Source organism: Monodelphis domestica, chromosome 3 (genome assembly GCF_027887165.1).
Source record: "Monodelphis domestica isolate mMonDom1 chromosome 3, mMonDom1.pri, whole genome shotgun sequence".
NCBI lineage: Eukaryota > Metazoa > Chordata > Mammalia > Didelphimorphia > Didelphidae > Monodelphis > Monodelphis domestica.
The window spans coordinates 83390500-83512395 of NC_077229.1; the positions used below are offsets into that span (position 1 = coordinate 83390500).

At 39.5% G+C, this 121896-nt stretch overlaps 3 protein-coding genes and 1 long non-coding RNA gene across 9 annotated transcripts in view; 2 read left to right on the forward strand and 2 right to left on the reverse strand.

Annotated features, from left to right (window-relative positions):
- LOC100013446 (cytochrome P450 4F3-like) overlaps positions 1-21825 on the forward strand; it is a 48168-nt gene extending 26343 nt beyond the window's left edge. The window contains exons 3-13 of one of the 3 annotated variants that reach the window (XM_007489714.3): positions 2712-2856; positions 7679-7732; positions 8046-8173; positions 12680-12801; positions 15401-15671; positions 19026-19092; positions 19343-19472; positions 19984-20117; positions 20705-20769; positions 21078-21160; positions 21409-21751. In XM_007489714.3, coding sequence (XP_007489776.1) covers positions 2712-2856; positions 7679-7732; positions 8046-8173; positions 12680-12801; positions 15401-15671; positions 19026-19092; positions 19343-19472; positions 19984-20117; positions 20705-20769; positions 21078-21160; positions 21409-21619 — 1410 coding nt within the window. In that variant the 3' untranslated portion in view covers positions 21620-21751. Of the gene's footprint in view, positions 1-2711; positions 2857-7678; positions 7733-8045; positions 8174-12679; positions 12802-15400; positions 15672-19025; positions 19093-19342; positions 19473-19983; positions 20118-20704; positions 20770-21077; positions 21161-21408 lie in introns of all 3 variants that reach the window. The other 2 variants (XM_007489716.3, XM_007489715.3) reach the window with 2 other exon arrangements.
- A 288-nt stretch (positions 21826-22113) lies between these two features.
- Positions 22114-24208, reverse strand: LOC100011888 (ornithine decarboxylase-like). Its single transcript, XM_056822313.1, has one exon. It carries the CDS (start codon positions 23835-23837, stop codon positions 22452-22454), a length of 1386 nt encoding a protein of 461 aa, XP_056678291.1. The 5' UTR covers positions 23838-24208; the 3' UTR covers positions 22114-22451.
- A 23546-nt stretch (positions 24209-47754) lies between these two features.
- LOC130458268 (uncharacterized) lies at positions 47755-55623 on the reverse strand. The gene is made up of 3 exons (XR_008917385.1): positions 53620-55623; positions 53384-53463; positions 47755-50874 (listed from the first exon to the last, which is right to left on the reverse strand). It is a non-coding gene; the product is annotated as an uncharacterized LOC130458268 (long non-coding RNA).
- Positions 55624-76149: 20526 nt separating this feature from the next.
- On the forward strand, positions 76150-119402 carry LOC100013399 (cytochrome P450 4F11-like). Of its 4 annotated transcripts, XM_056822314.1 has the most exons (14): positions 76150-76344; positions 80805-80890; positions 89625-89841; positions 99152-99296; positions 103193-103246; positions 103583-103710; positions 104540-104661; positions 114098-114368; positions 116794-116860; positions 117095-117224; positions 117989-118122; positions 118361-118425; positions 118718-118800; positions 119018-119402. In XM_056822314.1, exons 3-14 carry the CDS (start codon positions 89626-89628, stop codon positions 119226-119228), a joined length of 1626 nt encoding a protein of 541 aa, XP_056678292.1. In that variant the 5' UTR covers positions 76150-76344; positions 80805-80890; position 89625; the 3' UTR covers positions 119229-119402. The 4 variants fall into 4 exon arrangements, with proteins under 4 accessions (XP_056678292.1, XP_007489770.1, XP_007489772.1 ...); XM_007489708.3 differs by lacking the exon at positions 80805-80890 and having other exon boundaries at positions 76152-76344; XM_007489710.3 differs by lacking the exons at positions 76150-76344; positions 80805-80890 and adding an exon at positions 76596-76774.
- Positions 119403-121896: the final 2494 nt, after the last annotated feature.

The window sequence follows — 121896 nt, forward strand, 5'->3', positions numbered from 1 at the left end:
GTTATGGGGATCAAATAGATAATATTTATTAAGTGTTTATAAACCTTAAAACGCCATATAAGTGCAATTATTCTTTTATCATCCTTTTCCTCCCAATAGAGCTAAATCTTCCCATTCTAATCTTTAGCTTTCCTCCACAACCTCAACTCTTGATACTATTTTTATAGGACAATGCCATACTCTATTCATCCTCTGCTATTTGGTCTTCCTTCTATCTTTGTACCTTCCTTTTGAAAATCAAAGTTGATCCTATAGTCCCTCAGATAAAATTCTATCATATCTGGATAAACCTCATTTTCCCTGTTCATTGGAATTATTTCCTTTTATAACTTTTTTTTACCTAATTCATAGGCGTCCCAATAAAATTTTAGTCTGGGGAGCCTTCTTTTCCCTGATCATTTTGAAATATGTTTTCCTCAAATCTAAGGCATATACTTGACTTGGTTCAAATTTTCTCTCCCTTTCTATCACTAACTCTAAGAGGCAGTGGTCACTTTTCTCAAAGTTTCCATCATTTCCATAATGGCACAGCAGATTTGGTAACAGATTATATGTAGTAGGAAGAAAGTATGCAGAGTTGAAGATGATACTAAGGTTTTGAGCCTAGATGATGGAGAGAATAGTGGTGCCCTCAAAAGTAATAGGAAAGCTTGGAAAAGGGGAGGCTTTTGGAAGAATATGATGAGTTCAATTTAGACATGTTGAGTTTAAGATGTCTACAAGACATCCAACTTCAGATGTCCAGTGAACAGTTGGAGACATGACATTGGATGGCAGAAGAATGGTTCTCCTTAGGAATAATGGAGCTTTCTTCTGGGTTCCCTGTAGAGTCCTGAATCTACCTTTCCTTGGTGTAATTGGTTTGTCAGCATCTAATATAGACATTGCTGTTGGTTGTTCACATGGAGCTACCAGGATACCAATGAGGAGTCCAAATTCCTGCAGATTTCACAAGATCATCCTCTGCTGGGGAGGGTCCAGAGATAGGATCTCTTGTCCCCACCTACTAAAATGATTCCCATTCAGTGGCCTGACTAGAATTTCTTTCTCTTCTAGACTAATGGACTCTCAAATCCAAGGCAAGAATTTATTGAGTAAGGAAGTGAAAATGTCAGACCTACAAGAGATCACTTTGGCAATTGAGTGGAGGATGGACTAGAGTGTGGACAGACTTACATTGGGGAGACCAAACAAAAGGCTATAGCAATAGTACAAGCTTGAGGTGATAAGGGTATGTACCAAGGTAGTGGAAATGTCACAGGGGAAAATGACTCTTATGCAAATTTGAGTCCAGTCCCCTATTCCTATTTGAACTTAGGTGACCCTCAGCCTGAGACAGGTAATAGTACTTAGTGTCTTCTTCATCTGAAACATTACCTGGTGAGCTGCCATATCTCAGATAATCTCTCTACAATCTCTTTTTGTATAATCAGGGCTTGGTGCATAGTAGGTGCTTAACACATGTTTATTGACTGTTGTTTATTGGTTAACTAACTGAAGGGAATCATATCAGATAAATCTTCAGAGGGAGATTTATATGAACTGATTCAGAGAAAAGTAAGTAGGATCAGAACAATTTTTTTTTACAATAATACTGTAAAGACAATTATTTTTCAAATACAAAACCATTCTGATCAGTACATTGATCAACCAGAATTCCAGAGGAATCATAATTTTAAAACACAATGCTAATCAGTTTCTGCAGTCTTTAGAGACTCAGAGTGCAATTTAAGACACCAATTTTTGGACATGGCCAATGGGTCAGGGAGGGATTTATTTTGCTTGACTATATATCTATAACAGCGGTTTTGTTTTTCTTTTTCATTATGAGAGAGAGAAGACAGATTTTTCATAGAATTAAAAAAATGGCATAAGTTGACTCCACTAAGATTACTTCTAGGGTGTCATCAGCATTTACAACATGTTTATCAATGGCACATGTTTAAGTTGCAGATCTCCTTGAGGGCACTAATGTGTAGATGTAGACATTATTCCTTCCAAAAACCAATATTTCATTGAGTAAAATTCTTTGTCTGGGTCAGAGTGAATCTTGAAGGGGGAATTTCTATTCAGAAAAATACTTCTTCCATGAAATTTTAGGTACTTTGGGGGCCCTAGTTGGTTATTCAGGTCCATATCAAGTGAAATGCTAAATCATTGCTCTGAACTGGCTTATGTTCTTACATTCTTCTACTAGAGATAAAAAACCAATATACACAAGGTTCAAAGGCTCTAAAGATGCAGTATGAGTTAGATAAAGTTAGTAGGATCAGATTTGCTTTCACCTTGGTCCATTAAATCTATTTCTTGCCAGCCTAGGATTCTCTCTTGGCCTTAATGGCAATGTCAGAGGAACAAAACTCCAAAGCAAATGAGGGTACCACAACCCACCATAACATATGTACATGGCATACTTGATTCAAGGTAATCTTGAAATATTTTTCTGGCAATAGTGTTAAGTCATGGCTAAATACCTGATACCAAGCATGAGACCATTTACATTTCAGCTACACTCCCTCGCAGTGTTCCAACTTCTGCTATTCTTTCAACACTGTAATATCCTTTGGGAAATGAATGAAATCTGAGCCTCATAGTTAAAGTTATTTGTTTCTTTGCCTTTATGACTTTGTGTTTTTTCATAAGCCATTTGCCCTTGCCTCCAAGCAATGAAGAAGAAATGGGAATGATTCACTCTTTTCCCTTGTTTACAGATTGATTCAAATGAGGAAGGCCTGATTCGTACTGTCCAGTTAGTGAATACTTTCAGGGAAATTTTTCTAATGTGGATGGGACCTTTCCACCCATTGGTTATACTCTGCCACCCTGACTATATCCGACCTCTTACTTCAGCCTCAGGTATGGAAATGCCCAGATCGATGATTAGTTTAGCAACATCTAACCTAGTCTACCTTCTCAGGTATCCAGTATCAGGTATCTTCAAGTACTCTTTTATTGAATAGCTGCCATCTAGCCCTTCCTCAGTCCTCTAGACCCATTTCTCCCACTGAGGCTCTTAGGTCCCTCAGGATCAGAAGTTCCAAGCTCAATATTCAGCTTTCCAGACCATTCTGTGTCTCAACAATTTAATCAAGGAACTACTAAGAATTTTATTCTAAACCTATATTTTCACCTCTATAGATATCTCTCTGAATTTCTCAGTCTCTGACTATCTCTCTAGTTTCCTCATGAGCCTCCTTCACCCTCTGTTTTCCCATTGATCATCCTTTTGCCTTCCTACATCCATGCAGTGACCTACAGCTTCTTGATAATCTTCCTGTTATTTTCTCCCTCCTGTACTCTTCTCATATTTCCAGTTTCTCCAACATGAATTATTCTTAGGGTCCCTGGGACCCTGACAGGGCAAGAAGAAGGGAAGGGAGGGAAGAACAGTTACTTTCTACTGTTAAGGCTAGAGTTGGGGCATTTTCCAGGATACCTCTCTCCAGACCTGAGAGGGAGATACTAGAAGCTGTTGTCCAGCTCTGCCCAAGGTCAGGAGTATATGTATTAATTGTATGTTGGATAGCAGAACAGTAGCAACTAGAAGAAGCCTTGTCTACACTGGTCCCACAGACCCCCTTATTTGTCAAAACAAAATTTAAGAAAGTTAAACAGGAATTTTTTTTTCTGATGTATTAAGGAAAATTGGTTCCTTCTCTGAGTGGTTGGTATAGATAAAGAAGGGTTTGGAAAGAGAGGGGAAGATATAATAGTAATTTTGTTTAGTTGGACTCTGGCTTAGAGATACATAGGACCTTGCAGAGAACTACTGAGGGCTTATCTGTAGTAGGCATGTTATCTCTAGTTGCCTAAGGAATGGATAGAGCTGGCTAACTTCTAATGTTTCAGAGAAGGGGACACAGAGCACTTGGTCCTTCTTAGAACCTCCCTTTGGGGGAATAATAGAAGAGAATGAGCCTTAAACAAGACGCAATTTTGAATTTCACCTCTGTTATTTTTTGCTTGTGTGATCTAGGGAAAGTCATTCCATCTTTTCAAGGCTTTAATTTCCTCCTCTGTTGGAATGTTGGGCTATATGATCTGTGAAGTCTTGATCCTCTGGTCTGTGTTATGGGGAAGCTAGAAGGTATAGAAGGGCCTTGGAGGGAGATGGGTATGGACAGAGAAGGGAACTCATTTCAGGACAGCTGAGTTTTAGTTGTCAACAATTTCCTTACAAATGTAATGGAGGGGGCATCACGTAGCTCAGTGGCTAGAGAACCAGGCCTAGGGGCAGGAGGTCTTGGGTTCAAATCTGTCCTCAGACACTTCCTAGCCGTGCAACCCTGGGCAAGTCACTTAACCCCCATTACCTAACCCTCATTTTTGTCTGCCTTACAATCTATACACAGTATTGGTTCTAAGACAGAAATTAAAGCTTTTCTAAAAAAAATAAATGTAATTGAAATCAAGTAAATATTGATTATCCTATTTTGAGCTCAGCCAGCCCCTAAATAGGCCTTGTGAATGGAAAAATTTTAATTCTTTGAGATTTAGAGTCAATATTCCCCTTTTACTGCTTTAAAAAGAACAAAGCCTTCATTGATATCATTAGTTTATATATTATAGTGATTTTTGGATAATCCTGGTCCTCTATCTTCCCTTTCCTGCACTGAACTCTTCTTTGTAACAAAGAAAAGCAGTCTAAAACCACCTATGCAGGACTGGATCTAATAATATATGCAATATTCTGTCTCTCATAAGAAAGATGTAGTTAAGTTTCATATTTATTTTCCTGGGCTGATTGCCTACTATCATTACTCAAAATGTCTTTTTAGTACTTTTTTTCCATTTACATTATTCTAGTCCCTGTGTATAGACAGTGCTTTTTTCTCTCATTATTTCACTCAGCACCAGGAAGAGTTGAACTCTTCCCAGGTTTCTCTGAATGCCTCACATCCATCATGATAATAATCTATTACATTTGTATACCACAGTTTATTCAGCTATTGCCCAAACGATAAACATATGTTTTGTTTCTACTTCTTGGTTTCCATAAAAATGATGCTCTTGAGAATATTTGAATACTTAGGAAAAAAGAAAGAAAGCACTTATTAAGTATCTCCTGTGTCCCAGGCAACTGTGTTAAGCACTTTAAAAATATCTCGATTTGTTCCTTAAAGCACCCCTGGGTGGTAGGTGCTATCATAATCCCCATCTTATAATTGAGGAAACTGAGGCAGAGATTAAATGACTTGCCCAGGACTATATAACTAGTAAGGTCCTGAGGTCATATTTGAACTTAGGTCTTCCTGATCCCATGTCAAGGGCTCTACGCACTGCACCCAACATCTGTCTGCTTCTCAGGTGGGGGAGAAGGATGTTTCTTTCTTTCATTTGTACCTCAGCAAAGACTTAATGAAAGAGAAAGAGTTCAAAAGCAAGGATTCAAAAGGAATATGGTCAAGGTATGGAGGACCATACCCCAGTAGTCCATAAGTTCCATAAGTTTAAGAACTGCTTTTCTTTTTCCTTGTCTCTGATGTCTAACACAGTACCTTGCACATAGTAGATGCTCAAGAAATATTTGTTGGTTTGAGTTGGGATAGGTCAACAAGAGATTAGGAAACAGGTTACAGTTTCACTGAAACTATAGTGTGTGAAAGGGAGTATAGTAAAATTAGGCTGCACAGACAGGAGAGGGTCTGGCCCACATGTGAAATATAATAATAATAACTATAATAGCTAACCTTTATGTAGCTCTTACTATGTGCTAAACACTGTGCTAAATGTTGTACAATTATTAGCTCATCTTATCCTCACAGAATCCCTAGGAAATAGATGCTGTTATTCCCATTTCACAGATGAGGGAATTGAGGCAAAGATTAAGTAACTTGCCCAGGCTCATACAGCTAATATAAGTCTGAAATCAGATTTGATCTAGGTCTTCTTGACCTTGGATCCACCACACTATCCACTGCACAGTCTATCTGTCCCTCAGGTATTTGAGGCATGTTTTTGAGTGAGAGTTTTGGCTTTTTTTTTCTTGGTGATGTCTTGGATATTTTTGTGGGGAGTGTTATTTAGGTCATGCCCAAGAGGCAACTCTTATCTTTGTCTGAGAATTCTCTGGGAAAAGGTCATATTGATACCGAAGGTAATTTCTGGAGATCCATCTAGTACAAACTGTGTCTAGCCAGAACATCAAAGTCTGTCTGGGATATTTCAGGGATCATACCTAGAGCTGTATGAAGCCATGAGTCTAGGGACATTACCAGGGCATATCTGGAGTCATGTCTGAAATATTTCTGTGAAGAAAAGCAACTGCTTGATCACATGGGTCAATGAGGATATGATTGGGGATCTAGACGCTAAATAATCACCCTGGTGCAAACATCAATAATATGGAAATAGGTCTTGATCAATGATACATGTAAAACCCAGGGGAATTGTGCATTGGCTATGGGAGGGGGTTGGGGGAGGGGAGGGAAAGAATATGATTCTTGGAACCAAGGGAAAATATTCTAAATTTACTAATTAAATAATTTTTAAATAAATAAATGAAATATTTCTGTGGCCATTCCTGAATCTCTCCAGGGACATGTCTGGGGTCTTTCTGGGCTAACTAAGCTGCAATGGTACCATATTTGGTGTCATGTCTAGTCTCTCTGGGGTCTTTTCTAGGTTACATATAAGTCCATATCAGGGCTCTGATTAGGTTTAGTTTTTAAGGTTATGTCTGGAATCTAGAGTGTATGCATTGGATTGTATTCTAGGAAGTGTCTAGATAATGTCTGGATGGAAGAGTCTGAATCCTAAAGGGGTTCTAGAATGATGACTTGGGAGCCATGTCTCATCACATCTGGGGACCAACTAAGCCATATCTTATTAACTCCAGCTTTTCATGCTGACACCCTCAAGTTTTATGTAAAAATCTTCAACTAATACACAAATATCATGCATGTTGATCTGGAGGGGTCAGAGTGGGAAGTCTAGGACATATTTGTTTTATCTACATTACTGAATGATACCAGGGGAAATCAAACCATGTACAAATTGGTTATTGCTTAGGTCTGAGGTTGTCTAAGCTATGTCCGTGGGGAAATGGTTCTGAGCTACTCATGGGTAATATTTGAATTCTTTTGGATTGGTGTTACTTAGAGTCATATTTGGGAGTTTTCTATTGCTCTCTGTGGTCAATATCTAGAATTAAATTATGAATTGTCTGGGAAGTGTTCAAGCAATGTCTAGGTGATATCTAGAATCATGTCTAGAGCCATGACTTTAATGAAGAATATTGATCCAGATCTTACCTGTGTAAGGATCTAGGACTATGTCTGGAACACAGCCAAGATTGTATCTATAGTGTTTGGGGTCAAATATGGGTTCTTCTATAGTTTGTATCCATCTAACACATCAGGGTATATATGATTTGTGTCTCATTCCCATTCTTCTGTTCCTATTTTCACCCCAAACAAGTCTCACTTTCTTTTCCATTTTACTCTCTGCTATGTTCTTCTTCTCTTTGTTCCATCTGTGGTAGGCTTTGAGGTAGATTGTTTAGGGGTAGTGATATCAGAGTTAAGGAAGCTCCAGTTCTCTATCCACCTAAGAAACTTGGTCCAAGCTAAAATAACCTTCATTGTCCTTAATCTGAGTTGTTATAAGGTTTGTTTCCCCTTCCACTTTCCACAACAATATGGTCAGATCACCTTGAAAAATCTCTCTCTCTCAACAGCCAATATTGCACCCAAAGACAAGATTTTCTATGGATTTTTGGAGCCTTGGCTGGGTGAGTGACAACTGGGGCCAATAATTATTACCAGTAAGCAGAGATGAGATCTGAAGGTAAGGCCTAAAGGTAAGGTGTTCCCTTTATCTATGAAGCTGAAGATTGAATGCTTGTGGACTGGAGGATAGAATAGATGGGGCATGTGTCTAGTGAAAGGATTAAAGGCTGGGGCCAAGGGCAAAGGATTTACAATTAGATGGAGGATTAGGATTAGGGTCAGTTCTGTGCTCTGAGTGGAGTAGAGTTAAGTTCAGGGTGGTTGAAGGAAAAAGGATTGGACCGGCCTGGACTTTTCCCACCTTCTATTCTGCAGGGGATGGACTGCTGCTGAGTAAAGGAGACAAATGGAGCCATCATAGGCGCCTCCTGACACCAGCTTTTCATTTTGACATCCTCAAATCCTATGTAAAGATCTTCAACCAATCGACAAACATAATGCATGTAAGCCTGGAGGCTCTTGGGGGGGGGGGGGGAGGAGGTAGAGCGAATCTAAACCAACATGGACAGTATAAGGTGTGATCAGTCACTTGACTTCACCATCTTCTCAAGCTATCATTCCATATATCTCCTCCCCTTGGTAGTCAAACTATTAGAAAAAAGCTGTCAATTCTCATGTCAGCCTCTTCCTCTTCTCTCACCCATTTCAGAATCCCTTAAAGTCTGGCTTCTGATGTCATCATTTAAGTGAAACTTCTCTTTTCATGTTCCCAATGACTTTCTTAATTCTAATTATTCTCGATTAACTCTAGAAAGAGGAATTTTGAATGAGTGGTGAGATTGGAAGACATACTATAAAGGGTTGAATAATGCTTTTTTACCTCCTTCACCTATAAGAATCCTGAATTTCCTTCAGACTTCAACTCAAGTGCTACATTCACACTTTCCTCATTTTTACTCATTCCTCTAGCTATTGCTGTTCCTCACACCCTACTAAAAATTATCTTCTGCTCATTTTACATATACTTCTGTGAGGCAGCTAAATTATAAATTTAATAGCGCCTGGGACTTGGAATCGGGAAGACCTGAGTTCAAATCCAGTCCCAGACACTAACTAGACATGTGACTGGGCAAGTCACATAATTTCCATTCACATTGATCAGTTTCTCATCTGTAAAATAGAGATAATAATAGTGCCTATCTCTAGGGTTGTTTCTAAGCCTTAAAATACTATATAAATATTGTTATAAATATGATGATAACAATAGCAACACAAGGTTTAGAATCAACCATACCCACAAGTAGTATCAGAAGAGAAAAGGGCCATATATAGAGATGTTACAAATATATAAATAAAAAGCCTTGGGAAGAGATTGGATATTGGTTGGGTAAGGAGAAGGGTTAAGAGAAGGTAAGAAAGGGGCAATTGTTGCTCAGTGGATTGAGAGCTAAGCCTAGAGACAGAAAATCTTGGGTTCAGACCTGGCCCAAGATACTTTCTAGCTGAAGTCATTTAACTTCCACTGCATAGCTCTTACCACTCTTCTACCTTAGAAACAATGTACTAAGATGGAAGGTAAGGGGGGGGAGGAGATAGAGACAGAGAGACAGAGACAGAGACAGAGACAGACAGACAGAGAAAGTCAAGGATTGTATATATAGGCTGGGAGCCTAAGTGACTAAAAGAATAGGGATACCTACCACAGTAATAATGAAGTTTTGAAGTAGAGCATAGGAGGGGAAAAGTAATGAATTTTGTTTGGGAAATGTTAGGTTTAACATATCTTTGGGATATCTAATTCATGATGCCCAAAAGGCAGTTGTAGATATGAGGCTGGAGGTCAGCAGAGGATTGAGCTAGATAAGTATATTCATTAACAATAAAATAACTTTTAAAAGAGCAAAGATAAACAAATAATTAATTACAGTATATTGCTGTGAGAAAAATCATAACCAGAGTTACTTCAAACTCTCACTATAACAGTCAATGACTTTTCTTCACTTCTGGAGAAATTATTCCACCATTCAATTCACTCAAGATACTTTTTAAAGTCTATCATGAATCCCTTTAATATTTTTCCATATAAATGTTAAATTTAATCTCTCGAGCAATGTTACATTAGTCCTTTTTCTTTCTCTTTTCAGCTATTAAATGTAACCCTTCCTCTGGAATACAATGTAAACTTCCAGCTCCTCACAGACTCTTCTTTTCATATGTCTACAAAATAGCTTATAATAGTTCTTACCAAAAAAAAAAAAAAAAGAACTCTTTCCTCACCTTCTTGCTGTCCTCTCCTAAGACTCTTCATAGATCTTCTTATATAAAAGTTAATCCTCACATACCCTCTTTGCCTCCATAGGAAGAAGCACTTCATAGAAAGATAGTCACAACTCCCATCCTGGTTTGTGTACTCTTGAAGTGTTAGTGAGTTTTTACAGCCTCTAAAAAACAAGCTTTTGGAATAAGTTCCACTTATTTTTTACATATATATATATATATATATATATATATATATATATATATATATATATGTATATATATATACATGCAATCTTCTTTTTCAGAATGATGCTTAAGGGAAGGTATTAGATTGTCTTCATCTTGGTATCTGTGGTACATTGCACAATTCCTGACATGTCTAAAAAATGTTTATTGATTGGTTGATTGATGATGGCTATATCAAAGCTAGCCAGTGTTGTATGATTAAGGCTTTGCTCCCCAGTGACAAATTTAGAGGGCATGAAATTTCAGAACTTCAGTGCTTCCACAGCATGAAATTGAACACCTTGTTAGAAAAAAGAATTAGCTAAAATAGAAATCTATCAACTGACAACTGGAATTATCTCCCTCAAATCATCCTTGTCCAAATTTTGTACATCCCAGCAGCAACCTAACATTATTTTCCCAGGATCTCTGTTGCCTATGCTGAACATTATGACAGGATTTTTTATCAAAAAGAAATAGAACTTTTAAGCATGAACATTATAGAGAATATAAACTTCCTTCTTTGGAAGACCATGAGGGCATTATAACCAATAGAAGAAGAAATAATTTAGGCCTCAAATAAAAGCATTGCCTTCATTAACAATTTGCATTAAATCTGACCACTATTAAATCTACAGATTGCTCTTTTCCAACCTCCCCAGAAGTGCAACTGTGAAACTTTTAAGTACTTAGAAATGAGAACTAAGTGGGGGCAGCTAGGTGGCTCAGTGGATTGAGAGTCAGGCCTAGAGATGGGAGGTTCTGGGTTCAAGTCTGGCCTCAGACACTTCCCAGCTGTGTAACCCTGGGTAAGTCACTTAACCCCCATTGCCTAGCCCTTACCACTCTTCTTCCTTAGAGTCAATACACAGGATTGACTCCAAGACGGAAGGTAAAGGTCTAAAAAAATAAAGAAAAGAAATGAGACCTAAGAGTGTTATCAAATTCCTTATTTAAAAGATTTATTTTGAGTCATTACAAGGGTTTGTTAAAAGTCATGCTTTTAAGTTAAAGCTTGTCTTTGGTGGGAAGAGATGGAATCTTATTTACTTATCATCTGACCTGAACTCTCCTTTTTTAAACCCTTACTTTCCATCTTAGAATTAATACTGTGTATTGGTTCCAAGGCAGAAGAATAGTAAGGTCTAGTAAGTGATTTGTCCAGTCATACAACTAGAAAGAATTTGAGGTCAAATTTGAACACAGGACCTCTTATCTCTAGTATTGATTATCAATCCACTAAGCCACCTAGCTGTCTTTCTAACATGAACTCATAGCAAAAACAATGCTAACAAAACTGATTGAGTTCCTAGCAAAAGTTTAACTAAACTCATGGGTGACAAAAATTTTACTTTACCCAAGCATATCCTTTTTAAACACATGGTTTTAAATTTTTTAAAAACATTGTCACAACTACTACATTCAAATCTCCAGTAAGTGTAAAACTAAATGTATGAAACTTAGCAATTGGGGCTTAGCAACTTATGTTGCTTTAAGAATCCCTTTCTTTTTAAAGGGGAAAGGGGGACAGAGAGGAAAGGAAATAGTTTTTTTTTCATTTTAATAACAAATTTCCACTTGAGTTTTCCAAAGTTATATAATCCATATTATCTCCCTCCCTTCTTCCCTTCCCGCCTCCTGGAACTGACAAGCAATTCACTCTGAGTCATACATGTATTATCATACAAAATATATTTCCATATTATTCATTTTTGTAAGCTAAAAATCTTATAGAACCAAAACCCCAAAACAAATAGCCAAATAAACAAGTGATAAATCATATGTCTTCATCTGCAATTCTATTCCAGCAACTCTTTCCCTGGAGATTGATAGCATTCTTTTTCATAAGCCCTCAAAACTGTCCAATACAATAGCATTGTAGTGTTATTAGTAGCCAAGTCTATCACACTTGATCTTTCCACGATATTGCAGTTACTATATACAGTGTTTTCCTAGTTCTACTTATTTCACTCTGCATCAGTCCATGAAGGGCTTTAGTTTTCCATCACCATCATATACCACAATTTGTTCAGTCATTCCCCAATTGAGGGATGTCTCTTAAGAGCAGCTATAGATATTATTATAGAAACAGATACTTTCCTATTTAAGAAAGGTAATAGCTTAGAAGGGTCTCCTACTGGCCAAATTATTTTGAGTTCCACACATACTGCCTCTTATATCAAGTCTAGTCTATGATAATTTCCAGGTTCATAAAATGCCTGGTTATAGTTCTGGACTATCCTATATAATATAATTGGGAAGCAGACTCCATAGTCCCCTTCATCCACATGTAGTTTTGTTATCTATCCTCTTGTTTTTCCCATTTATGACCTTATCTCCAATAGAAGGTAGGGAGGACAGTATTGATAATACCCTTTTACAGATTGATTATATATATATCCTACAGCATTCTCCATGGAAAACAAAAGTCCCTCCCATGCCATCTTTGGATATCTGCAGGGGATGGAGCCCATAGATTAGGTCATGAAAGAAGGCCAGAACACATTTTTTTTTTACTTGAACAGGAGAAGTGGAAGCATTTGTGTGCTGGAAGCAGCACCCACCTGGACATGTTTGAGCACATCAGCCTCATGACCTTGGACAGCCTTCAGAAATGCATCTTTAGCTATGACAGTGGTTGCCAAAAGTGAGTCATTACCAAGCCTCTGACACTGGAACCTCAGGAATTAGAGATAACAGCTCCTGGGAAAGGAGAAGTCAAGTACTCCAGGGCAAGGAAGAATATACAGTATCAGGGAAAAGTCTAGGGATGGCCCAGGAGGAGCAGGGACTTGACACTAATCTGGAAACTGGAGGTCCAACAGCTAACTCTCTATTTGTAACTTTGATTCACCAATTCCTTCACTGAGGCTCAGGGAACCTCTATGTGTTTATCTTTCTCTGAGGGAGTCCTCCTTCTTTCAACAGCTCCCTAAGTGACTCTTTTTAAAGGGCAGAACCAGAAAGTATTTCATTATTCCCTATTTATGTCAGTGCAGGGAAGGGAATATAATAGGTGCTTAATTGAGGCATTTGATATGAACAACTGAAATTCCCCAGTGGGAGCCTCAGCCCAAGGTAGAAAATAATTTCATCTTCTTCCTCTATTCTCAGGGCTATGCTGACAGTTACTGCCTTCCTGTCACCACAGCTCAAAATGCCCTATCCTTCTTGCTAACACAAATCACCAAGCATCTATTTAAAATCAAGTTCTCCTTGGTTTTCTCTAGGCAGCAAAAGCAACTAAGTCTGAGAAAGGCCTTGGCCACTCCTCTAAGTCATGGGCAGCACACTAAATCAAGATAAAATGTTTTTTCTAGTTTTCTACTCTAGGGTGGTACATATAGACACAGTTCCTGCCCTTGGAGAATTCTCAGACCAGTGAAGGAAACTGGAAGCTGGTAAAGCATTATGGTTCAGGCTATATGCTTCAGACACCAAAGGTTTTTTAGGTCAAAAAAGTAAGTGTTCACTGTGCGCTGGAGCATAGAGTTTAAAGAAGATAAAGAAAGAATGACTTGAGTAGTTTGGGTTGATAATATCATATTCAAGGGCTAGTTAAAAGACCAATATAGGAGTACTATAGGGGAAGAGTAGAAAACAAAAATAGAGAGGTAAATTGGGCCCAAGCCACAAAGAGCCTTAAATAACAGGCTAACAAGCTTGAGTTCTGGGCAAGTTTTTCTTTCAGCCTCAATTGACTCATCTATAAAATGAGGAAAACAATTCTTGCCTACAACAAAGGGTTCAGTTCAATTCCAAAGTCCTATATTAATCATTTACTCTATGCAAGGTGTTATCATACAATGTTGAAAATCTACCTAGTCTGTTCCCAAAGAATTTAGTGGAAGCTCTCTCTAAGGGATCTAGTGGAAGAGGATGGGTACAAAAACACATAAATAACTAAAATAAAAGACAGAATATGTTAATTGACCAAGATAGAGATCAAGAATATTGAGGAAGTAGTGTTTGCAGCAAGTTGGGGAAGAGGTTCTCAAACAGATTTATAACGGAAGTGACACGAGCTGATCTTTAAAAGAAAATTTTAAAGGGTAGAGATGGGAAGGCAACTGATGGTAAAGAAAAGTTGATTCCAGGGTAGAAGGCAGGACAAGATATGGAACCAGCTTGGCCATAGCATTGTATGTATGGAATCAGGTTATATATGGAAGGTGGAAGCTAGGTAGAGGAGGTCCTTAGATACCCAACTATATTTGCATTTTACCAGCAATTTTTAAATAGGGCATTTTTCCTCAAGTATTACATAGTTCCCTATTTATTAAATATTATGCTATCAAGTTCCCTTTTTAATTCATCTTTGTCTAGTCTCTTCCATTGATCTAGTTTTCTATTTTTTAACCATTATCAAACAATATGGAAGATCACTGTTTTATAATAAAATTTAAGATCTGGAAGTACTGTTACCCCTTCATTCTTACTTTTTTATTGCTTCTCTTGATATTTTAGTTTTTTCTGAATAAATCTCATTATTTTGTCTAATTCCAATTAGTGTGCCCTTGATAATTGAATAGGTATAGAGAAATAAATCTGCCGATTAATTTAAGTAGTGTTTTTTTTTATTTTGTTGGCATGGTCCAACCATGAGAACCACATATTCCTTCATTTATTTGTCTTTTCTTTAATAAGAGCTTTATAATTGTATAATCAGATAATACTTATTAAATCTTTGCAAGTATTAAAGTGCTATATAAATATTTTCTATAATTATTGTCTAAATAGGTTCTTTAGTACAAGAAGGAGTGTAAAGTAGAAGAGAGATTAAATTTGTCACATCTGGTTCAAGAGGATAGAACTGGAGCAGTGAAAGGAAGTTACAAAGATACAAATAAATGTTTACTATAGGGAGAAACCTTAACAATGAAATCCATAAAAAGTAGAATGTACTGCTTAGGAAAGTAGATTTCCCTTCACTTAGATGTCTTTAAGCAGAAACTAAGGCACACTGAGTAGAGTTTAGAGGGAATTCATATTAAGATAAAGGGCATACTAAACATCTTGTAGGGTCTCTTCCAAAATAGATTCTGTGACATAAATGAGGGAAAATGGTCAGATTTGTTGGGGCTCAAGGAGAAACAACAGCAGGAATATCTTACTAGGAAGAAGGCATGTCAGTAATAAGACAGGCAGTTTGAGGAAGCTGGTTTAGAGGGACATTAAGGAGTTTAATCAGAATTCTCTCCATGCCTGACTAACCCCCTTGATCCTGACTCCCATGTTTTGGACAGGAAGTCAAATCCCTACATCTCAGCCATTCTGGAGTTGAGTTCCCTCGTGGCATGTCGCAGCAAGCAGCTACTCTTTTTCTGGGATAGCTTGTACTACCTCACAAGCCAGGGGAGGCGCTTTTCCCGGGCCTGTCACCTGGTGCATGATTTCTCAGATGCTGTCATCCAGGCCCGGCGCCGTATCCTTGACAAACATGGTTGTGATAGCTATTTCAGTAGCAAAGACAAAGGCAAGACCATGGATTTCATAGATGTTCTGCTACTGGCCAAGGTTAGTATGAGGGGTGGATGAAACGAGGAGTGGAAAGCAATTGGAGAACCTTGGAACACTCAGGGGGGAGGAGGAGAAGTCATCTCGGTCCAAACATTAAGCATGGGTGGGAGTGGGAAAATACTCATAACCAGAAATTATGAAACCTATAGCCCAGCAGAATGTGATGAATATAACCTGGACCCACAACAGGATACTAGCCTAAACTTTTCTATCTTCCTCAAAAACTGATTTTCTTTGAGGGACCCAAGCCAATGAAGTTAAACCTAGGAGGCTATATATAGAGAAGGAGAAGGAATCACCCTCTCTTCTTCTTCCATGTTGTAAAATAGCTGCTCATAGTCAGTTCTAGGATAACAAGGGAGTACTCTGACTTCTAGGCAAATCTAAGATTTTCTTTCTTTTGATTCTAGGTCTATCAAATGTCTCTAGCATTCTAGATTCATCTAGAAGTTTAATGATTGTAGTTTCAGCAAAGGAAGAACTCTCAGGTTCTAGATAGATCTAGAACAACGATGGTGAACCTATGGCACACATGCCAAAGATGACATGCAGAGCACTTTCTGTAGGCACACACACCACCCTTCCTTTCCTCCCAGAAAGGCAGGTGGCTCAGTGGATTAAAATTCAGGCCCAGACACAGGTGGTCCTGGGTTCAAATATGGTCTCAGACACTTCCTAGCTGTATGATCCTGGACAAGTCACTTAATCATCATTGCCTCACCCTTACCACTCTTCTGCCTTGGAACCAATACACACAGTATTGATTCTAAGATGGAAGGTAAGATTCCAAGATGGAAGGTAAGGGTTAAAAAAAGAAAGGCATAGGGTCTCTGGCAGAGCTGTTCTCTTCTCCCTTTCAACCATGCCTGATGACATTTTTTCACATCACCAACTCCTCTGCCCAGCATCCTATTAAGGATGAAATTAGGGTTGTTGACTGAATATATTATATTTTATATATTATATATAAATCTCCAGGGATTTAAATTTAATCCCATTAAAATACTCAAGTCAGTTTGTGATTTTATGGTGGTTTAATTACAATAGAAGGAAGAAATTAAGAAGAAGAGTGAAAGGAGAAGGGAATTGGACTGCTCCAGCCCAGTCTGAGCCAAGCAGAAGTTCAGAGGACTTGGCCAAGGGGCTTTCTCAGAATATTAAATCTAGCTTGGCTTTCCAGCCACGAGGCCTCCTCCAAGATGAGGGGCCTCCTTGAAGAATAGTGCCTTACAGGGGGTCAAGGAAAGGAGGAATCCACCTCTGTTTACTCAACAAGGTCGCTCAGAGAAGACACCTTACCTAAACCACTCTACAAAGCTTCTCCCAGTAACCTCACTGCCAAGCCACAAACGCCAAAGGCCGCCAAGAGCTCCCAACACCTCCAACCCGGAGATCACTGGAAGTAATGTGAAATATATAGGCAGTTCTTTACAACACTTCCTGTGTCTCACATGTACCAATGGTGGCTTAAGCTTGGCTTAGGACAGCCCAAAGGGTCAGTCAGTTGTTTCTGATTTGTCACTTCATAACACATTCCGGTCATAGGCCATCCTCCCCTACAGTTAATCCTTAAGTGGGAGTATATACATTCCTTGTTGCTAGAATTCTAAAGACTAAGCAGGGAGGAGTAAATCTAAAATTCACAAGCCCAATGGGAACTCACAGAGGGTAAGATGGATGGCTCACAGGAATCAGAGCTAGAGGAAAGCAGAGAGCTTGAGCCACTCTCCTTCCCCTTTTTCACCTGTGCTGAGGACATTTTTTCACTTCACCTGCCCCTCTGCCCAGCAGCCCAATGGGAGCTCTTCCTCCCTCCCCTATTTGGGGTAAGATATGCAGCTCACAGGTAGCAGAGCTGGAAGGGAGTGGAATTCTCAGACCACTCCCCTCCCCATCTCTATATTCATTGAGGACACTCCTCACTTCACCTAGCCCCCTGTCTAGCAGCCCAATGGAAGCACTTTCTCCCTCCCCTGTGTGGGATAAGGTGTGTGGGGGTGTACACCTAGCACTTGGTGGATGAGGGGTTGTGGAATAGCACGTGGTCTCTGGGGGCAGGGGAAGGCATGTGGTCTCTAAAAGGTCCACCATCACTGACCTAGATGAACCCCAATTGCTAAATTTAGATTCTGTTGTTCAGTCATTTCAGTCATGTCCAATTCCAGTCATGTCAATCTTTGTGACCCCAGTCAAGCTTTTCTTAACAAAAATACTGATGGTTTGCCATTTTCTTCTCCAGCTTGTTTTGCTGATAAAGAAAGTGAGGCAAACAGAGTTAAGCAATTTGCCCAGGATCATATAACTCGTCAGTATCTGAGGCTGGATTTTGAACTCGGGTCTTCCTGAATCCAAGTGTGGGACTCTATCCATTAGATCATCTAACACTCCCTTTTAGTAGATTGTAATGCTCTTCATTTGTATAGTGCTTCATACTTTACAAAACACTTCCACATAACCTCTTCATTCTGCAAATGACGAAAGTGAAGCCCATGAAAGCTAAGTGATTTTCCTAAGATAACACAGGTAGAACATGGTTGATATGGAATTTTAACAGTGTTCTATCATATTTTAGGTTATCATTGTTCTTAGCATACGTATGTCTCCTTGGTTCTAAATTCATTTTGGATAATCTCTGTTGTTAATTCTAGATATCGGGGAGATTAGGGTGTTATTCCTAATGTTCTATTATATCTAGAAATATCTCTTGTCCTATCTCTCAACAAGTCTTTTTACATTCTAGAAGTATGTTCAAGTAGTTTCTTGAATCCTAGATATGTCCAATAGTATCTGGCTGGGTCTAGGCATAGCAGGAGAGTGTAAGTGTAAAATTAATACCCAGAAGCTCTGGAGTACAGATGTGAGAAAGATAATGGAGGAAGAATGGCCAAGACTTATTGGAGAGGGAGAGGGAATCAGAACAATCAGAGGAAACTATAAGAGTATCCCTGTGGTTGATACTAGGTCTTAGAAAACAGAAATAGTTCATGCTTGTGTAGAGGTTCTTTTCGAATCTAGGCTTTTAATTATTCTGAGTGCTCATAGAAGCTCTTATTTATGATAACTATTGCAGGGATGTCTGTGTGGTTTCTGAGCTTTCTATACACCACAGAGGACCTCCAAGGAGTGGCCCTACAAATGAAACATGGGTCCAGAAGACGGCTTTAGGTTTATAAGTTTGCTCTGGAACTGGTGATAAATATATTGGGGTTGGTCTCTTCAATTCTAGTTATAACAAAGTGACTTTTCTAGAATTCACTGGAGTTAGGAGTTGATACTGCTTGGGGCTCCTGAGCAGAATGGTTCAAGAGGGCAGAGAACAAGAAGTCACAGTTTCTTGGGAACCTATTTCAGGATGAGAACGGAAACACTCTGTCAGACAAGGACATACAAGCAGAAGCTGACACTTTTATGTTTGAAGGTGAGAATCATATGAAATAGAAGAGGTGTGGGCTGATGGGAGGTGATGATGACATTTCTTATTTAGCTTTTAGCCCTTGTATCAGTCCCGGTGAGTCTAGCTTTGATCAAAACTATCCCAGATTGAGTTATTGTCCCAACCTGGTGCTAATCAGAAAGAGGTATCTTCCCTCTTTCCACAGTCCAGTGATGAGTATCCCCAACCACCACACATTTCCTCTGAGTTCCTCTTTCCTCTCCATTCCCTCTAGGGCATGACACAACTGCAAGTGGCATCTCTTGGGCCCTCTATAACCTGGCCCAGCATCAAGAACACCAAGACCGTTGCCGACAAGAGATACAAGAGCTCCTGAGGGGCCGCCATCCAGAAGAGATTGAATGGTCAGTATGGGCTAAGGTTAGGAATGGAGACTGGAATATATGCTGAAGTTGGGAATGGAGACTGGGATATGTGCTGGGCAGTCTAATAGGAGTGAATAAAGGACAAGCCCCTCTTCATCTTGATCACAGACCAGAACATACTCCAATCCTCACATTATCTTGGCTGGATCTTTGATGCTAGATAATGCTTCTTGACCACTCTTCCTACCCCATATAGAACAGACTGGAATCTACCCCCAAAGAACCAGTATCCCTATACAACTACTAACTCTTTTAGTTTTCCACAGGTACTACTCAGGTCTACAGGGCAGAAAGATTTCTATGTCAAAAAACCTTATCCTACATCTTAGCTTCTCTTCTTGAGCAATAACCCCTATCTGATTCTTTTGACTTCTTACTTTTAGAGTATCAGAGTCCTGCAAAGAAATAACACCATCTTTCCCTGTGGGAATTGCAAGTGTGTATCTCCCCCTCATTACCACCATGAGAATGATAGGCCTGTTATCCCTAGGGATGACCTGTCCCAGATGCCCTTCTTATCTATGTGTATCAAGGAAAGTCTGCGCCTGCACCCGCCAGTTGTAACAGTCACCCGCTTCTGCACTAAGGACATTCAGCTGCCTGATGGTCGCATCATCCCAAAAGGTGCTTCCTGCCACACAACAATAGAAGGAAGTATCATAGAATGGTAGATGGGGAAGGGAGTTCTCTTAAGGGGAGAGCTTAATGTCAAGTGTGTAATTTTCCAATGGAATGGGGCCAAAGGGAGTCAAAATAAGGAAGATGAAGGTCATACCAATTAATATAGGTAGAAATTTGGGAGATGGTTATACCTGTCAGTCAATATACATTTATTAAGTACCTAATATAATGCAAGTACTTGTGCCAAAGATTAGCCATATAAAGAAAGGTAAAAGTCCCTGCCCAGAAAGAGCTCATAATTTAACTGAGGAGAAAACAATTGTGTACAAATAAGCTATATATGATTTATTATATGATTTACTCTTACTATTTACTACTTCCATGAAATAAAATCAGTTCTCAGTTCCTCAGAGTCTTCACATATAAAGTGGGGCTAACACTTATACTTGACATAGGTTTATTATGAGAAACTCCCCTAATCATATTGTAGTTGGATCTGTGTTCCTTATTTTGATCCAAAGTTAATAGTTAGAACTCTGAAAACATTTTCCAAGAAACATTTCCCCCTCTCTTCTATTCTTTCTTCACAGGGAACCGCTGTCTTATCAATATCTTTGGAACCCACCACAACCCAAGTGTGTGGACTAACCCTGAGGTAACTACACCAATCTCTCTCTTCATGGCTGCCCAAGCTAGTGGTTTAAGGGACCTCATCTGAGATGATCTGAGCTCTAGCACAGTTCATACAGTAGGAGCACCCAATCCCAACTTTCAGGACAAGGCTGGGGAGAACAGAAAATACTCATCATCCACCTTTTGCCTACCCCCTCCCCAAGTGGATTCTGGTTTGTTTTCATTTTTTCTTGTGAGTGGTCTATCTGCCCTGATTATAATCTTTTCATTTAGAGGGAGTCTATTAGTTTGGACTTATCCCTACCATTCCATCCCTCACACTTCCCCTAGGTTTATGATCCATATCGATTTGACTCCAACAAGAGCCAGAAGATGTCACCACTGGCATTTATACCCTTCTCAGCTGGACCCAGGTGAGGTCAATATACAGGCTTACCAAATACTCTCCCTAAATTCTCTGGGAAATGTCCCCATCCCACTAGGTTTGAGTAGGCAGTGATAATTCTTCATAAAATACCTGTCCCCTAGGCCCTGGGTACTATCTTCAGGAAAAAAAAAAAACCTTTTTAGCCTTGCCCCATATTTTATGTGGAAGGATCCTTGAATTAGGATTTGTTTCAAGACCTGGAGTTCAGTTTGTCATCCTATTTCCATTGATCAGGAACTGCATTGGTCAGAATTTTGCCATGTCAGAGATGAAGATTGTTCTGGCTCTGACCCTGTTACAGTTCCGGGTCTTCTCAGATGGATTCCTACCACAAAGGAAGCCAGAACTGATCCTCAGGGCAGAGGGTGGACTGTGGCTGAGAGTGGAGCCTATTCTGAATTCTTCCAGCCCTGGACTACACAGGCTGGAAACCCCCCAGGAATGATGAATAGGCATTTTCTCCTGTCTTGGAAATAGAACCCTGGTGATTGTCTACTCTTCAAACAAGAACCATATTGATTGTAGTTCTCTTTAATAAAAATATACATTGACTTTCCCTTTGTATCTTTGTCCTTAGAAGACTGGGGATAAAATCCTTATGTTCCTAGCCTTAATAACTAGGAAGAAACAGGAAGTTAAGAAGCCCATTCCCCTCAGTATCTACTAAGTCTCTGCAGTCCCTATCACCTTAGCCTAGGACTGACTAACCACAATATTGAATCTGGAGGCTAAAATTAGGAGGTTGGAATAAATGATCTCTAAGATCCTTTCAAGTCTTAGATGATTAAATTCTCTGACCAATTATAGCTACTGATCAGGGCATTGACAAAAATCAGACTCACCAAATCCCAAAATGAGAAGAGATTATGCTAAACCTATAACTGAACAAGAATCCCTTTAATAGCACTGAGAAGTAGTAATTCTTCTCATTCTTGAAGATTTTTTTTTTATTTCAATATACTTTTATTTTAAAACAGGTCACAACACTAAGCTCAATTCTGCCATTGTACAAGCTACAAATGCTTGCATAGCAGCTGAGGGGTAATCTTTAGAAGCATATTTGAAAAGTGAATAAAAATTCATATAAAACAAATATTCAAATAGTTTCCATAGGAACACAGATAAGTGTGACCCCATCTCTTAGTCTTCCATATTGTTGCATTTGTGCCAGGCCTAGTCTTAAAACATATTTAAAAACTCTAGCAGGAATTAAGTTACTGGTCCCCCAAAATGCTCTAATTCAAGCTAAACTTGCAATGAATGGCTACAAACAGAATCTATACATTAACACTAGCTGAAGTACAAGTTGTTGAGTGATGTTCCATTCCACTTTCCCAAGCACAAGACAATGGCAAAGTGTTGATATCCTGATCCTCTACTTCTGCTGGAAAGCCTTGGTTCTTGATTTGTTGCATGCATTGCCATGCTGGCCCAGACATCACATAATAGATAGTGGGTCTCTGGAATCCATTGAAAGTAGAAGCAGCAGCAACAGTATAAGCGCCCATGTTTTCAAACAGCATCCAATCTCCCACATGCATTTCTGGTAAATCACAGCGTTCGACAATTCGATCGAGGCCATCACATGTTGGTCCCCATATGCTAGAAGAGTAATACTTCTCATCTGGTTTGGGCCGCTTCTGTAGAAGAGGTTTAACATGTGCATGATCAAATAGGATACAATTAAATGATCCATATACTCCATCATTTACATAGTACATAAAGGTCTGGTCATTTGCCTCATCTTCATCATCAGAGCCTGTCTGTTCTTTTAATACAAGTTTTTTGGCAATGATGTTAACTGCAAGCGTGAAAGCTGATGCAACATAGTATCTGCCAGGTTCAGCTATGATTCGCACTCCAGAGTCAGGAGGAAAATACTTGTCCAATGCTGGATTGATTACACTTGAGATCTCTTCAAATTTAAGCTTTACATCTTCAGAACCAGGAAAGCCACCACCAATATCAAGAAGATACATGTTGAAACCAAACTCTGCCCCCATGTCAAAGACACATCGAGCATCAGAGACTGCTTGGACAAATGTTTCTGGATCAGTACAACCACTTCCCACATGGAAACTGACTCCAATAACATCAATATTCAGTTCCTTTGCCCGCTCAAGGAGTAGCCTACTAGTTTTGAGAGTGGCACCAAATTTAACACTTAGACGACAGACAGCTTTGGAGTCATCAGTGGCAATACTTAAAACAAGCTTTGCCTTTGGATGAGCTCTGGCAACTTTCATTAACTCTACTTCACTATCAAAAGTCATCATTTGTACTCCATTGTTGGCAGCATACTTAATTTGTGACACTTGTTTGCATGGATTTGCATAGATTATCCTCCCTGGTGGCACCCCAAGACTCTGTACTAATTGTATTTCAGTCTTGCTAGCACAATCAAATCCTGCTCCTACTGCAGCAAGTGTCTTCAATATAGCTCTGCTGTCATTACATTTAACAGCATAAAAAGGAGTTACTCGAGGAAGAGCTTTGTACCATCTCAGATGTTTCTTTAGGATGTCACCGAGGTCAGCAACATAGAAGGCATCTTTATCATCAGAAGAAGAAACTTCATTAATTTTCTGGTCCAAAATATCCTTAGCAGTAAAGCCTTCATCAAGGAAATTGAAGTCAAATTCATCATTGCTAAAGCTGTTCATGGTTTCTTGATGTTCCTCTAAAGTGCAACAAAAGGGAAAATTAAGAGATGGAATTTAAAGGCAAGCTATTTCCAGCTTTACACCGAAGATGCTTTTCCAGAAAGAGAAAATCCTGTTAAATACAAGGCTTTGATTGTGCCTTTGGTGTAGCTATTGCACTGGAAAGGTTCTTAAAGGACATGGACGGAGTGGGCAGACCCCATGGAGATGCTCAAGATGGACGGAATTCGACCGCTACGACGCCTTTCCCCCCAACCTCCGCCCCCGTTCAGCCGCCTCCTGCCCAGCTGGAGGAGCCGCGCCGAGCCGCTGGCCCGAGGTGGCACAAGAGCTGGTGGCAGAGGAGCTACCGGCGGCGGAGGCTGAAGGGGTCTGACTCTTGAAGATTTTTTAGTGATTTCAGGAAGCACTTTGGATTACTTCTTCCCATGTGACTTTTGCTATCTTTTCAATTAATCCTGGTGCTCCAATTCTCAGTCAGAAAACATTTATTAAGCACCTACTACATACCTTCCCTCTCTTATTTCCTATTTATTCTGTATATAGTTTGTTTGTGTGTGTATACACACACACACACACACACACACACACACACAAGAGAGGGAAGTCACTAAAATTGAGAGGCTGGGAAAGGGTTCCTGCAGAAGATGAGATTTCAGTTGAGACTTAAAGGAAGCCAGGGAAGGCAGTTGGCAAAGATGAGGAGGAAAAACATTATAGGCACCTAAGATAGCCAGAGAAAATGCCAATAGATGAAATATAGAACATCTTGACATAAAGAGGACAATGTTACTAAATCAAAGAGAATGTGGTGTACAGTAAGAAAACTGGAAGGCTATTTCTTGATAATTCAGATCCTGCATCAGGTTCAGGCTTAAGAAAGTCTTGTGGCTCATAATCAGTGAAGTCACCAACCTTTAACATTAACATTAACATAGGTTCTCTGTTGATATTTCACCCTTTCCCTGGTTTTGCTCTTCTCCTTGCCCATACATCCATTTCTATGTGTACTGATACCTTTATAGATAATAGATACTCAAAACTGGAAGATCCAGTCTGAATCATACCTGAAGGATGGATTATCTCAATAACATCTTCCTCCTGGCACATTAAGTTTCTGGGCATTTTTAATTGTCACAAGATGTCTTCTCATATCATCTCTAAGTGGATGGGATGTCCTTATAAATTTGCCATACTGACCCCAGTTGTCTTTTCCAGTACTCTTAAAAACAAATTTCATTCTCCTTCCTCAGAAAGCTATTCTCCTTTAGCCCTTCAAATTCTTGATAATAATTAATAGATGGCAACTGAACTGACAGATTCAGAGGACACAGTAGTAGACAAATTGATTAATTTAGGAACCAAAGGTGAGAATTTAGCAGTTAGTAGAATGTCCGGGGGTGGGGGGGGGGGGAGGGAGGAAGAAGAGAAAACATTAAGAAAACTTTTATAGATAAAGTAGAACTGATCTTGACCTAGAACTTTATACCTTTTAGTATGGCATGGCTAAATAGAGGAAAGCTATATAGATGTTGGCTGAAAATCCTTAAAGGAAGCTTCATAGCTATTGACTGAGGTGTGTATGATGATTCGAGGATAGCTATAGCTGATACCTAGATAGCATGGTGGATAGAGCCCTGTGTCTGAAGTCAGGATGATCTGAGTCAAAATCTAATCTCATAAACTTACTGTGTGATCCTAAGCAAAGCATTTGACCCAGTTTCCCTCAGTTTTCTCATCTATGAAATGAGCTGGAATAGTAAATTGCAAACTACTTTAATATCTTTGTCAAGAAAATCCCAAATAAGATCACAAAGAGTAAGCTATGCCTAAACAATAAACCAAAATAGCCTTGCCTACAAGAGGGATGCTTAATCATAGCACCTCCAGTGCATGAAATATTGAATTGCAGGATGTTCTAAAAATGACATCTGAGCTGAGGAATACATTGAGGAAATATAGATTTATTACACAAGTTTACATTTACATTCTACATTTATATGTAGAATTATAATTGATGCATAGAAAACTCCAGGTACACATTGAAGAGCAAACTGAAAGAAATATAGCCTTGCTTTTACTGGATGCCCTCATTGACAATAGATTCTCAAAACTGAAACATATTTGACCTAATCAAGTCAAACTCATGTCAGATATTTACTAGCTATGTGACCTTCAGCAAGACATTTAACTTTGTTTGTCTCAGTTTCCTCATCTATAAAATGAACTGAAGAAGAGAATAGCAAACCACTCCAGTATCTCTGCCAAGAAAATCCCAAATAGAGTCACAAAGAGTTAGATGTGACTGGAACAACTCAACAAGAGTCACTGGAACCTAAAGAAAAGATGATTTGAAGAAGAGAGGGTGATCAGCAGTGCCAAAGGCTGCAGAGTGGTCAAGAACAAAGAAGACTGGGGAAAAGTCATTGAACCTTCCAATTAGATCATTAGTGATTTTGGAGAGAACAGTTTTGGTTGAATGATGAGGTGAGTAACTAAATAAAATAGTAGGGAAAGTGTCTCTTGTAAATGGCCATCACCAAGAGTTTAGCCACAGGAGATGGAATCAAGATGGCAGCATAGAGGCAGCGGAAGTTCAAACCTCTGAAAACCCTTCCTTACCAAATTACAAACTAAATGTTCCTAGGGGACTGAAAATCAAACCTAACAACAAGACAGAGACAAGGAACCTGCCTGCTGGACTCAACTTAAAAGGTACACACCCCCAAAAGCCTGAATTCGAGAACACTCAGTTTTAAGAGGAAGGAAGAAGGGAGGTCCTAGGCCTCTCCCCCACCTAGAGCACTAAGCCTCCAGTGGCAGCTGGAACCTCTGGGTGGGCAAGGGTGATAGTCTGGAAGGAGTACCTTGCAGACAAAACTGTGCCATGCTCAGAGCATCAAACACAGGAGGTGGGGAAGAAGTTGGAGAAGAAGCACAGAGCACAAAGCAGGCAGCCTAGTTGCAGCAGCAGAAACACTCCATATTGCCCCCCTCTTCCCGAGGTGTTGGCCTCAGGGCACATCCAGCTCAACCCAGCTGGATTTAATCCCATCAAATCCTTCAGAGGACAGGGAAGCTCAAGCTCTAACACCTTTCCCCCACCGACTGCTCTGAGAGATTTTTCTGACTAAGCTCCAAGGGTGAAGACTGACAGAAAAGCCCAAAACCACAGATCCATCAAAAAAATGAGAGGAGCAAGAGTGCAGGCAACTGCAGGGAGTAAAGATGGGGCAAATATGAGCAAACAACAGAAAAAGAAAAAAGAAATTACAATCAACAGCTTCTATACAGTCAATGAACAAAGAGCGAATGGAACAGAGAAGGATGAGGGAATACCAAGCCAAAAAAAAAAAAAAACCCAGAAACCCCAGCGAATTGGATACAGACTTTGGAATAACTCAAAATACAATTCAAAACACAATTAAGAGAGGCTGAAGACAACTGGAAAAAGAACTTTAAAAGCAAGATAAGTCATCTGGAAACAGAGGCACTTGAACTAAAACAAGAAAATAGGGTCTTGAAAGCCAAAATTAATCAGCTTGAAAATGAGACAAAGGAGATGGAAGATCAAAAGGATGACCAAAAAGCCAGGGATGAAATCCAGTATTTAAAAACCAGAATACAACTAGAAGCAAGCAACTTCACAAGGCAGCAAGACACTATAAAACAAAATCAAAAGAATGAAAAATTTAAGAGTTTATCCACAAACAAAAGAGACATAGAATGATAACTAATAGATATTGACAGAACAAGTGAGTGTTTTGGTTTGGTTTTTGAGGATAGGGGACATAGAGGTATGTTTGTAGGAAGTAGGTAGGTAAGCAGCCATTAGACAGAAAGAGACTGAAGGCAAATGGGTGTGGAGATAATAGGAGAGGGGAATTTCCATGAGAAAATGGTATAGAATATGATCTCCTGTGCTTGTAGAGAGGTTTGCTTTGGTAAGGACAAGGGTGACCTCTTCATATGAGACTGGGTTAAAGGCAAAGATAGTGGCAGAAGGCATTTTGGGGATGTGATATGAAGAGGGTGTGGGGAATATTCTAATTGAAAGACAGTATTTTCAGTTAAATAAGAGGCAAGATTTTGTGAATCTTAAAACTGCTCAAACTCTACCTTAAAACATTTGATTAAGGCTATTCCCCATTTTAAACAATGAAGGTATTTGGTCAGGAATGTATGTGAGAACTTTACATTACTCCACCCATAATTAGGCATATTTTAGGGGAAGATAAAGTTGTAAAACTCCTTACTGAATAATGAAAAAGTACTTAACCCATACTTATAGTGAGGCCAAGCCCTTAAGCTAGGTCTATTTTTAGATCTAATACAAAGGGGTGCTAAGTACCTATGAAGGTCAAATTAATCACTAAAAGGTCAGGCAACTTGCAAACTTGCAAGGGACAAACTTAACAAAAGAGGTGTGAAGTTTTAGTCTACCCAGAGAAGTTGAGAACTAAAGAAGATGTGAATTAAGAATGGTCAGTCCTGTGGAAAGCATCTACTGTGATTGGTAGATGTGAAAATTTAGGAGAGGTGACAAGAGAATAATTTTCTTTAAAAGGAAACAGCTGGGGCCTCTGAGGTAGTTCAGCTTGCCAAAGCTGAATTGGAGGTCAGCTCAGGAGCTGAGAGCTGGGGTCTCTCTCTCGATGGCTGAACTTGGGTCAGCTTCCTGAGCTGAACTGGAGGGTCTCTCTAAACACTGGAGTTTTGCTTGGAACAAATCTTGTGGTGAGTGATTAAAGACTGACTTAATTTTCTCTCTTAAGGAGAAAGGCCTAGGCCATTGGCCTAGGCCCTATTTCCTCTTTCTCTCTCTCTCTCTCTCTCTCTCTCTCTCTCTCTCTCTCTCTCTCTCTCTCTCTCTCTCTCTCTCTCTCTCTCTTTCCTTAATTCCTTAATTTATATTAATTAAAATCTCCATAAAACCCAAATGACTTGAGTATTTCATATTTGGGAATTTTTCCCATGGCGACCACTTTATTTTTAATATAAAATCAAGACACTAAAAATTATTTTACAGTTTTGGCAATTCAAAGTCTTGAAGCCATATTTTTCGTGGTCATAGTTTATGCAACCACTCTTTTATCTGTAATAGTTTATGGCAGGCCACATAGGTTGTGATGAAAAACCCTCAAAAATTTCTGTGAAATCTCTTTCCTTTCTCTCTTTATTACTTACTCTGACAGTCTTTTTAAACATTGCTAACTTAGCTTCAAAACACAGATGCAAGAGCGGGTGAGTAAAAAACATTTTGGTTTCTCCTTAAATTAAATAGAATACAGCTATTTTAAATCTTAGCAACAGGGCCTTAAGGTCCTGGCTAGGAGAGCTGTTTCTAAATCTCTTTCCCTTAGGGAACAACTGCCAAAATTAGGATTAAGGAAACCTGGGGAAAGCTTTTGGCCTTGTCCTGCTCCCCACGTGTTTACTTTAGAAATATGTGGATACAGTCAGTTCACAATGTACTTAACAACTGGCTATTCAGCTCCATGACGAACCTTGTAAAATTCGCATTCGTTGCCTCTCTGAAATTTCTCATACCATGGGGCTTATGGCAAAGTATAATCAACAAATTACTTCCCCTTGGGATTTTGATTGTTATAGCTGTAATATTGTATTTCCTTACAAAACCCACTTCTCAGTCAAACCAACCGAGTGTTCCTTCTACTACTCAACAAAATGCAGAAATAAATACTCGGCTTGAGCTTATAAAGGAAAGTCAGGGGGACATCGTAGCTTTTATGAGAAACATTAAAAGAGAGTTAAGAACATTATCAGAATCTCTGTCCCACCCTGCTCTGGACACTAACCCTCCTAGTCAACCCACTGCTCCCCCTGCCAACTCAGCCTTAGAAGCCCCTGCTTCTAACCAACCCACCCCTCCACCTGTCCCCTCGGCCTCAGAAAACCCTACTCATGCTTCCGACCCTACCACCTCCACCCTGAGTTCACACCCCATCCATACTGGCCATCCTAATGCCTCCACTTCAAACCCTACTCATTCCTCCAACCCTAACACCTCTGTATCTTTCCCCCCCAGTTACTAACCCTTCTTCCTTTGCCCCTCCTTCCCACCCTGCCCAATTCAGTTCTCATACCCTTCCTACCCACCCTGCCCAATTCAATTCTCATACCCTTCCTACCTCTGATCTTTCTGGCACTATGGGACAACAACAAACCCTCTCCCTCAGTGTGCCCAACCCTTCTCTTTATCATACCTACCCCACTGAGAATGGAGCAAGAAGCCTAGAAACAGAAACAGGAGTACCAAATAATTTAGATAGGTTATTTCCTTTAAGGGAAGTGCCCACTTTTAATAAAGATGGGAACTTGGTATCTATAAGACATCATACACCTTTTAGCCTTGAGGATTTAAATAAATTTAAGGAAGATCTTCCATCATTTGAGGAAGAACCAATATTAATTATAAAAAAAATAGAGAACATATTCAGAACTTTTGACCCCACTTGGATGGATGTTGAGAATTTGTTACAGACATTTTTAACAAAAAGAGAAAAAAAATATCATCTCTCTGGCTAATCAAAAATGAAGTAGAAGGAGGCATCTGGGTAGCTCAGTGGATTGATAGCTAGGCCTAGAGTCGGGAGGTCCAAGGCTCAAATCTGGCCTCAGATACTTACCAGTTGTGTGACCCTGAGCAAGTTACTTGACCCCCATTGCATAGCCCTTACCAGTCTTCTGCCTTGAAGCCAATACACAGTATTGACTCCAAGACAGAAGGTAAGGGTTTTTAAAAAAAAACGAGGTAGAAGAGGACATTATTGGCCAACTGAAGATCCACATTGGAACCCCAATGTTGAACTAGATCACACAAAACTAAACCAGGCCAGAGAAGCATTATTGACAGCCATGAGAGCTTGATCAGATAGACCTGAAAATGGTCAAAATTTGAAAGAACCCGACAAAAAATTGATGAGACCCCCTCCCAGTTTATGGACAGACTTATTGACGTAGGGAATACATATATGGACCTTGATTTATCCAGAGAAAGGGACATTAGGCAAATAGGTAGGTAATTCGTTGAGAATTGTTGTTCAGTGGTAAAAGACTACTTTAAAACTAGCTGTCCTAATTGGGACTCTATGGACCTTGAAGAATTGAGGAGAGTAGCAACCTATGTTTATAAGGGTCATGTAAAAAGACCTGAGGAAGACAATACCTTACTGGAAGACTTAAAGAAAGAAATTGAAATGTTAAAGAGACAATTGAAAAATAATGGAGAGACTATAGCCCCTTTGCAGGAATACACATATAAATCACTAATCTGTCACTTCTGTGAGAAGAAGGGCCACAGAATGATAGAATGTAGAGCTTTTCTCAAGATTATCAGAAGGAATACCCAGTTTAATAACAACTTTAGAAATAATAACTATAAAAATTATGATAATATTCATAGAAACCAGAATTTTAGAAATTATGGAAATAACTATAATGACTATAGAAATAAGAACTTTAGAAACCAAAATTTTAGAAATATGAATTGGGAAAATAATGACAATGCTCCAAATGAAGAAAATGATAATACCAAACAACAATATATAAGAAATGGTGCTTGTCCAAAAAATACTCAAGGTGCTAATGACCCTCAGAGGGGTGTCCTTCAAGGGGGTGCTCAAGGAACTTCCCAAACACAATGAAGGTGTCTGGGGAGAGGGGCTGGGGCACAGGAATCAGAGGATACAACCTTTGATTTTCCGGACCCTGATATCCTACTACCCATTGTCCCTATCTACTGCCTTCCCCATACTAATGAACCCCATGTTACCTTAAAGGTGGGTAACACCTATTATGATTGTCTTTTAGACACTGGAGCTACCAGGTCTATCTTAAAGAATGTACCCAATTTAAATTGTTATTCCATTGACTCATAAAGTGTAGTGGGAGTATCAGAAATATCCCAAAGAATTAAAAAACTTCCCCCTAGAATAGGGTCTGTAGGACCCCTAGAGGTACAACATTTCTTCCTTTTGATGCCTGACTCCACTTTAAATTTGCTGGGGAGAGGCCTTCTATGCAAACTCAGAGCCATAATAACTTGCTCCCCAGATGGTTCCTTAACATTGGAAGTACCAGAGGAATCTTTAAATGTACTCCCTGTACTTCTCTCAGAAAGCCAAGAGGAAAAAGAGCCTCCCACTTTTGAAATACCTACGGATATACTTAAGTCTCTTTGGGCCACATCTTCTTCTGATGTAGGCTTACTTAAATCTGCTGTTCCTGTGCAGATGAAAACTAAATCTAGCCCACCTCCTTCCATTCCTCAGTATCCCCTCTCAAAGGAAGCAATTGAGGATATTACCCCAGTAATAAACTCATTAATTAAACAAGGAATAATAATCCCTTGTAAATCTGAATATAACATGCCCATCCTGCCCATTAAAAAACCAAAAAGGGGGCCCAATGGCAAGCACCTCTATAGATTCCTACAGGATCTGAGGGTGGTGAATAACCACGTTATAAAAAGATACTCCATAGTTTCTAACATAAATACTATTATTTCCTCTATTCCTAGCACAGCTACATATTTTACAGTAGTAGACTTGTGCTCAGCTTCCTTTTCCATACCTATACATGAGAGCTCCAGGCATATTTTTGCTTTCACCTGGAAAGGCTCAAAATATACATGGAGTCATCTGCCATGAGATTATGTGGAAAGTCCGAGTTTATTTGCGCAAATTTTGAGCCAAGACACAGATACATAACATTTAAAAATAGTAAATTAATCAAATATGTAGATGATCTACTCTTGGCTTAAACAGACGCAGAATCATGTCAAGAAGACAGCAAACGCCTTCTTTTGGAATTGTACAAAAGAGGACATAAAATCTCGAAGGATAAAGTTCAGTGGTGTCTCCATAACATAGAATATTTGGGATTCATCCTGACTGCTGGTGCTCATTATATTTCTCCAAAACAAATTGAGAATATTCAAAATTTAAGTGCTCCTACCACTAAGAAACAGTTGAGAGCAATTTTAGGAGCAACAGGGTTTTGCAGACAATGGATCCCTCACTATGGAGAAATTACTAAACCCCTCATAGCACTAACAAGGGATTTGGTTCCTGAACCCCTCAAATTAGAGCCAGAACACTTGTCAGCTCTACCAGATATAAAACAGGCTATCCTGTCTGACCCTGCTCTAGGCATCCCAGATTACAACAAGCCATTTACTTTGTATGTACATGAGCAAAGAGGGATAGCTTCAGGTGTTTTAACTGATACTTTGGGGCCTTCTCAGCACCCAATTGCTTATTATTCTTCCCAACTGGACCCAGTAGCATCAGGAGCACCACCATGTCTTAGAGGAGTAGCTGCTACAGCCTTACTAGTGACAAAAACTGTTGATCTAGTATTGGGATGCCCAGTAACAATTATGTGCCCACATGAGGTAGAAGCATTGTTGCTAAAGCATAGAACACAGGCATTCTCGGATCAGAGAATTACAAGGTATGAAATAACCTTGTCAAATAGAAAAAACATTACCTTGAAATGTTGTACTACTCTTAACTCTGCCACCTTGCTTCCAAATTTACCAACTTCAGGAGAATCATTACACAGTTGTGAAACATTAGTGTCCATGGCAGAAAAGCCTTGAGATAATCTCTTCGACAAGCCCTTAGACAATCCAGATCTGATCTTATTTACTGATGGTTCCTCTTTTATGAGGGATGGCATATGATACACTGGAGTTGCTGTAGTCTCAGAAGTTGCCACTGAGTGGTCAGCTTCACTGCCTTCTAACATTAGCTCTCAAGGAGCAGAACTCATAGCTCTGAAGCATGCTTGTATAATTGCCAAGGATAAAAAAGCAACAATTTATATGAATTCTAGATATGCTTTTAGCATTTGTCACTCAGTCGGAATGCTATGGCTCCAGAGAGGATTTTTAACCTCAGCTGGAAAATCTATAGATAATGGAGAAATTATTAATGAAGTTCTTTCTGCTCTCCAGCTTCCTGAAGGCCTAGTTGTAGTTCATTGCTCTGCCCATACAGGTGGCCCTGACCCTGTCTCTAAAGGAAATGATCGAACAGATGCCGCTGCAAAGCTAGTAGCCATAGAAGGGCTTGATTAATTTTAACATTAACAACCGCTGATGATTTAAATTTATCACTTTTCTATAATGAAAATTAAGTGGAAAAATGGAAACAAGTATTCAAAGCAAAACAGATTAATGGAGTATGGGTGTCATCTGAAGGAAAACCCCTGCTCCCTAGAAGTTTCTATCACCAAATTTGCCAATCTATTCATAAAAATGGTCACTTTGGCACTCAGGGCATCATGGACTCTGTTAAGAGAGTATGGATAGCCCCTGGTATAACTACTATAGCCTCTAAAGATGAAGGTAATGAAATTTTTTTAAAAAAAGAAGTTGAGGTGTAATGAGTACTATTTCCTAGGAAGATTTAGAGGTGATGAGATGTTATGGAAAGAATGGGCATTGGGAATCAGAGGCCCTTTGAGTTAGTTCTAGCCTTGGCTTTACTCGTTAACTTTTATGACCTATGGCCTTATAGAAGAGCAAATTGGACAAGATGACCCCAGAGGTGCTGCCAAAAAATTAGATTCTATAAAAAGTTATTTTCCCTTCTCAAGCCTCAGTTTCCCTAACTATCAAATAAAAGAATTGAATTCAATGATTTTTAAGGTTCTCCCCAGTTCTGAAATACTATGATCTTAGGGAGATAGTTCATAACTTTTATAAAAAGGATTAAAGAGAATACCCAGAAGCAGCGAGTATAGTTAGGAGGTGGTATATCATTATAGAAATGACCAAAAAAATAGTCTGTACTCACACAGTAGTCATGGAATGGAGGTGAAATACTTGGTAACTATTTGATTGGATGTTGCCTATATGTACAGGCTCAGTCACTGAAGTGCAGGACTAGTACCCAGAACAATTTGGTTTGTACCCAGAGGTCCTTAAACTGGAAATTTTCCCCTCCACATATACACTCGGTCTCATCCTGGAGGTCATTGAGACATTCAGAATGGGTTCCTTTGGACCTGGGGACTATTTTTCCAACTCTTCAATTGAAATGGGAAAGAGAAGAAAGGAGAGATGATAGAGGAGGGAAGGAGAAGATAATAGAAAGAAGAGACATAAGGAAGAGAAAAGAAAGAGACAGAAAAAGAGTTAGTAAGAAAACCAAGGCTGAGATAGGTGAGTTACGGAACTGAAGGCTTTCTAAACCCCTTGCTCAGCTGGCACAGGAATGGGTGGAAGAGAGAGAATAAAGAACTGGGGGGTTCTGGAGCCAAGATGGCAGAATAGAAGCAGGGAGGCTTAAAACCACCATGAGAATCCTTTTTAAACAATCTTAAAATAAGGCCACAAAATGAATACAGGAGTGAAAGAACCAACAACCAACAAGGAGATCATGATAAAAACCTAAAATGTAGGCAGAGAACATATGGAGCACTGGAATAAGAGGGGAGCACAGACAGCAGGAATTTACAGCAAGTAGTGAGGAGTAAGCCAAGAGCAAGCCACATACCACTACCCCACATCTGCTGTGCCACGTTCTGAACCTGAGCCCAAGCTAACAACCAGAACCTGAGATCCTGCCTGGGCAAAAAGAGGTCCAAGCCAATGCATACCCCTTGAAATTCCAAGCAAACTTGCAACAAAGTCTGGAATTCCAACCCAAGACAGTCTGTCCTGATGCAGTCTGATCTGTGTGGGCTCAGAGTGAAGCCAGGAGTCCCTGTGGTGAGGATCCCAGTTTGGGTTAGTTGGAAGACCAAAAGCTGATCCCCCTGAAACTCTTACCAAAAACTCAAGGCAGAGCCCCAAGGCAGTGTAATCAACTTTGTGCCTGAACAGATTAAGCCCAGAGTGAGATCAAAAGCATACAAGCCTGAGGCTAAAATTTGAGCAGTGCCTGACCTAATCAAGACCACAGTGAGACCAAAAGCTTCACCCAAGTATGAGGTGAGAATTTCAGCTATCAACAGTCTCAAGGGTTAACTGAATCAGCAGTGAGAGAAGACTTGCAGAAGAACTGAAACTGGTAGAAACCCAGAAATAGAGCTAAGAGTAGCATTAAGGAAGGACTGAAATTTTAAAAGGTACTCTAACCTCCCAGAAAACAGAGTCTACCTATAAAAAGGCTGGAGAAATGAGCAGACAACAAAAAAGCACCCAACTGGCCTGAAAATATACTAGCAGTGTAAGCCTAAGCAAGAGGACCAATAAAAACAAATTTCATTCTCCTTCTCTACATGTCTGTTGCTTCCCAAAGGCTTTTCTTGCATCCCCTGGTCTTGCCCCAAAGAGAATCTAGAGTCATTTCTCTTTTGAAGAAAGAAAATTAAGGAAGTCTCTTTTCTCCATTGATCTCCTACTAGCCTTACACTTCACACAGGTACACAGCTTCAAGCCATCATTCTCTCTACTAATCCAAAATGACACCGAAGCAGCAGCACACAAAATACCTCAGTCTTGAAACCTGTTATATGGGGATTTTCTGCTTCCCTCAGTTTCCTTTTTAAATCTTCTATCATAATATCCCTTTCCTCATATTTGTCCTCATTACAACACAGATATGTTGCCTTTCTTCTTAATTCTTTTAATCCCATTTCCTCCCAATCTGGGCAATTATTTTTGAAAAACAATTTGATTTTGGGGATTGCATTCCCTACAAAAATCTTTTTTATGTGTGCAATTGTCCCTTCCTCTAAAACATCCATGTTTAATTATGTTTCTGCAGCCTCTGTAATACATTCTAGGAAGTTTGTAGGTGTTTCATTTGTTTTTTGCTTACGACTCTCAAATTTAAACCATGCATTAGGTCTTTTTGTGTGTCTTTTCATTACATCCTTTATTGATTATCTGGCCTCTTTCATCAGTTCATATTCAGATTTATTATTCATATTCACATCTTGGAAATTTTCTGGCCATGGAGTCAATAATGGGTCATTTCTTGTCTCATCAATAAACTTATTCCTTTCCCTTTTTGTCAAGAATTCCTTCATAAATAAATAGAAATCACCATAATCTGGGTCCAAAATGTCAATAGCTCTCTGAAATTCTCTAACCACCTTGTTTGCTTCTTCTACAAATGATAGAGTTCTGCGTTTTATTGATTCTAAATTCTCTGGTGTAAATAATTTGTGTGTTTTTACATATTATTTCATTAATATTAATATTATTTCATCTTGGGATACCACAGGGATCTCCCTTAGAGGAAACAAGGAAGCTTTGTTTTTAATTCACTCTACCTCTTCCCATTGTAATCTAGTTAAATGTCTACTATTGCCATCATTATTCTTCAAATCATTTCCAAAATCATTTGCAACAATCATTCTTTCTTTCACACGTCTCCATTTCCTCTAACTTTTCCTTCATAAATATGACCATTTGTTTTAATTCTGAGTCTTTAGTAATCCACAATATAATAGCTTTAAATTCATTACCAATAAGGAACACAACAACTCTACATTTGTATACCACAAATAAACATGTAAGCATTAAGGGAATATAAGACAATATAGTTGCACAGTCATACACATAAAGGGTTTCATCCACTGATAATGCAACATAGCATAACATCCATGAGGAAACAAATAAAAATTATGTAAGGGATGTGTAAAACACAATCCCACAACATATAGAATAAATTATTTATCACATCCCATGACATGTTTAATTAAGTATTAAACCAATATACAATACAGAATTTGTTGTATTAAACTCCACTTTGGTTTGTATTAGTCAACACATAATAACAGAACAAGAAAAAAATCAATAAAAATTTTCAACCAAAAAAATCCAAAATGGCTGCCTAGCACATGTGCTCTTTTTGGTCTTTAAAGTTTAAATACCCCTCAGAGTTCAGTTAGTGTCTCAGAATTCCATTGCTCACCCCCTGGAAGGTACCAAGTGCTTGGAGTTCCAATGGATTCTTCCAGATAACCTCCTAACTGCCTGTTTGGTTTCTGATATTCCTATCTAAAGTTAAAAGTCTCCTAAGTTTTTACCTAGCTGGCTCAGCCAAAATGTTATATGGGGACTTGGGTGAAGGGAAGGGTTTAAGGAAGGAATCACACAATTTTATAAAATAGTTTTATTAACTAAAAGGGTAAGGAAATGACAGGGTTTGAGGGCCCAATTTACTATAACCAACCCAGATATTTAATTCACTAAGAGTTTCTAATCTAAGTTTAACCGATCTACCTAAAAGGTAAATAAAAGATAAAGTCCAAAAGGGGCCCAGATTCTCAAAAGCTCCAAAGTCTGAAGAATCCAGATGTAGGGTCCTTACAAGATCCAGGAAGAGAGGAAGTTCACACCCAAATCACATCTGTCCACCAGAGTGAATGGGGAACTCTGACTCAACCTGTTTTTTTTTTTTTTGAGGATAAGTCAAGTCAGGCAGCTTCAAAGGTCATTTCTTCAGGGAAACTCTGACACACAGCCTCTCTGTCTGAATCCCAGCTTCAGAGAGACAGTTTCCCAGCTACCTAACTGTCTTAGAATCCTGACCCAGCCAGATTTGTAGAATCTGGGTTTGAGGGTTGTCAATCAACTTTTCAAATTCCCTAGTTACAAAACCAAGTTTGCAAATATAAACAAAATTGTTAAATACAATGTAGTTTGGAAAGGAGGGAATTAGCTATTGGACAGAATAGGAAAAGATTTATGTATGTAAATTGATATTTAACTATTTCTTTTTTAAAAAACCTTTACCTTCCATCTTAGAGTCAATACTGTGTATTGGCTCCAAGGCAGAAGAGTGGCAACGGCTAGGCAATGGGGGTCAAGTAACTTGCCCAGGGTCACACAGCTGGGAAGTGTCTGAGACCAGATTTGAACCCAGGACCTCCTGTCTCTAGGCCTGACTCTCAATGTACTGAGTCACCAAGCTGCCCTCTATTGAACTATTTCTTAAAGAAAGAGAGAATCTTCACTGAGATGAAAAAGGAATTGGTTCTAAGTATATGGGACAGGCAATGCAAAGGCATGAAGCTTAGAGCTGCAGAAAAAAAAGGCTAATTTGGCATCAGTTGTGTGGTTCAGAGACTAGGCTCTCCCATATAATTTCTTTACTTCTGGAGAAGATAAGAGAAAGATAAGAAAGTCAGACAAACAGTCATTGGTCACTATGAGGCAGTGAATGTGAGTATGGACAGCAATGGTTGTCAAACTCTGCCAATGAATTCCCATAATACAAACAGCTCCACAGTGCAAGGGAGTTATTTATAATAATCCACGTATAGTTTCACAATGTTTCCAACAATATAGCTCAACAATGAATATTCCTAGTGACTCTGTTGATATGCATTGAACACTACTGAGCAATTGAAAAACTTCAGGCCCTCTGGAGAAAAGTGTCTCATCATGATGAAAAGTCAACCTTAGAGGAAATGTCTACTCACTCTGAATTAATTGAAACAGTGATAGTGAACACTGACACTAGTTGTACTCTGCGCCAGTTCATTGGTGATAAAATGGTATTAGAGAGAAAGAGGAGGAATCTCTTGATTCTCTAGAATGAAGGGTTTGCCAGAGGTCATCAGATTTAAGGGTCATGTACTTATCAATAGACCTCTGTGATGATTTGACTTTCACCCAGAGAAGAAATATTCTAGATGAATTGCTTCAATATAGCACAGACCAGTTAGGTTCAGGTTATCTGAAAGGTTCAGGTTATCTGAAAGACCTCAGATAGCCATGTCTGCATCCTTTGAAATCCCTCTCAAGTCACAAGAAATACTGGGTTCTCATCCTACAAAATACTCACATAGAAGTTACCTTCTTTTTTTAAAACCCTTACCTTCTATCTTGGAATCAATACTGTGTATTGGCTCTAAGGCAGAAGAGTGGTAAGGGCTATGTAATGAGGGTGAAGAAACTTGCCCACAGTCACACAACTGGGAAGTGTCTGAGGCTAGATTTGAACCTATGACCTCCCTTCTCTAGGCCTGGCTCTCAATCCACTGAGCTACCCAGCTGCCCCCTAGAAGTTACTTTCTCCTGAGGTTTGGAGTGGTGGTTTGAAATGTTAAACAGATAAGGATAACATACATTTTGAAATGAAGGAGAAAAGGAATAAATCAGGCAAAGTGCTCTAGGACTGTCTTTTTATCTTTTCTTTTTAAAATTTAATTGTTCACTATATTAAAACATCATTAGCTCTCTGCTTCCCTCCTCTCCCCGATTCAAGATGGAATAACTTAACAAAAAAATATATGTATTTATAAAGCGGTCTTACTTATGTCTATTAGTTCTTTCTCTGGAGGTGAATATACACAAGTCATTCTTCAAACAATATTTCCATTGCTGCATTTCTCTTGGTTTTGAAAAGAGCGAGTGGAAAAAGATACACAAAATTGCACTGAAGAGAACTTTTTGAAAGGTAGAATTGACCCTATTGAAAAAAGAGGTACAAAAATTCACTAAGAAAAAAGAACTTTTTACAAAGTAGAATTGGCCAAATGATAAAGGAGGCATAAAAGCTCACTCAAGAAAATCATGTCCTAAAAATTAGAATTGGAGGAATGGAAGCTAATGACTCCATAAGACATCAAGAAAGAATCAAAGTCAAAAGAATGAAAAAATAGAGGGAAATGTGAACTATCTCATTGGAAAAACAACTGACCTGGAAAATAAATGAAGGGGAGATAATCTAAGAATTATTGAACTAGCTAAAATCTGTGATTTAAAAAAAGGAGCTTAGACATTATCTTCCAAAAAATTATCAATGAAAACTACCTTGCTATTCTAGAACCAGGGGGGAAAAAATATGGAAAGAATCCACCAATGATCTCCTGAAAGAGATACCAGAAGGATAACTCCCAGGAATATTAGATAGCCAAATTCTAGAACTCCCAGGTCAAGGAGAAACATGCAAACAAACAAAAAGAAACAATTGAATATCATGGAGCCACAGTCAGGATAACACAAGATTTGGCAATTTCTCCATTAAAGGATCAGAGGATATAGGATATGATATTCCAAAGGACAAAGGAGATAGGACTTCAAGCAAGCCAGTAAAAATGAGCATAAACCTTTGGGGGGGGGGAATTCAAGAAAATTGAGGACTTTCAATTATTCCTAGTTAGACAGACTTGACCTCAGTCCAGGGGAGAGGCCAGTCTTCCAGACACCAGGAGTAACAGAAAGCAAGAGGTAAGCATCCTCTGGGATACCAGGGAGCCATGAGGCCTCTGGCATCATCTCATAGCATGTATACTTGCCCAGTCAAAAGGTTAAGCTGAGCTTTGGGATAAAATGGGTTTTCAAAACTTTCCTTTTATAAAGGAAATATAATTTTTTTTTGGTTTCACAAAATTTCTCCAATAAAAGTCTCATTTCTCAAATACATGAAGAAATTAGACAAATTCTAATTAAAACAACTCTACCTCCTGACATCTATCATATTGGCTAATATGACAGAAAAGGAAAAGTACAAAAATTTTAGGGGAAATTGGAAAGCTGAGACACTAATGGCCTATTGGGGAAGTTGTGAACTGATTCAACCATTCTGGAGAGCAATTTGGACCTATGCCCAAGGAGCTATAAAATAGTCCATATCCTTTGACCTAGCAATACAATTACTAGATTTGTATCCCAGAGATTTTTTTAAAAACAGGAAAGGCTTGACTTCCAGTCAAGATGGCAGCTTAGAGAAAGCTAAAGTTCAGATCTCCGGAAAACCCTTCCTGACCGATCTCAAACTATAAGCTCCTAAGGTGCCGAAATTCAAAACGATCAACAGCATAGACCCTGGGAATCCTCCTCCTGGACCTGGACCTGGATCAAAAGGTAAGGCCCCCCTCAAAAGCCAGAACCTGAGATCACTCGGACCTAAGGGGTAGGAGCGCAGAGTCCAAGGCTCCGGGAAGCCGCAGCCCTGCCCCGCTCAGAGAGCAGGGTCGTCTGAAACAACAGCAACCCTCAGGGCGGGCAAGACAGCCTCACGGGCTGGATCCTGCTATCCGAGTCTCAGTGAAAGTCACTGCCCTCAGAGCTCCGGGAAGCCGCAACCCATCCCCCCGCAGAGAGCACTGTCCTCTTAAACAACAGCAAACCTGAGGGCAGACGAAACAGCCTCACGGCCAGCTATTCTGAAGGCAACTTCCGGAAAGCAACCTGACCCAGAGAGCCGGGGAGAGTGTGGCCTCCTGGTCCAACCCTTCCACTCCAGTTCCAGTGAAAGTCATTGCTGGAAGGCATACTCAATTTAACCCAGGGAAAGCTCATAGAACCAACAATCTGCCCAGGACTAAAGCCTCTGAACACCAGACAGAGATAAGAAAAGCTAATCCTCCACATTCAGAGATGGCAAACTCCACAGAAGCACAGAAACCCCAAAATACCAAGAAAAATAAGAAGAAAGGGGCGACTTTGGACACATTCTATGGAGCCAAAATACAAAATACAGAGGAGATAGAAGATGCTATACAAGAAAATTCTCCAAAACCTTCCAAAGGAAATGGAAACTCTCCACAAACCCATGAAGAATTTGAATCAGAAATGACCAAAAAGATGGAAGCCTTCTGGAAGGAAAAGTGGGAAATAATGCAAAAGAAATTCATGCATCTACAAAACCAGTGTGATGAAACTGAAAAGGAAAACCAGGCTTTAAAGGCCAGAATCAGGCAGCTGGAAGACAACGATCGTGTAAAAGAGCAAGAATTAATAAAGCAAAGCCAAAATACCATGAAATTAGAAAAGAACATAAAATATCTCACCAACAAGGTGACAGATCTGGAAAATAGAGGGAGAAGAGATAATTTAAGAATAATTGGACTTCCAGAAAATCCAGAAATAAACACCAAACTGGACATGGTGATACAAGATATAATCAAAGAAAATTGCCCAGAGATTCTAGAACAAGGGGGCAATACAGCCACTGACAGAGCTCACAGAACACCTTCTACACTAAACCCCCAAAAGACAACTCCCAGGAATGTAATTGCCAAATTCCAAAGCTCTCAAACAAAAGAAAAAATCCTACAGGAAGCCAGAAAAAGACAATTTAGATATAAAGGAATGCCAATCAGGGTCACACAAGACCTTGCAAGTTCTACTCTGAATGATCATAAGGCATGGAACATGATCTTCAGAAAGGCAAGAGAGCTGGGTCTTCAACCAAGAATCAGCTACCCAGCAAAGCTGACTATATACTTCCAAGGGAAATTATGGGCATTCAACAAAATAGAAGACTTCCAACTTTTTGCAAAGAAAAGACTAGAGCTCTGTGGAAAGTTTGATACTGAAAATCAAAGAGCAAGGAATACCTGAAAAGGTAAATATTAAGGAAAGGGGAAAAATGTTATCTTCTTCTTTTACTCAAACTCTCTTCTATAAGGACTACATTTATATCAATCTATGTATACTAATATGTGGGGAAAATGTAACGTATAAATAGGGGGCAAAGAAAGACCAAATAGAATAATCTTTCTCACACAAAGATTCACATGGGAAGGGGAGGGGAAGAAAACTCCTATAAGAAAGAGAGGAAGAGAGGGTTTTTTTTACTTAAACCTTAATCTCAGGGAAATCAACTCTGAGAGGGAAAAACATCCAGATCCATTGGGATCTTGAATTCTATCTTACCCAACAAGGGTAGTGAGAAAGGAAAACCAAGGGGGGAGGGGGGGAGGGAAAACAAAAAGGGAGGGACTAAAAAGGGAAGCATCAAGGGAGGGGACAAGGGGGACTGATTCAAAGTAAATCACTGGACTAAAAGGTATAGCAGAAGAAGAAAAGGTTAGAATTAGGGAAGGATATAAAAATGCCAGGGAGTCCACAAATGACAATCATAACTTTGAACGTGAATGGGATGAACTCACCCATAAAACGTACACGAATAGCAGAATGGATTAGAATCCAAAACCCTACCATATGTTGTCTTCAAGAAACACACATGAGGCGGGTAGTCACCCACAAGGTCAGAATTAAAGGATGGAGTAAGAACTTCTGGGCCTCAACTGACAGAAAGAAGGCAGGAGTGGTAATCATGATATCTGATAAAGCCAAAGCAAAAATAGACCTGATCAAAAGGGATAGGGAAGGTAATTATATTTTGTTAAAAGGGACTCTAGACAATGAGGAAATATCATTAATCAACATGTATGCACCAAATAATATAGCACGCAAATTTCTAATGGAGAAACTAGGAGAATTGAAGGAAGAAATAGACAGTAAAACTATATTAGTGGGAGACTTAAACCAACCATTATCAAATTTAGATAAATCAAATCAAAAAATAAATAAGAAAGAGTTAAAAGAAGTGAATGAAATCTTAGAAAAATTAGAATTAATAGACATATGGAGAAAAATAAATAGGGATAAAAAGGAATACACACTCTTCTCAGCACCACATGGCACATTCACAAAAATTGACCATACATTAGGTCACAGAAACATAGCACACAAATACAGAAAAGCAGAAATAATGAATGCAGCCTTCTCAGATCACAAGGCAATAAAAATAATGATTAGTAATGGTACATGGAAAACCAAATCTAAAACCAATTGGAAATTAAACAATATGATACTCCAGAATCGTTTAGTTAGAGAAGAAATCATAGAAACAATTAATAATTTCAGCAAGGAAAATGACAATGGCGAGACATCCTTTCAAACCTTTTGGGATGCAGCCAAAGCGGTAATCAGAGGTAAATTCATATCCCTGAATGCTTATATTAACAAACAAGGGAGAGCAGAGATCAATCAATTGGAAATGCAAATGAAAAAACTCGAAAGCGATCAAATTAAAACCCCCCAGCAGAAAACCAAACTAGAAATCCTAAAAATTAAGGGAGAAATTAATAAAATTGAAAGTGATAGAACTATTGATTTAATAAATAAGACAAGAAGCTGGTACTTTGAAAAAACAAACAAAATAGACAAAGTACTGGTCAATCTAATTAAAAAAAGGAAGGAAGAAAAGCAAATTAACAGCATTAAAGATGAAAAGGGGGACAGCACCTCCAATGAAGATGAAATTAAGGCAATCATTAGAAATTATTTTGCCCAATTATATGGCAATAAATACACCAATTTAGGAGAAATGGATGAATATATACAAAAATACAAACTGCCTAGACTAACAGAAGAGGAAATAGAATTCTTAAATAATCCCATATCAGAAAATGAAATCCAACAAGCCATCAAAGAACTTCCTAAGAAAAAATCCCCTGGGCCTGATGGATTCACCAGTCAATTCTATCAAACATTCAGAGAACAGTTAATCCCAATACTATACAAACTATTTGACATAATAAGCAAAGAAGGAGTTCTACCAAACTCCTTTTACGACACAAATATGGTACTGATTCCAAAACCAGGCAGGTCAAAAACAGAGAAAGAAAACTATAGACCAATCTCCCTAATGAATATAGATGCAAAAATCTTAAATAGGATACTAGCTAAAAGACTCCAGCAAGTGATCAGAAGGATCATTCACCATGATCAAGTAGGATTTATACCAGGGATGCAATGCTGGTTCAACATTAGGAAAACCATCCACATAATTGACCACATCAACAAGCAAACCAACAAGAACCACATGATTATCTCAATAGACGCAGAAAAAGCATTTGATAAAATACAACACCCATTCCTATTAAAAACACTAGAAAGCATAGCAATAGAAGGGTCATTCCTAAAAATAATAAACAGTATATATCTAAAACCATCAGCTAATATCATCTGCAATGGGGATAAACTAGATGCATTCCCAATAAGATCAGGAGTGAAACAAGGATGCCCATTATCACCTCTACTATTTGACATTGTACTAGAAACACTAGCAGTAGCAATTAGAGAAGATAAAGGAATTGAAGGCATCAAAATAAGCAAGGAGGAGACCAAGTTATCACTCTTTGCAGATGACATGATGGTCTACTTAAAGAATCCTAGAGATTCAACCAAAAAGCTAATTGAAATAATCAACAACTTTAGCAAAGTTGAAGTATACAAAATAAACCCACATAAATCATCAGCTTTTCTATATATCTCCAACACAGCTCAGCAGCAAGAACTAGAAAGAGAAATCCCATTCAAAATCACCTTAGACAAAATAAAATACCTAGGAATCTACCTCCCAAGACAAACACAGGAACTATATGAACACAACTACAAAACACTCGCCACACAACTAAAACTAGACTTGAGCAAATGGAAAAACATTAACTGCTCATTGATAGGACGAGCCAATATAATAAAAATGACCCAAACTTATTTATCTATTTAGTGCCATACCCATTGAACTACCAAAATACTTCTTCACCGATTTAGAAAAAACCATAACAAAGTTCATTTGGAAGAACAAAAGATCAAGGATATCCAGGGAAATAATGAAAAAAAAAACACATATGATGGGGGCCTTGCAGTCCCTGACCTTAAACTATATTACAAAGCTGCAGTCATCAAAACAATTTGGTACTGGCTAAGAAACAGAAAGGAAGATCAGTGGAATAGACTGAGGGAAAGCGACCTCAGCAAGACAGTATACGATAAACCCAAAGATCCCAGCTTTTGGGACAAAAATCCACTATTCGATAAAAACTGCTGGGAAAATTGGAAGACAGTGTGGGAGAGACTAGGAATAGATCAACACCTCACACCCTACACCAAAATAAATTCAAAATGGGTGAGTGACTTAAACATAAAGAAGGAAACCATAAGTAAATTGGGTAAACACAGAATAGTATACATGTCAGACCTTTGGGAGGGGAAAGGCTTTAAAACCAAGCAATACATAGAAAGAATCACAAAATGTAAAATAAATAATTTTTACTACATCAAACTAAAAAGCTTTTGTACAAACAAAACCAATGTAACTAAAATCAGAAGGGAAACAACAAATTGGGAAAAAATCTCATAGAAACCTCTGACAAAGGTTTAATTACTCATATTTATAAAGAGCTAAATCAATTGTACAAAAAATCAAGCCATTCTCCAATTGATAAATGGGCAAGGGACATGGATAGGCAGTTCTCAGATAAAGAAATCAAAACTATTAACAAGCACATGAAGAAGTGTTCTAAATCTCTTATAATCAGAGAGATGCAAATAAAAACAACTCTGAGGTATCACCTCACACCTAGCAGATTGGCTAACATAACAGCAAAGGAATGTAATGAATGCTGGAGGGGATGTGGCAAAGTAGGGACATTAATTCATTGCTGGTGGAGTTGTGAATTGATCCAACCATTCTGGAGGGCAATTTGAACTATGCCCAAAGGGCGACAAAAGAATATCTACCCTTTGATCCAGCCATAGCACTGCTGGGTCTGTACCCCAAAGAGATAATAGACAAAAAGACTTGTACAAAAATATTCATAGCTGAGCTCTTTGTGGTGGCCAAAAACTGGAAAACAAGGGGATGCCCATCAATTGGGGAATGGCTGAGCAAATTGTGGTATATTTTGGTGATGGAATACTATTGTGCTAAAAGGAATAATAAAGTGGAGGAGTTCCATGGAGACTGGAACAACCTCCAGGAAGTGATGCTGAGCAAGAGGAGCAGAACCAGGAGAACATTGTACACAGAGACTAATACACTGTGGTATAATTGAACGTAATGGACTTCTCCATTAATAGCGGTGTAATGTCCCTGAATAATTTGCAGGGATCTAGGAGAAAAAAAACACTATTCATAAGCAAAGGATAAACTATGGGAGTGGAAACACCGAGGAAAAGCAACTGCCTGAATACAGCGGTTGAGGGGACATGACAGAAGAGAGACTCTAAATGAACACTCTAATGCAAATATTATCAACAAAGCAATGGGTTCAAATCAAGAAAACATGTAATGCCCAGTGGATTTACGCGTCGGCTATGGGGGGTAGGGGGGGGAGGAAAAGAAAATGATCTATGTCTTTAACGAATAATGCTTGGAAATGATCAAATAAAATATATTTAAAAAAAACAGGAAAGGCTTATAAGTATAAAAATAATTAAAGTAGCTCTTTTTGAAGAAGACATAGAATTGGAAAGTGAGAGGATACACATGAATTTGGGAATGGCTGAGTATATAGTATCTGATCATAATGGAATATTATTGTGCTGTAAGGAAAAAACTGGGAAGTCTTACATGAACTGAAGGAAAGTGAAATAAGCAGAACCAGGAGAATACTGATAATAGTGACAGGAATACTGTACATTGAACAACTATGAATAACAGCTATTCTCAGAAATACAATGATCCAAAACTATCCCAAAGAACTCATGGCAAAAAATAACAACTGTTTCCAAAGGAAAAAAACTGATAGAGTCTTAAATCCAGACCAATGCAAACATTTTTCACTTTCTTTCTTAATTTTTTATATGAATTTCCTTCCACTAAAAGAATAATATGGCAAATTATTTTACATGGTTGCACATGTAAAATCTATACAAGACGTGTGAAAGGGAACTCTTCATTCTCTTTGTGTACTTTGAGTTAACACTTGGTTAACACTAACTTAAGTACCCCTCCTTTGTAATTGACCAGTCCATGAAGTGTGAATTAGACTTTCTTTTAGTACCCCTACTTAGTACCTCATCAGACACTAAGTAAGAGTGTTTACAAGTCATTTGCTAAAGTGGGTAACAACTCAATCAGTCAGGAAATTGTGCATGCTTTTGATAAGCATTTACACCTCCAGAGGATGAGAAGTGGATCCCGCAAGACACTGCCCTCTCTGGTCAGTGCTAGACAATTTGAAAACTGTGATTGGCCCCTGTGAAGAGGGGCCCTGAATTTCTGGGGCTAGACATTGACTTCAGGAGTTGTCCTCGACAGGTCATCTTTAGCTTGAACTGCCTCTTGGAGGGAACTTGAGTGAGTGAACAGTTGGCTTTCCTTTCCTGACTTCTAGAGAGAGATTAATTCTGGTCAAGGGTTAACAAATTGTGCCAGGCTGAGTTGAACACCAGAGTAATATTTAGTGATAGGCTAAATAATTTCTCTACCCTCTGTTTGTATTTCTCAACTTTCACTCTTCCCAACTATTTTGTAAATAAAAACTATAGAAAGTCATTTCAACTAACTATAATATTTTAAATCGGTGATCACCATACTATTTATAATTTTCACATATTTTAGTCAAACCAATAATTTTAATTCCTTACAACTATTTACCATCTCAATAGGGGAAAGGTTGTGGGGCAAGAAGGAGAGAATTTGAGACTCAATATCATTTGAAAAATGTTGGAAACTGTTGCTATGTGTAATTGGGGAAAAATAAAATTTAAGATTATTCTGGTGGCTAGCCAAGTAGAGAATAGATAGCTGAGGTGACAGCCTGAAGAACTCTTGAGTTAATTGGGAACACCAATCAGGTTGTTGCTACCTATAAGTCTCTCCCATCTTCTGGTGATAGTAGTAGTCTCTTAGTAACCAAGGATGATGATTGTCTTTGTGCGCTTTCATCTGTGATGTAGATGAGTGTGCACAAAAACACTTGTGCGTGAAGGAGATTTAAGTGGAAAAGTTGATGCACAGAGACAGTCCCACTCTCTCGGCATTGAAAGTCTGGGTCCATTGGCATGAAAAATCATTACACCTGGAGACTTCCTCAGCTGCATTGGATGGCCATGTTGTCTTTTGTGCTCCAACACGCCCTAAGCACTCCACAGTGCTTTGCTACATCGCCATCTCAGCCGTTGAACCTTCTTATTGGTTGCTTCCGTCTGTTCGGTCGAAACAGTCTTCACATGCTGGGTGAGCAAAGCCCTGGTTCACCAGGGGTCTACGACCCAATGGCTACCCTCACAAGGTTTAGCCGGCCTGTAGAAGCCGTTGACCAGGGTGTGGCCACTGCCGCATGCTAGCAGCTACTGGGAGCCACAAGTGAGAGTTGGGTGTCAGGTGAGGGTCAGAGGTTGGAGAGCTGCCCTAAGAGGGCACGACAAGCCCTCCATACCAGAGATACTACTCCTCCCTGAACAGCCCATATACCCCTCTTTTGGTGATATTGTTTCCTATAAGACCCCTTTGCTGTCCTGACTTGTATCACCGACCCCTAGTTTCCAACATTTATCTTGAGCTCCATTTTATTATCGGGCCTGTCACTCAGAATAAAGGCAGAATCACTTTTTCCAAAGTAGAAAACACTCTATGATCCTCAGCTGTCCCAAACATTATATACTCATCCTCATATCTCAGTCTTTCAATTCTTCTAAAACTTGAAGTATCAAACCTTAATCCCCTTCCCTTTTCTATCAATTTAGCATCCACCTAGTCTCTTCTTCCTATAAGGCCCCTCTGAATAAGGAATTCAAGACTCTATATTGCAGATGGGTCACTTTCTAGTTATAGGGAAGAACCTTTGGCTACCTAGAGGTTCCTAATGTTTCCCCAGAGGCAGCTGGTGGCACAATGTATAGATTTGGGTCTCTGTGTCTCTTAAAGACTATGTAGGACTGAAGTCAGAAATGACTGAATGAATAGGTAACACTATGGGGAAACTGATCTTCCAACACTTAACTAATTGAGTGAAGAAAAGGATATAAGCATTTAAGCTTTTACTATGTGTCAGTTTAAATCTAGCTTCTGACATTAGCTATAGATGACCCTGGGCAAGTCATTGAACCTCTGTCAGTCTCAGTTTCCTCAGCTATAAAATGGATATGATAATTATAGCACCTCCTTTTGCAGGGTAGTTGTGAGGATCAAGTGAGATAATACTTGTAAATAAAAGACACTTAGCACAGTGCCTGACACATAGTAGGTGCTACTTAAATGCTTATTCTCTTCCCTTATGTAATCTATCCCCATCCTATGTTCTGTCCTCAAAAGAGAAAGTGCTAAACACTAGGGACATATGGATCCTAACTCGATGCCTAGATAGAAGTTTGTCTACAAGAAGTGCACTATTCAGGGTTACGATACAGACAATATTGTGGATCCTGGTCACAATTCATCTGAAGTATTGTGCCCCTTTCTGGGAGCCACAGCTTAGGAAGGCATATGGAGGATCAGAGGAGGATGTCCAGCACAGTGAAGTACCTTGAAATCATCACACTTGAGGACTGATTGAAGAAGACAGGGGAATGTATAATCTAGAGAAAAAAAATGACATGGAAGTGAATTACATGAGAGCTATCTTCAAAAATGTAGGAAGTCATAAATAAAGGGGTTATTAGCTATGTTCATTTAAATCCAAAGTGTGGGAAGAACTAAAAGCAATAAGTAAACATGACAAAGAGACAGATTTTTACTTATGTAAGGAAAAAGTTAGCTCTGTCCCAAAGTAGAATGGAATGGGCTGCCTTAGGGGACAGCAAGGCATCCTCATTGGAGGTATTCATGTAGAAACTGAATGAACATTAGTAGGACCTTTTAAAGAGTTGGGTTGCTAGACAACTGCAGTTTGGTCTCTGAACTCCCATTGAACTCTGTAATTCTGTGATTCTGTGAAAATTTAAAGAATTACCCAGATTTGCAGGGGTTCCCAGTGGATCCTAAGTTCCTGACCAATTGTTCCAAACCTAACCTCCTTGGATCCATAAGCTTATCCATCATTACATCAGATGCCAAGATTTATTGATGAGGTCCCCAAAACGGCCTCTATATTTATCAGATACCAAGAGTATCAATAATAGTGCCTATAATCAATATGCATCTGGCATGAGATAGCATGTCATGAAGGAAAGAGGATGCTGGCCTTTATTTCTGAGAAAGAGTAAAATGGTTACTGAGATGCCAAAGAATTTGAGTTTGAATCTTGTCTCTGTCCCAACTCACTGTGTGACTCTTGACAAGTGGGTCTCTTGTTTTGGTCCTCCTTTAGTATCCATACCTACTGCTTCTGAATTAATATCACTCCTTATCTTTTTTCCTTATTCCCTATTCAACCCCTGGAAAGGGGAGTACAATGGAGCCTGTAAAGGATAATTTTAGCATTGAGACCTAAACTATATTAATTATTGGCTACCATGGGATATCCCAAATAAAATACCCAAGTCAGCTGGAAATTTATGGTGATTTAATTAATATAGTGGAAAGAAATTAAGAAGAAGGGAGAAGGAAAGGGTGTAAGGTTTCTCCCGCCTGACTTGTGCCAGGGGGAAGATTAGAGGCTCTAGGAAGATAAAGTTTTGGAGAGTAAAGGAGGAAGGAATCATCCTGAACTCCTAGAGGGCTTAGCCAAGATGCTGGAACTTGAATTAGCTCAAGGGCAAACTCACCACCAAAACCCAGACAAATAGCTGCCACTATGCCAAGATGTTGGAATGCTTAGCATACTGCCAGCCAGAGCCACATCTCTGGGGAAACAGACAGATGAGAGGAAGCCCCACAAAAATACCTAGATGATTCAACCTCCCTTTCCTGTGTCTCCTCTGCACCAATGGTAGCCTAAGTTTTACTTAGGACAGCCCAGGGGTCTGTCAGTTGTTTCTGATTTGTCATTTTCTCTATCAAAGGCCATCCTCCTAAACACTCAATCCTCAAGCATGGTTACAGGCATTCCCAATTTTGTTAGACAAAGCGTCTTCATTGTTACAAATCAGGAGATAGCTAAATCCAATCTTCACAATCCTCCCTGATTATCATTGGGAGACTAGTCTCCCCATTGATCATTTAACATAAATATCTTGTAGTCCTAAAGCACCTAAAAAACTACAGATGTATACAATATTCAATTTTAGAGGGGAAATTACAAGTTACAATAGTTAGATAAAGAGGGAAATAGAAGGACAGACAGCAAACCAATGTTTGCTAAGAGCATTGAAAAAAAACAATTATGGAGCAGTCCCCATTTGGCATAGGAGTATACATTCAAATAAATGTTCAATCAAACTTCAGTTCAATCAACCACACCCAAAGTTCACTCTTGATCTTTTTGATATAGTGTAGGTTTTCTGGCATCTTTCTGCAACAGTTAGTTCTCTGGATTTAGGAGTTAGCAAGCTTCTTCTTTGAAGATCTTTCTCAAACAAAAATTTCAAAATCTTGAATTTTTATTAAAATACAATCCCCCCTGAAGTGAGTGTTTAAAAAAACCATCCAGTTCAGCTCAGGATATAATATTTGAGTTATGGGGTGTATGAGTTGATTATTAAAAAGAAGAGAAAAACAAGCCCAAAGGAATAAGGAAAAAATGGAAGAAAGTTAAACTTTTGGGAGAAAAAAATTTAAATCAGAATAAAAATACCAAAATCTATGTATGTAAAATGTTGAGTAAGCAATAATAAATTCATAATAGGCCCTTGTACAGGTCCAATTTAAAGTAATTTCTATCCCACAAGATTGTAGGACAGAATGCAGTAATATTTCACTTACCCATTTGCAGCCAAGACTACAGAAAGTTGCCATACTATAAGAAGAAAAGGAACTAGAATTTTATTTTGATAGGGAAGTGCCATTCCTTGGTATGATTTTACCTTCATTCTCAGGGACAGAGGGAGCCAGGATGATAGCCAAACTTTGGTACTTGTCTGTAAGTATTTTCACAAAGAGTGTGGACACAAGGAAGTCCTACATCTTCACATATGTCAAGCATCACAACCTCAAGTTTCACACTCAGTTCAAGTTCTTTGTATTGACTTAGAAGTTCATCAATCCTACCTGGATTGCTTTCTTTTTTTGACCTGTGTGCTCTTTTAGCACTGTTCAGGTTAAGTATGGCTCCTTTTTGATCCCATTTCCTAGAATCAGATACAAACATTAATCAAAGTCCCATAACAATTATCAATAAATGGCAGGTTCCCACACTCTAATGCTGTTTGGGTATGTATTAATTTGATAGCAACTATATATGAAGACTTAGTTGTTCCAGTATGCTGGAAATTCTTAATATACACCTTGTCTCCTGGGTTCAGGTCATGAAGAGAAAAGTCTAGTGGTCCAGCTTGTACTGCAGCTCCGGATTCATGAAGTTCACATAGTTTGTGCTGTAATTCCTGTATATAGGAAGAAATTGTAGTATCTCCCCCTAATAGCGATGTATATGCAGGGGAGAAAGGCTTACCCTTTATAGGTGGATGTCCAAAAAACATCTCAAATAGTGAGATGTGTAGGTCTCCTCTAGGCCTCCTTCTAAGATAAAATAGGACCAGAGGAAGAATTTCAGTCCATTTTAAATATGTCTCAGTGCATAATTTGCCAATCATATTTTTAAGTTCTTTGTTCATCCTTTCAACTTGGCCTGAGCTCTGGGGATGATATGGAACATGGAATTTTGGAGTTATCCCCAAGCAAGAATATATCTGATTTAGGACAGAATCAGTAAAATGACTTCCTCTATCTGAATCAATATGTGCTGGCAGGCCAAAGGGAGGAATAATTTCTTTTAAAAACACTTTGCAACAAAAGCCGCTGTGGCTGTGGCTTGGGTAGCAGGCAATGCTTTCAGCCATGTGGTCAGTTGATCTACCATGACTAGACGAAATTTATAATGTCTGGCCTTTTAAATTGTTATGAAATCTATTGGTAGGTGCTCAAAAGGTGAGTAAGCCAAAGGATGCCCACCAAAGGCTTTGCCACAGAAGGCATGTTGGTTATATGCTTGGCAGGTAGAGCAGGCTGAACACACTTTAGAGGCTATAGTAGTTATACCAGGGGCTATCCATATTCTCTTAACAGAGACCATGATGCCCAGGCTACCAAATTGACCATTTTTATGAATATATTGGCAAATTTGGTGATAGAAACTTCTAGGGAGCAGGGGTTTTCCTTCAGATGACACCCATACTCCATTAATTTGTTTTGCTTTGAATTTTTGCTTCCATTTTCCCACTTCCTTTTCATTATAGGAAAGTGATAAATTCAACTCATCAATGGTTGTTAATGATAAAATTAATTCAGGCCCTTCTGTGGCTGCTAGCTTTGCAGCGGCAACTGCTCAATCATTTCCCCTAGAGACAAGGACAGTGTCACCTGTATGGGCAGAGCAATGAACTACAGCTAGGGCTTCCAGCAACTGGAGAGCAGAAAGAACTTCATTAATAATTTCTCCATTAGCTATAGATTTTCCAGCTGAGTTTAAAAATCCTCTCTGGAGCCATAGCATCCCAACCAAATGAAAATGCTAAAAGCATATCTAGAATCCATATAAATTGTTGCCCTTTTATCCTTGTCAATTATATAGGCATGTTTCAGAGCTATGAGTTCTGCCCCTTGAGCACTAATATTAGAAAGCAGTGAAACTGACCACTCAGTGGCAAATTCTGAGATTACAGCAACTCCAGTGTATCATATGCCATCCCTCATAAAAGAGGAACCATCAGTAAATAAGATCAGATCTGGATTGTCTAAGGGAGTATCCAAGAGATTATCTCGAGGCTTTTCTGCCATGGACACTAGTGTTTCACAACTGTAATGGTTCTCCTGAAGTTGGTAAATCTGGAAGCAAAGTGGCAGGGTTAAGGGTTGAACAGTGTTTCAAGGTAATGTTTTTTCTATTTAACAAGGTTATTTCATACCTCGTAATTCACTGATCTGAGAATGCCTATATTCTATGCCTTAGTAATAATGCTTCTATCTCATGTGGGCACATAATTAGTAATGGGCATCCCAATACTAGATCAACAATTTTTTTCACTAGTAAGGCTGTAGCAGCTACTCCTCTAAGACATGGTGGTGCTCCTGATGCTACTGGGTCCAGTTGGGCAGAATAATAAGCAATTAGGTGCTGAGAAGGCCCCAAAGTATGAGTTAAAACACTTGAAGCTACTCCTCTTTGCTCATGTACATACAAAGTAAATGGCTTGTTGTAATCTGGGATGCCTAGAGCAGGGTCAGACAGGATAGCCTGTTTTATATCTGGTAGAGCTGACAAGTGTTCTGGCTCTAATTTGAGGGGTTCAGGAACCAAATCCCTTGTTAGTGCTATGAGGAGTTTAGTAATTTCTCCATAGTGAGGGATCCATTGTCTGCAACACCCTGTTGCTCCTAAAATTGCTCTCAACTGTTTCTTAGTGGTAGGAGCTCTTAAATTTTTAATATTTTCAATTCATTTTGGAGAAATAGAATGGGCACCCACAGTCAGAATGAACCCTAAATTTTCTACTTTAGGGAGATACCACTGAACCTTATTCTTTGAGATTATGTGCCCTCTTTTGTACAATTCCAAAAGAAGGTGTTTACTATCTTCCTGACATGCTTCTGCGTCTGTTGAAGCCAAGAGTAGATCATCTATATATTTGATTAATTTGCTATTTTTAAATGTTATATTATCTGTGTCTTGGCTCAAAATTTGCGCAAATAGGTCAAGATGGTGGCGTAGAAGCAGCGAAAGTTCAGACCTCAGAAACCCTTCCTTACCGATCGCAAACAGAGTGCTGCTAGGCCACCGAAATTCAAGCTGAACAACAGGATAGACCTGGGGAAACCTCCTCCTGGACCTGGATCAAAAGGTACCGCACCCCAAAAGCCAGAACCCTAGATCACTCGGATCTAAGGGGTAGACAGAAAGAAGGTCCCAGGCCCCATCCCCCCCCAACCCAGAGTGCTGAGCCCACGGCAGCAGCGGGAACCTCAGGGCTCTGAGGACTCACCTTGAAAGCAACCTGAGCCAGTCTCCGGGGCGCCCAACACAGATGGCAGGGAAACATAGAGAGAAGGGGGAATCCTGTAGCCCCCTGGCTGGGTCCCTCCATCTGAGTCTCAAGGGAGGTCCCAGCTTTAGGGCACCAGCTGAACCCAATCCCATCAGGAGCCCTCAGAGCTACTGAAAGGACAGAAAACTCAGGGCTGGGGTTGCTCCAAAGAGCTTACCTTGAAAGTAACCTGGGCCAGTTTCCGGGCATTCAACACAGACTGTGGAGGACGAGGTTGCTGCTTTTTTTTCTTCCTTTTTTTGGCTCAGCGATCATTTGGCCCAAACCAGGTGAACCTAATCCCATCAGGAGCCCTCAGAGCCCAGGCAAGCCACAAACCCTCCCCTCTTAGATAGCATGGTCTTCTGAAAGAACCAGCTGAACCTAATCCCATCAGGAGCCCTCGGAGCTACTGAAAGGACAGAAAACTCAGGGCTGGCAAAGGGGTTGCTCCGAAGAGCTTACCTTGAAAGTAACCCGGGCCAGTTTCTGGGCATTCAACACAGACTGTGGAAGAGGAGGTTGCTGCTTTTTTTTCCTTCCTTTTTTTGGCTCAGCGATCATTCAGCCCACACCACCTGAACCTAATCCCATCAGGAGCCCTCAGAGCTTCTGAAAGAACAAAAACCTCAGGGCCAGTGAAGGGCTTACCTTGAAAACAACCCGGGCCAGTCTCCAGGCATTCAACACAGATTGTGGAGGAGGAGGCTTTTTGCATCAGGGCTCATTCAGCCCAAACCAGGTGAACCTAATACCATCAGGAGCCCTCAGAGCCCAGGCAAGCCATGACCCCTCCCCCCTTAGAGAGCAGGGTCTTCTGAAAAAACAGAAACCTAGAGGCGAAGTCAAAATGGCAGCCTAGAAGGAGCATAGACCTGGCAGCCTGGCCAGAGCTTTGGAGATCTTCCATATCTGCTCCAGCCGTCCAGGAAGTTTAAAACTCAGAGTAAACCCAGCCCAACTAAGCTGAACTCAATCCCATCAAAAGTCTCTAGAACACAGGGAAGCCCAGGCTCCCCATCCATCCTCATTGACTGCTGGACTTTAAGCCAATCAAAAGCCTCCAGAGGACAGGAAAGCTCAAACCCCCAACAACCCTCCCCCAGAGATTACACCAAGAGATCCTCTGTTAAAGCTCCAAGAGGGGAGACTGATAGAAGTCCCCAAAAAACAAAAAAAATGAGAGGAACAAGAGCACAGACAAATACGGGGAGGAAAGAAGGGGTGAATTTGAACAAACAACAGAAACAGAAGAAAGAAACTACAATAGACAGCTACTACTCACCAAATTGAACAGAGGGGGAGAGATCAGCAAACGATAAACCAGAAATCTCAGCGAAATGGATACAGGCTGTGGAAGAACTCAAAACACAACTAAGAGAGGCTGAAGACAATTGGGAAAAGAACTTAAAAATTAAGATAAGTCATCTGGAAACAGAGGCACTTGAACTAAAACGAGAAAATAGTATCCTGAAAGCCAAAATCATCCAGCTGGAAAATGAGGCAAAGGAGATGAAAGATGAGGAAAAGGAGATGAAAGACAAGATAAAAAGGATGAAAGACGATCTTCAAAGAAAATCAGACCAGAAGGAAAAAGACGACCAAAAATCCAGAGATGAAATCCAATCTTTAAGAACCAGAGTAAAACAACTAGAATCAAGTGACCTCACAAGGCAGCAGGACACTATAAAACAAAACAAAAAGAATGAAAAAATTGAGGAAAATGTGAAGCATCTCATTCACAAAACAGAAGATTTAGAAAATCGTTCAAGAAGAGACAATTTAAGAATAATTGGACTACCAGAAGACCACGACAAAAGAAAAAGCCTGGACATAATACTAGAGGAAATTATCCAGGAAAACTGTCCCAAGATTCTAGAACAAGAGGGGAAAGTGGAGATTGAAAGAATCCACAGATCACCCCCTGTATTTAATCCCCAATTGACAACACCAAGAAATGTTATAGCCAAATTCAAAAACAATCAGATGAAAGAACAGGTATTGCAAGCTGCCAAGAAGAAGCCATTCAGATACCATGGAAACACGGTGAGGATAACACAGGATCTGTCTGCATCCACACTGAAGGACCAAAAGGCATGGAATATGATATTCCAGAAAGCAAGGGAACTGGGCCTACAGCCAAGAATAAAATACCCATCAAAACTGACTATATTCTTACAGGGGAAAGTATGGTCATTTAACACAACAGAAGAGTTCCAAGCATTCATAAATAAAAGACCAGACCTGAACAGAAAATTTGAAGTCCAACCACAGAACTCAAGAGAATCATCAAAAGGTAATTAAAAAAAGAGGGGAAAAACAACAATAACAAAAAAGAATTTTTTAAAAGAGACTCAATAAGTTAAATGATATTTATCCCTATAAGAAAAGAGGTCATTGGCAACTCTTAAAAATCTGTTGCTATCACCTAAGCAGCTAGAAGAACTACACTCAGAGGGAACAGTGACAAACTGTATAGGATGAAAGGACAAGACATAAATAGGTATATAGATATATGCATGCATAAATACATATATATGTGTATGTATATATGTATATATACATGACTAAAGCTAAAAAAGAAAAGAGGTTATGACTAAAAGAAATGGGAAAAGAAACAAATGGGGGTAAATTTATATGTCACAAAGAAGCTCATGGCGGAAGGGGATAGAACATCGATACACTGGAAGGGTAAAGAGGTTGGAGATAGGAAATACTCAACTCTTACATACTTTGAAACTGACCCAAAGAGGGAAGAACAATCTAATCCATTGGGGAAGAGAATAGATTTGCGCCCTATAGGGGAGTAGAAGGGTAAAAAACAGACTGATGGAGAGGGAAGCAGTACAAGGGAGGGAGAAGGGGGGGTTAAAAAGACTACAGCGGAAAATAAGGGAGGGAATAAAAAGGGAGGGGGTAGAAAGGGAAATACAAGGGGGACTGATTTAAAGTAAATCACTGGACTAAAAGGTAGAGCTGAAGAAGAAAGGTGAGAATTAGGAAAGGATAGCAAAATGCCAGGGAGTCCACAAGTGACAGTCATAACGTTGAACGTGAATGGGATGAACTCACCCATAAAACGTAGACAAATAGAAGAATGGATTAGAATCCAAAACCCTACCATATGTTGTCTTCAAGAAACACACATGAGGCGGGTAGTCACCCACAAGGTCAGAATTAATGGATGGAGTAAGACATTCTGGGCCTCAACTGACAGAAAGAAGGCAGGAGTGGCAATCATGATATCTGATGAAGCCAAAGCAAAAATAGACCTGATCAAAAGGGATAGGGAAGGTAATTATATTTTGTTAAAAGGGACTTTAGATAATGAGGAAATATCACTAATCAACATGTATGCACCAAATAATACAGCACCCAAATTTCTAATGGAGAAACTAGAAGAATTGAAGGAAGAAATAGACAGTAAAACTATATTAGTGGGAGACTTGAACCAACCATTATCAAATTTAGATAAATCAAATCAAAAAATAAATAAGAAAGAGTTAAAAGAAGTGAATGAAATCTTAGAAAAATTAGAATTAATAGACATATGGAGAAAAATAAATAGGGATAAAAGGGAATACACCTTCTTCTCAGCACCACATGGCACATTCACAAAGATTGACCATACATTAGTTCACAGAAACATGGCACACAACTGCAGAAAAGCAGAAATAATAAATGCAGCCTTTTCAGACCACAAGGCAATAAAAATAACGATCAGTAATGGTACATGGAAAACCAAATCAAAAACTAATTGGAAACTAAACAATATGATACTCCAAAATCGTTTAGTTAGAGAAGAAATCATAGAAACAATTAATAATTTCATCGAGGAAAATAACAATGGCGAGACATCCTTTCAAGCCTTGTGGGATGCAGCCAAAGCGGTAATCAGAGGTAAATTCATATCCCTGAGTGCATATATTAACAAACTAGGGAGAGCAGAGATCAATCAATTGGAAATGCAAATAAAAAAACTCAAAAGCAACCAAATTAAAAACCCCCAGCAGAAAACCAAACTAGAAATCCTAAAAATTAAGGGAGAAATTAATAAAATTGAAAGTGATAGAACTATTGATTTAATAAATAAGACAAGAAGCTGGTACTTTGAAAAAACAAACAAAATAGACAAAATACTGGTCAATCTAATTTAAAAAAGGAAGGAAGAAAAGCAAATTAACAGCATCAAAGATGAAAAGGGGGACATCACCTCTGATAAAGAAGAAATAATCCCATATCAGAAAATGAAATCCAACAGGCCATCAAAGAACTTCCTAAGAAAAAATCCCCAGGGCCTGATGGATTCACCAGTAAATTCTATCAAACATTCAGAGAACAGTTAGTCCCAATACTATACAAACTATTTGACATAATAAGCAAAGAGGGAGTTCTACCAAACTCCTTTTATGACACAAATATGGTACTGATTCCAAAACCAGGCAGGTCAAAAACAGAGAAAGAAAACTATAGACCAATCTCCCTAATGAATATAGATGCAAAAATCTTAAATAGGATACTAGCTAAAAGACTCCAGCAAGTGATCAGAAGGGTCATCCACCATGATCAAGTAGGATTTATACCAGGGATGCAGGGCTGGTTCAATATTAGGAAAACCATCCACATAATTGACCACATCAACAAGCAAACCAACAAGAACCACATGGTTATCTCAATAGACGCAAGAAAAAGCCTTTGATAAAATACAACACCCATTCCTACTAAAAACACTAGAAAGCATAGGAATAGAAGAGTCGTTCCTAAAAATAATAAACAGTATATATCTAAAACCATCAGCTAATATCATCTGCAATGGGGATAAACTAGATGCATTCCCAATAAGATCAGGAATGAAACAAGGATGCCCATTATCACCTCTATTATTTGACATTGTACTAGAAACACTAGCAGTAGCAATTAGAGAAGAAAAAGAAATTGAAGGCATCAAAATAGGCAAGGAGGAGACCAAGTTATCACTCTTTGCAGATGACATGATGGTCTACTTAAAGAATCCTAGAGATTCAACCAAAAAGCTAATTGAAATAATCAACAATTTTAGCAAAGTTGCAGGATACAAAATAAAGCCACATAAGTCATCAGCTTTTCTATATATCTCCAACACAGCTCAGCAGCAAGAACTAGAAAGAGAAATCCCATTCAAAATCACCTTAGACAAAATAAAATACCTAGGAATCTACCTCCCAAGACAAACACAGGAACTATATGAACATAACTACAAAACACTCACCACACAACTAAAATTAGACTTGAGCAATTGAAAAAACATTAACTGCTCATGGATAGGATGAGCCAATATAATAAAAATGACCATCCTACCCAAACTTATTTATCTATTTAGTGCCATACCCATGGAACTCCCAAAAAAATGTCTTTACTGATTTAGAAAAAACCATTACAAAGTTCATTTGAAATAACAAAAGATCAAGGATATCCAGGGAAATAATGAAAAAAAAACACAAATGAGGGGGGCCTTGCAGTTCCAGAACTCAAACTATATTACAAAGCAGCAGTCATCAAAACAATTTGGTACTGGCTAAGAGACAGAAAGGAGGATCAATGGAATAGACTCGGGATAAGTGACCTCAGCAAGACAGTCTATGACAAACCCAAAGATCCCAGGTTTTGGGACAAAAATCCACTATTTCATAAAAACTGCTGGGAAAATTGGAAGACAGTGTGGGAGAGATTAGGAATTGATCAACACCTGACACCCTACACCAAGATAAATTCAAAATGGGTGAATGACTTAAACATAAAGAAGGAAACCATAAGTAAATTGGGTAAACACAGAATAGTATACATGTCAGACCTTTGGGAGGGGAAAGGCTTTAAAACTAAGCAAGACATAGAAAGAATCACAAAATGTAAAATAAATAATTTTGACTACATCAAATTAAAAAGCTTTTGTACAAACAAAACCAATGTAACTAAAATCAGAAGGAAAACAAATTGGGAAAAAATCTTCATAAAAACCTCTGACAAAGGTTTAATTACTCAAATTTATAAAGAGATAAATCAATTGTACAAAAAATCAAGCCATTCCCCAATTGATAAATGGGCAAGGGACATGGATAGGCAGTTCTCGGATAAAGAAATCAAAACTATTAATAAGCACATGAAGAAGTGTTCTAAATCTCTTATAATCAGAGAGATGCAAATCAAAACAACTCTGAGGTATCACCTCACACCTAGCAGATTGGCTAACATGACAGCTATGGAAAGTAATGAATGCTGGAGGGGATGTGGCAAAGTAGGGACATTAATTCATTGCTGGTGGAGTTGTGAACTGATCCAACCATTCTGGAGGGCAATTTGGAACTATGCCCAAAGGGCGACAAAAGAATGTCTACCCTTTGATCCAGCCATAGCACTGCTTGGTCTGTACCCCAAAGAGATAATGGACAAAAAGTCTTGTACAAAAATATTCATAGCTGCGCTCTTTGTGGTGGCCAAAAACTGGAAAACGAGGGGATGCCCATCAATTGGGGAATGGCTGAACATATTGTGGTATATGTTGGTGATGGAATATTATTGTGCAAAAAGGAATAATAAAGTGGAGGAATTCCATGGAGACTGGAACAACCTCCAGGAAGTGATGCAGAGCGAGAGGAGCAGAATCAGGAGAACATTGTACACAGAGACAAACACACTGTGGTATAATTGAACATAATTGACTTCTCCATTAGTGGAGGTGTAATGTCCCTGAACAATCTGCAGGGATCTAGGAGAAAAAACACTATCCATAAGCAGAGGACAAACTGTGGGAGTAGAAACACTGAAGAAAAGCAACTGCCTGACTACAGTGGTTGAGGGGACATGACAGAGGAGAGACACTAAATGAACACTCTAATGCAAATATTAACAACATGGCAATGGGTTAGAATCAAGAACACATATGATACCCAGTGGAATCACACGTCAGCTATGGGGGGTGAGGGGGAGGAAAAAAAATGATCTTTGTCTTTAATGAATAATGCATGGAAATGATCAAATAAAATACTATAAAATTTTAAAAAATTTTGCACAAATAAACTCGGGCTTTCCACGTAACCCTAGGGCAAATGACTCCATGTATTCTGAGAGCCCTTCCAGGTGAAAGCAAAGATATGCCTGGAGTTCTCACGTATGGAAATGGAAAAGAAGGCTGAGCACAAGTCCACTACTGTAAAGTATGTAGCTATGCTAGGAATAGAGGAAATAATAGTATTTATGTTGGAAACTACAATGTCTCTTTATAATGTAGTTGTTCACAACCCTCAGATCCTGTATGAATCTATAGAGGTGCTTGCCATTGGGCCCCCTTTTTGGTTTTTTAATGGCCAGGATGGGCATGTTGTATTCAGATTTACAAGGGATTATTATTCCCTGTGCAATTAATGAGTTTGTTACTGGGGTAATACCCTCTATTGCCTCTTTTGAGAGGGGATACTGAGGAATGGAAGGAGGTGAGCTAGATTTAGTTTTAATCTGCACAGAAATAGCTATTTTAAGTAGGCCTACATCAGAGAAGATGTGGCCCAAAGAGACTCTGGTATATCCGTAGGTATTACAAAGGTGGGATACTCCTTCCTCTCCTGACTCTGAGAGAACTTTAGGGAGTAAATTTAAAGATTCCTTAGGTATTTCCAAAGATAAGAAACCATCTGGGGAGCAAGTTCTTGTGGCTCTGAGTTTGCATAAAAGGTCCCTCCCCATCAAATTTAAAGGGGAGTCAGGCATCAAAAGGGAGGAACATTGTACCTCTAGGGGTCCTATGGATACCATTGCAGGGGAAAGTTTTTTAATCCTTTGGGGTATTCCTGACACTTCCATTACATTCTCTGAGCCAACAGAATAACAATCTAAATCAGGTGTACTCTTTAAAACAGTCCTGGAAGCTCCAGTGTCTAAAATGCAATCATAATAGGTATTACCCACCTTTAAGGTAACATGGGGTTCATTAGTATGGGGGGGGCAGTGGATGGGGACAATGGGTAGTAAGACATCAGGGTCTGGAAAATCAAAGGTTGTATCCTCCAATTCCTGTGCCCCAACCACCCACACACACACACCTTCATAGTATTTGGGAAGTTCCTTGGGCACCTCCCTGAAGGACACCCCCCAAGGGACATTAGCACCCCAAGTGTTTTTTGGATGAGCACCACTTAAGTTATATTGTTGTGGAGTCATTTGGTTTGAGTTATCATTTTCCCAATATCTAGTCCTATAGTTATCATTCCTAAAGTTGTTGTTTCCATTATCATTATTATAGTTATTTTTGTAATTATCACTTCTGTAGATGTTATTAAACTGCAGATTCCTTCTGATAACCTTGAATAAAGTTCTACACTCTATCATTTTGTGGTCCTTCTTCTCACAGAATTGGCAGGTAATGGATCGATGGAGAGGGGCAAGTGCCATTGGTTGAGTGTCATGCCCACTTTCCATTTTAGCCATCTTATCTTTTAAACATCTCAGTTCTTTCTTTATTTCCTTTATTTCCTTCATGAGATCACTATTTTCTTCCTCCTTTTCTTTGTTTCCCTTTAAAACATATAGAACTGTTTTCCACAATTCTTCAAGTTCCATCTGTAATTATAAAGGATAATTTTAGCATTGTGATTGTGAACTTTAAAACTATTCCACCCTGATCAGACCATTCTTTAGAAGATCTGATTTAGCTATTTCCTGATCAATAACAATGGAGATACTTGGAATAACAGAATCAGGTCTTTGAAACTCCACATTCTCCATCCTACTCAGTTTAACAAGATTTTGAAAGGTCTGCATCAAACTTAAGATTTAATTATCTGAGGAGATGGCCTTCAACAGACATGTGCAAAAAAAGGACAGACCTCTGGGCTCTCCTAAGTCAAGCTAAGTCCTCATTGGTATAGATAAGAGGCAGAAAATTGATGTAAAAACATCCATATAAGGCACGTCATGGGCTGCCTCTCGTTCTTTCCCTGGAGAGACAACTCTGGCTGGCAGCGTGCTAAGTGTTCTGACTTCTTGGAGTGTTGGGTGGTGAGTTTTGCCCTAGAGCTGATTTCAGGTTTCAGCATCTTAGCTAAGCCTCTTTGGAGGTCAGGCTGATTCTTTCCTCCTTCACACTCAAAACCTTACTTTCTAAATCTCCTATCTTCCTGCTCGGTACTATCCCCTTTCCTTCCTCCTTCTTCTTAAAATCTTCTCTATTATATCAATTAAATCACCATAAAATTTGGCAGCTGATGTGGGTATTTTATTATTTGGAATTTCTCTTGGCAACCAATTAAATTTAATATTAAATTTAGATTTTTTTTAGTCTCAACCATTATTTTACCCTTTACATGACCTAAACTATATTAATTATTGGCCACCATGAGATATCCCAAATAAAATACCCAAGTCAGCTGGAAATTTATGGTGATTTAATTAATATAGTGGAAAGAAATTAAGAAGAAGGGAGAAGGAAAGGGTGTAAGGTTTCTCCCGCCTGACTTGTGCCAGGGGGAAGATTAGAGGCTCTAGGAAGTTAAGTTTTGGAGAGTAAAGGAGGAAGGAATCATCCTGAACTCCTAGAGGGCTTAGCCAAGATGCCGGAACCTGAATTAGCTCAAGGGCAAACTCACCACCAAAACCCAGACAAATAGCTGCCACCATGCCAAGATGTTGGAATGCTTAGCATGCTGCCAGCCAGAGCCTCATCCCTAGGGAAACAGACTGATGAGAGGAAGCCCCATGAAAAATCTAGACGATTATACCTCACTTTCCTGTGATTCCTCTGCACCAATGGTAGCCAAAGCGTGACTTGGGACAGCCCAGGGGTCTGTCAGCTGTTTCTGATTTGTCATTTTCTCTATCAAAGGCCATCCTCCTAAACACTCAATCCTCAAGCATGGTTACAGACATTCCTGATTTTGTTAGACAAAGCATATTCATTGTTACAAATCAGGATATAGCTAAATTCAATCTTCACAAACCTAAACTGGATAGTCCAGGTGAGGAGTTGCCCCTGTTCTCCCTTTTTTCCCCAGAAGAGAGGATTTTTTCCCCTAGAAATATCAAATGTCCAGAAAAGACTATAGAGAGAAGGGAAGAGAGGAAAAAGTTAGGTGTCTATCAAAGGTAGTGTAGATCTGGAGTCAGAAGGGATTGAATGAAAAGGAAACATTATGGGGGAAGTGATCTTCCAGCATTTAATTAATTAAGGTAGAGAAAGGTATATGAGTATTTATTAAGCACCTGCTGTGTGTCAAGCACTGTGCTAAGTGATTTACAAATATTATTTCATTTGATTATAATGAGCATTTGTGAAGCAACTACTGTATGGAGGAGACAATGTATACAATCATAGATATATAGAGATGTAGATGCAGCTCCATAGATATATTAAAAGGGAATCTTAAGAAAGGAAGGTATGTGGATCTAGAGCAAACAAGAAAGGCTTCATGTTGAAGGTGATAACTGAACTGAGTCTTGAAGGATACTAGGGATTCTAAAAGAGGGTGAGGGGAGGATCCATACCAGGCATGAAAAACAACATGGGCAAAGGCAGAGAGATGGAAGGTAAAACATAATGCAGGAGAAACAGTTAGGAGGCAGAGTAGGCAGAACCATAGCATGTTTGTAATGTATAATAAGGCTAGAAAGGTAGGAAGAGCTAAGTCTTAAGGGGATTTAAATAACAAATGGAGAAGTTTATATTTTATTCTAGAAGTATAATAGAGAAGCCCTGGAGTTTATTGAATAGGCAATATGGTCATGACTGCATTTTTTGAAAAGTACTTTGGTCTTTGGGGAGAATGAATCAGAATGAGGAGAGAATATGTCAAGGAGGCAAGTAAAAGAGATCTGAACTAAGATAGTGGCTAAATTTTTGTCTTTTAGAAAAAAATCAGCAAACATCTATTTTCTTTCCCTCCCACAAACCCCCTCAGAGGAAAAAATGAAAAAGAAAACTCTTATAACAAATATGAAGATTCAAAACAAATGTACACAGTGATCAGGTCCAAAACCTCTCCCTTTTGACATCTTTCATTCATCTGTCAGAAGGAATAGGTAGCATACTTCATCATTGGACCCCTGGAATCATGACTGGTCACTGCATTAGAGTTCTCATATCTTCCAAAGTTATTTGTCTATACAGTATTGCTATTATAGAAATTGATCCCCTTGTTCAGTTCAGTTCATTCTGCAAAAGTTTATACAAGTCTTCCCAGATTTCTCTGAAACCACCCTTTCACCATTTCTTAGAGTATAGAAGTATGCCATTATGTACGTATGCTATTGTATGTCATTCATCCCTGAGTTGATGAGATTTTTGTTATTTTTCCAGCTCTTTCTCATTACAAAAAGAGTTGCTATTTTGGGGTACATATGAGTCCTTTTCCTGTTCCTTTGGTCTTTTGGGGATATGGGTCTAGTAGCAATATCATGGGTCAAAGGGTTTAATAATGTTTTTAAACATAAAGCTGCCAAAGAACTCTTCCTTCTCAGATAGAAGTTAGCTAACCAATTTCCAAGTGCTGTTTCCTACTGGAATTTTCTCTGAAACTTTTGAGTGACCAAATGGTCAGGTAATTCACAGAGCACACCCTCAGTTGATTCTTCCAGCCTAGTTCCACTTTGGGGTTCATGGGGTGCTCCGGGAGGGGTAGCACCGTTGGTAAGGAGGGCTTGTCATGCCCTCCTAGGGCAGTTCTCCAGCCTCTGACCCCCACCTGACACCTAGCTCTCACTTCTGGCTCCCAGTAGCTGCTAGCATGCGGTAGCGGCCACACCCCAGGCAACGGCTTCGACAAGCCGGCTAAACCTTGTGAGGGTAGCCATCAGGTCGTCGACCCCTGGTGAACCAGGGCTTTGCTCACCCAGCATGTGAAGACTGCTTCGGCTGAACAGACAGAAGAAACCAATAAGAAGATTCAACAGCTGAGAGGGCGACGCAGCAAAGCACTGTGAAGTGCTTAGGGTGTGTTGGAGCACAAAAGACAACACGGTCATCCAATGCAGCTGAGGAAGTCTCCAGGCGTAACAATTTTTCGTGCCACTGGACCCTGGCTTCCGACGCCGAGAGAGTGGGACTGTCTCTGTGCATCGACTTTTCCACTTAAATCTTTTTTCATGCAAAAATGTCTTTATGCACGCTCATCTATTCCAACCCTGCCTACCCTTTTCAAGACCTGCGGCAATGGGGGAGTGGTGACACAACAAGTGGAGGTGACCACTGGCAGTTGTAGTCACGATCCTGCATGTAGGCAGCCCATGGATCAGTGGTCGTTCAGCCCTGGGGCAGCAGAGACATTCGGCAGCATCCTGGGTGACTGAGCAGCCCTCTCTAGGACAGCACTGCTCACCCTAATCAAGGGAGGGGACTAGAAAAGGTGTCCCAAATATTGCCTGCCCTACAAATACCCAGTCAGCACACCAAGGCTGATGGGTCATCCCTTTAAATGGTCAAAACCAAAGAAAACAAAACACAAAGAGACTCCTACTAGGATCATGGAACATCAGGACATTACTTGATAGAGAGAATACCCCAAGACCTGAGAGAAGAACAGCTCTAATCGGTAAAGAACTGATGCGATATAACATTGACATTGCAGGCTTAAGTGAAATACACTTACCACAAGAGAGATCACTCAGCGAACCCACCACTGGATACACCTTCTTCTGGAAAGGTAGAGCCACAAGTGAAGACAGAATCCATGGTGTTGGCCTGGCTATCAAGAACAGCTTGCTCAAACAGCTGCCAGACTTGCCTGTGGGCATCAGTGAGAGGCTCATGAAGATCCATTTGCCTCTCAGCAAAGACAGGTATGCCACAATCATTAGCACATATGCCCCAACACTGACCAGCACAGAGGAGACCATCAAGTAGTTCTACTCTGACCTGAGTGCCGTCCTGCACTCAGTGCCCACAAATGACAAGCTGATACTACTGGGAGACTTCAACACCTGTGTTGGCCAGGACCATGAAAGATGGAAAGGAGTGCTCAGCAAACACGGCATGGGTAAAATGAACAACAACGGCCTACTGCTACCCAGCAAATGCTCAGAGTTCGAACTCACCATCACGAACACTGTGTTAGAATGGCAAACAAATATAAAACAACATGGATGCACCCAAGATCAAAACAGTGGCATCTCATTTACTACATCATTGTACGCCTGCGAGACATCCAGGATTTAAAGATCACCAGAGCCATGAGAGGAGCCGAATGCTGGACAGACCACCGATTGGTTAGAGGGACTCTTCAAATGCGCATTGCGCCTCACCATCCAAAACGCACCCAGTTTGCGCATCTTGCAACGTGAGTCATCTCAGAGATCCATTTTATCTGCAAACATTCCAGTCCTGTCTGGACAACAAGCTGTCTGCCAAGGGACCACTCACTGGAAGCCCAACCAAGAAATGGAACCAATTCAGAGACGTGGTGACGGAAACATCAAAGGCAGTCCTAGGCCCCAGACAATGCAACCACCAGGACTGGTTCGACGAGAACAACACTGCTATTGAAGACCTATTGAGCAAAAAGAACAAAGCCTTTATGGAGTGACAAAATAACCCAAACTCTGCTCCTAAAAAGGACAGATTTAAGTCTCTCCAAGCCACAGCGCAGTGTAAGATCAGGAAGATGCAAGACCGATGGTGGGGAAAAAAGGCAGAAGAAATCCAGTGCTTTGCTGACACAAAAAACTATAAACAATTTTTCAGAGCCCTCAAGACTGTCTATGGGCCATTAAAACCCACCACCACTCCCTTGCTATCCTCTGACGGTGACACTTTCATAAAAGACAACAAAGGCATCAGCAACAGGTGGAAAGAACACTTCAGCCGGCTCTTCAACCTACCCTCCTCAGTCGACCAAAGTGCCCTTGACCAGATCCCCCAAAACCGCATCATCGAGCAACTTGACATCCCTCCTTCATTAGAAGAAGTCCAAAAAGCCATTAAACAAATGAGTGCAGGCAAGGCACCCGGTAAAGACGGGATCCCAACTGAGGTATACAAGGCCTTAAAGGGAAAGGTGCTCCAGGCATTCCACATAGTGCTGACCAGCATATGGGAAGAGGAAGACATGCCCCCAGAACTCAGAGATGCCTCCATCGTAGCCCTATACAAGAACAAAGGCTCACGAGCAGCCTGTGACAACTACAGAGGCATCTCACTACTCTCCACTGCTGGAAAGATCCTCATCCTTGTTATACTCAACAGACTCCTGTCATCTATTTCAGAGCAGAATCACAATGTGGTTTTCGACCAAATCGCAGCACCATCAACATGGTATTCATGGTGAGGCAAATGTAGGAAAAATGCCTTGAGCAAAACCTGAGTCTCTACATTGTCTTCATAGACCTGACGAAGGCGTTCGACATAGTGAATAGGGACGCATTGTGGGTGATCCTCAGCAAGCTCGGTTGCCCAGCAAAATTTGTCAAACTGATCCAGCTCTTTCATGTCGATATGATAGGGGAAGTCCTATCTGGTGGAGAGACTTCTGATCGCTTCAACATCTCCAATGGCGTGAAACAAGGCTGTGCCCATGCCCCATGTGTCACAAACTTTGCACCTCAGTCTTTGGACTTCAAAGCCACATGAGGGTCCATCAATAGATGATAATGCACAAAGACAATCATCATTCTCAGCTTCTGAGAGACTACTACTAGTTCCACTTTAAATTTTTCTCTAGTCACCCAATTGTTTTATATCTTCTTCCATTACTCTTGTAAGCTTTATACCTGGCATCTTCTCCAGATGTCAATAGCTCCTTTTGAATTTTAATGTCAAACATTAAATTTCACATGCACCTCCCATATTTTCAGAAGATTAATCCATAAAGGCAATTTTTAAGCAACTTGTTATAACTTGTTAAATATTAAACATGAAATATTGTGCCACTATGATACAATAAAGCAATGGTCTAGGCAAGTGAAATGAAGCAAACATTCAATTAAGTGCAATATGGCATGGTCGGCATTTAATTTATAAACAACTGGTAAATCATTAAACAACATTGATAAAGGTGGAAAATAGAACATTGAGAGGCAAGAACAAATGCAAAACAAAAGCAAAAGCTATTAAAAAGGAACTTTAAAATCAGGCTATGAAATTTTAGCAAAAAAAGGAATGAAAGTTTAATGAATGTGATGTTTCAAGTTTTGTTAACTCATAACTGTACATTATAGGTTTTATCTTTTTTCTTCTGGTTTTGTTGTGATTTTACCATGCTCATTTTCTATTTGGTTGGATTGATTTTCTGCCCTCTTCTTTTTAATCAGATTAGCTAAAGTTTTATCAATTTTATTAGTCTTTTCAAAGACCCAGCTTTTAGTTTTCTTATTTCTATGATGTTTTTGGATTCCAACTTGTTTATTGCTCTTTTAATTTTTTAATGTTAATTTTTGTTTTGTTAGATAGCAGATTGTAATTCTTGGGGTTTTTATATTCGTTTGATGCATAATTTTTTCCAGCTCCTCATTTTAAATACATCTTCGTTTTTTAAATTTACTTCTATTAAACAACAAAATGTGAGTTTTATTTCTAATGTAGCTTGTTACTCTTTATTTTATTGGATTATTTAATCCATTCACATTTAAAGTTATGTAAGGTGGGTTAGTGTTTTCTTCCTTTTGTCTTGAATATTTAGTTTTTTTCAAGTTATAGCTTTTTCCCTCCTCTACTATAAACACAATACTGTGTCTTCATTTGTCAGTTAAAAAACACTAAAGTTCCTTTTTACTGGGCACTATATAATAAACTAAGTTTAATTTTTATTAAGTTGACCCTGGTCCCACTGGCTCTCTTCTCCTTATTTCTGATTCTCCTCTCCTATTACCCTTTTCTCTTTGGAGTTTTGCTTAATGGTTTTTTTCTTTCCTTCTTTTATCTAGTTCCTTAATTCTTCCTCTCTCTTTTTTCTACCCAGTTAAATAAAATCCTCTTTTCTCTCCTTCTACTCAGCTTGTTCTATTCATTGGGTTTTTTAAAAAATTCATTTTCTGCACCTCTTCCCAGAGAAGATTTTTCTTCTTCAATCTCTTCCCTATTCTGTTCTCTCCAAATTATTAATTATTAAATTAATTAAATTAACTATTCCAAATTCTATTCTTTGGCTCATAACTTGTATCTAGTCTTTCTCTACTCTCTATGTTCCTTATGGAATCAAAACTTCCAAGGTATCCAATTTGGGCTCTCCCATCCAAATAGTTTCTTCCCCTGCGTTGTAGAGTTCATCCCATACACCCCTTTTTTCCATTGTCTCTTATCCAGAAAAATGCCAATTCTTGAAGATAATATAGAAGATACTATCCCATGGCAGGGCACCTCCCCCATGTCCCCAATTATGTAATCCACCATTGACCTATGTCCTCTCCCTGGTCACACATCTTCCCTATTTGCCTCAAAATCTTCTCCTTTGTTCCATGTCCCCTACTCCTCCAGGCACCAGTAGCCCCTCGAAGCTCTGACACCTCTACTCCTGCCCCACCACAGTGAGGATTAATGGTCTCTGTAAGCACCAAACCCCTTTAGTTCTTTGATCTCCATGGCATTGGAAGAAAGTGGGAAGAGAGGTGATCTGTGGAGTTTTTTGTTAAAAAAAAACTTTACCTTCTTCTTTGCATTAATACTAAGTATAAGTACCAAGGCAGAAGAATGGTAAGGCAATTGGGATCAAGTGGCTTGTGTAGGTTCACACAGCTAGGAAGTAGCTGAGGCTAGATTGAACCCAGGCTGTACCCGTCCCCCATCTCTGGGCCTGGTTCTCTATCCACTGAGCCATCTAGCTGCTCCAGTGTTTAGTTTTATTGCAAATCCATAGATCAGATCAGTTAATTCAACCTCTCTTCCAGGAGCTGATAGGCAATGTGGAAGGGAGTGCTTAGTGAGCATGAGATAGGCATTAGTTCATGAAGTTTTTGCCATCTTTGGGTTCTTGGTATCCTAGATAATAGAGACAAATGAAACTTTTATCTCTGGTACATTTCTGTTTTGGAGATGTTTGAGAGATTGTAAGGATCAGAAAAAAAATACCTTTTATTTGGTCATGTGATTCAAATCATTCTAATTTTTATTAGGTTGGTTTTTTTTTTCATATCAACCCCAAATCTATGTCCTTATATCTTCCATGACTGGTCCTAATGCTACTCCATAATAATAAGCAAAAGAAGTATAATTTCCCATTCTGCTTTATAGCTTTTTTAATCTGTAATGACAACAATAATAGGGGAGAGTTGAACTGAGAGACTCACAGGAGAAAGCAGAAGAGAGTTCAATGTAGTTCAGAAACAAAATTCAGCATTTAGCAGATAATAAAAAAAATATCCATTAACAGGAACTCTAACAAGAGTTCAAAGGAGAGACATTTTTAGCCAACACCCGGGTAATTTCTGATATAGCCTGACTAAAAAGAGCTTCAGACTTATTGACTGAAAATGCTAATTTGAGAATAATTTTTGCCTTTCCTACTGTAAAGAAACTTTCTAGTCACTAGTTACTGTGACAAGGAAATCACTTTAAAAGACTGATATATATTAATTTAAAGTTGCCAAGGAATTCAGCTATGTAATTCCTAAATGAAAACTTAAGTCAGCAGTCAATCTTTTATGGAGTTTAATTACAATAGGAGGAAGAAAGGAATTAGAGATAGAGAGAGGGAGAGAGAGAGAGAGAGAGAAAGGGGAGAGAAGGGAATAGGGCTTAAATACCCCTTCTGTTTAGGCTGGGCCAAAAGGCCCAAGCCCTTAGATAGCTGAGGCAAAGAAAAGAGATCAGTCCCTATTACTCACGTGACCAAAATGGAGAAACAGTCTCAGAGGCCCCCACCTTCAGCTTCCTTCAGAGCAAGCTTCTCAGAGCACACACCAACCACACTGACCAACTTCTCAACCACCACCTCGAGTCTCCAGACCCCCCTATCCTTAAGGAAACCATCCAAGTTCCCTCCCCTCAGTCCTCACATCTACCAATCACATGTCCATCAATTTCCCTGTGCTAATGGAGGCTCTAGCTTAACCCAGGACCGCCCAGAGGTCTGGCTTTGCACATGTCTGTTGTAGGTCATATTTTCAAATAATTAAATCTTTGATCCTTTGCTACAGCCCTTTCTAAATCCTGTTAACCTGAGTAGGGTAGAGATTGGAATAATTAAATTTTGATCTAGGCTGTAGCCCTTACTCAATCCTGTTAGGACTGAATAGGGTGGAGATTGATTCTAAGTATCTCCATTGTATCAATTCTAAAATCAATCATGACTCAAAGAAATTCCTGTTCTATGCTTAAGCATAGGTCAAAGTCCTTTCCATTGTTCAGCAAAAGGTTTCTGTCCTAAAGTAATCTTAAGAAGGGAGAAGAAGGAACCTCCCATGCCAATGGGGTTCACATTCCAATAGTCAAGACCCACTATCAATAGGAAATTTTTCAAGTATGAAATTTCCCAATGGTGAAATTTCCAACATTTATAAGTCTAAGAAATTTTGAGGTTTACATTACACAACTCACCTCCAGGAAATATGGGGAGTTAGGGGAAGAGAACAAGAATTTCATTAATTGCCTACTAAGTGTCAGATACTATGCTAAGCAATTTACAAATATTATCTCACTTGATCCTCACAACAACCTTGACATGCAAGTGCTATTATTCTCATCTTATAATTGAGGAAAACAAGGCAAACAGAAATTAACCAGCTTGCCCAGAATCACACAGCTAGTAAATGTTGGGTGCTAGATTTTATCTCAGTTGGAAAATTGAATGGTCCAAGGTTCTGAAGATAACCATATGCTCTACTGATGTTGCCCCACTTCTTCCCATCTTGGCAAGCACCCCTATATCAGACCTGTAAAATTCATAACCCAATTTCTGAGGACATTAATACATTCAATTTTGGAACTGGCCTGCTTTGGCTGAGCAATCTTATTTGATGATCAGACGAGCATAGATGTCTATTTTATCTTAGAACATGCTTTATATACCAGCCAGTCAGCCCACTGTCCACTGGGGCTATGTTGTCATCTGCTCTGTCATCACTGGGCAAATCCCTCTCCTTTCTCCTTGCTTTCCTCCTCTTGCTCTGAGGATGGTAATTAAGTCAACACTGCTATTTCTTCTAAAACAAGGTCCTCTTTTAGTTGCCTGACAGATCAATCACTAGTCCTCTCACTACCGTGACAAGAAAGCCCCTTGACCACCACTCCCTTCTATGTGTTGTCTCCCTTTATTAAACGTAAGCTTTGGGAGAGCAAGGACTCTGATCTTTTATATTTTTATCTACAGAAGTACCTAATAAATGCTTTTTCATTGATTAATTCATTCACTTATCCAAGCTGAGACACCAAAGAAAGTTTTAAGAAAAGGCTTAAGCACATACTGAAAGGATTGTAGCTTCTCATTCACAGAAGAAATATCTATCCCAGTGGAGAGGAGAGGTAAATAAAAGATCTGGATCCAGTGTCACTTGGAGTCATAGTTACCACATAGTAAGTCATTTCTAGGGTCAATGACCAACAGAGAGCACCAAAAAGCAATTATTAGTGGAGAGTTGAGGAAAACAGCCACTGGTGCTTGTGGAAGACCACAAAGGAGACAGTAAGAAGGTCTAAGAGAGTAAGGGGGCATTGCTCTTGAAGGTTTTCCTCTCCCTTGCTAAGCTGGCACAGTTGAATATGAGAGAAGGCAGAGATCTGGGAGAGATGTCTAGAAGTTAGTAAAAAGAATAAACTAGAAACCTGACCTCTTATCTCTCTTGTCCTTTCACCTAATAATTCCCAACCATTGATCTCATAAAATAAATTCAGTCTCTTCTAGCTTGTGTCTAGCTACCTCCCTCTCCCAGCCTCCATCCAGGCCCACTATGGCCCTCCCTCCGTCTTTTTTCCTATGAAGATAGGGTAAAGTATATAAGAAGAGTCTCCTTCCTGACTGGATGGCAGTGAAGAGCAGGTGGCCTTCCAGGACAGCAGGAGAAGAGTGACACTGAGCTTCCAGAGCTACCTTCCTCAGAGACAAGGTATTGCCTACAAAGAAAAAAGACTGAGATCAAAGCCTGAGACTAGACAGGGAGTCTCCCTAGGCTACAGAGGGACAAGAGGAGAAATGGATTGGGCATGGGGATAGAGGCAGGAAGCTGAAAGGAACTATGGTGGAGGAAAGAATAAAAATTGAGGGGACTGACTGGGAAGGCACTAGAGAAGTGGGAAATAAGGAAACCCTGGGAATATAACTACAGGGAGAATGGAGATTAAACAAGCTTGACTATGAGTACAAAGTACATACAAGAGAGGGTAAAATAGAGATAAATCAAGCTGTCACCCTGGGTATTGCCAACTAGAAAACCAAATTGGCGGTCAGAGAAAAGAAGCAGAACCATACAGGGGAAGCAAAGATCACAGTCCTGGTAATGACATAGGATTGGTTCAAGAAGACCTTGAAGAATCCAGGTCAGAGGAGTTCTATGAGGAAAGAGGTAGAAACTGAGACTCCAAATCCCACTGGGGGTGGACTTGCTTCCACTTTTATGACTAATCATTTGCTGACCCCCAAATCCAAATTCCTAATCAATACTTTTGTCCTATCACTCTGGTAATATTAACCATTAGTTCTCTGCGTTAAGTGCTTATCAACCCACAAAATTTCATTATTTAGGATCATTATTCTTTTTTAATTTTAACCAAAGGAAAGCTTTATTTTTTTAAAGGAAAAATACAACTTAAATACATGAATCAGCAATCAATAGTCTCAAAGAGATAAATTAATCCTTGAAGTCGTTTATGGTATTAAGTGCAGAGTACAAGGGTTTCTCTAACAGAGTTCTCTCTTGGACCACTACTTTTCCCAGGTTGTTCCTTAAAAATGGACAGACATGTCAGTCATTTCTCTATTGCAGTCATTTATAAAAATGACTTGCACCAGGGGCAGCTGGATGGCTTAGTGGTTTGAGAGTCAGGCCTAGAGAGAGATGGAAGGTCCTGGGTTTGAATCTGGCCTTACACACTTTCTAGCTGTGCAACCCTGGCCAAGTCACTTAACCCCCATTGCCTAGCCCTTACCACTCTTCTGCCTTGGAACCAAGACACAGTATTGATTATCAGATAGTACATAAGGGTTTTTTAATGACTTGGACCAAAACAAGACAAAGGAAAGATTTCTGTGTACTTCCTGTCATGAGTAAGATTCAACTAAGATAAACTGAGGTATACTTCTCCAAGCAAGATAACAGTTTATTAATAGTTATGCATACAGCTATTTTTAAAAATGGGTCAGATGACTACCTTATGACAAAATACAAAGAAATGAAGGTCCAACTCTTTTTTATAAGCAGAAAACAAAGAACAGAGTGAGGAAATCATAAATTGGTTATAAGGTTGGCAATGTCATGGAGGTGGAGGATTGTGATTGTTTACATCAAGAAAAACAGTTTACACACATACCTGGGATCCAGACCACTTCTCTGTTTTAAAGGAATGTTTTATGGATTTATGGGAGTCCGCTCCATCCAAAGACCATTGATAGTAGGCCAAGAGAAGCAGACTCACAGGAGCCTGAAAATGAGATAAAACTACATTTCATTGTCCAGGATAGGGTTAAGATGGAACATAGTTAGCTTGTCTACTCTAAGGGATGGCACACAGATGTCCTCAGAGTTTCTCAGGAGCTGAAGTTATGAGGAATAACACGTTTCTATAGTCCAAAGTGATTTGTAAGTGGTGCTGAGATAACAATTTCCTTAAAGTTAGTATTTTATGAGAGCATTAAATCTGTAAACACAGCTCACTTTTCCTTTAACTAACAGTGGATGTGAGAAAACTTAAACCTTTGCATGTAACTTGAGAGAAAAAGACTGAACTTTTGAACTCCTGAGCTTCTAACTCAGAAAGAGAGAAATGGGGGTAGATTGCTATATGAATTACAGAATAGAATTAATTACAGAATATAAGACACGAGATCAGTGTTTAATTTTCACATTCTCTAGAATCATCCTTCCAAGTATCCATTGAACTCAACAACAATCACTCGGATTCAATCATTTAGCCAGTTCTGAATCAACCTAAATACTCTCTTCATCATACCCATAGCTCTATTTTATCCAAGAATAGTGAGATACTTTGTCGAGTACTTTGCTAAAATATAATTATGCTATATCTACAGCATTCCTCTGATTGTCATTCCAGTTATGCTGTAACAAATAAAAATGAAGTTAGTCTGGCATGATCTATTCTTGCTTATTTCCTTTCTAAAATTTTATTAATCTTCCCTTTCAAATGTGGTTGAGAATTTTACCAGCAATCAAAATCAAGCTCATTTGGTCATAGTTAGAAGTCTCCCCAAGAAGATGGTGGAGTATGGGAAGCATCCCAGATGAATTATAACATTACCTTCTAAACAACTTTAAAATAATGCCTGAAATCAAATTTAGGGCAACAGATCCGACAAGAGATCAAAGTGAGACATTTTTCCAGCCAACAACTTAGGAGATCAGTAGAAGAGGTCTATAATACCAAGGTGGAAGCCTTTCTGAAGAACACAAATGGTAGCACCAACAGTAGACCTTACAGGTAATATCAGCCCAGCAGTGGCACAGGAGTCAGACAACTGGTCAGAAAGAGATTATAAGCAATCCTTTACTAGCACCAGGTGCAAATGGCATTGATTGGCAACTCCATTGCCCATTAGTAGTTTGGGGTTGCAGTTCCAAGGTAGATTTGAGAGCTTATGACCAATCATGAAGGAGTAGGGATCTTACTATAGTTCCAAGACAGAGAGGGGTACTAGCACTTGTTGCTACAGGGGAACAGGGATCCTTCCTGGATAAAGAAAAGACAGCAGAAGAGTCAATAAAGTATTGAGTGCACCTCTTTCCTGATCACAATACCTTGAAAGCATTGAAACTTGCAACCCTACCCTGTTCACCTCCCACTCCCAAACTCATTCTGAAAATAGCAATCCAAAAAAGCCTGAAGTTTAGAACAGTACCTCTCTACCTCCAGATGAGCAAAGTAATTTAATATGAAGTCCAAACTCAAGAAATAAACTACAAAAATGGATAAATAAAAAAAGAATTCAACCACAACAATCTACTACAGTAGCAATACAGTCTATTGACTCATCATCAATCTTGAATGGTCAATTATCCCACAGCCATTTGATTTGCTTCTAGTAGTGATATGTTTTCTATGGGAAATCATAATTCCTTTTCCCTTCTCAGGGGCTCTATTCCCCTTAAATTGTATATAAATTTTGCCTTGCTATAGGAATCACTTTGATTTTTGGTACCCAAAACCTACATCAGCAACCATGATATTCTTTTAAGGTCTATGAACTTTAATACCATGAACTCAGTGTTATTGAGGGGACCATTCAATCTCTTGAGTTATTGATTACACAGCAGGCAGTTCAAAGCATCCAAACTCATGGCCCCAAAAAATTGATCCACCTTAGTTCATTTACTCAGGGTCCATAATCTAATTTCAAGACCATTCAAGTAATGGTCAGTAGTTCAGGAGTTGTGTATTTCTGTATTTCTCTGGACACACAACCTATATCTCATACATGCTTTGAAAATCCAGCACACTTAGGGCGCAGCTTCTTTCTCAAATAATCTCTCCCTTCCTCTGGCCCTAGGACATCTCTAAAATTAACCTTCTCTGGACCCATCAGGACCACTGATGGCTGAGAAAGATAACTCTTAAAGTACTAGGTAGCAGAGAATCATAATGGAAACTTCAAGCCTTGCCTTCTATTCCTTACAAGCTTCTGTGTCAACAGATCAGATAGCTACTGCATTTTGTCCTTCAGTTTACGGTACATAATATTTAGTGGGCCAAACTAATCTTTAATTCCGCAATATTTAGTTTCATTGTTTTTGTGATGATTGTTCTTTGCATTTATTTTGCCATGGTCATGTATGTTATTTCCCTGTTTCTGTTTGCATTATTTTGCATCAGGTCATGGAAATCTCCCAGTTTTTCTACATATTCATCATATTATGTGTATCTTACAGCATAGTAATACTCTTTGCATTTATTTCCACCTTTTATTTAGTCGTATCCCAAACAATGGGCATCTATCTTCTTTGTTTCCAGTTCTTTGCTACTACCACAAAAATAGCTGCTACAAATATTTTGGTATATAGAGATTTTCTTTTTGTCAATGACATCCTTGGGGGGTATATGTTTAATAGTAAATTCATCAATGTTGAGGTCATAATTTGCATAATTACGAATTACTTTCCAGAATACTGGGACTAATTCTAAACTCCACCAAAATTGCATTTAAGTTCCTCATGCTATGTTTCACCAGTGGGGTCAAACTCATACAGAATTGGGAACACTAAATCATAAATAAGGACCTCTGCAGGCTGAATGCTGAATTAGAAAAACACATATAAACATTATATGATTTTTGTATTTTTATTTATTTTTGGAAAGTAGTTCCCAATTTCATTTTAATTTGATGCTGGCTCTATTACAGGTGTCTGTTTGATACTTCTGCTTTACAAAAATTCACTAGTATTGACTATTCCCATCTTTCCTCTTTATCAATGTGCTGAGTGTGAGGTGAGACCTTAGAGTTCTTTTCATTTGTATTTTGTTTATTATTAATGATTTGGGGGCTTTTTCATATGGTTATTAATGGTTTGCCATTCTTTTGTGAACAGCCTTTTTATCATTTCTTTACTAGGGAATGAATGACTTTTTGTCTTAGAAATTTCTGGTAAACATCTTTCACAGCAAACCTGCAACAGAGATATTTGGTAAAATAATTTTCCCGACCAGCTATCTTTCTTTTCCTAGATGCTTTAATTTTGTTTGTGCAAAATATTTTTCATTTCATGTCACCAAAAGTAGATATTTTTTCTTTTAAATTGCATGGCAGTTTTTTGATACATGTTCATGAGAACATGGATTAAAGTTGAAAGATTTCCTGAAAGGTCATTGGGTACAGTGGCCTCATTTGATAGATGAAGAAGCTGAAGCACAGAGAAGTAACTTGCCTAGAATCACACAGCTAATAAGTGTGGGAGGCAGCGTCTGAAAGGCTGGTTCCTCTCATGGCTTTCTTAAACCTCAAGCCAGGATATCCCTGAGGTGTACTTGAGGGTAACCTCCAACAATTGCAAATGAATTTGAGTGCATGAGATAGGTTTTTCAAAGCATTATTTCTATACTTGCTTTCAACTAGAGACATTCCTGTTACGAGATTAGAATATAGATCATTCTTACTATAAATGTAAGCAATGGCTCATTCAGTCGTTTTCAGACACCTCTGACTCTTCATTATCTCACTTGAGGTTTTCTTGGCAAAGAGACTGGAATGTTTGCCATCTCCTTCTGCAGATAATTTTTACAGATGAAGAACCTGAGGCAAACAGGGTTAGGTGACTTGTCTAGGATCACACAGCTAGAAAGTCCTGAGAGCACATTTTGAAATTAGGAAGATGAATCTTGCTGACTCCAAGCATGGCACTCTCTCTACTGGGCCACCTAGCTACCCATATGTTTAATGGCAGAAGGATAGAAATCTGGTTCTGGGCAGAGAGGGCTCAAAGTTTCCTTCTAGCAATAAAGTGTGATGGGTGAAGGGAGGAAAGTCATAAAGGCAGCCCAAAGTGATATAGCTGCTAGCCAGATAAAAAAAATTCCATGTTCTTAAAGTATATGGGCAAAGGAGTTGATAATGTCTCTCCTTTAATGTCATTTCCACTAATAAAATCATATCATGTTTTGTTTTGTTTTTTCTAATAATGAAATCACAATCTCCTGAGACATTTCATTCCACCCCTTGAACAAATCTAATTTTTCTTTGGATGTTACTGTTTGCATCAAGCCCTCAAGGAACTTACTCTCTGCTGGAGAGGAGAATAAGGATATAGCATGTACTTGGATAGATGTAATGCAAAGTAGAGTTAAGTTGCTAAGGAAAATCTTAAGCAAAAAGCTCTAGGAAATTCTGAAAAGAAAGCATCAAAAAACAAAAGGCTTCAAGGAAGAGGTGACACACGAGGTGGAAACAGAAGGATGAAAAGGATTCTAAGATAAAGAGGTGAATAAGCTGACCATTCCAGAAATGCATAGGGTAAGCCATCTAGTGTCAATTTCAAGAAATCATTAGTTTAGTTTTCCTGAAACACTAAGTCTTGAAGCAGAATGATATGAAAAAAGGAAGTAAAAATATGACGGAACCCAATTGTAGAGGTCCTTGAATGCCAGACTAAGGGAGTTTCATTTTCTTCTAGAGATTAGAGGCCACATAAGGTTTCTGAGCACATAGGCACTCATTAGACCTGCAGGAGAAAGATTATTCTAGCAGCTGTATGGAAAATGGATAGCCAAAAGGAAAAACCAGATAACCAATTAGACAAAGAGACCAATCAATCAATCAAAAAAAGGAGCTATGTAATTCAATGGATAGTTTCAGGTCAAGACAGTAGAGGTCCTGGGTTTGAATTTGATCTTAAACTCTTCCTAGCTGTGTGATCCTGGGCCAGTCACTTAATCCCAATTCCCTAGCCCTTACCACTCATGCCTTGGAACAAATACTTAGTATCAATTCTAAGACAAAAGGTAAGAGGTTTTTGTGGTTTTTTTTAAGTATGTAGAGTAATCCCCCGTTATCTACAAGGGATATCTGAAACTACATATAATTCCAAATCCTATACAGACAATTCTTGCTTTAACTTTTAACACGTATGTTAAATTTAATATACAGTACTATGTGCTATCTCCCCACTCCTGGACCTCTACTCAGCACTCTGAAGCTTCCCACCCCACCATACACAAAAAATCCCTCTAAGTGAAAACAGAAGAATCAGTGTAGCTCAGAAGACCTCCGGAGCAGAGAAAGGAGACCTTTGCCCCACACTATCTGTGCTAGGGTGCTGGGTGTTTGTCCCTGGCCTCCACGTGTCTTTTAACCATATGCCAGCCCCCTAATTCATCAAGCAATAGCCCCATCCTGCCCTGCTTCTTCTCCTGGAATTCACAGTTGACCACTGTTACCTGAAATTGCAGAAAACCATGAATAAGGGAAGAACTGTATACTTACTTTATGCCAGGCACTATGCCAAGTGCTGGGGATATGAAGAAAGGCAAAAACACAAAAAGAGTTCCTATCTTCAAAGAATTTACATACTACTAGAGGAACAATGCAATAAATGTAACACAGAGGAAAAAGCTGGTAATATTTGAACACAAAGCTCAAGACCAACAAGGGGTAGGAGCTACTCCCATCTACTAAGGGTATTGTTTCTCCCCAAGCCTTTGGTCACTTTGACCCTATGACAATCAACTCTTCATTTATGGTACCCATCAGAGGTATGCTGAAACCAGATCCTGTTGATAAATGAGTGTTAAATTTCCAATGTGAACACTACAGTTTTATTGATTGTCTAGACTTAAGAAATGATGGACAAGGGGGCAAGTGGGTGGCTCAGTGGATTGAGAGTCAGGCCTAGAGACGGGAGGTCCTGGGTTCAAATGTGACCTCAGACACTTCCCAGTTGTGTGGCCCTGGGCAAGTCACTTGACCCCCATTGCCTAGCCATTGCCACTCTTCTGCCTTCAAACCAATACACAGTATTGACTCCAAAACAGAAGGTAAGGGTTTAAAAAAAAAAGAAAGAAATGATGGACAAAATATTAACAACATAGATTAAACTTTAAAGTAATTCAGAGAGCTGTTTGCTAAACATTTGCCATCATACCTCTGATAATGCCTAACCAATGCTTTATTATATAGACAGATTGTTACCCTGAACAAAGACAGGATCACTTATTCCATAGGATAAATCTTCCCTACGTCCCAACTCCCCTATGCCCAAACCTAATCCCTCAACCCCTCAAATACACTAAACTCTGAAATACCGCCCCAGTACCTTTCCTTTCTCCCTCTCTTAATTCTATCCTTGAACTCTCCTCAGAGTCCAGATTGAGTAAGGAATCATAGGTCCAAGGCTTTAGGTTGCTGAGGGAATGTCAGGTACTGAGGTTTAGGGAGGGGAGACACCTCTTTAATTCAGAAAATAACATTTGACTACCTGGAGATTTTTTTTAATGCTTTTTTCCAGTTATATTGCAGAAACAAATTTTGATATTTTAAAATTCAGATTTTCTCCCTCCTTTCTATCCACCATCAGGTAGTGAATAATCTGATACAGATTATGACTATACTTTCAGATAATGCATGTTTCCATGTTTCCCACATCATGATAAAAGACACATCACACATACAATAACTCATGAAGGATTTATAGTAGAAGATGGCATATTTTGCTCTGTACTCAGATTCAAATAGTTCTTCCTTTGGGTATTCATAGCATTTTCTTCAGGAGTCCCTTGTGGTTATCTTGAAGACTTGCTTTGCTGAAAATGGTTTAGTCCTTCACAATTGATCATCGTATAATATTTCTGTTACTGTATACATTGTTCTGGCTCTGCTCACTTTACTCACATTGCATCAGTTTATATAAATCTTTCCTGGTTTTTCTGAACTCATCCTGTTCATCATTCTTTAAGGTGCAATAGTATTCCATTACAACTATATACCACAACTCGTTCATCCAGTCTCCAAGTGATGGACAACACTTCAGTTTCCAATTCTTTGGCACTACAAAAAGAGCTGCTATAAATATTTTGGTTCATATATGTCCTTTTTGCTTATCTCTGATCTCTGGTTCCATGTTGCTCTCCAGAACTGTTGTATCAGTTCAGTTTCAAGAACAGTTTATTCGTGCTCCAGTTTTCCCACATACCCTCCAATATTTATCATTTTCCTTTTGGTCATTTTAGTCAGTCTGGTAGGTGTAAGTTGGTATCTCAGAGTTGCATTTCTCTAATCAATAGTGGTTTGGAGCATTTTTTTCATATGACTATAAGTAGTTTTAATCTCTTGCTATGAGAACTGCCTATTCATATCCTTTGACCATTGATCAATTGGAGAATGTTTTGTCATCTAATAAATTTGGCTCAGTTCTCTCTCTATATTTTTTAATTAGGCTTTTGTCAGAGAGACTTGCTATAAAATTTTTCCCCAAATTTGTTGTTTCCCGTCTAATCTTGTTTGCATTGGTTCTATTTGTGCAAAAAACTTTTAAATTTAATATAATCAAAATTATCTATTTCATTTTTCATGTTTTCTGTGTCTTGTTTGGTCATAATTTCTTCCCTTATCTATTAGTCTGACAGGTAAACTTTTCCATGTTCCTCTAATTTATTTATGATGTCACTGTTTATTTTGAGATCAAGCATCCATTTTGATTTTAGCTCAGTGTATGATGTGGTATGAGATGTTGGTTCATGCCTAATCTCTGCCATTCTGCTTTCCAATTTTTCCAGCAGTTTTTGTCAGCAGTAAATTCTTTCCCCAAAAGCTTGAATCTTTAATTTTTTCAAACTCTAAGTTGCTAGAGACATTAATTGCCATATGTTGATTAACCATACTATTCCATTGATCTATCACTCTATTTCTTAGCCAGTACCTGATGGTTTTGATGATTACTGCTTTATAATATAATAAAAAAGGGGGCATAGCTAGGCCCCCTTCCTTCATATGTTTTCATTAATTCCCTTGATATTCTTGACCTTTTGTTCTTCCAGATCAATTTTGTTATCTTTTCTAGTTCTATGATATAATTTTGGGGTATTTTGATTGATATGGCACTGAATGAGTAAATTAATTCAGGTAGGCTTGTCATTTTTACTATATTGGTTAAGCCTATCTATGAATAATGATTTTCCAATTGTTTAGATATGACTTTATTTGTGTGAAGAGTGCTTTGTAATTGTGTTCATATAGTTGCTAGGTTTGTTTTGGTGGTTATATCTCCAGATATTTTATATTGTCTAGAGTTATTTAGAATGTAATTTACTTTTCTTTCTCTTGCTTTTGGATTTTGTTAGTGGTAAATAAAAATGCTGATGATTTATGTGAATTTATTTTGTATCTTGTGGCCCTGCTGAAGTTGTTAATTATTTGTATTAGTCTTTTGGTTGATTCTTGAAGGTTCTCTAGATATACCATCATATCATCTGCAAAGAGTGATAATTTATTTCTTCATTGCCTTCCATTTCTTTTTCTGTCCTTGTTGCTATAGCAAGCATTTATAGTATAATATTAAATTTCAGTGGTGATAATAGGCATCCTTGCTTTACCCCTGATCTTATTGGGAAGGTTCTTAGTTTGTTATGGTTTTAGATATATGCCTTTTATTACTTTAAGGCAGGTTCCTTTTATTTAAATGTTTCCTCATTTTTATAAGGAAGGGGTGTTATATTTTGTTAAATGCTTTTTCTGTATCTATTGAAATAATCATGTGATTTCTCTTGGTTTTGTTCTTGATATGGTCAATTATGCTAATGGTTTCCTAATACTGAAACATCTCTGCATTCCTGATATAAAACCCAACTGATTGTGGTATATTATTCTTGTGATCAAATGTAATCTCATTGCCAGCATTTTGTTTTAAATTTGTGCATCAATTTTCTTTAAGAAGACTGGTCTAAAGTTTTCTTTCTCTGGTTTATGTCTTCCTGGTCTATGTATCAATACCATATTTGTTTCATTAAAATAGTTTGGAAGGATTCTCTCCTGCCCTATTTTTAAAAATTGTTTATGCAATATTGAAGTTATTTGTTCTTTGAATGTTTGGTAAGATTCACTTATGAATCCATCTGGCCCTGGGTCCTTCTTCTTGGAGAGTTCTATAATGATTTTTTTCAATTTCTTTTTCTGTCATGGGGTTAAGTATTCTATTTAGATATTTCTGAAAAATTAACACTCGTATAATCTCCCCATCAACTCCTAACTATATAACAGTTTATCTATCAAACAGAATCAATATGGCAACAATGTGATGTGGTAGCCAGAAATGCTGTCTGTCTTGGGCTTCATGAAGACAGGGATAGAAATGTGAACAATAGGTATAGTGAATGTAGCTGGCCTTAGTCAGTCCCCATCTGGGATATTATGTTCCATTCTAGGAACCACAGTTTATGAAGACTATAATAATCAGACGTGTCCAAAAAAGAAGACAACCAGGCTGGAGAAGGACCTTGAGTTCATGTCATAAAAGAACTGATTAAAAGACCTTTGAATGTATAGTCCTAAGAAGAAAAATTTTAGAAGACATGGTAGCTTTTTTTCCAGTGAGTGAGAGTCTGTCATGTATAAAAGATATTAGACCTTCTTCTTTGTCTTCATCTTCATCTTCACCTTCCTCCTCCTCCTCCACCCCTTGAGGTTAGAATCAGAAGAATGGTAGAATGGGCGGTAGGAGCAAAGAGACAGATTTAGGCTTGATACAAGAAAAATAATTTGAGTAATCCCAAAGTGGAATGGGCTACCTTAGGAGTAACATAGTGCCTTCACTCAGAGTGGAGTGGACTACCTTAGGAATAGTGCAGTGCCTTAACTCAAGATCTTCAAATCAAGGTTGAATGACTGATGCAGAGTGAAATAAGCAGAATCAGGAAAACATTGTTCACAGTAACAACAATATTGTGGAATGATTACCTGTGATAGGCTTAAATATTCTCACCAATACAATGATCTAGGTCAGTTCTGGACTTATGGCAAAGAAAGCTATCCACCTCCAGAGAAAAAAGTGGTGCAGCCAGAATGTAGATCAAAGCATAAAATTTTTCACCTTAGTTTATTTAGGGTTTTATTTGGAAGGTTGGGTTTTATATAATTATTCTCTTTAAAATGAATAATATAGAAATATGTTTTGCATGATAATACATGTATAACCCATATTGAACTGCTTGACAGCTCCAGGAAGAGGGAGAGAAGAATGGCAGGAAACAATTTGTATCGTATATCTTTAAAAAATTTATGTAGAAATTTGTAAATTGTAATTACATATAATTGATAAAAATAAAATATCTTTATTAAATAGGAGAGAACTTTTTTAAATAAAAGGTAGAAAAAGCAAAAATAAAACCCTGGGAAAGAATCAGAGAGCAATTCCTGCATTGTATGAAATGGAAGCTGGAAGCTGGAGTGGTGATATCAGTGGCTTGGGAAAATATGGTCCCCAGGGATTGGGAAACCTGCACCCAAACCCCATCAAGGATTCTCAACAGCCTTTGTGAGAGGGCTCTTTGAACATCCAGACCATTCCCTTTGCACATCTCTATGCCCCTCACCTTTTCTTCTCTTTCTCCATTCCAACCTTGAGAATGGGGATAAAGCCTTCCAGAACTTAGATAAGACATAACACAATTCCCGTCTTTTGCAAGAGGGCTTTCCTGGCCTTATTGTTGTTCAGTTGTGTCAAACTCTACATGACTTTATGGACTTTGTTCATGGGATTGGCTTGTCAGAGATACTATAGTAGTTTGCTATTTACTTTTTACGTGTGTTCCCATTTTACAGATGAAGAACTAAGGCTAACTAAGGGGTTATGCAATTTGTCCGGGGTCACACAAAACTAATAAGTGTCTGAGTCCAGATTTGAACTCATCTCTTCCTCACTCCAGGCCAGGTGCTCTATCCATTGTACCACCTAGCTCTTCTTTTCCTGGCCTATCTCACTGCTAATGTCTTCTTTCTGAAATTACTTCTTTATTTACATTGTATGTATCTTGTATGTATAACATGATAGAGGTGACTTAAGGCTAGGGATACTTTCCTCTGAGTTTGCATTTAATAGAAACTCAAGGAAGCCCCATCCCAAACCTTTCTTCACTTTCCTCTTTAGGAGCAGAGGAACAAGCCACTTTCTTCATTATGGTGTTCTAGAGGACCAGGAGACCCAGAGAGAGTAAAAACTGATCTGACCTAGAAACTGGGTGTCCCTATTTCTTCACAACTCTCCTCTTACTTCCTCTTCCCTTCCCTCATGACTTTCCCAGCCCTGACATACCTCCCTCCCTTTTCAATACCTGTTCTCCCTATTTCTCCCCCCCCCCATTTTTATGTCTCTCTTTTATATTCCATCATCTGTCTCTCCCTCTTGTCAGTCTTCTCCCATATGCCTCACCATTTACTTCTCTTTGGCTTCCTTCATGTCTCTCATCGTGTCAGTTTTATGCAGGGATGATTTTACCTCTGGCTTTCTGGAAGTGGTGGAGAGTACATATGACACACTTTTAAGTTTAATCCACATTATTGACATTTTCCCATCACTTTCTTAAGACTAGACAATAAACAAAACAATGAATAATTTTGTCTAGTTTGACAATTTCCAAGATATAAATGCTCACTCTGGAAATTTATCAATTGGCTCCAGCACAGCTAACTTTCCCTCCAGTTTCTCCCCACTATGTTCTCAATTTTTGTCTCTCTCTGCAGGATGGTGCCTGGATCTGAATGGCTTTCTCACCAGCTGGGCCTGGGCGGGCTGAAATCTGGAGTTCACTCGGTCATGATCTTGTTCTTCTTGGCACTTAGCACATGGATTCTGGCCCAGGTCCTATTCTTTCTCAACAGATACTACACCAACATCCAACAACTTAGATGCTTTCCCCAACCTCTCATTTGGAACTGGTTTTCTGGCCACCTGGGCCTGGTAAGTGGGGACAGTTGGGCCAAGAACGGGGCAGCTCAGTGAGTAGATAAACTAGAGAGCATAATAGACTGAGTATTTGAGGAAACTAAAGTGCTTAGAGACAGACGCGACTAAGGAGCTTCAACTGAGCCTTATACTATCATCATAATCAGCAGCAGCAATAATTATTAACAGTGATAATAAAAACAACTGGAGATTACATAGTGCTTTAAATTTTGCAAAGCAATTTACATACATTATTTCATTTGAGCCTCACATCTGCCATTTAAGCTAGATGCTATAGGATTGATCATCCTCATTTTACAGATGGGGAAACTGAGGCTCAGATCTAAGTAACTTGCCCATTGTCACACAGCTAGTCAGTGTCAGAGATTAGATTCTAATTCAGGTCTTGATGCTAACTATAGTCCACTACCCTATTCATTATGCCACACTCCCCCCATATGCCCTCTTCTGCCCTTCACCATCCTGGTCACCCTCTTGGACACTCTTCCACTTAGCAAGTTTTGCTGTTTTATCAGATGTGGTCTGATGGTCACAAGACATCTTCCGCAGGCCTAGATGCCATACCTCTCTTGATGCTGTCCAAGATCACATTCAATTTTTCAGGCCAGTGAATCATCCAACACATTGAGCCTGCTTTCCACTAAAATCCCCAGAACCTTTTTTTAGCCATCTCTCCCTCACCAGATATTTGTGAAGTTGATTTTTTTAATCCAAGTGAGTTTCTTTGTAAGGGATCCAATTTATTGGTTACCCAAAGGGTAATAGAGATTGGTATAGTGGGCCCAAGGAAACTGGAGCCTCCAAGCTCTAATACTTCATTTCTAGAAATCATAGGATTAGAGGTCTTTTCAGTGCTTATATTCTGTATTCTAAGACCAGGAGCTTCCTGAGACTGGGAGTTCTGTCATATCTTCTCTGGTCTTCCTCACAGCATGGCCACACAAGCCCAAAGGGTCAGTCACACACACAGTAAGTAGGTTAGAGGGAGAGAGGAAGGAAGGAAGGAAGGAAGGAAGGAAGGAAGGAAGGAAGGAAGGAAGGAAGGAAGGAAGGAAGGAAGGAAGGAAGGAAGGAAGGAAGGAAGGAAGGAAGGAAGGAAGGAAGGAAAGAAGGAAGGAAGGAAGGAAGGAAGGAAGGAAGGAAGGAAGGAAGGAAGGAAGGAAGGAAGGAAGGAAGGAAGGAAGGAAGGAAGGAAGGAAGGAAGGAAGGAAGGAAGGAAGGAAGAAAGGAAGGAAGGAAGGAAGAAAGGAAGGAAGGAAGGAAGGAAGGAAGGAAGGAAGGAAGGAAGGAAGGAAGGAAGGAAGGAAGGAAGGAAGGAAGGAAGGAAGGAAGGAAGGAAGGAAGGAAGGGAGGGAGGGAGGGAGGGAGGAAGGAAGGGAGGGAGGGAGGGAGGGAGGAAGGGAGGGAGGGAGGGAGGGAGGAAGATTGACTTATCAGATTTATGGATTACAGAGGTATTGATGAGTAAACAAGAGATGGAGAGCAAAGAAGTCAGGTAAAAAAGAAACAAACATATGTATTCCAATATTTATAGCAGCTTTCTTTGTGTTGTCAAAGAAATGGGGATGTCCATCAACTGGGCAATGACTGAACAAATTGTGGCATATGATTTTGTGATGGAATACTACTGTGCTATAAAAAATGATGTGCAGGCTAATTTTTTTTAAACTTGGAAAGACCTACATGAAATAATGAAGAATGTGATGAGCAGAGCCAAGAGAACATTATATATAGCTACAGAAGTACTATTTGAAGAATAACTTATAAATGTCCACCTCCAGAAAATGAACTGAAAGATACTCTTTATAAATATATATCTTTTTGATAGGTGATATCTTGTAAGGTGCCGAAGGAGAATTCATAATGATTTCATTAATAAGATGCCTCCACAGTTCTCAGAGGGAGAAATTAAAACTCTATTGTCATATAAAAAATTCTCCAAATAACTATTAATTAACTCAAATTAAAACGCCTCTGAAATACCACCTCACACCTACCAGACTAACATGACCAAAAAGGAAAATGATAAATGTTGGAGGAGATGTGGGAAAATTGAGACACTAATACACTGTTGGTAGAACTGTGAACTGATACAATCACTCTGGAGAGCAATATGGAACCATGCTCAAAGGGCCATAAAACTATGCACACTTTGACCCAGAAATATAATTATTGGGTCTATATCCCAAAGAGATCAGAGATCAGAGGAAAGGATCTACCTGTACAAAAATATTTTAGCAACTTTTTTGTAGTGGCAAAGAATTGGAAACTGAGGGGTTGCCCATCACTTAAGAAATGGAACTGAATTTTCCAGAGAAATCTGGAAAGGCTTATATGAACTAATACAAAATGAAGTAAGCAGAAACATGAAAACAATGTATGCAGTAACAGAAATAGTATACCGTGATCAACTGTGAAAGATTAAACTATTACCAGCAAAGTAAGTTTCCAAGAAATCCACAAGGAACCCATGATGAAAAATGCTACTCACAGCCAAAGAAGTAACTGTTAGTCAGATCACAGACCAAATTATTGCATCATTTACTTTATTTTCTTCATGAGTTTTTTTGGTATGTGTGATACATGTCTTTAGCCATGGCATAAGAAATATGGAACTCGGACTTCCGGTTAAGATGGCGGCTTAGAGAAAGCTGAAGTTCAGATCTCCGGAAAACCCTTCCCGACCGATCTCAAACTAGAAGCTCCTAAGGCACCGAAATTCAAAACGATCAACAGCACAGACCCTGGGAACCCTCCTCCTGGACCTGGACCCGGTTCAAAAGGTACGGCTCCCCTTAAAAGCCAGAACCCTAGATCCCTCGGACCTCAGGGGTAGGAGCGCAGAGTCCAAGGCTCCCGGAAGCAGCAGCCGCGCCGGGCTCAGAGAGCAGGGTCTGAGGAACAACAACCCTCAGGGTCTTCTACCCAAGTCCCAGTCCGGGTGAAAGTTACTGCCTGGGGCTTCCGCTGCAAAGAGCCGGTCGGTCAAAGAGCCGGTCGGTCCGGGTAAAAGTTACTGCCTGGGGCCTCCGCTGCAGAGAGCTGGTCAAAACAACAGCAACCCTCAGGGCGGGCAAGACAGCCTCACGGGCTGGATCCTGCTATCCAAGTCTCAGTGAAAGTCTGTGCTCTCGGAGCTTGGGGAAGCGGCAGCCCATCCCCCCGCAGGCCGACGAAACAGCCTCACGGCCAGGGATTCTGAAGGCAACTTCCGGAAATCGAGCCAGGGGGAGAGTGTGGCCTCGTGGTCCGACCCTTCCATTCCAGTTCCAGTGAGGCATATTCAGTTTAACCCAGGGAACGCTCATAGAACCAACATCTGCCCAGGACTAAAGCCTCTGATCACCAGACAAAGACAAGAAAAGCCAATCCTCCACGTTCAGAGATGACAAACTCCACAGAAGCACAGAAGCCCCAAAATACCAAGAAAAATAAGAAGAAAGGGGCGACTCTGGACACATTCTATGGAGCCAAAATACAAAATACAGAGCAGATAGAAGAAGATATACAAGAAAATTCTCCAAAATCTTCCAAAGGAAATAGAAACTCTCCACAAACCCATGAAGAATTTGAATCAGAAAGGACCAAAAAGATGGAAGCCCTCTGGGAGGAAAAGTGGGAAATGATGCAAAAGAAATTCACGCATCTACAAAACCAGTTTGACCAAACTGTAAAAGAAAACCAGGCTTTAAAGCAAGAACTAATAAAGCAAAGCCAAAACACCAAGAAATTAGAAGAGAACATAAAATATCTCACCGACAAGGTGATAGATCTGGAAAACAGGGGGAGAAGAGAAAATTTAAGAATAATTGGACTCCCAGAAAAGCCAGAAATAAACACCAAACTGGACATGGTGATACAAGATATAATCAAAGAAAATTGCCCAGAGATTCTAGAACAAGGGGGCAATACATCCACTGACAGAGCTCACAGAACACCTTCTACACTAAACCCCCAAAAGACAACTCCCAGGAATGTAATTGCCAAATTCCAAAGCTATCAAACAAAAGAAAAAATCCTACAGGAAGCCAGAAAAAGACAATTTAGATATAAAGGAATGCCAATCAGGGTCACACAAGACCTTGCAAGTTCTACGCTGAATGATCGTAAGGCATGGAACATGATCTTCAGAAAGGCAAGAGAGCTGGGTCTCCAACCAAGAATCAGCTACCCAGCAAAACTGACTATATACTTCCAAGGGAAAGTATGGGCATTCAACAAAATAGAAGACTTCCAACTTTTTGCAAAGAAAAGACCAGAGCTCTGTGGAAAGTTTGATACCGAAAATCAAAGAGCAAGGAATACCTGAAAAGGTAAATATTAAGGAAAGGGGAAAAATGTTATCTTCTTTTACTCAAACTCTCTTCTATAAGGACTACATTTATATCAACCTATGTATACTAATATGTGGGGAAAATGTAATGTATAAATAGGGGGTAAAGAAAGACCAAATAGAATAATGGTTCTCACACAAAGATTCACAGGGGAAGGGGAGGGGAAGAAAACTCCTATAAGAAGGAGAGGAAGAGGGGGGGGGTTTACTTAAACCTCAATCTCAGGGAAATCAACTCTGAGAGGGAAAAACATCCAGATCCATTGGGATCTTGAATTCTATCTTACCCAACAAGGGTAAGGAGAAGGGAAAACCAAGGGGGGGAGGGGGAGAGGGAGAACAAAAAGGGAGGGAAAGAGAGGGGGGAGGGGGAGGGAACAAAAAGGGAGGGACAAAAAAGGGAAACATCAAGGGAGGGGACAAGGGGGACTGATTCAAAGTAAATCACTGGACTAAAAGGTAGAGCCGAAGAAGAAAAGGTTAGAATTAGGGAAGGCAATCAAAATGCCAGGGAGTCCACAAATGACAATCATAACTTTGAACGTGAATGGGATGAACTCACCCATAAAACGTAGACGAATAGCTGAATGGATTAGAATCCAAAACCCTACCATATGTTGTCTTCAAGAAACACACATGAGGCGGGTTGACACCCACAAGGTCAGAATTAAAGGATGGAGTAAGACCTTCTGGGCCTCAACTGATAGAAAGAAGGCAGGAGTGGTAATCATGATATCTGATAAAGCCAATGCAAAAATAGACCTGATCAAAAGGGATAGGGAAGGTAATTATATTTTGTTAAAAGGGACTCTAGACAATGAGGAAATATCATTAATCAACATGTATGCACCAAATAATATAGCACCCAAATTTCTAATGGAGAAACTAGGAGAATTGAAGGAAGAAATAGACAATAAAACCATACTAGTGGGAGACTTAAACCAACCATTATCAAATTTAGATAAATCAAATCAAAAAATAAATAAGAAAGAGGTAAAAGAAGTGAATGAAATCTTAGAAAAATTAGAATTAATAGACATATGGAGAAAAATAAATAGGGATAAAAAGGAATACACCTTCTTCTCAGCACCACATGGCACATTCACAAAAATTGACCATACATTAGGTCACAGAAACATAGCACACAAATGCAAAAAAGCAGAAATAATGAATGCAGCCTTCTCAGATCACAAGGCAATAAAAATAATGATTAGTAATGGTACATGGAAAACCAAATCTAAAACCAATTGGAAATTAAACAATATGATACTCCAAAACCGTTTAGCTAAAGAAGAAATCATAGAAACAATTAATAATTTCATCAAGGAAAATGACAATGGCGAAACATCCTTTCAAACCTTTTGGGATGCAGCCAAAGCGGTAATCAGAGGCAAATTCATATCCCTGAAAGCTCATATTAACAAACAAGGGAGAGCAGAGATCAATCAATTGGAAATGCAATTGAAAAAACTCGAAAGCGATCAAATTAAAAACCCCCAGCAGAAAACCAAATTAGAAATCCTAAAAATTAAGGGAGAAATTAATAAAATCGAAAGTGATAGAACTATTGATATAATAAATAAGACAAGAAGCTGGTACTTTGAAAAAACAAACAAAATAGACAAAGTACTGGTCAATCTAATTAAAAAAAGGAAGGAAGAAAAGCAAATTCACAGCATTAAAGATGAAAAGGGGGACAGCACCTCCAATGAGGAGGAAATTAAGGCAATCATTAGAAATTACTTTGCCCAATTATATGGCAATAAATACACCAATTTAGGAGAAATGGATGAATATATACAAAAATACAAACTGCCTAGACTAACAGAAGAGGAAATAGAATTCTTAAATAATCCCATATCAGAAATTGAAATCCATCAAGCCATCAAAGAACTTCCTAAGAAAAAATCCCCAGGGCCTGATGGATTCACCTGTGAATTCTATCAAACATTCAGAGAACAGTTAACCCCAATACTATACAAACTATTTGACATAATAAGCAAAGAGGGAGTTCTACCAAACTCCTTTTACGACACAAACATGGTACTGATTCCAAAACCAGGCAGGTCAAAAACAGAGAAAGAAAACTATAGACCAATCTCCCTAATGAATATAGATGCAAAAATTTTAAATAGGATACTAGCAAAAAGACTCCAGCAAGTGATCAGAAGGATCATTCACCATGATCAAGTAGGATTCATACCAGGGATGCAGGGCTGGTTCAACATTAGGAAAACCATCCACATAATTGACCACATCAACAAGCAAACTAGCAAGAACCACATGATTATCTCAATAGATGCAGAAAAAGCCTTTGATAAAATACAACACCCATTCCTATTAAAAACACTAGAAAGCATAGGAATAGAAGGGTCATTCCTAAAAATAATAAACAGTATATATCTAAAACCAACAGCTAATATCATCTGCAATGGGGATAAACTAGATGCATTCCCAATAAGATCAGGAGTGAAACAAGGATGCCCATTATCACCTCTACTATTTGACATTGTACTAGAAACACTAGCAGTAGCAATTAGAGAAGATAAAGAAATTGAAGGCATCAGAATAGGCAAGGAGGAGACCAAGTTATCACTCTTTGCGGATGACATGATGGTCTACTTAAAGAATCCTAGAGATTCAACCAAAAAGCTAATTGAAATAATCAACAACTTTAGCAAAGTTGCAGGATACAAAATAAACCCACATAAATCATCAGCTTTTCTATATATCTCCAACACAGCTCAGCAGCAAGAACTAGAAAGAGAAATCCCATTCAAAATCACCTTAGACAAAATAAAATACCTAGGAATCTATCTCCCAAGACAAACACAGGAACTATATGAACACAACTACAAAACACTCGCCACACAACTAAAACTAGACTTGAACAATTGGAAAAACATTAACTGCTCATGGATAGGATGAGCCAATATAATAAAAATGACCATCCTACCCAAACTTATTTATCTATTTAGTGCCATACCCATTGAACTACCAAAATACTTCTTCACTGATTTAGAAAAAACCATAACAAAGTTCATTTGGAAGAACAAAAGATCAAGGATATCCAGGGAAATAATGAAAAAAAACACATATGATGGGGGCCTTGCAGTCCCAGACCTCAAACTATATTACAAAGCAGCAGTCATCAAAACAATTTGGTACTGGCTAAGAAACAGAAAGGAAGATCAGTGGAATAGACTGGGGGAAAACGACCTCAGCAAGACAGTATACGATAAACCCAAAGATCCCAGCTTTTGGGACAAAAATCCACTATTCGATAAAAACTGCTGGGAAAATTGGAAGACAGTGTGGGAGAGACTAGGAATAGATCAACACCTCACACCCTACACCAAGATAAATTCAAAATGGGTGAGTGACTTAAACATAAAGAAGGAAACCATAAGTAAATTGGGTAAACACAGAATAGTATACATGTCAGACGTTTGGGAGGGGAAAGGCTTTAAAACCAAGCAAGATATAGAAAGAATCACAAAATGTAAAATAAATAATTTTGACTACATCAAACTAAAAAGCTTTTGTACAAACAAAACCAATATAACTAAATTCAGAAGGGAAACAACAAATTGGGAAAAAATCTTCATAGAAACCTCTGACAAAGGTTTAATTACTCATATTTATAATGAGCTAAATCAATTGTACAAAAAATCAAGCCATTCTCCAATTGATAAATGGGCAAGGGAAATGGATAGGCAGTTCTCAGATAAAGAAATCAAAACTATTAACAAGCACATGAAGAAGTGTTCTACATCTCTTATAATCAGAGAGATGCAAATCAAAACAACTCTGAGGTATCACCTCACACCTAGCAGATTGGCTAACATAACAGCAAAGGAAAGTAATGAATGCTGGAGGGGATGTGGCAAAGTAGGGACATTAATTCATTGCTGGTGGAGTTGTGAACTGATCCAACCATTCTGGAGGGCAATTTGGAACTATGCCCAAAGGGCGACAAAAGAATATCTACCCTTTGACTCAGCCATAGCACTGCTGGGTCTGTACCCCAAAGAGATAATGGACACAAAGACTTGTACAAGAATATTCATAGCTGCGCTCTTTGTGGTGGCCCAAAACTGGAAAACGAGGGGATGCCCATCAATTGGGGAATGGCTGAACAAACTGTGGTATATGTTGGTGATGGAGTACTATTGTGCTAAAAGGAATAATAAAGTGGAGAAGTTCCATGGAGACTGGAACAACCTCCAGGAAGTGATGCAGAGCGAGAGGAGCAGAACCAGGAGAACATTGTACACAGAGACTAATACACTGTGGTATAATCGAACGTAATGGACTTCTCCATTAGGGGCGGTGTAATGTCCCTGAACAACTTTCAGGGATCCAGGAGAAAAAAAACACCATTCATAAGCAAAGGATAAACTATGGGAGTGGAAACACCGAGAAAAAGCAACTGCCTGAATACAGAGGTTGAGGGGACATGACAGAGGATAGACTTTAAATGAACACTCTAATGCAAATACTATCAACAAAGCAATGGGTTCAAATCAAGAAAACATCTAATGCCCAGTGGACTTACGCGTCGGCTATGGGGGGTGGGGGGGAGGAAAAGAAAATGATCTATGTCTTTAACGAATAATGCTTGGAAATGATCAAATAAAATATATTAAAAAAAAATATGGAACTCTGTATTGTGAAAAAACTGGTATAACCTGTATATCAGACTATTTACTGCCTCAGGGAAGGGGGAAGGGAGGGAGGGAGAAAATCTAAATCCCAAAATGTCAAGAAAATTGTCAAAAATTATTTCTACATATAACTGGAAAAATAAATAAATAAAAATTAAAAGGTGCCTCCAGAAAAAGCATACACTTCTAATCTCTTTGAGATTCCTCTTCAGCCTTTCCCATGATGGAAGGAAGAAGGAGATTCATTGGTGGTTCTTTACAGGTACATTGGAAATGATGATTCTTATTTTTGTTTTGTTTTTAGATGGACTTCACAGAGAAAAGTTTAATTCGTATTATTGATTATGTGAGTACTTTCAGGGAGGTCTTTCTCATGTGGATGGGACCCTTCAGACCAGTGATTGTACTATGCCACTCTGACTACATCCGGCCTCTTACTTCTGCATCAGGTATGGAAATTCCTCAGGTCAAGTTTACTTTAGCAACATCTATCCCAGCATACCCCCTGAAGTATAAAGGATTCCCCCATAGGGCCTTCTTCAGTGATCCAGGCCTTCTCAATCATCTAAATCTCTTCTAGTCCTCTAAACTATAACCCCCTCGCCCTCATTCTACCAAGTGCCCTGGCCCTCCAGGCTCAGAAGCTCCATTTTCAATATCCAGTTTTCCTTTCCTTTCTGAGGTTCAACAAACCAATTAAACATAACTATTTACTAAGTAACTTATGTGGGCATCTCTATTTCTATATGTGTCCCTTTAACTCTGACCATCACTGTTTTTCTCTTTCTCACTCCCCACTTTTTTCCTTCCTTTCCATTATTCTTTGACCTGCCTGCCTTCATCAATTTCCCCAAGGTCTTCTTGATTCTTCTTCCTTACTTTTTCCTTTACTCATCTTCCATCTTTCTTTTCTGTCTCATATTCCCAACTTTCCTAACACTGAATGACCACTAAGTTCCCCCTCAATGTGGCTATTGTGAGAATTTAACACAAGCCTGAACCCCTTATCTTTTTTGGTACCTAAGATCAGCCTTAGATTTTAAAGGGGAAAGTTTCACATTGAATTTGAAAATAGCCCATTCTCCAAGGTTGTCATTCAATCTTACCCTACAATTGAATTTAGAACAAGGCCTGGAGCTTATCTGTATAAGACAGACTCGTGTGTACTCTGGGAGGATGCCAGAAGCCTTGTGGCTCTCTGAGCCCCAGACAATGCTTGCCTTTTGTCCTGTGTGACTCTTGGCATCTGGAAGACCTGCCTCTGATCCAGACTAGGGACAGAGTTTGCCAAATCAGAGGGAATCAGAAAAGTAGCATCACAAATAGCTTAAAAGAGATTTGGGTAAAGGAGGTCACTCTTTGGTGTTTGTAGAGACAGCTCCAGAGTTCAGTAGAGCTTTAGTAATCAGCCACATGTGGTGAGAGGTCTTTTCTTTCTCTGACCTGCTCCTTTAATTTATTTAATAAATAATTATAAATTAATATACAGTCTCCAGAGAATTTTAATCTTAACACTAGGCTGAGAAAAGTGAAGGTGGAAGAGAGAGAGGAAGGAGCACTTTCCTCTCTTGGAAATTAGTTTGGGGCTGTTTCCAATGTGACTTTCTCCCTTGGTCTGGGGAAAAAAAATGCTAAATGCTACTTCCTAGCCATATCCACTATAGCAGGAAATTTGTTGTGCATATTTAAGGTGTATAGAGTTAAAGGAGAATGGTAGGAGGTAGAAACCTGATGCTTGGGAGGAGATAAATCTCTGTTCCCAGCCGGAATAATAGTGATAGAGGAGGGAGGTAACAGAAAAAGGTCCCTAAGGACAGTAGAGAAAGAATAGGGAATGGAATGATTCCTTGGGGTAAAGTTCATTGACCTGTGGGCAGAGACCTATAAACTAGGCCAGACATTGAGGGCTTATCCCTCTGGGGAGATGAAGTTAGAACCTGAGGGATGTATGGTGTTGGTCAGAACTTCTGTTGCAGAGATGTAGGGCTCCATCTTGCTTTATATCTTCCTGTGTGCTACAGTAAATAGTACTGGACATAAAGCCAAAAGCCCACAAGTCTCCTTTTCCTTATCTGTAAAATAAAGGAATTAAACTAAATGGTGGTTTCAGTTGAGGGATACTAGGAGATATCAATCAATTTAAAAGTTTTTTTAAACCCTTACTTTCTGTCTTAGAATCAATACTGTGTATTGGCTCCAAGGCAGAAGAGTGGTAAGGGCTAGGCAATGGGGGTTAAGTGACTTGCCCAGGGTCACACAGCTAGGAAGTGTCTGAGCTAGAAAGTATAAGATTTGAACCCAAGACCTCCCATCTCCAGGTCTGTCTCTCCAAACACTGTGCCACCTACCTGCCCCTATGAGCTCTTTAATAAGACTGTGGGACAACAGAGAAGAGAGAAAATATTGGTACATTCAATTTGGTCTCCTTCCTGTCTGTGCTGTTATTATTTCTAGCACCACCATCCCATTATTTTGCTTGTATCTGGGACATGTCATTTCTACAGTTATGTCTGAGGTTATTCAGTGCCATGTATGATGTCAGGTTAAATCAAGTCAATAAGTACTTATTAAGAGCTGCTTGTATAGTCTGAGAGCATGCCCAGAGTGCTTCCGGACAGTGATTGAGCATTGCCAGAACCATGTTTGAAGTCATATCTGGGCTAGATTAATTCAACATCTTGACCAAGGCCACATATGAACTGTAACTAAGATTATATATAAGGTTGTATTCAGAATGTTTGTCTAAGACTATGTCCAAGATTTGTCTATAGAGTATTTGGCCAATGTTTGGATGGAATCATCTGAGCTAGAGGCAGTATTTGGAATGACTTCTAGGAAGCCACATTTGGGGTCATATATAAGGGTGTGTCTAGACCATGTCCTGGGAATGTCTGAACTATGTGTGAAGAGGAAGTGCCTGAGTCTGAGTCAGATCTGGAGAGTATCTTGGCCAAGTCTGGAGCCATGTTTTAGTAGAGCATTTGAACCATATGAAACTTGTATCATGAGAGTAGCTGGACCAAATATGCAAGTGTCCGAGGCATGTCTTATAAAGAAGAGGTTCTGAGACACATCTGGCAGAGAGGTGACCATGTTTGTTACTGGGAGTATTTGGTACCTTACCTGAGATGGAGATCCCAACCATATATCTGTGAAGGACCTGGAACTGTATCCAGATGGTGTTATCCTAGAGCACACCTAACAAACAGCACAACATAGTATAATGGAATAAACCTTTCATTTGGAGGCAAACGAACTTGATTCAGTTCCGTATTCTATAAAGTAGAGTGTCTAGGCTCAGGTCTAGAGGAGTATCTGGATCACATATGGAAATGTCTAAGCCATGTGGGGCCTGGGTCTGGGCCATGCTTTAGGGAGTGGAATGTCTGAGCCATTTCTTAGTGGCTTATCTGGGTCATGCCTAAGTGAGGTGTGTGCTCTCTGGAGGGTATGTGAGCAATGTCTAAGTTGATGCTGCCCATTGTCAAGGATATCTGATCCATGCCTATGGAAGAAGGGTTCTGATTCATATATGACTTGTGCCTGGACTATGAGATTTTGGATTTATGATCAGGGTTTGCTATGTCCTGGACTTACATATGTGTATGGTTGGAATCTGAGCTATATCTTCAACATGTTTAGGGCAATGTTTGGATGGTCCCTAGATATATGACTGGAAACCATGTCTGGGCTATGCCTAAGGAATGTGGAGCCATGTCTGAGTTGTTTCATGATGACCCATGCCTAGGACATAGACAGGGGTCAGCTGATCCAAAGTGCTTTGGGTCATTCCCAGGGTCTTCTTTGGGTTGAATTCATCCAGTCCGTCATAGTATATCTGATTGTTTTCCTACTTTCACTTTTCCTGCTCCTGTTCCATATCCTGCTCCTGTTCCACCTCCTACCTCATTCTTTCCTCCAATCTACTCTCTTACTCTCTGCTATCCTCTTGTTATCTTTGTCCCATTAGTGCCAGAGTTTGGAGGGTGTTTGTTTTGGTGTTGAGTGGTAGCAAAGGAAAGAAACTCTATACTCTGACCTCCCGGCATGAAACATTGGGACCCCATCCTAAGACCAAGGTTCTCTGATTTTACCTCCCTCTGAATGGCATTTCTTATGATATATTCTTCACCCATCTCCTCATTATAGAGAGATAAGGATATAGATTAAAGCTAGATATAGATATATATACATATGCATGTATATACTTACAGAAATGTAGATAGATAGATAGATAGATAGATAGATAGATAGATAGATAGATAGATAGATAGATAGATAGAAAATAGACAGATGGATGGAGAGATAGATTCACTCCCTTTAAAGAATTTATCTCTTTCAACAGCTCATATTGCACCCAAGGATAACTTTATCTATGGATTCTTGAAGCCCTGGTTGGGTAAGTAATGAGTGTGGTCAGTAATAACACCAGGAATCAGAGATACAGCCTTTGGAAAAAACACTCAAGTTGCCCTTGGTCCAAGAGCCTTGGAAGCCTGGGAGTTAAGTGTTTGTAGACAGGGAAATGGAGACCTGGTAGGCTAGTGTATGGGGAATTAAGGCTCAAGGGCTAGGCATTATGAGTGAGGGACTAGGGACTAAATAAATGGTTCAGATTGGGGGCAGGTGAATGCTATTCGATCAGGGGCTCTATGTAGGAGTCTGAGTTGGGGCTCAGGGTAGAAAAGGAATTGAGCATCTAGACCAGGACTTCTTCCACCTCCTTTTCCTCCAGGGGATGGACTGTTGCTGAGTGGAGGAGACAAATGGAGTCGGCACCGACGCTTGCTGACCCCAGCTTTTCACTTTGACATCCTCAAACCCTATGTGAAGATCTTCAACCAGTGTGCAGATATCATGCATGTGAGACTGGAGGGATCATGAGTGGGTTGGGGAAGGAATGTCAACCACAGCCAGAGCCTACTTGGTGTGCCTACCTTCCTAAACCAACCTGAGTTAAAATAGGTATGATGGTAGACACAGAAGAGTTGTAACTTGGACAAGAAGATAAGGGCTTTGCTCAAGGACAACAAACTTAGAAGATATTTCATATGGAAACTACAGTGATTTAGTCCTATAGAAACAACAAAAACTTGGAATCCAGTAAGCAAAAACAGTCATTTGAAATTTTAAAACTACCATTTGGCAGCAAGGGTGAGTTCCTTCTCTGCTTCTCGATTACCTAAATCCCCATCAATCTGAGCAATAATCTCATACGTGGTTTCTGTTTCCTTCCCTGCTGAGGGTACAGTTACTGCCACATGCCTCAAGCATGGTTGATAATAGTTGACCAGGCACAGAAATGTCTAGTTTTGGTTCTGGGACATCACACCATCCACTCTTTCATACCAGAGGGTAGCCAAATGGGGTTTTAGCAGAGTCCATTGTCACCATCATCTATGAGCCTCCTGTAGCACTTTTTACATGATAAATCAGCTTTCAATCCCCAATACATCATTAAGGACATAGAGTGAATAAGGGACTGAGCAGGAGCAAGACTTCAGTTGCTAACTCCTAGTTCAGACGCTCAACATCCCCATGGCATATTCTTATATTCTCAGAGTGACGCCAAGCCCCACTGTATTCTCCATGATAGAAGTTTCTCTCTTCCCCTCTCTGTTTGTCTGGTGGAACTGGGATTATCAAATCAGATCCCAGAAGACCAGCCCCATACTTTCTCTCTCTTGCGCAGGAGAAGTGGAAGCGTCTGTGTGCTGAGGAAAGCACCCAGCTGGACGTGTTTGATCATGTCAGTCTCATGACCCTGGACACCTTGCAGAAATGCATCTTCAGTCATAATAGCAACTGTCAAGAGTGAGTGCCTTTCTAGGTCTTATCTGTGGGGTCTCGGGAACTAGAGATGATATAGTCTCAGTGAACAGGGAAAGAAAGAACTCCAGGGAGGAAGTGCAATAAATGAAATAATCAGAAAGCAGAGGCAGCTCAGGACTAAACTTGTAACTGCTGTCTCCATAGAAGATGGATTACTCCTGACTTAAATGTTCCAATTCCTTTCCCCTCCCTTCCTCAGAAAGGAACATACTACCTTTAACAATATCCCCAGATCAATATTTTTAAGGGAGGACACTAGAAAACCTTTCAATATTGACTGTTTACAAGTCAGGCAACTCCAATACTGGCAGAACACAAAATGGATATTTAATTGTGGTGTCAATGTGCATTATTGAAGTCCCCAATGACATCTTGAATTTGTGCTTTCTTTTTTATTTAATTTTGTTTTGTTTATTAGTTTTTTAAATTACATTTTGAAAATTAAATCCAATATCTAGAGTCTTACCTTATATTCCTTCTGAAGCTACAATATATAATTTTGAGATTGATAAACTTAACTGCACCCATCTGTGATCAAACCACAAGGCTGAAGCAAAAATCCAACCTTCAAAATGACACATGACTGAAAATCAAAGTAATAAAGGAATCACAGTATTGGTTCCACAGGGTGGAAAATATTGGGATGATCTGATACAGAACTGTCTCATACATACCAGGCAGAATACAGAAAAGGGGAAGATGTCCATTCACATAAGAGATGTTCAATAAGTATTTGCTGAATAAGCAAATGAATAATTTTTTTGAAAGACATTTCAGATCAATCCTTGGAGTTCTTGAGTAATCAGGGTTGCTCAAACACGTATACAGCTCTTCAAATCCAAGGAGGGAAATGGGTTCAACAGAATAGATATGATTCACAGCCCTGTGAATTCTGAAATCCCTTTACATTGCTACTGAGTACAAATTCTTAGTTTTATTCAGATATTGAGAGTAGGAGCTCAAATAAACCCACCTCTTCACCAATTTTTCCACCTACTGGAGTTTTCATCCCCTTTCAAAACTCGCCTTATCCTTCCCTTCAAATTCTTCTTCCTGTTTCTTTTCCTTGAATTCTATTTATCTGGCATCCTAACAAGATTACTGGGTAACTTGAAAGAAAAACTAGATTGTGAAGTAGGACTGTTGACTGGGGAAGGGTAATAGAAGGAAATACAGGCCAGAAGACAGCTGGCAATATGATATGATTTGACAAAATCGTCTGCAGTATTCTAATCACCTTAACTACTCTATTTTAAATGGCATCATGCCATCAGGTAACAGCTTCATTCAGCTGAGTATAGTTGTGGTAGAGGACATGTGGAATATGTATTTTGTTTAATGCCCCACACCAGATACAGTGCTTGTCTGCAGAAAACAGGAATTCTAATCCTGGGATTCTAAGAGATAGATAGGTGTGAAAAGGGAGGACATTCTATGCATAGGGGAAGACTATGTAAATATATGGGAGTAGGGGATGGAATGTCATGTGATGGGCAATTTGGCTGGAATGGAGTATTTGTGAAGAGCAGTAATAAGTGGAGAAAGATAGGCTGGAGCCAAATTTTGAAGGGATTTAAAACCAAACAGGAAAGTCTGTATTTTATCCTAAAGATACCATATATTATTCTGAGGCTTCTTAAGTAAGGAAGCAACCTGGTCAGACCTGAATTTTAGGACTATCAACTTGGCAGCTATGTAGAAAATTTACTGAAGTGGGGAGAAGAGTGGATGTGGAGTGATCAATTAGTAGCTTATTGGTGGTCTAGGGAAATAAAGTAAGTAAGGTATAAACCAGAGTGGGTGTAGAGTAGGGTGAAGGGACAGGTGTGAGAGAGATTCAGGAGATATAATTGACAAGACTTGGAAAATGATGGGGAATGAGAGTTGTACAACAGTATGGAATTGAGGATGACTCTGAGTTGGAAAATCTGAAAGGATGTTGGTACCCTCAATGGGAGCAGAGAAGTTAGGAGGATGATAGAGTTTAAAATAAAGGATGAGGAACATTTTGTGTTACATTGAACTTGAGATACATATGGCATCCACTTGGTAGTATAGTAATAAAGTTTAGGAGAGATTATATATATCATACAAATATCATTGAAGCACTGAACCCATAATCTGATGACATCACCAAGATAAAGAGAGAAAAGGTACTCAGAACATGGTCTTGGAATACACAAACACATAGGGGGTAGAGCAAGGATATTGATTCAAAAAAAGACTAAGAATTAGCTGTCAGATACATATAGAAAAGAATGAAGGCAAAGTAGGGTCATGGAAAACTTGGAGAGGAGAGAATATCCAAGAGGAATATTTGTTCAACAGTACTTGTGAAATTTGTCAGAGGAGGTAAGATGCATGAAAATTGAGGGGAAAAGTCAGACTGCAGAGTTTAAAGTGAAAGGGGCGGTAAAGACACGGAGATAAGTACTACAAATGGCTTTTTCTGGGAGTTTTTCTGTGAAAGGTTAGAAAAATATAGAACAATAACTTAATTGATTTGGTCATGTTGGGTGACAATTTTTAAAGAAAGAAGACTTCTGCACATTTGTAGGCAAAAGAAGTCTTTGGATACAAACAGATCAAAGACGAGAGAGAGAGAGAGAGAGAGAGAGAGAGAGAGAGAGAGAGAGAGAGAGAGAGAGAGAGAGAGAGAGATTGGTTAAATGCCTCAGCACAACCTTTTAAAAATAATTTTTAAAAGTTTCAAACTTTTTTCATATTTTTGTATTAATCTCCAAGTCATATCTCTTGACTTTTTAAAATACATACTCATACATGTAATTATAAGTATTGTAATTGTGTGTTGTTGTTCAATTGTTTCAGTCATGTCTGATTCTTTATGACCCCATCTAGAATTTTCTTGGCAAAGGCGGTTTGCCATATCCTTTTCCAGTTCATTTTGGTAAACAATGTTAAGTGACTTGCCCAGGGTCACACGGTTTGTGCTGAAACTGGATTTGAATTCAGGTCTTCTTGACTCTAGGCTCAGTATTCTAGTCACTGTGCTACCTAGATACCAAAAATAACAGTATATCTGATGAAATTACATATATGTATATATACATATATATGTATAATTACAAATGCTAGTTTTTAAATTGTCCTGCTTGTCAATGCTTCTTTCTGAACTTCCTTCTGTTATTTCCTTAGCATTTTGAAAAATATTTCAAAGATTCTTTTTTTTTTTTTGCATCACCATTGATAATCTCCATCTCTTCCCCTACCCCTCCCCAAATTTATAATCAGGAGAAAAAAAAAACTAAGTAAACTTTTATTCTAACACCTCTCTCTCTCTCTCTCTCTCAGGAGGTAGATGAGTAACAAATATAATCACATAGGTACCTTTGGAATCAGTCATCATTTTGATCATGATTCTTAAGTCTTTGAATGTTGGGGTGTTTTTAATTACATTTAATTTTCAGATCCTTATTCTCTCCCTTCCACCTGCCGCAACTAATACAAATTAAGGAGGGGGAAAACCCTATTGCAAACATAGATAGTCAAGCAAAACAAATTCCCAAATCGACCATGTTCCACCAGAAATATCTCAAAATATACAATTCTCTAACAGGAGGTTGGTAAGATATTCTGGTTTGAGTTCTCTGAAATTACAATTGATTAGTGTGTTTATCAGAATTCCTAAGTCTTTCAAAGTTGACTGTCTTTACAATATTGTTATTTTATAAATTGTTCCCCTGATTCTGTTCATTTTACTCTGCATTAATTCATGCAAGTCTTCCCAGGTTTCTCTGAAATCATCCCCTTGATCATTTCTTATGGCACAATAATATTCCATCCTTTTCATATACCATAACTTTTAAGTCATTTCCCCATTCATGGACAACCCCTCAGCTTCTAAAGTCTTTTTTTTCTTTACAATGCAGTCCTTATAAAAATTTATCTGGTTTTACTCACTTCACTCTATATCAGTTCAAAATCTCAGGGTTCTCTTAGTCATTTCTTACACAGCAATAATATTCTATTTTGTTTCCCAACAGATGTCCCTTTTCCCTAAATATTAGCCCTTTTTTTCCTTTTCTAGTAAGACTCTGGACTTATACACATGCTAACAAGTCAGGTTCCCAGAGCTAGAATGGCTACATCTCCCCATAATCAGGGTGCTTGATACCACTTAAGGTCAATGAAGTAGCTTTCTCTTCTGCTATAGGCTAAAACCTCCGTTCTGGTATACCCGCCACCCCACTTCATCCCCATGTTAATCACATTTTTAGTGCTCAATCCACTGAGCCACCAACCTGCCCCCTCTAGAAATAATCCTGTAAGAATGTCAATTGAAGAAGCAAATTGAGAAGTAGTGGTAGTCTCTCGGTGATCGAGAATGACTATTGTCTTTGTGCAGTTTCATCTATGGTGTACCCTCATGTGGCTTTGGAGTCCAAAGGCTGAGGCACAAAGTGTGTGACACATGGGGCATGGGACGCCAGTTGTTACGGGAGGTGCGGTTGTGGCCTGGTGTTGGCGTTCACGCCCAGCAGCAAGACGTTGACGTCGCTCATCTTCAAAGGTGGTGGCGGCATGGTTAATGTGGGTTCGCCAGCTGCTCCTGTCAGAGGCAGCGAGTTCTGGTTGCTTTGGTGTAATGCCAGCCCACTTCAAGTTGGACTTTAGCTGATCCTTGAATCTTTTCTTTGGTCGGCCTTGTTTCCTGAGTCCAGCTGACAGTTCACCATAGAATACCTGTCTTGGTATTCGCTGTGGGTCCATGCAGATGACGTGTCCAGACCATTGTAGCTGGATTTTGAGGACCATGACTTCGATGCTGGTGGAGTTGGCTCTGTCGAGGACTTCCTGATTGGTGATTCGGTCCTGCCATCGGATCCTCATAATTGACCAGAGAGAGCGTTGGTGGAATTGCTCCAACTGTTTCATGTGCTTCCGGTTCAGTGTCCATGTCTCGCAAACGTACAGGAGCGAGGTGAGGACCACTGCGTTATACACTTTGAGCTTCGTCGCAGTGCTTACACCTCTGTGTTGGAGGACTTTGCAGCACAGGCGCCCAAGTGCCTGGCTGGCCTTTTGGATCGTGGCATTAATCTCGTGGTCTAGGGACCCGTCGTTGGCGATGGTGCTGCCCAGGTACTTGAAAGTATTGACGTTAGAAAGCTGAGTGCTGTCGATTGTAATGCACGACTGGTTAGTTGGCCTCCCTGGTGCAGGTTGGAACAGCACCTCTGTTTTGCTGAGGCTGATAGTCAGGCCAACCAGTTTTGTTGCGGTGGAGAACCTGTCCACAATGGTTTGGAGATGATTTTCTTGGTGGGCCATGAGAGCACAGTCATCTGCAAAGAGAGCTTCCAGGATGAGTCTCTCTGTTGTCTTTGTTTTTGCAGTCAGGCAGCGAAGGTCAAATAGTGAGCCATCCAATTGGTATTTGATGTAGACGCCCAGGTCTAGATCCATCACAGCACATCGTAATACTTGGGTGAAAAATAGGTTGAATAGTACCGGAGCGAGGACACAGCCTTGTTTCACACCATTGGAGATGTTGAAGCAATTGGAAGTCTCTCCACCAGATAGGACTTCCCCTGTCATGTCGACATGAAAGAGCTGGATCAGTTTGACAAATTTTGCTGGGCAACCGAGCTTGCTGAGGATCACCCACAGTGCATCCCTGTTCACTGTGTCGAACGCCTTTGTCAGGTCTATGAAGACATTATAGAGGCTCAGGTTCTGCTCAAAGCATTTTTCCTGCATTTGCCTCACCGTGAAGACCATGTCGATGGTGCTGCGATCTGGTCGGAAGCCACATTGTGATTCAGGCAGGTTCTACTCTGAAACAGATGACAAGAGTCTGTTGAGTATAACACGGGCGAGGATCTTTCCGTCAGTGGAGAGTAGTGAGATGCCTCTGTAGTTGTCACAGGCTGCTCGTGAGCCTTTGTTCTTGTATAGGGCTACGATGGAGGCATCTCTGAGTTCTGGGGGCAAGTCTTCCTCTTCCCATATGCTGGTCAGCACTATATGGCATGCCTGGAGCACCTTTCCATTTTAAGGCCTTGTACACCTCGGTTGGGATCCCGTCTTTACCAGGTGCCTTGCCTGCACTCATTTGTTTAATGGCTTTTTGGACTTCCTCTATTGAAGGAGGGACGTCAAGTTGTTCGATGGAGCGGTTTTGGGGGATCTGGTCAAGGGCCCTTTGGTCGACTGAAGAGGGTCGGTTGAGAAGCTGACTGAAGTGTTCTTTCCACCTGTTGCTGATGCCTTTTTTATCTTTTATGAGAGTGTCACCATCAGAGGATAGCAAGGGAGTGGTGGTGGATTTTAATGGCCCATAGACAGTCTTGAGGGCACTGAAAAATTGTTTGTAGTTTTTCATATCAGCAAACCGCTGGATTTCTTCTGCCTTTTTTTCCCCACCATCGGTCTTGCATCTTCCTGATCTCACGCTGCACCGTAGCTTGGAGAGACTTGAATCTGTCCTTTTAGGAGCAGACTTTAGGTTATTTTGCCACTCCATAAAGGCTTTGTTCTTCTTGCTCAATAGGTCTTCAATAGCAGTGTTGTTCTCATTGAACCAGTCCTGGTGGTTGCGTTGTTTTGGGCCTAGGACTGTCTTTGATGTTTCCTTCACTGCGTCTCTGAACTGGTTCCATTTCTCAGTTGAGCTTCCAGTGAGTGGTCCCTTGGCAGACAGCTTGTCATCCAGGCAGGACTGGAATGTTTGCAAATAAGATGGATCTCTCAGATGACTCACGTTGTAAAATGCGCGAATTGTCTGGGCGCATTTTGGATGGCAAGGCGCAATGCGCATTTGAAAAGTTGCTCTAACCAATTGGTGGTCTGTCCAGCATTCAGCTCCTCTCATGGCTCTGGTGATCTTTACATCCTGGATGTCTCGCCAGCATACAATGATGTAGTCAATGAGATGCCACTGTTTTGATCTTGGGTGCATCCACGTTGTTTTATATTTGTTCGCCATTCTGAACACAGTGTTCGTGATGGTGAGTTCAAACTCTAAGCATTTGCTGAGTAGTAGTAGGCCGTTGTTGTTCATTTTGCTGATGTCGTGTTTGCCGAGCACTCCTTTCCATCTTTCATGGTCCTGGCCAACGCGGGTGTTGAAGTCTCCCAGTAGTATCAGCTTGTCATTTGTGGGCACTGAGTGCAGGACGGCACTCAGGTCAGAGTAGAACTACTTGATGGTCTCCTCTGTGCTGGTCAGTGTTGGGGCATATGAGCTGATGATTGTGGCATACCTGTCTTTGCTGAGAGGCAAATGGGTCTTCATGAGCCTCTCACTGATGCCCACAGGCAAGTCTGGCAGCTGTTTGAGCAAACTGGTCTTGATGGCCAGGCCAACACCGTGGATTCTGTCTTCACTTGTGGCTCTACCTTTCCAGAAGAAGGTGTATCCAGTGGTGGGTTCGCTGAGTGATCCCTCTTCTGGTAAGCGTGTTTCGCTTAAGGCTGCAATGTCGATGTAATTTCGCGCCAGTTCTTTACCGATTAGAGCTGTTCTTCTCTCAGGTCTTGGGGTATTCTCTCTGTCAACTAATGTCCTGATGTTCCATGATCCTAGTAGGAGTTTCTTTGTATTTTTTCTTTGATTATGACCACTTAAAGGGGATGACCCGCCAGGCACAGTGTGCTGACCGGGTGTTTGTAGGGCAGGCAATATTTGGGACACCTTTTCTAGTCCCCTCCCTTGATTAGGGTGAGCAGTGCTGTCCTAGAGAGGGCTGCTCAGTTGCCCAGGATGCTTCCGAACATCTCTGCTGCCCACAGGGCCGAGCGACCACTGGTCCGTGGGCCGCCTACATGCAGGATCATGACTACAACTGCCAGTGGTCACCTCCACCTGTTGCGTCATCACTCCCCCATCGCTGCAGGTCTTGAAGAGGGTGGACGGGGTTAGGATAGATAAGTGTGCACAAAGATACTTGTGCGTGAAGGAGATTTAAGTGGAAAAGTCAATGCACAGAGACAGTCCCACTCTCTCGGCATTGGAAGCCTGGGTCCAGTGGCACGAAAGGTCATTACACCTGGAGACTTCCTCAGCTGCATTGGATGGCCGTGTTGTCCTTTGTGCTCCATCACGCCCTAAGCACTCCACAGTGCTTTGCTGCGTCACCCTCTCAGCTGTTGAACCTTCTTATTGGTTTCTTTCGTCTGTTCAGCCAAAGCAGTCTTTACATGCTGGGTGAGCAAAGCCCTAGTTCGCCAGGGGTCGACGACCCGATGGCTACCCTCACAAGGTTTAGCCGGCTTGTGGAAGCCGTTGCCTGGGGTGTGGCCGTTGCCACATGCTAGCAGCTACTGGGAGCCACAAGTAAGAGCTGGGTGTCAGGTGGGGGTCAGAGGCTGGAGAGCTGCCCTAGGAGGGCACGACAAGCCCTCCATACCAGAGATACTAACACTCCCAGAGCACCTCATACACCCCAAATTGAGAAGTATTTTGTACCAAAAACAAGTCTAATCTCACTTCCATTTGTCAATCCTTCCATTACTTAAAGATAGCCTAATACAAGAGGGTATAATGACATAATAAGAGGAAATTGCGATGGCAGTCTTGGTCAAAAGAAAAAACTTTGAATAAATAGCGGTATTTGATTGCGATGGAATACTATTGCACCATAAGAAACAATGAGCATACTGGGTTTTTTTTAACATAGAAAGAACTATATTAGATAATAAACAGTGAAATCAATAGAACCAGGGGAACATCCTATACAGACACAGAACTAATGCTGGAGAAATAAACCATCAATGTTACCTCTAGAAAGTGAACATAAAGGTAAAACATGAAAGACAATTTATATGGACATGTTGGCCTTTCTGATGATATCCTTTGAGATGAGAGGAAGTGGGGAGGAGCTAAAACACTTATGGATGGGATTTATAATGTCAATATGAAAAAAGTAAGTTAAACATATTGGATATTTCTGATTTTATTTTGCACTATCTTCTTTTTCTTTGCATATAGAAATGCTTGTATGTTTAGTTTTATAAACATTTGGAATAATAAAAAGAAATTTGGGGAGGAGGGGGGAAAGTGCCTAACAGTTAGGCCTGCAAAAATAAAGGTGAAATTCAAAAACTCAGAAAGTAGAAAATTCCCCTTCACTTGAGGTCTTCAAGAAAAGGCTGAATGACTACTTCTTGGGATCTTGTACCACTGATTCCTGACCAATTAAGAGCTGTTCTAAAAAGCCTTGGAGATCACTTCCAATTCTGAGACTCTATGCTTCTGTTACCATTTTGGAGAAAAAAAATGGATAGGATTGTGGGGACCGAGACTGGTTTTGAGACTAGAGAAAGGTAGCGACAGTGACTAGGACAGGGAAACTTTGGATTTAGTTGAAAGTCATGGAGGAGGTTGGTCTGAGCTATAGTGAGTTTTCTCCCTGCCTGGCCCAGAGCCTGACCCTGGTTCCTCTGCTTTGGACAGGAAGCCAAGTAAATACATCTCCACCATCCTGGAGCTGAGTGTCCTTTCAACAAAACGTAGCAATCAGTTCTTTCTATACTGGGATAGTGTGTACTACCTCACAAGCCAGGGAAGAAGCTTCACTCAGGCCTGCCACCTCGTGCATGACTTCACAGATGCTGTTATCAAGGCCCGGCAAAAAGTTCTTGCTGAACAAGGCGTTGAAGCCTTCCTCAAGGACAAGGGCAAAGGCAAGACCATGGACTTCATAGATATTCTGCTTCTGTCCAAGGTGAGTGTGTGGGTAAGTGTGTGGGGAGCATGAAGTCGGAGAGGCTTGGGGAAGATAAGGGAGGTATTTAGGTGTCTACAAAGAGTTGGAATGTCTGTGGGGAGAGTCATGGAGCTGTAGTATTGGACTTGGAGACCAGGAGAGAGGGGTGGGCAACTTGAACCCTCAATAAAACCATATTTGATTGTTGCTATCATCTTCAAAAGCTTTTTCTTTCCATCAGAGGCCCTAGTCTTTACAGAATAACATAGAACTCTGTGTGAGGAAGGGAAAGAAATAATATTCTGTTTCTTTCTTTCTATTGGCATGGAATAGCTCTCCAGACTACTTTCTGGTATTGCAAAGGAATTTGCGATAATAGTTAATAATAACAGTTAACATCTATATACAATTTACTACGTGCCAGGCACTGTGCTAAGTGTTTTTCAAGTATTATGTCATTTGATCCTCACAACAGACTTGGGAGGTAGGTACTATTATTATCCCTATTTTACATATGAGGAAACTGAGGCAAACAGAGGCTAATCAACTTGTTCAGGGTCAGAAAGCTATTAAATGTCAGATACTAGATTTGAACTCAGGTCTTCTTGCCTCCAGGCTCAGGCTCAAATCCATTGTTCCACCCAGCTGTCTCTAATCCTTATGACTGGGTTCTAAGCATATCAAGTTTATTTGGGGGTATATAGAGTCATGTCTGAATTGTTTCATGGTGGCCCATGCCTGGTACATAACCAGGGATCAGCTGGTCCAAGGTGCTTTAGATCATTGCCAATACCTTCTTTATTCCTGCTCCTATTCCACCCACTCTCCCACCTTCTACCTCACTTATTCCTCCATCCTACTCTCTGATACATATATAAACATCTGGTTGTATAGTCATTAAAAAAATTATTCCCAATTCTATATGTTTCTAGGAGTATCCCAGATTCTCATAATTAATTATTCCTTTATTCAGTTTTTAAATATGCAGCACCTTATAAAAACAAAGGATTTTCACATAGGATCATGAACTAGAAGGGACCTTAAATGTGATCTTTTCAAATCCTCTATTTCTGAACATGAGGAAACGAAAACCATATCAAGTTAAGTAATCTGCCCAAGACCATACAAATAGTAAATTACAAAACTGCAATTTGTACCCAGGACCTCTAACACCAACTCCAGTGCTCTATCAAGTTCTAGATAATTTAGGAGTATTTCTGTGATTGATTCTATGTGTATGTTTTAGTCTCCTATGTCTATGTGTATTTTGAAACATTGTGGGGGTTAATGACATCAGCAGGGTTTCTAGGATTCTAAATATATCTAAAAGTGGCTCTGGTTCTGGGTTTATCAGGGGAATCTTGTGATTTCTAACTGTACTTAGGAATATCTCTGTGGCTGGTTCTGCATATCATGGGGGAGTCACTTGGAATCTAGGTATGTCCAGGAACACCTGTGGATAGCTCTAGGTATATCAAAGAAGTCTAGCTATGCTGGGGGGAAAAACAAATATTCTGATTTACATGTATGAGACACAATATTCAGGGTCAATATCGTGAGGATGAGGAAGACAAAGGAATTGAAGAAGTTCTTAACCTTTTTGGTTTATGGATCCCTTTAGTAGTGTGGCAAAGCCTACAGAGCAATTGCAGGCAGCTAAGGGACTCAGTGGATAGAGTGCTGAGCTAAAATCAGGAAGAATTCGGCTTCAATTGCTTACTAGCTGTGTGACCCTGGGCAAGTCACTTAACCTCTATTTGCATTAATCTACTAAAGAAGGAGATCATAAACCACTCCAGTATCTGCCAAGAAAGCCCTATAGTATCCACATGCTGTGATCTGTGGGGTCATAAAGAGAGAGACATGACTGAATGACCACGAAAGCCTATGGACCCTTTCTAAGAATAATGTTTCTAAATGCATAAAATAAATTACATGGTATTACTAAAGAAACTATATTGAAATGCATTTCAAGTTATTTTATTTAAAAGCTAATTCACACACACCAGTAAAAGAAGCCCCATTCTAGGAGCATTTCAAGGCTGAATTTGTATCTCTGAAAGTAGATCAGATTCACATGTTCAGTAAAGTCTCTTTTCAAATCCAAGAATCTACGCTTCTGAGTGCTTTAGAGGAGTCTGATTCTCATGGACCTGGGAGGGGTTTCTGAAACTTCTACAAACTCCAGGGGACCTCCAAGGCATAATAACCTCCAAGTTTTATAACTGAACTATAAGTCCAGAGGATAGCTTTAGGCGTATCCAGTGTTTCTGGGCTTGGTAATAAATTCATGGGGGTCAATTAGATAGGTTCTAGGGAAATTTGGTGGCTCCAGTTTACTTAAAATGCCTAAGTATAGGGAGGTGTTGCTTGGATCCCCAATCAGAGTTGTGAATGGCAGGGGGTGGGGGGCAAAAAACTGAGAAATGTGGTCTTGTTCCAGGATGAAGATGGGAAGCCTCTGTCAGACAAGGACATTCGAGCAGAAGCTGACACCTTCATGTTTGAAGGTGAAGGGGGCAGATGAAAGGGAAAGGAGAGGGGCTTAGAGTTCCTGTGGTAGGCTTGGAATTTCTTTATGGGGTCCTATTTAACCCTACTGGCCTAGATATGCACAGCTATCCTTTCTATCTGGTATTGATCATGAAGAGGTGAGTATGTTCCCTCTCCCTCCACAGTCTAGTAATGGCCACTCCTAACCATCACACCAAATCTTTGGGTTCCTTTTCTTCTGCCTCACCTAGGGCATGATACAACTGCAAGTGGCATCTCTTGGGTCCTCTACAACCTAGCCCAACATCAGGAATACCAGGACCGCTGCCGCCAGGAGATACAAGAGCTCATGAAGGGCCGTGAAACAGAAGAGATTGAATGGTTAGTGTGGGCTGAGTTTGGGATTGGAACCAAGAGATCACAGGACTAGGGAGTACTAGGTGTGTGTACTTAGGGGCTAGGCCTCTTTCTACCTGTCTACAACCAAGGATATTCCCAAATGAACCATCCCCAATAATAATAGTACCTACCCTTTATACAGCACTTCATCATTTTCCAAATCTTTTACACATGTTGTCTCATGTGATCCTCATCCTAAGAGGTAGATGCTATTATTAACTCTTATTAACCTTATTTTGGGAATAAAGAAGCTGAGGAAAACAGAGGTTAAATGACTTGCCCAGAGTTTTCCAGCTAGCAAGAGACTGATTCAAGCTCATGTCTTAACTCAAAAGTCTGCCATTGACTAGCTGCCTCCAATCTCCATCCCGATCGAAACTAATCCTTAGTAGATGATGGTTTCCACTTACTGAAACAACTTCACCCACACCAAGAGAGGTATAAAGGTATCTCAGGGCAGTTAAGCTCCTGTACCTACAGTTGTTTTCAGTTTAACCTAACACAATTACTACACAGGGCTAAAATATAGAGAGCTTTTCTGTGTTGAAGTCCCCCTCCCACATCCTAGCCTCTATTGTTCATCCATAGCTTTGTCAGTATCCTCCAATGTCTGATTGTAAGCTAACCTCTATTAAGTTCCTTCAAATTAACACCTTCTTACACCCCTGCTTTTTCCACAAGAATTAAAGGGGTATGTCCTCCTTTTCACCACCATTGGGCTGGACTGACAGTTCTTCTGTCCTCAGGAATGATCTATCCCAGATGCCCTTCCTGACCATGTGTATCAAAGAGAGTCTGCGGCTGCACCCACCAGTTCCTATTATTTTCCGTCAATGCACCAAGGATATCCAACTACCTGATAGTCGAGTTATTCCCAAAGGTGCCCTCACCCAGTATACACAGCAAGGGGAGGAAGAGTCATAGGATGGGGGAGGGAAAGTTTGGAGAGAGGGAGGGAGGCTGGAAGATGACAAGGAGGAGGTTTTACCATGAGAAGGGGACAAGATAATCACACTGAAGAAGCTGAAGGATCAAAGGCAGTCACAGAGAGTCATGTGCATGGGTGTAAGTATGGAATTGGGGGACCATATAATTCTTTCTCTACTCTCCATACTTAGGGAGTGTGTGCCTTATCAGCATCTTTGGAACCCACCACAATCCGACTGTGTGGCCCAACCCTGAGGTACCAATACCAATACCTTATCCCATGGCTAGTCCAAAGTAGGGGTTAAGGATACTGGTATGGGATTTAATGGAGCCCCAGAACAGAGGAAAAGTAAAAACACCCCAAATATACCTTTCAGGAAAGAACTGGGGAAAATAGGAGTCTTCATTGTTCCCTAGGTGATAGCTATTTAATCTGATGAAGATTTGTCTATTCTGAATATGATCCCATTCTAAGAGAAGTTGACCTTTGGTGAGTGTGACCCTGGGGAACCCCCAACAGTACCTCCAATCATATCTTTCTACCCCAGGTCTATGATCCATACCGCTTTGACACCAATAATCCCCAGAAGATGTCACCCTTGGCATTTATGCCCTTCTCAGCTGGACCCAGGTGAGACCAGAATATCTGTTTGCCCATCTAAATCCCTGAGAGATTTCCTCACCCCTCTAGGTCACTGTGGGCAGGACCAAAATTCCAAAAGAGAGACTACCACTTTAGGTTATAGAGGCCCCATCCTCAGTGGGATATAGGAAAGGGGAAAGTTCTCAGAATCAGAAGCAGGTTGGTTTCAAGACCCAAATATTATCAACCTCTCTACTTTGAGCAGGAATTGCATTGGCCAGAACTTTGCTATGTCTGAGATGAAGGTTGTGCTGGCCCTCACTTTGCTGAGATTCCGTGTCTTCCCTCATGGGAATCCACCCCGGAGGAAATTAGAGCTCGTCCTCCGAACAGAGAGTGGGCTGTGGCTGAAGGTGGAGCCAGTGCAGCATTCTTCCAGTTCTGAGGCAGACCTCCAAGAAGCCCCCCAGAATTGACAGATGGGAATTTTCTTTGGTCTTGGACATGAAAATCTGATAGTTGCTTTCTCTTCTAATCAACTCTGTATTTGCTATTATTCTTCTAAATAAAACCTACTTCTACACCTAATGTATTAGCATTCACTGTGAGTTGCTATTATTCTTCTAAATAAAACCTACTTCTAGCATTCATTCACTGTGAGTTTCTATGCCAAGAAAATCAGAATAGGAGCAAGAAATAGAAGGCAAGAATTTGTGTTTTCAAATCTAGTCTCTAGGAAGAAGCAAAAAGGAACTGAGAAAACAATATACTTGAGGACATTTGTCTCTGGAGATCTTACCCCCTTTCCTAGACAGATCAAACATAATGATAAATCCATCAGAATTAACTATAAGAAAATGGCTAGTTGACCTGCAAGGTAATAATGTTAATAAATGTAGAAAGCTACATCTATTAAACTCTCTATAGACTAGAATTATACTAGTAGATTCCCAGAGTAGGAAATGACATCAAAGAACATCCATTTGTGTCCATACCTGAATGGGAACCTTCAATTCATTGGCCATAACAAATGTTCACCCACTCCTTACTTAAAATCATTTTAGTTATGTACCTTTCCTTCTATTCCTTTTCCTGCCCTTTTAATCAATCCCTGTTCTTCCTTTCTGCTTACCATATCATGCTGCTTGAGTCCATAGCTTCTGATATTGCCTCTCATTGACTTCTCTCATTTTATCTGCTTAATTTTTGACCCCCTGATCCCTTGCTTATTTGTCATCTTTTTATCCGAATCCATTTTATTGGTATTCTGATGTCTTCATAGATCATAGAATGTCCAACAAAACTGGAAGGGATTTTAGAGGTTATCAGCTCTAACATGTACCTGAAGAATGAATCATCTTTCCCAACATCATCTTCCTTCAAAGATAGTTCTTTCTTTTGTTAGATACTTCTAATGGGCTTCTTTTAACATCAACTATCTATATTTTCCTGCCTGGCCCTAATTCTGCTCTCTAACATCAAGCATAACTCATATTATCCTTCTCCCACCTCTCTTACTAGTTCACCAAATAATGAAGAATAGTAGTAGTAGTAGCAACAGCAGCAGCAGCAACAGCAGTAGTAGTAGTAGTAGTAGGTGAAAGTTGAACTAAGTCTTAGGAGGAACAACAGTAAATGATTATTCAATCCTGAGAAGTTCAGAATTTGGTAATTAATAGAAAGTTTGAAAAAAGAAAAGTAATTAAAGAACTACTAAATGAATTCAAATGGGATTCTTGCTCTTCTCTTAGATATTTTTATCTTCTGGTACAACCTGGACAAGGAGAGAAATTCAGGGTTATTGGCTGCAAAACCTGACTGAGAGAACTGAAACGGATTTCATATCTATTGGTTTAAAATGTTAGCTTAAGAATAGCTGTTGCTTCCCCTGTTGGGAAGAAGTCTTATTAATCATAATACCTCTAGTAGATGTAAGACTGAATTATAAGTGGCCCCAAAATTAGAGCCTCAAATGAGAACAAGCTCAGGAACAAAATATTGCAAAAACAAACTTAAGAACAGATTAAAAGAGTTGGAGCATAACTTCTATAGGAAAGAGGCTTCTTAACCATAGCACCCTAACTCCACAATGGATTGTGGAGGTGAATAAAAGATGGTGAAATATCTATAACCAACAAATACTTAAAGAATGATGTCTAGCACCTGAAAATAGCTGGAATTGATGATCAGATAGAGAAAAAACACCTGGCAAAGATCCACTTTAATGACTCCAAATCTTTCTGAGAGCTTTCTATCTGCTGTCACCCATCTTCTCATTCTTATTTTTCCTGTTCTCCTGTTAAACTTCTCCCTCAAGAAATCTTTCCATTCTTCAGAAAATGGATAGTGACTAAAATCAAACTTAAAGTACCATATATATATATATAGGTTTGTATGTATGGAGCTAGAAAGAACCTCCAAAGTCATCTAATCAAATATCCCTCATTTTATGGATGAGAAAACTGAGGCCCAAGAATATGCCCAAGGTCACATGGGAGTAAATACCAAAGGCAATATTTAAACTCAGTTCTTTGGAGTCCAGAACATTTGTTCTTTCCACTGTGTTATGTGTAATATCCTCTTTTTTGTTATAAACTTCAAAATATGCTCAATTGATAGTCAAAGCATTCAGGGATTAGTTCACTTTGTTTCTTGAAATGATCTCCTAACAGCATGTTCATTCTAGAAATAGGTTCCAACCTATATTGAGTCTCTAGAGATATTTTCCAGGTCAGATGTTCCTTCATTTTAATGTCTTCCTTTCAGTTAATATCACTAACTTACTTACAGAACCTCAGGTTTACTCCAAAGTAATGAAAATACATATAATCCTCATCATTCAATCTATTGAATCCTAGAACTCTCAACTATGTAAAACAATTTTCCTCAAATATTTTTTATAGAATGAATGAATTTTTGAATTGTCTTAATTATGTGCAAAGCACTGTGCTTAGTTTGGGGTATACACATAGAAAAGCAAAACAGTCCCTCTTCTCAAAGAGTTTACATTCTATAGGAGACAACACAATATATGGGAGGTTTAGGCTGCAGGGCAGATGGAAAGTCCCAGCGACACTCAACATTCAATGACTTAGCATGTGATCCCTATTAGTACCATTACCATAAATAAAATCTCATCTATTT

Coding starts and splice junctions, on each gene's coding strand:
- LOC100011888 (XM_056822313.1), bottom strand. CDS start 23,837: ATGAACAGCTTTAGCAATGATGAATTTGACTTCAATTTCCTTGATGAA.
- LOC100013399 (XM_056822314.1), top strand. CDS start 89,626: ATGGTGCCTGGATCTGAATGGCTTTCTCACCAGCTGGGCCTGGGCGGG. Junction 117,225..117,988: donor GAAACAGAAGAGATTGAATG/GTTAGTGTGGGC, acceptor TTCTGTCCTCAG/GAATGATCTATCCCAGATGC. Junction 118,123..118,360: donor TAGTCGAGTTATTCCCAAAG/GTGCCCTCACCC, acceptor CTCCATACTTAG/GGAGTGTGTGCCTTATCAGC.